The following is a 141,161-nucleotide window of genomic DNA, read 5'->3' as shown; positions in this document are numbered from 1 at the left end:
CTTCTCACTGTTAATTTACTGATGGTTTTCAGGTGTGCCTTGCTCACTACTCAGCCAGCAACGTGAATGTGAGCTGCAATCATCCTGTCATGGAAATGACAGAGATGAAAACAAAACAAGAAAGAAAGTCACTCTAGGTGTAACATTCTGAACATTGGCAGTAAAAAGTGAGTCAGAGAGTCACAGGTCAGTCCTGCATTTACATTCCCCCCTCTCTCTCACACCCACCCACCCATCATTACTTGCCTTTATGCTACGGCATGTCAGGGAACGCGCCCTGGGCTCTCTGAAGCGAAGGCCCCACATCCTCAAGTGATCTGAGCACACCTCTCAGTTGCACTTTGGTTGCATCACACTGGTTTTCTTCTCCCACCTTCTATGGACCTTAGATACAAGTTTACCTTTGTAGAGGGTAACACTACTCGCAGAGCGTCCCAGGTTTTCCTTAGTCCACGTAGGAAATGCTCTGGTCGCAGTTACCAGGCGAGGCGCTGAAACAGCGTTATAAAGCAGAGCCCGAACTTCGCCCTCCAGGCCCACCGGGTCCTTCGGTGCTGTACAGTCTTCCAATGTCGCTCGAGGTGGCGGCATGCTTCCGCTCCATGCAATGGATCGTAGAGACCAAAAGCCTATGCAATAACTGAGAAGGTGCTGGGGGACAAGAGCATATTAAGCAAACAAGGACTCTTTCCTGATTCAGAGACAACGCCGGGTCTCCCTTAGACCTCCTGCAGTTTTTCTCTGATGTTGTAAGAAAGGACGTCCAGAGACTGGATAGTCCATCTTACATGGGGACAATCTGAAAAATGTGTAAGGCATTACATACGAGTCATAGTTGATTCCAAGTTTTGGGTCACTAAGAGATGCACAGATGTTTTCTACAACTTTCTAAGCCTGTACAGAACTTGTTTGAATAGAGGCCCCAGAAAGCCTTTGACTGCTTGGTTTCTCTGAGTGCACTGATTCCCATGCTTCAACCATCTCATCTTCTCGTGTGCTTTTCTATTGCATAACAAATGACTAAATTTCACTTAGAAAAATGAAAAGAAAGACTTTACAACAGCAAGATTTTATTCAAGCTACAAAATGCAGAGATTTTCTTCCTGTTTTTAAAAAAATATGACATATTTGTTTGTTTATTTCTAATGACCACCTCTGGATTAATAATCACAAAACCCCATAGAGACAGAAGTCTCTGAGCAGAGACCTTGAAGAGCTCGCTTTCCAGACCAACAAAAGCTTTGCCAAAAGCAGCTAAAAGCAGCCCGTTCAGAGTCCTGGCCACTTACCAACCCAACAGCATGAGCTGAAAATGCTCCATCCAAGAGAAACTTTTGAGACTTGGTAAGACAGTTGGGTAGACGAACACTCTAAATTAACCTGACTCAAGCTCATTTTGATAGGCAAACCCGGAAGCTTTGCCACGGAGAATTGTTGCAATTCTGTTGAAAAGCAATGTCCCAGAACCAGCAATACTTCTGCAAGATCTGCTGCTTCTGAGAATCCGCTTCTGAGCACCCTGCCTATGGATTCTGCTGGAGTCCTCTTGGGGTGGCAGGGTCAGCGGGGCAGGCCGAAGTGGCTGTAGCGGGGCACCTGGGGGTCTGGCAGGGAACGAAAGGAAAACCCTGCAGGGTTAGACGAACACGTGGATGTTTAAAAATGCCACCATATCTCGACAGGCACCCAAGGGCTGGTGGTGGGGTGCCCAGGAGTACTGGGAAAGAAAGACCCTGTGCAGTGGAAGGAAGCTTGGTTTGCTTCATCTTGGCCCAACCTTAGCTAAAGGCAGGAGTCACACGGATACTCTAGGACACCAAGGGAGGCATGAAGGAAAAGCCTGACCAGTCATTATTCTACCACTAACAAAACTGGAAAGGTGTGACGCTCAGGAAGCCAAGCGCAAACATCTGAAACTTAAAATTTAAAAAAAGACAACGGAAGTCAGCGTCCACGTTCTATAGGCAATAAATAGGAAGTCCACAGAAGTGGACAAGAAAAGCAACTAAACAAATAACAAGCAACAAATCCAGACTAATACATAAGTAATCAGGAAGAGTAACAAACTTTGTGGCCGGAATTTGAAACTAGGATTGCTGGAATGTTTTATCTGAGGTGTTTCATTTTCAACAACAACAACAACAAAAATTTTACAATATGCAACTACAACCCCAAGAAGTGGTAGTGTACTCCTGTAATCTCTGCCCTTGGGAGGCGCAGTCACTGTTGGCTGGGCAACACAGTGAGAGCTGTCTCAAAAAATAGATAGCGTTTAAAAATTACCTGCTAACTTGAAAGGTGACAGCAGCATTATTTAGCTATTCTGCATACTCTGACACTGATTTATTATTTTAGCCACTCACACCATTTTCTGAGAATATTTTATCCACATCTATAACTACTGACATTACCATTTCGCTATTTCACTTTTTATTATTGGCTGTGTTGTACATTAAATCCAGTTTATTTAATGTTACATTGATTATTTGCAGCTTAACTTGCTTTTAGTTTAATGTGTCAGCTCCTATTTATATACAAAACTGGCTAACTTTTGTCTTATCATTTCTTCAGTTAATTTTTGGGAATCGCTTTCATTTCGATTTAAGATTATTTTTCTCCTACATATGTGTCCATTTCCGGAATGTTATTCTTTTTCATCTTTGTCTGGAGTTTACTTTTTTAGAATGGCACTAAGTAAACATTCTGTTTTTGAATAGATAGCCAATTTCATCTGAGCACCATTTCTTAAATAATGCTTTGCTGATTTTTCCAATGTAACTCCTCTTTCACGTAGAGTATACGGAAAGTATCTGTATGAAGAGCTATTAATTTTTCTGTTTATTTCTGCTCCAAGATAGAGTAGGCCTCCGAGTTATTATCAGAACCATTCGCACAGCTGTGAAGCTCAGAAGGACGCCACACCAAGCCGAAATGTGCCAACATGGTAGCCATTATCCTTTGTCCTTTCCTGGTGATGGGTGTAATTATTTGACACATCCACATTCTTTCCCTCCCTTCTTCCCTTCCTTCTTCCCTCCCATACCTTTTACCCTTCCCTCCCCTCCCCTCCCCTCCCCTCCCCTCCCCTCCCCTCCCCTCCCCTCCCCTCCCCTCCCCTCCCCTCCCCTTCCCTTCCCTTCTCTCTTTCTTCTCTCTTTGGTGCTGAGGTGGGACCCAGGGCCTTTCGCATGCTAGATGACCACTCTACTACTTACTGAGCTAGTGAAGTCGTTTGTTTGGGGAAACAGGGTCCCTCTGTAGGGATGGCTGGCTTGGAACTCTATCCAAGTTCCCACACCTGGCACATGGACAATTGTGTATGAAGGTGCTTTGATTGCGGCCACACTGACGTTAAGTTGGACACTCACAGCCAAGGTCCAGAGGACTTTTGTATGTGTTTTTTTTTCTGTGCTTCTGACAACCTCTGGGTTGGTATTCCCTAGTGTGTGTGGAGGTCGGGGTGGGATTTCATCGCATTCCTTGTCCCAGATACAACAGGTAAGGCCTGTCTGAAGCGCTGGCCCTGCAGAAAGCCAGGCCGCGGGCGGGCGCCCTGGAGGGGGAGGTCACTTTCAGGACAAGGAGGCACCTCTGCAAGTTTCTCAAAGGTTTGGGACTGAGCGTGTAACGTTCACAGTGGTTGATGGCGGCTTCTGAAATTGAATGTTTATGGTTTCAGCCAGGCTCACCGAGCTAGACAGCCTAAGCAGCAAAAGTAATCCAAGCTCCCTCCAGCTCTGACCACAGTGCACTCTTGTGTGGGAAGCTGGCATCCTCCCCGCGCTGGGCAGCTGCAGACAAGACAGCCTCTGTCCCGCCGGCCCCGCGGGGCTGGCCACGGGACCCACGCAGACGTGGGCCGTTCAAATAATAACACACGGAACTGAGGGATTTATGTGTTCCATTAATGTTTCATATGCCACATCGATGCTTGTGAGGATATTCATACTGGATGCATAGTTAATTGATATCAACAGCTAACTAATACAAGATTAATATGCTACGCGATTTGGGCTCACATATTTCATAAGGGAAATCTCTTTACGTGGGACCTTTGTACCCTACTTCACATTTCTTTTTTTTTTTTGGCCAGTCCTGGGCCTTGGACTCAGGGCCTGAGCACTGTCCCTGGCTTCTTCCCGCTCAAGGCTAGCACTCTGCCACTTGAGCCACAGCGCCGCTTCTGGCCGTTTTCTGTATATGTGGTGCTGGGGAATCGAACCTAGGGCCTCGTGTATCCGAGGCAGGCACTCTTGCCACTAGGCTATATCCCCAGCCCCACATTTCTTGTTAGTGTAGGTAGCTATTTGTACAACAAGGTTTCGATACAATGTTTCCTTACATGGATGCTGTACTCCAAACCCAACCTTCTATGATTCCTCCCTCCTCATCTGAAACTCTCTCTCTCTCTCTCTCTCTCTCTCTTTCTTATTGGCGCCAGTCCTGAGGCTTCAAGTCAGGTCCTGAGTGCTATCTCTAAGCCTTTTGCTCAAGGCTAGCATTCTACCACTTGAACCACAGCTCCACTTCTGGCTTTTGGGTGGTTAACTGGGGATAAGACTTTCCTTCCCAGGCTGGTGTTGAACCATGATCCACAGATCTCAGTTTTCTGAGTAGTTAGGATTATAGGCATGAGCAACCAATGCCCAGCTCCGTCGTTCATTTTGAAGGACTAGATTCCACATGTGACAGAGAACATCTGGCATTTGTCTTTCGGTATGATTTATTTTATTTACACGATGGCCTCTCCTTCCTTTAATTTTCCAGCAAATGACATGCTCTCATTCTTCATGGTTGATAGTACTGGCTTGTGTGAATATACATAGTGTGTTTTCTTCGTCAGCTGATAGACACCTCCATAGTTTGGCTATTGTGGATAGACCTTTTCTAAACATGGCTGACTTACATTTCTTTGGATATATGCCCAGGAATAGTAGAGCGGGGTCATGTGGTAGTTCTGATTTTAGCGTTTTGCAGAAGCTCCATGTTGATTTCTAGAACTGTCCTCTCGTTTTCGTGTTCCCACTAGCAGTACCTAAGGTGAGCATTTGTTGTTGGTTTTCTTGTGATAGCATTCTGACTGGGGCTGATGTTATGTTGCACATTTTCTTCATAGCTGAGGGTGGTAAACATTTCTCTGTGGGTATGGTAGCCATTCGCACTTCTTTGAAAACCGTCCCATTGGTTTGCCCATTTATTAGTTGAATTCGTTTTTGGAGCTGTTTATACAGATGAGCCAAGAGAATAGAGGAGCACTCCTGGAAAGAGCAAGAAAGCCCCAATTCAGCCAGTCACACGACTTTGCAGAGACAGCGCTTCTTCCATTGTCCATGCAGAGAGGTTGCCAGTCACCAGGAGGTGCCTGCCATTGTCCTGCCTCTCAGCGATCCTCCGCACGCGGCCGGAGAGGGCTGCGTCCCCTTCCCAGGGTAGCTGGGACCAGTCACCACCGAGTGGATGCAGAGCCGGAAGTGTCCGGTCCACGGCAGCGGTGCACGCGAGCCTGTGCTGGCCGTCGCCCACTCCCCAGCCCCGGGGGGCCCCTTTCTCAGGTCGCACATTTGTATGCGTGCCTGCGCCAGCTCCTTTCCCGGGTGTGGCTGTCTTCCACAGAGCAAGGGCTCCACGGATGTTTTTGTTTGGCTTAAATACAGAAATGCTTGCGCGTGGGCTGGGGAGGGCCCCGGCCTGTCTCTGAAGCACCTGCTCCCCGCGGCCACGGGGCGGCGGGGCCTCTCGGCTCCCCCAGCCCTGAGCCGGGCGGGTGTCCCGGGGGGGAGGGGCCACGGCTCAGGTGTGGGGCCAGGCTGTGGTCTGGACGGGGAGGTCACCGGCGCAGCGAGCTCTGCCGCGTGTGGAGGAGGCCTGCAGCCCGCCGAGTCCCGGAGGCCGAGCCGGACCCCTGCTGTCACATCGGCAGCGCCCTCTCCGCGGCCTCCGCCACCCTGAGCGTGTGGCCCTGGCGTAACGACTTCTGCCGGTCCTTTCCGGGAAGGTAGGTGCGCAGCGAGCGGTGATTCTTCTTGAGCGGCGTGTTCGCCTCTTCGCTGGCACAGATTTAGTGATACGAGCGTATGTACGAGATCTTTGCCAGCCTATTTGAAAATACCGTTCATGAAAGCCCTCTTCAACTTCCTAAGTGAGCGTTTATTTATGATTCCCACTACGAGGCAGAGGAGAAACGTGGCACTTGAGCTCCACAGAATCTGGAGCTGCACGAGTTGTGCTAGGAATAAAATGTGCTTCTCCTCGGGACCTGTCCCCGCCACAAGCCAAAGACGCCGGGGCGGTGGCGCCCAGCCGGGCCCCAGCCTTTCCCTACCCTTCAGGCTCTGCGGCCTCTGCCTGTGCCCGCCTGTCAGGACGAAGACATGTTCACCTGCACATCGCTTCACAAGGTACTGACTCTTAAGAGTAGATTTTGCTGCTTCTTCAAAGGGAGGACGAGAGGGGTACGTTTTCTAGCTTGGTCCCCCGGAATAATCAAAGTCCTCGGAAACCAGCACTGTTCCTAAAACATTTCGCTTTTTGTCTCTTCTCCAAGGAGAATTTTATATAAACTCAAACCCTATCTTAAAAATTATCTACAAATAAAGCTGAAGTGGAAAATTGAGTCATTTGGTCTATTATATATTCCAAAACACTTCCAACGGATGGATGCAGGCAGGGCACACTTGTTTGCACAATTATCTCAATTTGTCACGGTCCAGGGGGATTCCCACCTTTCAACCTTCCCTGGCTGGTGGGTGAATGGGCGTCATTCTTTTCCGTAATCGCAGGCTTGTTTCTGCCAGCCAGGACAACCATCATGAAGCAGGCTAAATGGAGCCACTTGTATCCCTCCAGACATGGCCACCTTGTCTCCTCGCTTTATTTTCTGGGCTTCCTGCCTCCCGTCTTGGTCTCAACCCCGTAGCCTTTCTAGTGGGCTCTGCGTGCTGGAGCGCAGGCTACTCCGGAACGTACCACCACAGGTCCCCTGGCAAGTTCTGTGTGCTCTCCCTCCATACCTGCACACCCCGGGCCCACAGGACACCCGTTGCTGGAGACAGCACGACTCAAGCACACTCACAGAGGCATTGGTCAGGAAGTGGGACTTAGAAGGGGAAAGAAAGCCCAACCAATGTGTGTCCCACACCTGACTGAAGATGAAGGAAAAGGACAAGAGCCCAAAATAAATAAGAGAATTAAGTACTCTCTAAAATGCAGCCTGTGTGGAATGCCAGCCGGCCTTGTAGAGATGGCTGTGTCCCCCGGAAGCTGGAACACGGGACCCCTAAGCTCCTGCCCCCTGCCTGGCGGAGCAGGGGCGCTACGTAAGATACACCAGGGCCTCCGGGGGTCCAGCGCACAGCATAAACCTTCTGCTGTTCTGAGCACCCCAACGATGAGCAACTCAGGAGTCAGTCCTGACGAGCCTACCTTTGTGCTAGGAAGGAGGGATGGGCAGCCCTCACGCCATGAGGAAGTCCTCCCAGTGCCTGGCTGCCCAGAAACGGAGACCCTGGTCAGGTGAATGGAGACCCCGGTCAGATGATGGAGTCTGTGGTTGGCACTGCTCAGCCAGGCCCAGCCCTTGGAACTCAGGAGACACCTGACGTGAAGCCAGGGGAATCGCTAATGTCTTACAAAGGATATTCAAACAAAGAAAGCACTGCCTGCCACACAGGTTAAGAAGCCGGCATCTGTCCTCCGCACCTCTGTGCCCCCAACTCTCCGTGTCAGACTCTCCTGAAGCGTGGGCTGTCCTCCGGCGGTGAGCTGACCAGGCCTGCCGCCAGGCCCCGCAGGCCACTGCAGCCATCGGTTCATCCCCCTGGCCGTGAGAAGACCTCCTGTTTCAGCACCGTGTGTGGATAGGATATGCCGGTATGACAAGATGCTAACTAAGCTGGCGATGCCTTGGTTTCCGAGCCCCAATATCTGCCCTCCCCTGCTTGGCACGGGGCACGTGTCCCTGACCCCCGTGGATCTGCCCACCGGGAAAGCTGCGGCCAGCCGCGGTCCCAGGCTAGGAACCAGAGCAGTGGCCCCGGATGCAGCCTGTGCCCTCCCCGAGGGCGAGAGCTACCCCGGAGGCCCGCCAGCTCCGTTGGGGGGAAATGGAAGACAAGTTGCCTTCAACCAGAGGACACAAAGCCTCGTGAACACAAGCTACGCCAGTGGGTTTCTGAGCTCTTGGGGGAGAGGCTCTGTCTGCGGCACCCTCAAACACCAGCACGCCCGAAGGCAGCCATGTCTGTGCCGTGCGCGGGACGCTTTGCCCTGCCAGGGCCTCCGGCCGAGTGTCAAGAAACAAACCTGCTGGCACCTCGCAAAGTCCGTCCTGGCCTCCAGAGTTGGCCGTGGCTTTAACGGTTAGTATATGTTGTTTTAGAAAGCCTTCCAGCCTGTCATTATTTACATACTTAAGACTGTTTGATTCCTAAACCACAGCCCAAATATTTTCTTTTAAAATCTCTGTAAGTATCAAGACATAGTCCACAGAAAGTTCAGTGTGTTCTTCCTGAAAACGGCTGCATTGAAAAATACCTGCCTTGCTTTTCAGAAAGAAAAAAAAAAAAGCACCTAAATCATTTCTTGACGTCCAGCCATAAGAGCGTTCAGATAGAAAACACTTTCTGAAGAAACAGCCCTTGTTAAATTGCTTTAAAAATATGTCGCCTTCACTAGGCACGCAGAAATTGCTCCTGTGGTCGGAGACGTGGGCGCTTCCAAAACCCACGCTGGGGTAAGATGATTAATTATCTCTCCCAGACTCCTCTGGGGCAGGGCGGGTCCGCCAGGTGCCACACAGCCCAGGCCCAGAGACCCCTTCCGAGTTCCCCCTTCCGAGAGGACGGGGAGCACGGGCGGCTGGTGCGGGGCCCGTGGGCGCGGCGGACGGAAGGGACGCCAGCCGGTGCAGCCTCCTCAGAGGCCGACGAGACGCAGGCAGAGCGTGCGGAGGTCTCGCCGCTGGGCGGCAGGCAGGGTCCCCCGCCGGCCCCCCGGCCGGGCCGTCCGCAGCGCCCCGGAGCAGCAGGTGGCTGCCAGCCGGGCGCGGGCGACGCTGTGTTTGGTAACCGTGGCTGGGCCTGGCGGCCTGCTGGTCCACGCAGACTTTGCCTTGGCAGCTGCTGAGCCCGTTACCTAAGCCTCGGTTCAACTTCAGCTTGACCGCTTTTGTGCTCCGCCTGGATGAAACTATCTCTCCGGGTAATTTAAGATCCTGGAGGTGAATGTGCGCTCTTATTTTTCTTGCTCTTTACCACATTCAATTTTCTGGGAAGGGTTCATAAACTAAGACTACCAGCAATACTAACAGAACTTTAATCCTTTAATTTTGCTTTCTGAAATCCTTTCCTTGGCGTTGCCTTGTCTCTGGCCTGCGTAGGTCAGCACTCTGACTCCTGAGGCCTTACCAGGTCAGAAAGGCAGATATTTTTGTAATGATTTCCTGGCCATCTGCTGCCCCCAACTGAAGGACGAGTGGGGTTTTGCTGCTTTGGTTGTTGCTCATTTGCTTGAGACAGGGCCTCACCACCTACACCAAGCGGGTCTCAGAGCTGCACTGCAAGGGTGCAAGGGTCTTTCCCTAGTGTTTTATTTTTATTTTTAAGGAGAAATATAGATGTCCAGAAAAATCCAGAGAGTAAAAGCAAGATCATATTGAATAAAAGAGTCCTAACCGGAGCTGCTTTGGTAGCAAAAGGTTTCCATAACTTGAGCTGTATCATAATTTTACAAAGTTTTTATGATGTGCAAAATTTATATGATAAAAGCCTAGTTATCTAATAAATAATTGAGTGACTATCGCAATAAGTGACACTTGGTTGGGAGAGGCGAGAGGTGCCCCATGGTAGGGAGTTCTGTGTCTCCGCCCATTGTCACCCCGGTGACCGTGGTCTCCACCCCCCCATCTGCTGCCCTGGGGGCAGAGGTCTTGGAATTGCCCCCCTCCCTGCTGAAGCCGAGGGTGTCGGTCCCCTGGGAGTGCTTTCCTACCTCCCTCGGGGGCATCCTCCTCTGGGTCTGCCCCAAGGCTTGGGGTTTCTTATGAAAATACCGTAAGCTCCAGGGCTGAGGTTTTGAGGCAAGCTATGCAGGGCGGCCTATCTAAATAGCACCTGAGAGTGAAAGATCCACTACAGGAGGCGGTCTAGATTCTGTCTGCATGGGCACAGACTCTTCTAAGATTCAAAAGTGTTCCTTAGCCCGAGTTCCGGCGAGTGGAGCAGAGGATGAACAGGTGAGGGGATAGAAGAGTAGGTGGGTGGGTAGATAGGCGGGTGGGTGGGTGGGTGGCAGATCGATAAGTGGACGGAAAGGTGTGCGTGAACAAAGGGATGGGTGCGTGTGGCTAAGTAGATGGGTGGCTAAATGGATGGAAGGGAAGGGAAGTGGGTGGATGGGAGGGCGGGCAGCTGGATGGGGAGGCGGATGGATGGAGAAATGGATGTATGAGGCCTGGGCAGACAGCTCACAGACTTTTAAAATCCTCTGCCCCCGCATCCGTCCACGCATGCCGGACACCAGCATTGCAACAGGAGGTACAATGGAAACAGACGCTAAAGTGAGTAAAAGAAGTACTGTCTGTGTGTATTGAAAAACTGTCATTAAATAGTAACTCTAAGCAGAAGAGAATGGCGTTGTTAGCAGAGGAGGAGTCCTGAAGAGAAGGTCAACTCTACACCAAGCCCTAAAGCCTAACATGTTGCTAGTTCTGTAGTACTGCGGGTCAGGTCATCCCCGAGCACAGCCCTGGGGGCTGGCTACCGGCTACGTGACGCCCGGCAGTCCCGGCACAACCCAGGCTTTTGTGGGGAAGCCAGGCCCCTGATCTTACCTGGAAACCTTTGTGGGGAAAGCTCGGGCTCCGAGCTCATCCACACACTTTTTGAGGATCTAGGTGTCAGCTTCCCATCCCTCAGTCTGCCCCAAGGGCAGATCCCGAGACCATGCTTGGTTCCTTGTGAAGGGCGGGGTGGGAAGTCCTTGAGAGAGCCGGAGAGATCTGTTGGGGCCCCGTTTCCAGTCCTCCCGCGACTCCCCCCCTACTGCGATCGAATCCACGAGATACAAGGCTCTGGTCTGCCCCACACTCAAAGGAAGAGGCGGTTTCGATGGTCAGGAGGACGGCAGGCATAGCCCGGCAGGAACTGGAGCTGCGTGAAAGGCTGCTTGTCACCCCCCACCTCCGCCCATGGAGGGCCCGGGAAGATGGTGACCTGGCTTCTAGAATTCCTAGTGCACGCGGGCCTCTGGCACAGGAGGGTGAGAGGCAGCTGGCAGGGCCATGGAGCAGAGCGGTGCTGGTGGCCCCAGGTGAGGACAGGGACGCGGGGACACCCCCGGAGCGTCCCTCCACAACCCCGCCGTTCCGTGAGTCCTAGACACACCACTCTGTTGCTCTCGGGAACAACATCTGCTGCAAAGCTGCACCTCACAAGGATGCACAAAACACAGTTGGTGTGTATGTAGCACTTCATAAATTCTTTACTAGCTCATAATTGCATTTCTGGAGAATCATTTAAAAGAGCTGTCTTTAGTTGCACAACCCTCAACAGTAGTTCACTCTGTTCAGCTACACTGTGTTTTTCCTTTTGTGCAAGTTCTGTGACATTCAAAAGATGAGTTCGTGCCCCCCTCGTCCCCCTCCTCGCCCCCTCCGCGAAGCCCTGTTCTCCCTTGCCGAGAGCCTGCGCTTTCCCGGGACTGGCCCTGGAGCCCTCTGCTTTCCCCCGGGAGCTACTTGGTCATCTTGGCCCCAGCTTTAAGCACAACTTGCCCATCATAATGGCCTTGGCACCCTCCCCTACCTAACTGCCTAACCTGGTGGGTCAGATCTAACCCAAGATGCGGAGTGGGGCCGGAGGGAAATGGCTCATCCCGGCGGGCGAGGCTACGGGCCAGGTGAACACGCATTGACCGCAGGCCCAGACAGGGCCGAGAGAGGCCCGGAGGCCCAGAGCCAGCCTGCCGGGTGAGGGGGGTGGGGGGCACTGTCTCATCCCGGGCTGGCCCGCGTGCGCCACAGCTTGGCCCGTGGAGGGCTGTGTGTGCTCTTTGTTCTTACCTGGCATAATTATTTCATGTGGGAAAAGCACACGTTCTGCTCACCTCAGCTGAACTTTGCAGCGCCTTTCAAATGGCTGCGTGGGTGAGGCAGCTGGGTAGACGGGAGACGGTGTGGAGGGACCTGACAACGGTCACTCTCACGGCTCGGTCCTGCTGTCGTTACCCAGCTGCCCAGACAGACTGCCAGCCACCAGACTCAGAATTTACAGCCCCCGGCGCACAGTAAGTGCCCAGAGCATTTCCAGACTCCATGTCATAAAAACCAGGGATATTTTTATGTCGCACTATTTGCGATAGCCAAGTTATGGAAACAGCCCAGATGCCCTACAATAGATAAGTAGATCAAAGAGAAGGTGGCACCTCTACACAACAGAATGTTGTTCATCCATCAGAAAGAGCAAGGCTATGTCATTTGCAGGGAAACGGATGGACCTAGAACGAGTCGTGTTAAGTGAGGTAAAACAAGCTCAGACACGTGGAAACGCCATCGGAAGTGCAATTGGACATGATACCTTATGCAGGACTCCATGCACTCACATAAAAACAGTGACTTTTCAAGTACAATATTGTACTTTGTGGATGCAGATTTCTGTGTGGGAACTTGGTGCAGTCTTGCAAGAATGCCCCGCTGTCTCACATGCAGTACAGGGGTCAGGGGTCAAGGCTCTGCTCATGATCACGTCCTAGCCAGCCGGAGCTTGCCCCACAGATGCACAGGAACCATTAGGGAAATCGCCATCAGGAAAATCAAATGCGGGATCCACTTTAGGTCTCCTAACAGTAAACATGTCCCCAGCCTTAGACAAAGCAGACAACGTGGTATGGATTTCACAGTCCTTTGGTTTGGAGGTGGTTATTCTCCTCCTTGGCAAAGGCTGACAGCACTGGAGACAGGAGCATTGCTTCCCTTCACATATCATTCATGTACACAATGAAGAAATGATTGCTGGCTGGACACAGTGCACTGTGTCTGTATTCCAGCCACACTAGAAGCAGAGACCTGGACGACAGTGACTTGAGGCCAGCTGGGCAAAAAACGATCGTGACTGCATCTCAAGAATGATGGGCCTGGTGTCATCTATCATTTCGCCCCATCGGAGGCACGACTAGGGGTCACAGGTTACCTGCTGGGGTGGCAGGCAGGGCGAGGAGCTTCTGTAAGAAGTGTGAGGCCCTGAGTCGAAACTCTAGTAACACACACACACACACACACACACACACACACACACACACACACACACACCAGCCAGGTTCACTGGGGCCCATTTTGTTCAGTAGTATTAGGCATTTCCTCCATACTTTGTGCTAATTAATGTGGAGCTACGTGCAGAAAATGGAAGCTGAGCTTTTCAGACGCCGTTGTGCTGGCTAGTCAGGATGGTTCTATTAGGACTATTCGGCATGTAGGGAATTGACAGTGGTAACAAAATGTCCTGGGTTTTCTTTTCATCTAAGAAACCACATGGTCTTAAGTAGATTCAGTCTGAAAGAATAAAGCATTTATCTCTTAATGCTGGAAATTCATGCGTCCCATTTTATGAAAGGGTGAGAAAATCGTGAGTAAAAAATGTTGTATATTAAAGTTTTGTTTGATCAAGTACTCCTTTGTAGATGGTTTATTCAAACTAAATATTAAGCGGTATTAAATTTTTAAAGCACAAGCACACATAATATCAAAAGTTTTCAGAAACAACATGAACTTGAGAACTGTTTTGATTGGTATTAAGAGGGATAGAATTGTACAAACACACCCAAAAGAAAGCCGTCGGCGCTGAGCCTCACCCACCGCCGGTGCCTGTCCAGCTGCCCGGCCCCCGGCCCCCGTAAGACCTAAGATAAACGCATCCCAAGGCTCACGAGGAGGAGTGGGAAGAGACGGGGCCGCGGCCCAGCCCGGCCTGCCCTGGTGGTTGCGTTTCTGCATTAACTGCACAAAAGCCCAGCTGTGCTTCTGTGCCTTCCTGCAGCGAGACACGGCCCAGTAAGGAATCCCAGGACCCCAGGAGCTCAGCACCACGTCCCAGGCTTGCCCCCCGCCCCCCCCACCCCGCCCCCCAGGAGGAGCCCTGTGGCCGCAGACGGCGCTTTCTCCCCTGCAGCCCTCCGCTGCGAGCAGCATGCAGGAAGTGGTCCCCTGCCCTCCCCACACCCAGAAATGCCCCATGACACACCCCACCCACAGAGTGACATTTCCAAACACGCTCCCCAGATGAGCCACTGACCACGTGTGGGCCGGCTCTGGAGTCTGCAGTGGGCTTCCTGGAAGCGGCTCTGGCTCCAGGCAGCCTTGGCATGGCCGGCGTCTCCTAGCACCGTCCTCTGCGGCCCTCGATGTCTCCAGGAAAGAGAAGGCAGGTTCACGAACCTGCAGCCACCTTCTCCCGCCCACCATCAAAACCTCACCCACTCAGACCCCCAGCCCCAGGCAGGAAATGACAGCAAGTTTTGCTGCTTTGGCTGCTAATTACTTCTCTAAGTGTCCTTTGTGCTGCCATCTTGCGTCTGTGTTTTGACGATCCAAATCCAGACGGAATGACCTAAACCTGAAGGAATGCGACCTCAGCTGACAGATCTGCAGGTGCCGTGGGAGCAAAACCTCCATTCAGCTCCTGAAACCAGACTGAGGTCACCAGAAGGCTTCCAAAAGCCCCACGCGTGCGCTCCCTGGGCCTGCTGCTCAATTTCCATCGTGGCATGCTCCCCACCACACGCCTTTGCGCTTCCCTTGCAAGTGGGTGCGACGTGTCTGTCCCGTCCAACCACAGCAGACAGGCCGGGCACCGCCTTCCCCAGGCTGCTCCCAAGACGAAGGCTGCCCTCCTGCCTCAGGTCAGCCGTCCACAGCCACCCATCCCGCACTCGGAGCCCAGAGCGTCTGGGCCCCTCGCCCTGGCCACCCGCCAGCGGGCAACAGCTCGGTCAGGGGCCCTCTCGCCATCGCCCGGTCTGCCATCCGCGTTGGCAGCAAGGCTCCCATCGGGAAATGGTACCGAGAGGAGCGAGGCGCGGTGCTGTCATCCCAGCCGCGCTGGGAAGAGGACCAGGGTTCACAGGAGGAGGAAGAAAGCAGCTTCACACAGAGCCGTGGAGCAAGGATTCAGGAACTACGATGGGAGACCAAGGCCCTGGCCAGGTCACCCTCTCCAAGTGCGTGTTCAAGACAGGGATAGGGATGCTCAGCCTCTCAGACAGCCCTCTTCGAGTCAAAGAGGAGCCATAGAAATATGGGGTGCACCGCGGGCAGGCAGAAGGCAGACAGGCAGCAGCTTTGCTGGGCCGTTGAGTCTCAAAGGCCAGGGTGAGAGCAGATAGAGGAGGAGCCGGGAGCCCTGCCCGGTAAGAGCCCACACAGCCACCCACGTGGGGAATGGAGCAGGGGGACCCCAGCCATCAGGCTCACACACCATCCTAGTCACCTCCCAGGGGCTGCAAGGGGTGCAGCTGCAGGGCCGCAGAACAGGAGCCGGGGGGAGAGTGCCCGCTGCCAGGACAGCCGGCCCTGCCCATGTACCGCAGGCCAGGCGGGAAGAAGGGGGCAGGGCCGGCCACCAGAGGGGAGCCAGTCGCTGAGTCCAGGGGGAAGGCAGGCACGGAGGGAGCTGCCCGGCTGACTGGCTGGAAGCCACGTGATTGAACTGAACGCGATAGAAGAACGGACGTTCAGGAGATCAGGAAAGTGCTTCCCTGCGCATCTGACCGTGCTGTGAGTAAATGCTGGGTCGGTGCAAGCAGAGACGCCATGTAGACTCGTGTAGAAGCATTGTGGGTGCGCTCACAGAGCGTGTAATGACAGGGGTGTTTATAAAGAAGATTCAGAAAGGCTGTAATTTTTCTACTAATAAAATTTCTGAATAATTAGAATGTACTAAAATATAAAATTCATAATATTTTACCACACAAATATATAATAGTTTATGTAGCTGCTCAGCCCCCATTTTGTTTCCCTTATAAAAAGATACCATACTACTTTGATTAACTTCTGACTTTTTAATCAACAAATACTGGTATTTTAAACATTTTTGTTATTTTTGAGTAGTTGTACAAAGGAGTTTTGGCTCAACAAATCAGTTTATAAGTACGATGCATCTTGATCAATACCACCCTTCCCATCATCCAGTACTGGTATTTCAAAGTTTCCTGATAAATAAAACTCATGGGAAAATAAATCAATTTATATCCACATCAGCAATGCAAAAAACTTACTCAGGTTACCATAAATAGTGGAATGAAGATGGATGATTGGTAGATAAAAGTGCATATATATACATATATGCATGCATACATGTATGTACACATGTGTATGAACATGAATTGCATCACTATTTCACTGAATTGCCTACAGTTTGTCCTAACAGAAACAGGCTTCTCTATGCCTGGTCCCATTCCTTGTTTTGAATTTGCTTAGTCTTCTATTCACAGAGTCATTCTACTTCGTTTAGATTTTGGTCAGTTTTTAGTTTACCTTATAAATGGTTTCAGAAGGTCCTAAACTCAGTTTTAAGCAAGTGGGTATACAATCGTGTAGACACAAAAGATTTGTCTTTGTTTGCACTGAAGTACCTAGACATTGTGTATGAAAGTAAGTTGACTATAGATTCGTTTCTGGTTTCTTGATTCTATCTCATTGATTATTAGTATGTCTGTTGATGCTAATTCCACACTATCTTGATTATCGTAGATTTATATTATATTTTGGAATTGGAAGTGTGAGCAATCCAAGTCATTCCTATTCAATGGTTACTTTGGCCATGCTGAGTCTTATAACTTAATTTAGAATAACTTCTATAAAAATGGCTGGAATTTTGGTAGGTACTGTATTAAATCTGTAGAAAATGTAGAGGGTGTTGTCATGTTCAAAACATCAAGTCTTCCAATTCATGAACATAGACTGACTGGCTTTCTGTTCGGTAAGTCTTATTTCTTTCAGGATACATTTGGATGGCTTCAATGTACAGGTCTTATTTTGCTTTAGTTAAATTTATTCATGTTTGTTATTTATGTTATTCATACTATATCAAGTGTAATCATTTTCTTAATCCATATTCTGTCTTTTAGTTTTGGTATATACCAAGAGAATTGTCTTTGTGTATTTATGTTGTATCCTGTAACTTTAAGTTACTCTAGCTTCAACTGTGTCTGTGCATATTCCTTAGCATTTTATACATACAAGCTCCTGTCATCTGCCAATAGAGATCATTTTTCTTCTTTGGCACTCTCAGTGTATTAATTTTTTCCTGTGTCATTGTCCTGGCTATAATATCCAATACGATGTTGAATAGAGGTGGAAAAATTGAGCATATTTGTCTCCTTCTTGGTCTTATAGGAAAACCATGTAGTCTTTTTCCAGTTAGTATATATGTCATAGGGTTTAGCAAATTTCTTCTAGTTTGTTGAGTATGTTTGTTGCAACAGAGTGTAATGTTTGACAAGCCATTAATAACATTTGTTGAAATATTTATTTTTATTATTTTATTCTACTGTGATATGTTGTGTTATTTTTTCAGCTTTTGAACCAACTTCAAGTTTCTGTGATTAGTCCCACTTGGTCAAGGCAATTAATGTTATCTGTAGAATAATGTATTCCAGAATGATCCAGGTTTATCATCTATGCTTACATTTTCCTATGAAATCTTTGTCTCAATTGGGATAAGGGTAATATGAGCCTTATAGAAAGTATCTCTTCCATCTTTTGGGAGAGTTTATAGAAGACTGGTGTTAATTCTTCTAAAAGATTTGTTAGCTGTCAGTCCTGGGGGGGAGGTTGTGTTTGTAAGACTTTTTGATACAAAAGTAGTTCTTAATTTGTTATGGACATATTTAGACTTTCTGTTTCTACTTGGGTCCATTCTCACTTTCATTGTTCTATTACTGTTGCTTGATTTATGCTTAGTTTGATGTTTTTAGAATCTGTATATTGTTTAACCAAATTTTTCAACAAAAATTTACGTGATTAAGTGAGATTTATTATTTATTTTTGCTAGTGATTATACAAGATAATGAATAATATTTTCATACACATAAAATAAAGTTTGCTTCATAAGATTAAATTGTGTTACAGATTTTGGATCTACTTTTAATTAAATTTATTTCTTGTTTGCATAAATTAATATTCTTCATCAAATTGTGGAGGCTTTCAGCCTTCTCTCTTTAAACACGTTCACTGGTCTTCCCTCTCTCTTTTTCTTTGCCCCACACTATGCATTAGCTGATGTAAGTGATGGAGGCTGGGAGCTCTCCAAGGCTCTAGGTTTTAGTTTCTGCATTTTCTGATTCGCAGGCTGGGTACTCTCATTTAAAATACCTTCCAAGTCACCATTTTTTTTTTCTAATTACTCAAATCTATTGAGTCAATCTAGTGAAGATTTTACCCTTTTTAAACTTCAGAAGGATTACATCACTAGAAAAGTTTCTATTTGATAATCTCCATTTTGTGAGACTTTGTTCTCAAACGTTATTTATGTTTAGATGTGGTTTTCTGTAACCATTTGTGCACACATTAAACAGCTAATTTTAAGAGCAGGTCTTCTAAGTCCCAGGCTTCTCCCAGAGAGGCTTTGTTGCTTGCCTTTACTTCTGAACGGTCATACAGTCTTGGTGTTTCACATGACTCTAAGCTTTTTGCAGGAAGGTCGGTGGTTTAAATAATATAATAACTGACACAGGTGTCAGGCTCTTCCCTCCCCAGGGCTCATGGTCCATGCATATTAGAGCTCTTTCTTCAGAATTTTCCTTTGTGTTCTTTTTGCAACATGCCCTGAAAGCATCTACCTGGTTTATAGTGTGCAGCTACTGATGAAAGACTTTTGTATATGATGAAACTAAGAAACCTCCCAGCACTTGCTGGAACACCAAGCATGTTGGAGCGTGCTTAAGTCTCAACAAGTTAATCTATGACCCTGTGCTAGCCTTCTTAATCATGCAAAACCCTCCTATCCATCATAGGTGAGAGCTTAGTGCCCCTCAGGCCATTCCTGAGTGTGTACAAGGGTAACACCTGGGCCCTGCCTCCGGACTTCCAGAAATCTGTCAGAGCTTCTCTAACTGCGGATCACCTCACCTTCTTTAGCTTTTCCTCTGAAGCTTGTTAGCTGGTGCATTGTCTTCCTCAGCTTTTATCTATTGCCTGAGGCAGGCAGATCATTTAAACACTTGCCTAAGTCCTAAGTATTTGACTAAGTCCTCTGAAAGTGAAGTTCTGGATGAATTCCACATCCAGTCAACGATACCTGCTTCTGCTGCTGGTGAACGTTTGCTTCAGGGTGCCGCTGAGCAGGGAATGGGAAGCCTTGAAGTATCAAAGTGTGCATTCTTACACACACACACACACACTGACTTTCACTGAGTAAAGCTGCCAGAGGTTACCGAAACACTTGGCTTTGTTTTCAGAATCCTGAAAACAGTTGATCCCCACCTGCCTTTCAAAGTTTTGTTGTTTTTCTGTAGAAGTAACTTTTTGAAGTCTCAACTCTCCTTTCTCTGATGTGGACACTAGAATTATTTCTAAAGAGAAGTCTGCTGTTTTCCACCTCCTCATCCCTCTGAAATGTTCCTTGGCTTCTAGGAAGTCTTCCTCTTTTCCTGTGACTGTGAAAAAGTTGTTGATGGTGTGCCTTACTGCAGCTGTCTTTTGTTCGGGGTCATTGCGTTTCCTGGGTCTGGGAGGGGGATAGTTTTCACTGAATCTGGATACTTTTCAGAGAGATCTTCACTTATGTTCACATCACAGATACCTGAGTGATTTTTCTTCTCTTCTCTCATTCTTTCCTTTAACCATTCTCATCATGTCTATGTTAGTAAACTTGGAGTTTTCCTCTGCTCACTCTGTCTTCTGTGATTTCCTATGGGTAGTTTCTGCTTCCAACTCTTTAAATTTGGTGTTTCTATGTCATTTTCTAATCTTCCATACATCTAATCACATGCATTTTACTTAAGGCACTGTATCTGTCAACTCCTAGAGTTTGAATTTTCTCTTTTTTATTCTTCCACATTTCTTATTAAATTTCTAAACATTTAAATTTTGTTACTGTGTTGCAGGGTGGTTTTTTGTTCATTTCACCATTATGGCCTACTATTCTAGACCAGGTTTAATCAATTGATTATGTTATTATTTCTAAGAATGTTGATTGCATGTCAGGTGTATTTTTCCTTACTAAGACTTGCATTACTTTTTAATTCTTATGAATATTGTCAATTTTTGTTCTGTATTTCGGTTAATTTACTTGCAAGCCATTTGCTGCCCTCTGGGCTTACTGTTTGATTCATTGAAACCAGAGCAGTGTTTATTCTAGGAACAATTATTTCCTACCACTGAAGCAAACATTGTCTGGCTGTTTCAAGCAATGACCCATGACTTATGAGTTTTCCAGTGTGGCTGGTGGGACTTCCAGGCATGTGAGAGTAAGGGGCCCCACCCTTGGGGACCACTCCCTACATTTATGCATGCGCACTAGGCAGAATGCCTGCCTGGGGGGCCCTCTGCCGAGTTCCATCCCTCCCAAGAGCAGCCTTTCCTTTCCACTTCCAACCCTTATGAGCTATGTCTTCATGTCACCAAACTGCCACTCTGTTCTGCATCTTGGGGTCTTCTAGTCCCCTACTCCCCCCCCTCCACTCGCCCCCTCCATGCCATGGCTGGAAGTTTTCTCAAGGCAGTGAAGCATCCACAGTCCCCATCGTGTGGGCTTTCAGCCGCTATGAGATTGGTGAAGCACTATGTCACTATTGATTGGGATTCATTTGGTGATTAATGAGTTTGAAGACTTTTTCTGGTGTTTATTTGCATCCTGGGTATCTTTCATTGTGACATGAGCAGAAATCACCAGCCTGGAATCTTCCACACAGCACAGTTCAAGGACAGAACTTGGGGTAAGAGCCTTGGGGGTGCAGGTTGGCTTGAACATTTTCTAGGGTGGGCTCCATATCCTTGTTGGTATGGAAGCTGCTCATGTCCTTATTTTATTGACTTTCACTAAATGTAAACTTCATCTCAGTAAAAATAAAGACAGAAAAATAAGACTAACGGCTAAATGAAAGACCAGAAAATTGAATTTGTATTGAATCAAGGGAACAATGCCTGCAGTGACCCGCTGTGGAAAAATCCCAGGCAGAGAAGCAGACGACCCATTAAAAAGAAGGAAAACATTCAAGATTTGTCAGAACAATTTTGGAAACTTATTTTGTAGGAAAAAATAATTCTTCAGTGATTCATGGTTTCATTTTTAGAAATGAGGACGTTACTGCCCTGCTTCAGCGTCAGAGGAAGGGAGAGCTCCCTGGAGACACAGTGCTCTTTGCACACGGGACCACACAGGAGCAGCCAGGGACTGGCCGGGCTGGGGATGCGTCCATCGGAGGAGCACAGGGCACAGCGGTGGCTGCCGCATGCGCTAGGAGACCAGACACACTTGTCTTGTTTCTCATTCACGACAGACGTGTTCCCGCATTAGACAGCATTTGTTTCCCTGCCCTCAAGTTGCCCCGTGTTTGCTCAGACTCTGCGGGGTCTGGATCCCAACACGGAGCCTTAGCTCTGGAACTGTACTTGCTCACAGCATGAGCCTGCATGGTCCCAGGATGAGTCTGTTCTGCACACTTCCCTTCTAGTGGCAGATTGTCTCAAGTTCCTCCCCGGATTTAGCATGGACTGAATTGATCCTCAGCCTGTGACAGTGACCTTCTCTGTCCCTTCTCCCATTGTTTGTCCTTCTGTTCCTTCTCCTGGTGGCTCTTCTTCCAACCCATGCATTGAATGTCCCAGAAAAGCACCCACACATAGACCAGCATGCTCACACACACACACACACACATACACAGACACAAGCATATATGCACACATACATATAGGGACATACTCACATCAAAATACACATATATAGGCAGGCACAAACATGCAGAACAACATACACACATACAACCACACACATGCATGCAGACATACAAGCATACAAGTGGACACACATATATGCACACATACATACAAACACCCACACATGTACATGCATACATGCACACATACACACAAGCAAATGTAGATGTATGCATACAAGCACACAAGCACACACATACATGCATGCATACAAAGACACACACATACATGCATATGTACAAGCACACAAGAGCACACATACATGCAGGACTAGGCTGCTTGAGGCTGCCTGGCGGGCTTGTTCCCTCAGCTGTTCCCAGAGACACCTCATCCACGGTTGAAAGAAGCAGGAGTGGGATAGAATTCTTCACCTGGGCAGGACTTTCCACACCGGCTGCTGCTTGTCTAGGGCACAGCTAGCACCTGCTATTGCTGGTGAGAATATAGTAACGCGAGTGCTGCATCCCCCAGCATGGGAACATTTACTCCTTCATAGCCACCACCACAAGCATGTTTCTAGGCCAGCACAGGCACTGCTAGTGCTAATGGCAGAGATTTCATGTCTTATTGGCAATTGGAAATTAGTAGAAGCTGTGGTGGCACAGGCTGGAGGAGGGTGGAGGGTGGCCCTGGAAAGACGGTGGACCAGAAGAGACCCACATGAACACAAGTGGCCTGGCTGGCAATTCTCTTGTGAGAACTGAAGTCCAAAAGACCTGAGAAACTAGATCAAGTCATTCAACTACATACTCAACTGCCCTGAGACAAAAGAAAAGGGACATAGAGAAACACGTGGCAATGCTGACACCAGCATTGTGAAAACTGAATATATATAGATTCATGGGTTAGTCTAGTTATGAACATAACTAAACCCATCTCCATTATAATATGCCATTTCCCAAATCACCATCAATTGCTGTAAAATACCAGGCAAGTCATGCTTTGCCGTATATCTTTATAGTATGGTGAGACTTAAGATATTCATTCGCTTTTATAATTTATTTGCTGTCAACAGTCACTATGGGTCTCAGGTGACTTTCAGAATTTAAAATGCATTTGAGAGTAACAAACATGACTAAAATATATGACTAAAATGTTTTTACAGACTTAGAAAAATCCTTAGAATGAGACAAGGATATCTGTTCTCTCTAGTTCGCTTTAATGTAGTATTAGAATTCCTAGCTAGAGCAATAAGACAAGAGACAAACATAAAATGGTTCCAAATAGGGAAAAAAGAAGTAAAACTCTCCCTCTTTGCAGATGATATGCTCCTGTATTTACCCAAATGGCCACAAACCAGCCTGCACTAATGCCACCAGTACAACCGTGTTCACTCCAGCATAATTTACCATAGCTAAAATATGGAATCAACCCAGATGCCCCTTAGTGGATGAATGGATCAAGAAAATGTGGCATATATGCACATTGGAATTCTATGCTTCCACCAGAAAGAATGACATTGGCCCATTTGTAAGGAGATTGGAAGACTTGGAAAAAGATTGTATTAAGCTAAGTAAGCCAGACCCAAAGAAACATAGGCTGCATAGTTTTTCTCATTTGTTGTAACTAGAATAGGTCTATAAATCTACAAGTTAATCCAAGGGATAGTAAAAGACAAAGAATTACACTGGGACATAATTCATTAAACAGCACTCCAAGCATTTGCACATGAGAACAAAAGAGGATATTCTTAGGAGAGGATCAAAATGGCTCAATAGCTATGTGCATATGGCCATATAAAATGATGTTTATCAAAATGAACTACAAGAAATTGAAACAAGAGGTTTTTCAAAAAATTGCACTGTTTGCAGTTATTGCTTCTTTCTTTTTTTATGCTTTGGTTTATTCCCTGTTGCCACTGTTGTTGTTTTTTTTATTTCTCTACCTTTTATCTTGTATATAAATTTATTTGATTTGGGGAAAGAAAGGGGAATCACAGAAATGGTGGGACAAAGGATGAACCAATTCAACAGTGATACTCACTAGACACAATGTTGGGAAAGAACTTTACAAATTGAGGGGGTGAGAGGGGTCAGGGAGAGAGTTAAGTGGGAGAAAATGAGAAAAATAAGAAAATTTCAAAAGAAATGTACTCATTACCTTATTTACATAACTGTAATTCCTCTGTACATCACTATTACAAAAATTTAAATTAAAAAAAGAAAAAATACTATGAATGAAGACTGACTCTTGTTCTTTGATCATTTTATGAGAAATGCTGGTGCTGTATAATTTTACGTGTATCAGTTAGGGGCTGTGGAAAAAAGAGAAAAATAAGTCAAGTAAGCTTTCCTTATTAACCAACTGGCAGAATATTCATGGTTTCCAAAAATCACATAACGGATCCATAAATATTTTCAAAATAGTGTTTTTTCTTGTAGCATGATGCGAAACACAGCAGAGAATGCTGTTCATTCTTTCCATGGTAGAGTAAAACTAAATCACACCCAAACCCAGATTTACCAATAATTCTTCCCCCAAATAAGAAACAGAAAATTTGTAGTTATTCTTAACTCACTTGTAGGGTAGACACTAAATATTTTCTTGGATGTTCTCATTAATAAGAGCTAAAAAGGAAAAGTTTGAAGACACTTGATATTCTCACTTGCCCTGTTGAATAGTTTTATTATGAAACACTTAAGAAGCCAGGCACCAGTGGTTCACACCAGTAATCCCACCTCCTCAGGAGGCTGAGATCTGAGGATTGCAGCTTGAAGCCAGCCCAGGCAGGAAAGTCTGTGAGACTCTTATCTCCACTAAAGCACTCTAAGAAAGCCAACAGCGGAACAGTGGCTCTCTTTTCAATTTATATTTTTCAGATGAGCAATGAGCTATTCTTACTTCTGTAGATGTCAGTGGTGCTTCGCTACAACAGGCTTCATTTCTCTTGGACTTCAGTGTGCTGGAAGTCAAGCCTGTGACTTTGGCAGGGAAGGGACCTGTCCATCTGGAAGAAAGCCAGTGGCTTAACAACAAAAGTTTAACTTGACTCTACTACAATTGGGAAGAAACAAACTCCACTTCACCTACATGTCAACAATGAAAGGCTCTACTCTAAGTCATCTTAAATAGACTGGGAATGTGGCTTAGGGGTAGAGTGCTTGCCTACCATGCATGAAGGCCTGGGTTCAATTCCTCAGTACCACATACACAGAAAAAGCCAGAAGTGACTCAAGAGGTTGAGTGCTAGCCTTGAGCAAAAAGAAGCTAGGGACAGTGGCCAGGCCCTGAGTTCAAGCCCCAGGACTGGGAAAAAAAAATAGACTGAATACCATGTTTGTGCTTTCTGCTTGGATGGTGACTGTTAGGAAGCTGGGAACTAGCATTTCACAGAGATAAAAAGAATGTACACTGCTAAGATGCCTTCAGTAGAAAGTCTGTGATTGAGAGTGAAGTCACGCACTGTGAGATGTGACTGCCCGAGTCACACTAAATAAACATCGCAGAACTGGAAAGCTGGGGGGCCGTATCTAGAGGCCTGAGTCCTCACTGTGACGTTCAGAGAGAAATTATTTCAAGAAATAATGATCAAGTCTTCCCAAATGTGATTCAACACCAAAATAATGACAGCTCCCAAAGTTTATTGACATGAACAAGATCAATGGAAAGAAAACCAGGCCAGACCAACTGCAGCTAAAATGCTAAGAGCTAAACATAAAGAAATAATTGAAAAAAGGTGAGAAAAACGTTTTAACTCAGCCCAAATAAACAATGCTATTCTCATTTTAAAAAACCCAGTTGTTACCATTTATTATGTAGGATACACTTAAATCAACAAAGTGGAGGAAGGAGAATTTCACCTCTGGAAGAGGATATGCAAAACACCAAGAAAAATAAAAATTAGTGGTCACTTATCTAAATATTTGGAACCTCAAGCAAATATTTGAGCTGCCTTGGAGGCAAATGACATGGTTGTGTCTTTCTTAATCCCTCTGGATCATCAGGTGTGGTGGTGACCAGTACAAAAACATGGTCAGGAGCACTGTCTCCTGTGAAACGGTGGCTAAGAAATGGCCCAGAAGTCATGGAGGCTCATTATTTGACAACTGATACTTTTAGTCGCATCCTCATGGTAAACTAAGACAATATTCAGCCAACCTTGTATATTTGTATCAGTCTTAGTTGACCCCTGGACCTGTCCCTGTCCAGTTTTCTAGCATCTTGGCTACAATTTTTTTTTTAAATTTTTGGTGATAGTGTGATAAAATGCCAACCATCTTGGAAGTATGGTCCAGGAATGAGTGAGCTCAGGACAGTGCTCAGAGCATATGATAGACCTGGCTATTTCACAGAGAGAAGCATAGCTACCTCTTGATTGATACCTATAGGTTTTCCTCTCTACACAACGTTGCTGTGTGTATACTCATTTTCATTAGATTCCAGGAACTTTTAAATATCCTCTCCTATTTTTTCTATGTCCTACTGATCATTCAACTATGTGTTGCTTAGTCTCTGGATATTTGAACATTTTCTGTAATATCTATTCCTGTTGAGTTCTAATTTAATTATGATCTAACAAAATTACAGGGAGTTATTTCAATTTTCTTGCGTTTGCCAAGACTTGCTTCATGTTCTACAGTATGGTCTATTTTGGAGAAGATGTATTGGTAGCTATTGGATAAAATACTCTGCTGAAATGGCTATTAAGTTCATTTGGTTGATTCCCTCATTTATTTCTGAGGGTTTTGTTGTTGTTGATTTTGGTATCTTTGAATGACTTCACTGTTGTTAAGCGTGAGGTGTTAAAGGCTTCAATTATTGTGTGGGGGTTCCATCAGTGCTTGGAAACCAGGGGTCTCTAGTAAACCTAGATGTGCCATTATTTGGTGCAGACATGTTGACAACTATATTTGATCATTAAATTCCCTTAATTAAAAAAAAAGGTGGGGAGGGAAGAAGGCAAGAAGGCGACACTGCCGCAGGTAAGCATACCTTGTGTCTGACCACACAGAGATTTAGGGTCATGGGACGCACTTGACCTCAAGAGATCCACACCATCCAAACTCTAAGTAGCTTTTAAAAAAAGGGAGTGAAACCAGGATGTTGGCTCTCTCGACTCCTCTTCAATTCAGTACTAGAATTCCTACTAGAGCAATAAGACAAGATGCAAATATAAAAGGGGATCCAGTTGGGGAAACGTTGGGGCGACGGCTTGGCAGGTCCTGAGAGACCGCCCCTTTCTCCCGCCCTGGGGCTGCGTGGCTGTCAGCCACTCCTACCCCCTTCCGGGTCGGAACCGGAAGAGGCCCAAACCAGCCCCACCTCTCCTCTCGGAGCACATGTCTCAAAATGGCGTCGGGCAGGGGGGGGAGCGGTCCTGTGGGCTGTGATCTCCGCCTCTGGGGGAAGTTCCGTGACATCACCGTGATGGACAGCTCATCAGCCTATCGCTAGTATCCAGTTAGTCCCTCCCCTTCCTGCCGCCATTACTGTCATATAAACCCCTCCCCTGAGTAAAAGGACGGATTTCCCAGAAGTTTTCCCCGAGACAGCCGTGTGTCCTGCCTCCTTATTCTTAGCGAGTCGGGGGGGGGGGGCATCTCGTGGCCACACATGCCAAGGCTTGCACGTAGCCCTCACTCCAGCTTTGCCGTCTGCAGGACGGGCGGCTTACGCTCAAGGGTGAGAGGGGACTACACAGGAGGTAACAAGGCCCAACAGGGAAAGACGAAGTAAAACTCACTCCTTACAGATGACATGATCCTGTATTTAAAGAACACCATAGACTCTACTCCCAAGTTACTTGAGCGGATCCAAAACTTCAGCAAGTAGCAGGATATAAAATTAATTCTCAAAAAATCAATGGCTTTCCTGTATGCCAACAATGCAAACAGTGAGGCTAAAATCAGGGATATAACTCCTTTTGCAATAGCCTCAAAAAAACCAAACTTGGAAATAACCTTAATCAAAGGAGTGGAAGACCTCTATGATGAAAACTTTAAAAACCTGAAAAGGGAAATTAAAGCAGAAGTAAGGAAGTAGAAAAACTTTCCAGGCTCCTGGATTGGGAGGATTAACATTGTGAAAATGGCAATACTGACAAAGGCTATCTACAAATTCAATGCAATACTCATCAATATCACAACATCATTGTTTAATGAAATAGAAGCAATCCAAAAATTTATGTGGAACAATAAAAGACCCTGGATAACAGGAAGAACAATGCTGGAGGAATATCAATACCAGGCTTGAAATTCTATTACACAGCGGTAGTAATAAAAACAGCTTGGTATTGGCACAAGAATAGACCTGAGGACCAATGGAATAGAACTGAAGACCCAGAAATGAACCTGTAGATCTATGTCCACCTAATCTTTGCTATTGGAGCCAAAAACACAGGATGGAAGGAAGACAGCCTCTTCAACAAAGGGTGCTGGCAACATTGGTTAAACACCTGTAAAAAAAAACAACAACAAAAAAACTAAAGCTAGATCTTTATATGTCACCCTGCACCAGAATCAATTCCAAATGGATCAAGGACCTCAAGGTAAAAGCAGATACCCTGAAAACATTGCAGGAAGGAATAAGAGAAACACTTAGGCTCCTTGGCACAGGACGAAACTTTCTTAATAAGGGCCCAGAGATGCCACAAATCAAAGAAAGGTTGGACAAACGGGACTGTATCAAACTGCAGAGCTTCTGCACGGCAAAGGACATGGCTTGCAAGATAAATAGAAAGCCCACAGATTGGGAGATCTTTACCGGCCATCCAACAGACAAGGACCTCATATCTAAAATAGATGCAGAACTCAAAAAATTAAGTTTTTCCAGAACAAATCATCAAAGAAACAACTTCCCCATTAATAAGTGGGCTAAAGACTTAAAGAAAGTCTTCTCTGAAGAGGAAATGAGAATGGTCAAGAGAAACATGAAGAAGTGCTCAACATCCCTGGCCATAAAAGAAATGCAAATCAAAACAACATTGAGATTCTACCTCACCCCAGTAACAATGGCCATTATCAAGAAAACTTATAATAACAGATGCTGGTGGGGATGTGGCCAAAAGGGAACCCTACTACACTGTTGATGGGAGTGTCAACTTGCTCCCCTATGACCCAACAACCCCACTTCCAGGCATTTACCCAAAGGATCAAACAAGGCCATACTAAATCTACCAGCACAACCATGTTCATTGCAGCATTATTTACCATAGATAAAATATGGAACCACCCCAAATGCCCCTCAGTAGATGAGTGGATCAAGAAATGGTGGTATATATACACAATGAATTCTATGCTTCTATCAGAAAGAATGATAATTGCTCCATTTGTAAGAAAGTGGAAAGACTTAGGAAAAAAGCATACTAAGTGAAGTGACCCAAAGAAACATAGACTCTATGGTTTCCCTCACTGGTAATAATTAGTATATGTCTAGGATAGTCCTAGCAGAGGATCACAATAGCTCAGTAGCTGTGTACATATGAACACATAAGACGATGCTAAGTGAAATGAACTCCAAGTTATGGAAATGTCATTTTTAATGTACTATGTGAAATTATTTCTTTTTCTTCTGTTTGTCTTCCATGTGGTTTAGCCCCTGTTGTCACTGTATTTGATTCTGGTATCCTGGGTATTTTATATATGTTTGTCTGAATTAGGGAAGGGAAGGGGAACATTAAAATGTTGAGACAAAGAGTAAAAGGCAATGCAACAGACAATATGTTGTAAACTAACTGTACACCTGGGGGGCAAGTTGGGGAAGCGGGTAGGTGGGAGGAAAACGAGAGAAGGGGTAACAAGTTGGACAAGCAATGTACTCACTACCTAACATACATAACTGTATCCCCTTTGTACATCACCTTGACCATAAAAAAATTTTAAACCCTTAATTAATGTGAAGTACAATTCTTTTCCTCTTGAATTTCAGTTTGAAGTCTGTTTATTTAAAAACGTTGTGTTTTAGGGCTGGGGATATAGCCTAGTGGCAAGAGTGCCTGCCTCGGATACACGAGGCCCTAGGTTCGATTCCCCAGCACCACATATACAGAAAATGGCCAGAAGCGGCGCTGTGGCTCAAGTGGCAGAGTGCTAGCCTTGAGCGGGAAGAAGCCAGGGACAGTGCTCAGGCCCTGAGTCCGAGGCCCAGGACTGGCCAAAAAAAAACAAAAAACAAAACAAAACAAGACACGTGTTTTCTAGTATAAGGATCCAGTATAAGATCCTGCTTGCGTAGAAGAATTTTGTTCTGCCCTTTCACCTTAAGGCTGCATTTGTATTTGTCCATGAGAGGTACTTCTTTTGTAGGCAAAAAGTGATTGGGCCAGGTGCCAGTGGCTCATACCTATAATCCCAGCTACTCAGGAGGCTGAGATCTGAGGATGGTGGTTCAAAGCCAGCCCACATAGGAGAGCCCACAAGACTCTTATCTCCAATGAACTACTCAAGAAAGCCAGAAGTGGTGGTGCTGTTGCTCAAGCTGTAGAGCACTTGCCTTTGGCCAACAAAGCTCCGGGGCAGCATCCAGGCCCAGAGTTCATGCCCCAGGACCAGCCCAAAAAAGGAAAAGATTGGATCTCGCTTTTTGATCTAAATTATCCTCTAACTCTTTTGATTTGGAAAGCTGAGACAATTAAAATCCAGTGATAATATTGAAAGTTTGTGAGTTTTCTTTTCACGTGGTTGTCGGGCGAAGCATGCTAATTTCCCCGATAAGCCGACTCACCACAGACTGCCCTGAGCAACGAGCACTCTGTTGCGCTGCAGGAGAGCTCTTGCCCCCCTTTGCAGGCTGGATACATTTGGAGGAGGCTGGCATCCCAGCTTCCACATCCCGTCTTCTACCCTGGTGGCTGTGGAGGGAGGGAGCTGGAGGGGGCAGAGGACAGGAGGCCCTTCTCCTGGGCCCTGGGTGTGGCAGGGGTGCCCCCCAGGCCTGAGCGCCCGCGAGGCCGCGCTGAAGGGCCTTCCTCCCGAGCACCCCGGCTGGCCACGGGCAGAGCGGGTTGGCTGGAGCTCCTCGCTTCTCGGAGGCCACCACGAGGAGGCCCCACAAGAGGCCTGCAACTTCCACATGCCAAGAGTGGCTGACGTGGTCTGCGGGCCCCGCCCCGGTGGTGGGGGAGGAGGCCCGGCGTGGCCTACGCGCCGGGGCGTCTGCTCCCCACTCCTGTCAGGCGTTGGCTCAGGACGGGCGTGTTGTTGGGTGGTCTCTAACTTCGCTGATGCTCTGTTTTAGAACTTTCCCAAACAGCTGTATGAAGTCCTCCTTCATGCTGACCCACCCCAGTCCAGAGATTCCTTCGTCCTACTCTGTGGAATTCCTTTCCAGATCCGACGCTGACACTGAGGTCACTGCAGTGAGCTGGCGCCCGCAAGCACCGGAAGGTGGTTCAGTTCCAGTCACGTGACCGTGTGTGTGTGTGCGTGCGTGTGTGTGTGTGTGTTTGTGCGCGCGCGCGCGAGCCGACCCCTCCCCTTCCCTGCCTCCTCAGCACATCTTTCCAGTAATTTCCTGCTTCATCACAACCACTCAAGTGGAGGTCGTGCATTCATCAGGGACAGAATCGAGTGATGAGTTCACTTCTGCACCTTTTCAGGCAGAGATTTCCCAACCATCGGGTACCTAAATGTCCCAGCACTTAGCTGAAAGGTGTGTCACTGAGGCTGCCCAGCCTTTCTGCCTGCAGAGCTGGAGACATGTCCCTAATGCCCCACGGGGGCCCAGGCGCCCACCCAGGGGCTGCATCGGAGCAGGTGGTCCTCCAGACACAGCCCCACAGTGCCTACCGGGTGCTGGGCCAGGGAGGGCCAGGAGGAAGCGCGGTGCTGGCTGGCCCCCCGCCACGCCCGCTGCCCGAGCCCCTGCGGACACCAGTGTCCCCTCCAGCTTGCTGCTGCTCAGCTGGCTCTCGGGAAGTCCTCCCCTCCCCTCCAGGGAGGTGTGTCCGGGTGCCTGTGCCCACCTGGCACAGGGCCGGAATCAGAGCCGGGGCACCCTCTGCCCTTGGGTCCCGAATCAGAGCCGGGGCACCCTCTGCCCTTGGGTCCCGAACAGTTGTTCTCTTCTCTTGGTATAACTTATCAATTCTGAGATGATCTCTCCTAGGAGAACTTAGTCTTCTCCTCCTCCCGGGCCCTCACTTCTCTTTGACCTTTCAAGCTGACGCAGTTGGCTGGACTGGGACTGAGGAGTCACCAGCCATCAGTGAGAAGAGCGACCAGGGCCTCCTTCCGCCGTTTAACAAACTTGAATGACAGTATTTGATGCATTTCATTTTAAATGGAGGAGAGCAATGTGGCCACCCCATGCAGCTTGGGCCCGTTCCAGCACTTTCCATGGCTAAAGGCCCCCAGCCCCCAGGCCGCGGCCCACACCTCAGCCCAGGTCTCCAGGTGCACGAATCGAGTGCTTTCGGTCTCCAAGTCCCAATCACGGCCAGCCTGTGCTGGCCTAAGCAAGAACGGGAACATTAAAGGCGGGGAGAGCAGAGCCCTGCCCGCAGCCAATCTGTTTGCTTTTTCCACTCAAATCATCTTGGGCTGTGAGAAAGGGCAATTATGCGGGCCAGCAGGGAACGGGCCCTTTCCAACTGCTCCCATGGTTCACTGCTCCCTCGGTCCTCACCCAGGAACCCAGATGAGAGGGGAGGGACGCACAGGAGCCGCTACAATCCCGGTGGTCTGAGCCCGGCCCGTGGCCCCCGTGCCGGGAGGCTGCACATGTGGCGGGCCTGGATGGACGCTCTGGCGTCACTGCAGTGTGGGCTGGCTTGGAGAAACATGGTCCCCGCAGGTCCCTGGAACCTGACAGCGGGCACGCAGGCGCCGCTGACGGCTCTAGGCTGCATCAGCTGGGCCGGGGCCAGAGCAGAGCAACGGCTCCTCTCGGGAGTCTGCGTTTGTACCCCAGGGCTGATGCCGCTCAGCCCCGGCCAGGCCCCTCCCATCCACGGGACATGGCTGGGTTACAGCTCCCTGTCCTTGCACGCCAAGCCACCTGAAGCGCCCCGTGTGGGGAATCCCCTCTGCCCAGCTCAGGGCCCCCGCACGCCTCCCTGAGCTCAGTTCATGCTGTATAAGGGTAGGTCAAGGGGCCACACATACAAGGTGCCAAGGCAGGGCGTGGGTGGGTGGCCCGAGACGTTGGAAACAGCCCATACACCCCACGGGGCACGCCAAGGGGCTGCCAGAGCCCGCGGTGGGCGGGGCCCTCCATCGCCCCTGCCTGCAGCCGTCCAGGGGAGGTCAGGATGAGCAGGCCCACAGAGGGCAGCGTGAGGGGCGGCGGGCCCGCGAAGGAGGGCAGGGGCAGCCTCGGTGAGCCCAGCAATGAAGCTCTCCCCCGGGGCTCTTGGGCCTCCCTGTGAATTCAGCAGAGCCAACACCAGCTGTTGAAAGTGGAGAGAGAACTTCCTACAAGGAGGAGGTGCTTGGTTCTGTCATGCACGCACCATGTGCAGCTTTCATTGTTAAAGTGAGCTTAAAGAAGGCAAGCTGCACCTGCTGCGGGGTTCTCAGCCGGGGTGACGGGGGGGGGGGACACAGAGCTCAGGACCCCCCAACCCCCCCCTTCAGAACCCCGAGAAAGCACATCTTCCAGTGCCCTTGGCCTGTGGACACTGGTCAGAGTCACCATCCCGAGATTCAGGCTTGCTTCTCAAGGCTTATTTCTCTTTCAAACATTAAAACTATTAGAAAGACCGTAATTGCTGGATTTAAAGTCTCATCCAGACAAGTTTGCTAAACGTTCAACCAACCTTTTCCAGCCCTGCCCAGCCATTTAGCTTTCAAGTGAATTTGGTGCCTCTGGAGAGACACGGATTTTTCCTAGACAAGGTTTTATGGTTTCATTTTGTAACATTTAACTACATGCTTGATGAAGAAACCACAAAACCTCACGAACCCATATGCAATAATGTCAGATGAAATCGCTGATTTTGCTCTGGGCTTCAGTATTGCCATCTGACTTCAGTGAAATCCATACAAATTAACGCAGAAGCAGCCCTGGGGAGGAGGAGGCCGCGCTCAGGGTGGTCCCAGAGACCCTCCGTGGACAGCGCGGCGCGGGGGTGGCCACGCCAGGGTAGCCTGTCCACAGGATTTGAGACTACAGAAAATGTATGGTTTGGTGAATTTTCCAAGAAATATGAAAACCTCTTAAACCAAGGCCTCCTCTTAGAGGCCTGCTCCACCTGGTGCCCTGAGGCCGAGGACCTAAGCAACCCAGAGCAAGAGGGGCGGAAGACCACAAGCCCCCGATACAGCCTGCCAGACACCAGGCAGCCACTTTCCCCCGTGGAGTGAGCTCATTAAAGACCGCTCCTGATCAGAGCTCAGTCGTCCTATCCGTGAGGACGTGGACGTCAGGCAGAATCAACACAGTCAGCGCAGGTGGGCACTCTGTGTCTCCTGTGACACACACGGAAACAGTGGCGATGGAACAGCACTGACTGAACAGCCATCTGCCTGAGGTTTGAGGTGTGACCGACACGGATATTACACATGGACACACGCATATCCACACGTCACGGGCATGCGTGCATACAGGAGATAGACGTGAGTACCGATCTATCATCTATGCAGGTGCACACGTGGTCACATGCATTAACAGAGCTGGCAGGTCTGCACGCGGCAGGGTGTGCTAACCAGGGAAGAGCTGGTGCTGGAACTCCCATCTCAAGATGCTTAGAGGCAGAAGGTCTTCTGCCCAGGTTCTCGGTCCCGTATCCTCAAGTCCTTTCCTTGCTTGGTCGAGGCCCACTACACTGTGGCGTCGCCATCCCTCAGTATTGACTAATTTAATTACTCGCCCAGAAAACACCTTCAAATTGACATTACATCTATGGCTGCTCACTGGGACACTGGGACTGAGACCCAGCTCAGAACTAACCATCACTCCCAGTTCTAAACGCATCACGCATTAAACACCATCTCGGTGTGAGCCCAGAAGGACATGGGGTGAGTGACACCTGAGCTGTCACCAACCACACCAGTGTTTCTCTAACTCAGGTGACAAGCTTCAGACCTTGACTTCCAGTCCATGAAAGTGAAAATGTGTGGACAGAGCACTGGGTTCAGTGGTGAGGACTCAGGACTGGGACAGGGCCAGGACACCGCACAGTGAGGACTCAGGACCCAGATGACCTACGACAGAATACGACAAGGATTCAGGACCCAGACGTGGCCAGGACACGGCACAGGGAAGACTCAGGAACAATGCATGGCCCATGGCACTGGAAAGGTGCAGTCTTGTGGAGGCCAGGGCCCAGAGGGCTCATTTCTGGGTACTTGGCACGGGTGGCCCTTGCGGACTTGGGATGCTGTCTCTTGGAGGCAGCCACCGGCTTTAGAAGTTGTCACAGTGGTTGCAGCCACACCCCTGTCCCCCTTCCCAGCCAGTGTCATGGAACATGCATCTGTGAGAGTCAGCCCTGCTCAGACTCCAGCCTTCTGACATAGCTTGGTCCTAGATTCCAGCCTTCCGCACACAGCTCAGGCCGTGGGCCCCGGCCTTCTGCACACAGCTTGGCCCTGCTCAGACTGTAGCCTTCTGTACACAATTCAGGCCCTGACCTCACAGGAAACCACAGGAAGGCTCTTTTGGCTGGACCAGCTTGCTAGTGGCCTCCTGGAGGTCAGGGTGCTGTCTTTGGCTGGATGGGGTACCCCACCCCTCTGGAGAGGTTCTAGAAGGGACATCATGGCAGCCTCAATGCCCGATTCTGTCTCCAGGAAACCGCAGGGGTCCTGAGATCAGCACAGCAAAGCTGATGCGGGAGGAGTGGCCACTTTCCAGGCCTGACACAACTCCCTCTCCATCGCCTGCGCCTCCCAAGCCAGCCCCAGATGCCAGGGTGCAGAGCTGGGCTCGGAGGACAAGGCCCTTTCAGCCCTTTCAGCAGCTCCAGGGACATCGAACCCTAGGAGCAATGCTGCCAAGTTTCTCTCCGGATGAGCGGGAATCTTGGGAAAAGGAAGTCACTATCGCTCAGCTGTAGCCCTTTGCAAAGCTTCCCTCCCCGCCTCCCCCTGCTCTCAGGACTTGGGCTGGAATCACAGAGCCTCATCCGCCAGGCTCCTGGCGCTGCTTTAGACATGAGCGCCTCATGCTAACACCCCGTGCTTGGGGCTGTGGTGGCGGCTGAGCTCATCTGAGCAGTGACACACCGTCCTCCTGGGATCATCCAAGAGTGACACAGCCGGTCCTCATAAAGCAGGAGCCTCGCCCAGATTCCTCAGGTCTTTCCCTTTCTGGCTGGGGACTGCAGAGGTTAAGAGCATCGAGTGCTGCCCAGAATTTATGGCTGGGGTGAGGCCTGGGGAGGATTAGAATAAACCTTTATAAATGCTAGCTATTCGATCCAACTAGCAATAAAGTATGTGATTTCATGAAGGCAAAATGCACTCACTGTTTGGAGAAACCCTCTCGCAGGCCTCAAGTGTGAGCTGGGTCGCTGTTTCCCCTCTTCCAGGAATGCTGATTTCTCGTTGGAGATTCGGCTGCATCTCCGAGGTCCGGTGTCAAGGCGGCCTGGGCTTCCATGCTGGGTCTGATACCCTGGGTATCAGAGGTAGTGGTTAGTCTTCGTGGCCAGGCTTGGGGGGTCTCTCTGCAGCACGGGGGGCGGGCACTTCTCGTGGTCCTCAGGCCCCAGACCCTGAGCCTTGGGGCTCACAGAATGGGTGCTTGCTCCAGGCCGCCCTGTGTGCAGGCTGTCCGGACAGCGTCCCCATGCCGAGGGCGGAGAGGGAGAAGAGGCAGACATCTCCCAGTCCTCAGCCCTGTGCAGGGGGCAGATCTGCGCCCGCAGGGGGCCACGGGAAGGGACGAGCTCTGGCCCCGTGGCCGTGGGCATCCCGCCCTCTGCCCTCTGCTATTTGCCAGCCACCAGCTCCCTGTGGCCCCTCTGATTCCTGGGCGTCAGCAGGCAGCCCGGCCAGACTCCCCGGTGCTGCAGTCCTCGCTGCCTGCTCCTCCACCCACCTCATTTTCTACTGCTGCATTTCCCGCCTCGAGCTCCACGTGCTTCAGGTCTTAATGCCGGGCCTCCGGCCCCGCGGTCTCTGGGTAGCAGTTTCACCTGGGCTCAGGGGTCGGGGTGCAGGGCCAGCCCCAGCCTCCAGGCTCACTGAAACACACCTGTGCTTCCGCAGGGTTCCAGCGGGGAGGAGGGCAGAGCCGCGGGGCCGCCAAGAACCAGGAGCAAACGGACTCCTTTCTTCATTTGGGCTGAAGACGTTTCACTGCAGAAGGGACAGACGGGAGAAAGGGGGGTCTCTCCCCACACAGGCCCCTTAGGGTGATCGCTCACTATCTCTGCTCCCGTCTCTAACTCTGATCACCCCAGGGAGGTCCAAGCAGAGGGCGGCTTTGCCGAGAGCCGGCAGCACTTCCCAGTCCCGAGGGCGGAGAGAGGGGAGGGAGGAAGAGGGAGAAGGGCTTCGGGATCTACACAACATCACAGGGCCTGTCTGCCCCCAGCCCTCCTGCCCACCCGCCCCGTGTCCTGTAGCACACGGGGAAGGGCGCAGTGAGGACGAGGATGCGTTCAGGGTGCGGTGACATGCCCCAGGCCACTCCGTGGCCACTGTAGACCCAGGGCGAGGGCCAGCTGCTGAGCTTTATCTTCTCACCAAACCGTACTGTGAAGTCTTGAAACAGCCAGCTTTCTACCCCCCCGCCTCTCCCCTCCTTCCTCCCCTCCCTCCTCCTCTCTGAGCTCCTTTCCTCACCCAAGGCTACCTGTGAGAAGGAATTCTGTGACTTAACCCTCAGCTATTTGCAGGAAATGACATTTCCAACCTTGTGAGCTCAGCGTTGCAGTCCATGCAGAGTGTGCAGCAAACATTTTTCCAAACGTAAGCTCCTGACTTTGGAGAAACATTTAAAGTTCAAAAACCATGGGACATAAGAGAACCATTACAAAGCTACATTTAGATAAGTTTCAGTAAGAGTAAAGGAATTGGAAACATATGAATTGTAATTTCCTTTGAACCCACTTGAAGTTAAAGATTAAGGAGCAGAGAGAGATTGCCCCACTAAATGTGTTCAAGGGCTTACTAAATCCAAAATATTTAAAACATAATGAAGACATTTAGGGAGAACATAGTTGCAACATTCAGTCAGCCCCTTTCAGGCCACGCAAATCCAGCAGGGTTCAGTGAGTTCTTAAAGGTCCCCACGGCTCAGTGCTCTTACCTCAGGCCAGAATGAATCATGGCGGTGGACAGACACGCAGACAGATGCCCGGGTGACCAGCCCACCGACGCACGGACACTTCCTGAGGTTCTCAGAGCTAAAGAGTGGGATCGTGTGGCAGGCCCGGTAGATAAATAAACGTGGCTGAGATCTAGTAGCTATTTACCGGGCACTTTTTCTCTCAGCCAAGGGCATTTCCTTTTTTTTTCTCTCTCTCTCTTAATGGATGGTAGCTTCCTAGAACATAGTGGCATGGATTCCAGAGTTTTCCCCCTACAAATTTCCAGAGATAGGCTGCTAGAAGTCCACTCCCTGACGAGTTGAGCCAGGCTGCTCCGGCGTGGGCACAGAGTCCGGCCGCCTGGCCCCTGGTGGCGAGAGGGAGCCAGGAAGCAGCTTCTGCCTGCGTGGTGGTCAGTTGGTGACAGTGGGGCTGAGTCCCTCACGCAGGATGGGGTCGGCTTGTGCAGCAACCCTTCTCCCGCTCCCTCTTCCCCCATTTCTCCCACTCTTCCTTCCAGAAGTCCGGTGTGCTCTTGCAGTTGGAAAGTCGGCTTGTGGCACGCTTTAAATGGATGGAGAGGCACCGATGGGATAGTGTTAACTTAATGCTCTTGGCGACTGTCATAAAGGTTTGTCATCGCACCAAATGCACAGACTCTCCGAAGAGGCATAATAGCTCTACAGTCTTCCTTCTGGGGATTCCTCTGGACTGTGCCCAAGCGGCTGCTCTGGGCTTGGGGTCCCCTAAGAGCACACCTGCCAGGGTGACAAGGGCCATCTCAATGGCCCCATTGTGCCAGGTGGGGGCTTGGCAGGTGCGAGCCCTGAGCAGGGCTCTCGCTGGGCCCCAATGGGCCCACAAACCAGCAGCTTCCAGATAGAGTTTCACGGAGGCCAGGTGTGCCTGGAATGTTCCCCGCCTGCCCTGTGCCGAGGCCCTGCCGCCCCTCCTCCTCAGAGGGAGCCCGGGAACGGAAAGGGAGGAAGAAGGAGGGATGAAAAGACCCACCAATAACGGTGGTATGGGGGTGGAATGCAAAGGAAGTTTCATGAGAGAGATAATCAGGCATTGTAGAGCCCCCACTCACTAATATAAACCTCAATAAATTTGTCTTTTAGAAAATTCTTTCTTACTTACAAAATGCTATCGTTTTATGGGCTCGTATACAGCCATTTTAAAGAGTGGGTTCCATCTCTGTGTTTCCTCTCGTGCGACGTTTACCTCCATGCCGGTGAGGAAGTGGCGGGTGGAGGAGGTCGTGGAGCCCCTTCCTGAGGGAGTCTCATCGGTCTGGCGTTTCCGCAGAGACAAAGGATGTGTGCTGTGCATCCCGCGAGCTCTGGGCTCGGCCGGCCACGGGTCAGCGGGGCGAGCTCAGGGTCCTTTCCGGTCTGTGTGAGGAGGTTCCGGAAGAGGCTGTCACGGACCCCGAAGAAGAGCTGGATAGGGCGTTTGGTGAAATTAGAAGGTGGGGAGAACAAGTGAGCAAGCGGCACCTCAGCCACAACTGCAAGACCAAGACCCCCACCGTTGGAACTGTTGGCCAGTGGCAGCCATTCTGGGCCCTTCCGCACAAACACGTGGCTTCTTCCTTCGAGTGAGACGGCATGGGTACTACACCGAGTCCTGTTTTTCTCCACCCCCGCCCCCCCTTCAACAAGCCTCTGTGGGGATGGGAACACGGTGAGTCTTGACTGTGGGCAGTGTGTTGTGACCCACCACAGAGCCCCATGCACCCCGGAAAAGGCCAAGTGTGTTTGCTGCCAATGGGCCGCTTCCTGCCAGCTTCGTGCGAGTCCTGGCTGTCCGGTGGCTCCCAGCTCCCATCCCAGGTCACCAGCAAGGGCTCCTTCCTCCGGGGAAGCCCAGGGAGCACAGTGGGCATCCTCCCGCGGGTCTACAACCGGGTCAGACGTTGCAGGGGCCGCCGCGTGCCTGCCTAACAGGGAGCACCACGGCTCGTCCCGACCCGGGCTCTGGGCTGTGGGGACTTCCTCTGGGCTCTCTGTTCTGAGGCTGCTTGATTTGCCCGTGCCGGTCGCCCTGGAGGGCTGCCATCGGTCTTCGTCGTGGGAGGAGCCCCAAGCTCGATCCCTTCGGGGTTCACGTAGGGGATTCCTGCAGGGTTTCATTGCCTATGCAATTTTGTTCCCAATTTAATTCTTGGTGATTCCACTTCCTTCCGAATACATGTTCTTTTTAGGTGACACGATTCTCCAGCTTGCTCGCTGGGAGGAATAGCATTCTCTCGTGCAGGAGTCTGAAGCTGTTCTTAATCAGGAGGATGCTTAAGAGATAAGTGCGAGCGAGGTGACTGGAGAGCAGAGAGGGATTAACTGGGGGACACAACTTACAATTAGAGGATGAAAGATTTTATGAGTTTGTGTTTAATGTCACTGTCTACGTGAAATCCGAGATCCATCGTTTTCTTTATGATTTTGGGAAAGTTGTTTAGTTGAGTGAAGCCAAGGGTCTCATGATAAACATGGGGATTATGATAACGCCATAATCGTAGCATTACTAATAGGGGTGAGAGAGAGAAGACCCACAGATCTTCCCGGGTCGTTTCCCAGTCACGCAGCCCATCTTTCCCCCGTCCTGCGGCGGGCCTTGTCGGCTCTGAGTTGGGTTTGTGGTGCTGGCTGTCCAGTCTCCTCTCCTCCCTCGCCACCCCCCCCCCTCGCCCTTGGGGCTCCCGAGGACATGGCCTCTCCCCTCCGGTCACCCAGGAACCTGCAGAGCAGTGTCCATGCTGGTTTGCGGGGTTGCGCGCAGAGGGCTGCGCCATGAAGGAGGGTCTTCGTCCTTAGGGAGACCACGCCCTGGCCGCAGGGAAACCGAGGCAGGCCTCTTTGCAGCCTAGGGGGAGTGGGACAGTCTGAGGGGTTCTGTCACACCCTCGAGACAGCCATGCCCCAGAGAGGACGCTGTTTCGTGCCTATTTGTGGCATGCGGTATTTGCAAAGAGCCATTTCAGGAAAGGCAAAGGGAGGCGGGGCCCACCGGGGGTCGGCTCTCTCCAGTCCCAGGCGGGGCCCACCCACTGAGGGTCGGCTCTCTCGAGTCCCAGGCGGGGCCCACCGGGGGTCGGCTCACCCCAGGAGTCCCAGCCTTGTGCTCTTCACCGTGACGGCTCCGTCTGGACGCAGGCGCGGCCGGTGCGCACGCGGCACAGCTGCGGCGTGGTGCCTCCAGGGCCCGTGGCCCGAGGCCCGTCAGACCTCCCCGGCAGAGCCACCCCAGGCATCTCCGCCAGATCCAAGGGCCTCCCGGGGGGACCCCGGTGGATGTCCAGCTGGCCCTGTGGAGCAGGAATGAGTGAGGGGTGAGGGAATGAGCGGATGCCTCCCTCTGCTGTGTCCTGGCCCCCCGAGCTCCAGGCCGCGGCCTCCCCGTGCTGCCCTGAGCTGCCCAGCGCGGCCGCGAGGAGAGCAGGGGGTCGTCTCAGCCTCTCCAAGCCGGAAGCCCGTGTGGGGCGAGAGCGGCCGGACGCCCCTGCCGCCCCAGCCCCCGGGACGCCCCTGCCGCCCCTGCCGCCCCTGCCGCCCCAGCCCCCGGCAGCGCGGCGAGGCCCCGGGCCTTCGGGGAGCGGTGCGGGGCGCCCCGGCGGGGCTGGCAGCCGACCACGCTCCTTGTCACGCCGACTTTTTAAAAAACTTTATAGCACTTATTTTTATCATACAAAACGAGGAAAGAAAATTCCATGTATTCTCAGTTTTATTAAACAGGAACTATAACCCTACCCTCCAAGGAGGTAAAAATAAATAATTCATTAAAAATGTGACTGGAAAAAGTTGCCACATCCTAATATTTCATCGGTGCGTAGTTGAGTCCAAGGTTTTCTTAAGATGAAGGCGGGGTGGGGAGGGAACGGGGGGCCCCCGGGGGGGGCGTGGGACGCACCTTGGAGCCCCAGAAGGGCCTCACGGGTCAGACGGTGGACTCCAGGCCCTGCTCTTCTGGGCTGGGACCCTGGGCGGGGAGAAGGGGGCACAGGGCTGGGGGGGGGGGGGCTGTGACGTCAGCGGACCCCGCAGCCTGGCGTCTGGGTGTCTCCTGCCGCCCGTGCCTCTCCAATGGAGACGCCCGCCCCGCAGGCGGCATCTTGGCACCCCCCACGGCCCGGCGTGACGCGGGTCCTCTTTGCAGACGGGGCGGCGTGGCGTGGCTAGGCACACACCAGCACCCACGCGGTGGTGGTAGCTCCACCGTCAGTCCGTGGCCTCGTGGCGCACACGGGGAAGGGATGTGTTCGCGTCTGGTGAGTGTGCCCACTGCAGGGGGCAGAGGAGGCCCTCACCCACCGGCGTGTGCAGGCGAGCACCACGGACCACCGGGCCACTCCTCCCCGGAAGCTGGAGTCGAGAAGGGAGGAGGCTCTGCGGGAGTCCATCCGGCATTTCCTGCTAGAACCTGAAATCCACCAGCAGGGCGGGGCAGGGTCTGGGCGGGGTGAGGGCTTGAAGTCAGGGTCCCCCAGGCTCAACCTTGACACTCTCCTGAGTCGCCGGACAAAGAACTTCGTTTCTCTCCTCAGTTTTCTAGTTCCTAGCCAAGATGTGGGGCCGTGTATCTGAACAGGTAGGACGTTTCCAGAACACCACCGGTGCCGAACGCCCACTGGGTCCCGCCCTGCGGGAACGGCCCTCTGCAGCGAGGTGCCCAGCTCACCGCCGCTGGCGCTGTGCCCTGAGTCCACGCCGCGGCGTCCACGTCGAAATGGTTTGAAGCACAGGTGCGTACAAGGCAGACGCACTCTGCCACACGCGTGAAGGGGTGTGACTCGGAGGTCAGCCCCCGTGTGGCACAGATGCCAGCCCAGCCCGTCACCACCTCCCCCTCCTCCCCGACCTCAGTGCCAGGTTGGGGCCTGGGAGGCCGCGGTCCTCTCCGACCTCAGTGCCAGGTTGGGGCCTGGGAGGCCGCGGTCCTCTCCGACCTCAGTGCGAGGTTGGGGCCTGGGAGGCCACGGTCGTGTCCGGGCCTTTCATAGGACGCTGTGGACTCCAGCAGACCTCAGCAGCACACACATCCGCATGTATGTGATAATTCAAGCCGCACGCTCCGTATTTTACATGTAGGATCGATGCTGACGGAAGGGAAAATTCCATTTCAAGCAGCCACAGCTGCTCGTGAACGGTCGTCCAAGCGTGTGCATTTCACAGAATTCCAGGGTGATACAAGGTGGAACTCGTTGTCCTTTCGCCGTTTCTGCTGTGGTCCTGCAGGGCTTGCGGCATTTGATACCGGGTCGGTGCGACCGGAGCCCCGTGCCTTGCTCCTGGTCTCCACGGATGGTTTCTGGGACAGCGCTTATTGGACGTGAGAACCCGGTTACGCCTCCATCTCCGGGGGCGGGGGCGGAAGATCCACCCAGAGAGGACGCAGCACGGTCTTTCTCACTCAAGGAACGCCCGGGGCCCTCTGCCCCTCGCCTGCTGGTCCGGCGGGAGGGGGCGGTGAGGGCTGCCCTCCCGGCCCGGCCTGGCTGCGAGGGGTCCTCACCTCGGGAGTCCTGGGACCTGACGCCAGGGGACCCCGGCGCCCTTCGCGCTTTGCTGGGGCTCTGAGGACAGGCCGGGATCGATGGGCCGAGAGACCTGACAGGGGAGCCGGGAACCGTGGCGATGGTGAGCTTGGGGTGCCGCCGAAGACCGGGGCGGCCTCTCGGGGCCCGTCCGCCCCGCCCAGCGCCGCCTCCAGGAAAGCCTTCCGCCCAGCCTCAGCTCCCGGGAAGGGATTCGTGCAGACCCTTCATGTCAGGCAACACGTAGGATGCTTTCCCCTTTCTAGTGACTGGGAACCAAAACCTCGTGGCACTCTTTCTCTTACACACACACACACACGCGCGCACACACACACCTAGTTTAAAACGAGCACCTTGCTACCCTCTTCCTGGTGTGGTATTAACTAACTGAATCACTAAGGCTGACTTACCTCACAGTCAGCCAAGTCCTCAAAGAATCCATGGTTGAAGGAAATGAAGCAAAGCATCACGGGATCATGTTCTTTTAGAGCCTTCGTACATGCGACTCGAGAGGGGAGTCCACCTCTGTTGTGGCTCCGAGTCCTCAGGGGCAGGTCTGCTGCAGGTCTGGGCGTTGACGGTGGTCCCCCTCTTCCTCTCTCTCAAAGGTCCCCCCCCCGCCCCGGTGCGCCCCGCCCTAGCAGAACGCCCGGGGAGGCTAACGCAGGGTCCCGAGTGCCCGGCAGGGTGGAGGAGCCACGGAGGTGCTCAGGCAAACAGCCAGTTGGGCACACAACCCATTCCGTACTGCGTCCCTGCCTTGTTGCTCACCCCCAATTCCCGCGTGCCCGCCTGGTGCCGTAGCACCGTCCCCCACGTCCATTCAGACAGCGGCTTCTGGCTGCACCGACTGGCTGGGGACACCCAAAGCTCCATTACGGCTCCAGCCCACGTGAGTTAATGGGGTGCACACGGGCTGCACCAAGAATGGTCTTTCGTGGCAGCGGGGTGCCAGGCAACGGGGGGCCCCTTTACCTCAGCCCGTTCCAAGCGGGGTATCAGGGGTGACGGATCCGCTTGACAACATCTCTTCTCCACAACGGGCTCGGTCAGCGCGGCGGCTGCCTGAAGCCGTGGCCGAGCTGCAGCCTCTGAAGGCCAGCGGCCCACGGGGAGGCCGCCCTCGTCAACGCCTGTGGGCTACCGTGGGCCAGAACCAGCCGGGCAGACGCCCAGCTCCCCCACCACTCAAGAAACAACGCAAAACCAAACAGCCAAGCCCCGGCCCCGCGCCGTCTAAAAGCACATTCGCATTTGATATTTCATTTTACTTGTAGAAATACGTTTCTTTCATTGTAACAAAACAACTTATTAAGTTAGAAGACCATTTCCTTACACGGAAAAATAAATGGTTGGGTATATTTTAAGTGAGAACACTTAGCTCTATTATACGATTTATAGAATCACGAATGCGTAAATTTGAACTGAAGCCGCCAGAGCCTTCCCCGTCTCACAATTTTAAGATTTTTTAGGAGCAACAGGAAGTTCCCTGCCCTGCTAGCTGGTGACAGCATGGCGGAAAGGGCAGGCAAGTCCGGCTGGGTGGCAGGAACTCCGTGCTCCCAACAAGGAAACAATCCATTTCAACGTTACCTTGAGGAAACCAAATGTGTGACTGTGAGATGTTGGAGAATGACCGCGAGGATTCGTAGACCTTTCTGTCCCATGACACGTGGGAGCCAGACGAAGCCCCACTGTGGGGACGCAGGGCGGAAGGCACCCGAGGGCTCCCGAGGGGGGCCGGAGCTGGGCGTGCCTAGGAGGGAGATAAATCACTGCTGCACGGTCTGCGGGGCGTGCCACCCACCATGAGGGCGGGCAGAGGCCACCACCGCTGCAGGACGGATCCTCCCCTCGGCGACACCGAGGGCCGCCATCTTGTCCTGTGCATCCCCATCCTCATCTCAACTGATGACCAAATCACCACTTTCACCACCATCATCACCACCATTCTCATACCCCTCACCCTCTGTCACCACCACCACCACAATCACCACCGTTACCATACCCCTCACCCTCTGTCACCACCACCACCACCACCATTATCATACCCTCACCCTGTCACCACCACCACCACCACCACCACCGTTACCATACCCCTCACCCTCTGTCACCACAATCACCACCACAATCACCACCACCACCATTACCATACCCCTCACCCTCTGTCACCACAATCACCACCACAATCACCACCACCACCATTACCATACCCCTCACCCTCTGTCACCACCACCACCACCACCATTCTCATACCCCTCACCCTCTGTCACCACCACCACCACCACCATTCTCATACCCCTCACCCTCTGTCAACACAATCACCACCACAGTCACCATGATAACCACCACCACCACCACCGTTACCATACCCCTTACCCTCTGTCACTACAATCACCACCACAATCACCACCACCACCATTACCATACCCCTCACCCTCTGTCACCACAATCACCACCACAATCACCACCACCGTTACCATACCCCTCACCCTCTGTCACCACTACCACCACCGTTGCCACTCTGGCCTCCCTTGTCCCCTTGCCATTGTCGTCATTGTCATCACTGCCATCGCCATTACCACTCTGGTCATCACCGTCTTCCTCACCATCTTTGTCATCATCACCACCACAGTCCCTGGGCTCCCCTTTGTATACAGTTCACTGTCTTTGGGGGTAGCTTGGTCACGTGTACGATTGGGCCCTCTACTCAGCAGTCTGTGACGTGAGCCACTTCTGCACATCAATTCCAAATCTTCTAACACCTGCGCCTTGAAAGTGTGGCTGACTCGGTTTGTGAGTGGCCCGTAGGCACCCCAACGCCGCCACGTCGATTCTTGACACGGATACAGGAGGATGTTTTCCGACCCGGGAAGGAGGGTGGTGGCGTTCTGGGGAGGGGAGGGGAGGGGAGGGGAACCATCCCTGAAGCAACCTCCTGGGTGCTGCCCAAGGCGCTCGGACTTGCGGTTAGATGTTCAGTCTTTGTGTTCTGCAGTAAGAAGGGCGCATGCTCACGGCCTCCCGAGCCGGCCTCCTGCTCCCTGCCTCCTCCGGGCTCCGCGGTCTCTGGACTCTGCCCACCCCTCCCTGCCTGAGAACCTGGTCGGGGCACGTTTGCCCTCCCAGCTCCCGAAGGACGTTTTCACTGCAGTCACGGGGCTGGGACTGAGTGTTACAGGACACCACTGTCTTGGGTTTGAGAGGGGGCTGCGGGTGGGGGGGGTGGGGGGGTGTGGACTGACCAGGAGGGCGTGGAGAATCCTGGAGGAAGCCTGGATGCCTGAGCACTGAGGAAGGCGTCTCCGAGCCCCCGTGAGAAGCTGAGCAAGAACCGGGGGCTGGGCCGCAGAGGCTGGGGGGGTTGGGGATCTCCGTCAGCCCTGCGGTTCCGGGAGAGCTGGCTGCCAGGATCAGGTCCAGTCCCCACGAGGAGCCTCTGCCCCTGAGCACTGCCCCGCGCTGTGGTGACCGCACCTCTCCCGCCCACTGCGCCAGCAGCCTGGCCCCACGGAGGAGGCGCGCCCGTGCCGGCGGCGGGCGGGCGGGGTCTGAAGGGACACCGCCCGCCAGGCAGACCCCCTCCCAGCTCCCTTCTTTACCCCTCCGCCAGTAAGCACTCGAACGTAAGCAGTCATGGCTGGGCGCAGGGGGCTCACACCTGAAACCCTAGCTACTGGGGGACGGCGGGGGAGGCTGTGATCAGAGGAGCAAGATTCACAGCCCGCCTGGGTGGGGAAGTCCAGGGGACTGTCGCCATCAACCAGCACAAAGCCGGAAGTGGAGGTGTGGCTCAAGTGGTAGAGCGCCAGCCTTGAGCAAAAGACCTCAAGCACAGCGCCAGGACCCGAGTTCATGAGCTAACACACGCACACGCATGCACACGCGCATGCATGCACACACACATGCATGCACACACACGCATGCACACGAGCATGCATGCACACGCACGCACGCACACACGCACATGCACACGCACATGCACACGCACATGCACGCACGCACACGCACACGCATGTACACACACACATTTAGAAGAGTCTGGAAAGAAAGGACTAAATACAGTTTTGATAGCATATTTTAATCTAAGAAAATGATTAAAATTTGAAGTTCAAAAATATAAAAGATTATCCAAAACCTTTAGGATCATAAGTGTGACCTACACAATGCTGACATGTTTCGTAACCTTTGCATAGGTTAGATAAGCAAAAGGCCCGTGCGCTGCCCACACAACCACAGGCGCCCCCTTTCGCAGCCGCGGCGGGAGACCGCAGGCCGCGGTGGGTTTCGCACCCGGAGTCTGCACCGAGAGCTTCCCAGCGCCGCCCGGGCGCCCGCCCGCTCCCCCCACGGTCCCCGGGGCCAGCAGGCCAGGGCCGCCCGGGCTTAGGTCTGGAGGCAGCTGGGGCCGCACAGCAGGGTGGACCGGCCGCCCGTGGCCCGGGCTCCCCTCACGAGCACGCCGGTAAGTCTCCTCTCCCCCGAGGCATGAGCAAAGAAGGACGCCACCGTCGCGGGCGTGGGCGTGGGCCTCTCCACGGAGCCCGCTGGGCCTTCAGCCGGAGACTGTCTGTGAGCGGGGCGGGGCGGGGCGGGGCGGGGCGGCCTTCCCTGCGGTGGACGGCCCCGGCGGGGGCTGCGGGAGGGTGGGCGGCCACGGAGAGGGTGGGCCGCGCTGGGGGGCTGGGCCTGGGCCGCACTCTGAAGCGGGGACCCCGTGGAGGAGCTCGCGATGGCAGGCGTTCTAGCACGTGATCTGCGGCGTGGGCGAGAATGCTGACGAGCCAGCCACCCGAGACCCCAGGACGGGCCGCCCAGGGCCCGGCGTCCACACGCCTGGGGCACCCGCCTCCCGCGTGCGCCCCCAGGGCGGGCGGGGGGCCGGGCCGCAGGGAAGGCGGGACAGCCCGAGGGCCGGCGGCCGCCTCCGCCCCCCTCCCTGCGCGCGGGCACCGGAGCCGGCACGCACCCCGGGCCCATCTGCCCCGTCCGCAGCCGGCGTGGAGACCGGACCCGGGGAGCGTAGGCGACGGTGGTGCCGAAGCCGGCCTTCCGCGTTCACAGATTCAGACAGTCCGCGTCAGTATCTCCTTTCTACAGGGTGAATTTACATGGAAAGTACAAAGTGCAAATACTATATGTTTTGGTTCTTTAGTTGCGCGTTGGTGAGGGAGTCCCGCGTGTCTAGAAACTGCCATGGCTACGCAAGCGTTCACCCTTGCTTCCTTGGCTGGAAAAAAAAGAGACATCGTATGAAGAAGGCCGCACCCTCCACCTACCTGCAAAGACCAGGCCAGCCCTGCGCCCCTGCCCCAGGGACCCCCGCCCGAGGCCTCGGGCCCGGGCACCCCTTCCGGAACTCCCCTGCCCACGGCCTGTGCACCCCTGCACAAGGCCCCCTGCCCCAGGCCCCCCTGCCCAAGGCCCCCTTGCCCCAGGCCCCCCTGCCCCAGGCCCACCTGCCCGAGGCCCCCCTGCCCCAGGCCCCCTGCTCCAGGCCCCTTGCCCCAGGCCCCCTGCCCCAGGCCCCCCTGCCCCAGGCCCCCCTGCCTCAGGCCCCCCTGCTCCAGGCCCCTTGCCCCAGGCCCCCCTGCCCCAGGCCCCCCTGCCCCAGGCCCCCCTGCCTCAGGCCCCCCTGCTCCAGGCCCCTTGCCCCAGGCCCCCTGCCCCAGGCCCCCTGCCCCAGGCCCCCCTGCCCCAGGCCCCTGGTGCCCGCCACAGCCCTCGCACACATAGCTGGAGGCAGTCTACACACTCAGGAGCCACGGAAAACACTGTGGAAAGCAGGCAAGCTGCGTTTCGCTGGGAAGGACTCGAGTGAGGCTGTGTTGGGGTTTAGGGCTGAGTGGAGCACATATGTGCCAGTAATTGCCGTCCTCTGATGAGGCAGCCCTGAGGACTTCTCTGGAGCATGGCTGGGTAATTGCTTTCAGATCAGCCCTATTTTCAAGTATAAGTGATTTGTGGTGGGATTTGAAAAGCTAAAACCATAAATATGTGCTAAACAAAGGAAAATGGATCACACATCTCTGCTAACGAAACAGTTTTAAATTACAAGCAAGGTGTGTGCTGGAGGTCCCCACTTAAAGCCCACAGCCCATAACGAGGCTTGCCCTGGGGTGCAGCCCGACATCAAACAGGTGCAGGAAGGGTAAACAGGGCAGAGGCTCACGGGGCCCCAGGCTGCAGGCCCTCGCCTGGCCCCTGTGCTTTCTCTGGGAAAAGGCAGCGGTGTGGGTTCAGGAAAGCACAGACAGGCTCTCACGCACACCGGGAACCCCAGAGCACACGATCTGAGCTGCTATCGCCTTAAGACCTAGGAAACCAAGGACAAAAGCCCAGCACTCATTTCCCCCAAAAGACAACGCTCAGAAGTGCTCTTTAAGACACGGAGGCGATGGACACGTCAGGCCGTTATGAGAATGAGGGCAAATCTTTAAGCTAAAGGTTTTAAAGATCCCCTTCGTGCTCCCGGCATGCTGCGGGCCGCCCCCCCCCTACCCCCCCAGGGCCGGGCCCACACCCCCAGAGCACCTGCCTTCTGTTGCCTACCGGGAAAGGGCCAAGGCTTGTAAAGGGCAGACACTCACCTGTCTATTAGAAGTGCTGTCCGCATTCGCTCTGGGGGCTGGCGGGAGGGAAAAAGGGATGAGAAATTAAAATACTCTTCACTTAATGAAAGGCTCGACATAACTTCAGAAAGGCACTAGCTGATCAGGTTTACACGAAGGTGATAGATAGTTACAGACGATCTAAGTTAGCTACGAGCACAAATTAGGAGCAGTGGGTTCTAAGCCCCCATCAACGTTCTCTGGCAATACAAATGTTCTAGCCCATTTTTTTTTTCTTAAATTAATTCTATTTATTTATTTACTTTCTGGGACTTGAATTCAATCCAGGCCTGGCTACTGTCCCTCAGAGTTTTTGCTCAGGGTTAGTGCTCTACCACTCGAGCCATAGGCCCTACCTCTGTTTTGTTGTTGTTGTTGTTGTTTGTTTGTTAATAGTTAATTGGAAATAGAGAGTCTCAAGACTTTCCTGCTCAGGCTGGTTTCAAACCATGATCCTCAGATCTCACTTCCTGAGTAGCTAGGATTACCGGCATGAGCCACCGGCGTCTGGCTTCTTCAGTTTATTTTTGAAATATCTTTAAGCAGTCGTGCGAAGGGGCTTCACTCCAGCACATCAATTCATGGTCACTGGCTTCGTCGTCTGAATCGCATCTTCCGCTGTGCTCCCTTGTCTGCTGTTGGAAGAAGGTGCGGCCATTCCTCAAAGCCTGGGGGGAATTCTGCCCACTCACCATGAAGAACTTCCTTCTAGAACTGTCCTGCACCTTCTCCAAGGAGAGTGGATTCTGTGGTGGTAGTTTGAGTCACGCACCGGCACACAGTTCTTGAAATCTTTCAGGTTTATATTAAATCATGAAACACTAACTTTTAGCACAAAATGTTGCTTCCCCAAAGCCTGAAGGAGAACAGGAGCTGGCCGTGTGTTATCCATTCTGTGGTTTCCACCCCAGCACATTGCGACCTCCAGGGGTCACCACCGATGGGGACGGCCCTAATCAGCCCTGGTCCCCCTGCCGCTGATGGCTATCTACTTAATACAAACACATGGGGTAGAGATAGCCTCTTGTCCACCTCCATGCCGAGAACATGCCAGCGACTGGGGATCTACGAACGCTGTCCCACCTCCTCCAAACCCACAGGGCTATGTGGCAAGGGCAGCTTTTGTCACTTGGCAGTTAATGCCAGTCTCTTAAAACGGGGCCACAAATTAAAGGTATAGAGAAAAAAAATTAATATTCTTAAGCACAAGAAAAACAACTCGCTATATGTGTTTGAGATTCAGTAGGGGAAAAGTGACATGAAAATGTGTGAAGGGCTGGCAAAAGTGACCAACTAATTAGTGGCAGTGGAACAGAAAGTAAATTATTAAAACAAATGTGCAGTGATGCAGCGTGGCTAGAAATATACGTTTCAGGGTGACAGGAAGGGAGGGGGACAGGGCAGATTTCGCAGCCTCCGCTGTGTGCTTCGGGAGGGGCTGGGTAGGTACCGCATCGCCATGGAGAGATGTTATTACTGCCAGGCGCCCAGAACACAAACCCGGCTAGGGGCAATTGGCCTGCGAGATTGCAGCTAGCACGACAATTTGGTTGAAGAGATAATTTGGTCAGAAATCAGTATTTTCGAGGTTCAATTCTGAGTAATTGCCGAGGTTCCTCGCAATGGGTTATTTTGGGTAATTATGAAGTCATGCAATCTTTCCTGAACCTTTATTCCCCTGCCCAAAGTCCTTATAAACTCATGCTTTCTTGTCTTTATAATTTCTCAATTGCTTTCAGATAATAATCTATTTTTTATATTTTATGAGAGTGATAATTTAGATTGAGCTTTCCAACATGTCTCAATTGCAACAGTTTGAAGATAAAATCTTTTGTAATTGCTCAAAATTGGTGTGACTAATTTGGAAGGTATCTATATTATGATTGCATTCCATATAGGGAAAGCTGTCTGTATATACAGACATATGCAGAAAAATACATTTTGAAACAGAGAATGAAGGTACTTGCTCTGTCCTTACTCATTTCCCATCTTTGTCAAACTAGAAATGTACCAGGAAACAAAAATCTAGTAACGTTCTGGATTCTGGGAGTGTGCAAGCTAATTCATGCATGAGGGAGCCAGGTTTTCTGACTTTCCAGGCTTTCAAACCATATGGGGTAGGAAAAAATAAATCTTAATAAAACGGAGGGGGAAATGTGGGGGAAAAACAATCAAAACCTTTATGGAAAATGAAAAGGTTATGCGATCGACTAAATGAGACCAACTCCCCATGTATGCAGATCCCCGACGCTCATTTTTGAGCAAGTTTCTTAGGCTTCTGAAGTGTATGTCATGCTGGGTGGGGAGAGAGGGATCTGTGGCTGGGGACGTCCGGCGAGACCAGGGGCTTCAGGTGCATCCATTTGTCTGAAGGACCACAGACAAGAACTCCGAGTCCTCCAACACGGAAGCATTCCCACGCAGGAGAGGTAGGGAGCCATTCCCGGTCCAGTCCTGCTCCACCTCCCAGTGGCTTCCGGTCCCGAGTGTCCGCTGTCCTGTGGGTGGCCGAGGGGGTGTCTGGTCCCGAGTGTCTGCTGTCCTGTGGGTGGCCGGGGGTTTCCAGTCCCCAGTGTCCGCTGTCCTGTGGGTGGCAGAGGGGTTCCGGTCCCCAGTGTCCGCTGTCCTGTGGGTGGCCGGGGGGTTCCGGTCCCGAGTGTCCACTGTCCTGTGGGTGGCCGGGGGGTTTCCGGTCCCGAGTGTCCACTGTCCTGTGGGTGGCCGGGGGTTTCCGGTCCCCAGTGTCCGCTGTCCTGTGGGTGGCCGGGGGATTCCGGTCCCCAGTGTCCGCTGTCCTGTGGGTGGCCGAGGGGGCTTCCGGTCCCGAGTGTCCGCTGTCCTGTGGGTGGCCGGGGGGTTTCCGGTCCTCGTGTGAGCACAGCATCTCCGTGGGGCCTGTGGCGTGGCTGTGATTTTCCTGTGGCCTGGCCCTGTGGGATGAGGGGTCACAGCCGGCCCGGGGCCCCCCGGGGGGGTGAGCAGCTTGCCAGTGTGGGGGGTCCCACGTCCCCACGAGCACCTGTGATGAGGCTCTCGTTACGCGGTGTGCCCGGAGTGTCTCTATGCGGCCAGGACGTGCGACCGGTCTTGGAAAGGTGCCGCCACCACGTTCGGCACACGCTGCCCACCGCCGTGGCTCCCGCCGACCTCGGGGCACCGCCGAGGCCCCCACGTCATCCTGACGGACCCACTCCGCGGCCAGTGCTCTCGAGCGCAGCGGCTCCGGCTCCCGCCTCCGATCAGCTGCTGGGCGGCGAACCGCCCCGCGTCCGCTCAGCCTCCCAGGGCAGAGCAGGCGGGCACGTGCGCCGGAGGCTGTCCGCACACTGCCCTCCTTCCGCCAAGGCCACCCTGGCCCCGTGGCTTGCTGTCCTCCGCGCAGCCTGGGGTGAAGCCGCGCAGAGACTCTCCCTCTGGCCCTGCGTCTGCGCCTGCGCCCAGGCTGCTGTCCCTGAGGAGGTGGCCTGGCTCTGGGGGCTCTCGAGGTGCCCGCGAGGATGGGCAGCGGGGGGCCGGTCCTGCTGTGGTGGTGCTCAGCCTTCCCCTCCCTGTTGGGCCTGGGCCTCCACGCTAGAGGGCTTCCAGGGCCCCACCAGCGCTTGCACCCTCGTCTGGACACTGCACACAGCACCATTCTCTGTCCCACACTTGACGGCTGCCGTGCAGAAGGGGGGCATGCGCATGTGTGCGTTACTTCAGATGCACTTGGGGTCACGGAGGCTCAGCAGAGCCACGCTGGATGTGAGGATCCAGCCTGTGCTGTCAGCTCCTTCGGGGAGGAGACGGGGAGCGGCAGGCTACAGGCTGGCGGGAGAAAAAGGTTTCCAAGACCCAATCTCAGCCTACAGCTGGGTGCTGCGGCGCTGGTCTATCATTTTGGTTATGGCAGGAGGCGTAAGGAGGAGAAGCATGGTCAAGACAGGCCAGGCAAAAAGCCAGAGCCCCTCTCAAAAACTGGAGCAGCCTAAGAGCAGCGCTCAGCGGTGCCCTCGCGACCCACGAACCTGGGGACAAGGTCAGGAGATGGCAGAAAGGTCCTGCGATAACATAGCATGGCTTACTTTCCCTGCACGGTGATGGTTCAGACATAGCAACCTGTCAAAGCCAGCCAGGCAGACACGAGCCCCCTCTGGAAGCCACGCGGACACGAGCCCCCTCGGGAAGCCAGCCACGCAGACACGAGCCCCCTCGGGAAGCCACGCAGACGCGAGCCCCCTCGGGAAGCCATGCAGACACGAGCCCCCTCTGGAAGCCACGCAGACACGAGCCCCCTCGGGAAGCCACGCATGCAGACACGAGCCCCCTCGGGAAGCCACGCATGCAGACACGAGCCCCCTCGGGAAGCCACGCATGCAGACACGAGCCCCCTCTGGAAGCCACGCAGACACGGGCCCCCTCGGGAAGCCACGCAGACACGAGCCCCCTCTGGAAGCCACGCAGACACGAGCCCCCTCTGGAAGCCACGCAGACACGAGCCCCCTCGGGAAGCCGCGCAGACACGGGCCCCCTCTGGAAGCCAGCCACGCAGACACGAGCCCCCTCGGGAAGCCACGCATGCAGACACGAGCCCCCTCGGGAAGCCACGCAGACACGGGCCCCCTCGGGAAGCCACGCAGACACGAGTCTGACAGGTGGAGAGTGAAGGAGGGAGGAAAGGCTCTTACTGTGGCGCTTCTTGGTGTCTGCTTTACCTTCCTCCTTGGAGGCCCCGAGGCAGCCCATGAGCTCGTGCACGGAGATGGACTTGTCATTATTCACATCACAATACTCAACAAACTTCTTCACACACTTCTTGGGCTTGGATTTTTTCCGAAGGAATCTCTTGAAAGGCTTGATTTCTTTCTTCCCGATGTCCCCGCTGGAGTTTTTATCCAGTAGTTTGAAGTACCAGTGTACTACTCGCTCTTCCAGGGTGTGGCTGGGGTCTGGTTCCGAGAGCCTGGAAGGAACACAACCGGGTCGGGACCAGAGGCCTCGCCTCCCGCGGCCCTGCCCGCCCCGCCCGCCCGGCCCTCTGTGGCTGCGGTAGATCCGCTTTCCCGTCTCACTGGGGACGAGCAGCTGAGCGAGAGCACTGCGCGTGTGTTTGGAAGGGTGAGGGTCACCGGGGAGATGGACACAGCAGCTGGGCCCTAGGCCGTAAGGACCAAAGTCCTTTACCCTGCCTGCACTCCACCTAGCCAGCGGGAGCTCCGCCCGGCAGCCGCGACGGACGCGCGGAGCGTCGACACGGCAACACCCCCATGGCTTTCGGGCGGGAACTGTGTCCCCAGGAACATGGACTGAAGTCCTCAGGCCATCGCACAACCAAGAGCTTAGGGACGCGAGGGGAGGAAGTCAGTGTTTGAGTGAAACGCTATTGACATCTGCACACAAAACCTCTCCTGAGTGCACAGCTAAAGGACGGGGTGCTTTACAGTAATCATCCCTGGGGAGTCACTGATGGCTGAGGTGACACTGCCATTTCCCCCAGGGAGCCCCCTCCCCCTGGAATCCCCCAGGGAGGCCCCTCCCCCTGGAATCCCCCAGGGAGCCCCCTCCCCCTGGGATCCCCCAGGGAGCCCCCTCCCCTCTGGAATCCCTCAGGGAGCCCCCTCCCCCAGAGTCCCCAGGGAGCCCCCTCCCCCTGGGATCCCCCACGGAGCCCCCTCCCCTCTGGAATCCCTCAGGGAGCCCCCTCCCCCAGAGTCCCCAGGGAGCCCCCTCCCCCTGGAATCCCACAGGGAGCCCCTCCCACAGAGTCCCCAGGGAGCCCCCTCCCCCTGGAATCCCACAGGGAGCCCCTCCCACAGAGTCCCCAGGGAGCCCCCTCCCCCTGGAATCCCACAGGGAGCTCCTCCCCCAGAGTCCCCAGGGAGCCCCCTCCCCCTGGAATCCCACAGGGAGCCCTCTCTCCCTGGAATCCCCCAGGGAGCCCCCTCCCCCTGGAATCCCTCAGGGAGCCCCCTCCCCCTGGAATCCCCCAGGGAGCCCTCTCCCCCCTGGAATCCCCCAGGGAGCCCCCTCCCCCTGGAATCCCCCAGAGAGCCCCCTCCCCCTGGAATCCCTCAGGGAGCCCCCTCCCCCCAGAGTCCCCAGGGAGCCCCCTCCCCCAGAGTCTCCAGGGAGCCCCCTCCCCCTGGAATACCCCAGGGAGTCCCCTCCCCCTGGAATCCCTCAGGGAGCCCCCTCCCCCTCCCGGTGTCCCCAGGGAGGCTCCTCCCCCTCCCGGTGTCCCCAGGGAGGCCCCTCCCCCTCCCGGTGACCCCAGGGAGGCCCCTCCCCCTCCCGGTGACCCCAGGGAGGCCCCTCCCCCTCCCGGTGTCCCCAGGGAGGCCCCTCCCCCTCCCGGTGTCCCCAGGGAGGCCCCTCCCCCTCCCGGTGTCCCCAGGGAGGCCCCTCCCCCTCCCGGTGTCCCCAGGGAGCCCCGTCCCCTGGCTGAGCTGGAGGCAGAGGACAGTGAGTACCCCTTGGGTGACAAACCCACACAGAACCTGGGCTGCCTTCCCTGCACTCAGGAAAGCAACCCTCACACTGAGAGCAGCATCGCTGTTCCGCATGCCGCCGATTCCCGTGCCAGAGGACAGGCGCGACGGCGGGTCTCCGTACTTGGGAGCCTCCCGAGGACCGCGGCCTGAGCGCTCTTGTTCCAGGCTCCGACCCGGGGCCCGGCCGGCCGGCTCCCTGCGCGGCACGGCACGGCAGACCCCACTGGGCGGCGCGCGGCCTCCTGGTGTGAGGCCCGCACCTTCCCCGCAGGCCCCACGGCCCTGGGCGCGGCCCGCGGCCAGCCTGACCTCACGCTGCACGCTGCACGCCTCCTGCCCGCGCCCGCTGGGCCGCGCTCGCCCGCACCTTCCCCGCAGCCCCCGCGGCCAGCCTGACCTCACGCTGCACGCTGCACGCCTCCTGCCCGCCCCCGCCGGCGTACCTGGCGGACGAGGACGGGTCGGAGACGGCGTGGACCATGTCTGTGGACAGCGCGTCCAGGACGCTCGTCAGAAACTCGTGCTTTTTGGCACCAGGACATCCTGAAAAAAAAAAACGTGCATGTTTTCCCGTTATCCACAGATCTCACAGCGCGTCGGGGAAGGCGAAGTACAGGCTTCTCTCTAGAATGCAAAGAAAGGCGCTAACGTTCGGACACTGGCACGGTGGGGTAGCTTCCTATGAACGAAGTCATCTGCATGCTTGTGGGCTTATTTCAACGTATGAGTGTCCAGGGAACACACGGGGAACGGTTTGGAATCACCGTGATTATTCATTGCAGGTCTAGAACGCCTGGATTCTTATTTGGTGACAGAAAGCTCCACAGTGCTGGAGCCTGGCCGGAGGCGGCGGAACCCAGAGGCTGCTCGGCACCCCCGACCCCTGCACAGGCAGCAGGAGCCGACCCCGGGGTCTCAGGAACCTCCGCCGCCGCCGCACATCGCCTCCTCGCAGGGCGAGCGGGTGCTCGCGACCCCTGGGCTTGACGGAGGGCAGACTCCAGGGCCCGGGCGCGACCCCCCAGCTCCTTATCGAAACTTCAACGTGCAAAGTGCCGCAGGATTTCCAGACCCCGTCCCTCTCCCTCTCCCTCTGCCCGGGGACGTCTGTGTCCGCAGACGCCTCTGCCCCCCACGGCTGCCCTGTGGCTGGCTCAGCGCCAGCGTGTGTACGGGGCGGAAGACACCCCGCTCTCGTAACTTTCCTCTTGACTCGTGAGGGGTTGCTGCTGTTATAATGATTAATGACTCAAGCATACATTAGCTGGTCGTGGCAGGAATCCATCCAGGCCCGTCTCCACCTTCTCAAACACACGTGTGAGGAAGCACACGTGAGGCCCACGGAGGCGAGACCCGGGAGCGGGGCGAGGCGGGGAGGGGCGGGGGTGAATCCAGCCGGCAGAGCCGGGGTAGGCGAGGAAGCAGCCTGCCTGGCCAGATGCCCTTCAGATGACCTTCACGCAGGAGAACACATGCCTCCAAACATAGAGGGGGGTTTTAAAACATAAAACGGTGATTACAGGCTGCGAAGACCGTGCCTGCCAGCAGGGAGGGTGGTTTGTCGCGGGGAGGGGCGCAGAATACCGGGAGCGCGGGACACGGGACAGACGACGCAGCCCCCTTTGCACCCCAACTCTGCCCCTGGACCTCCGGTGGCACTTCACACCGACACCGCGCTGAGCTCATCCCGAGTGAGTCGCCACAGCTGGATGACAAGCACCTCGTGTCAGGGACACCCCCTTGGTGACCGTGAGGGAGGGGTGAGGTTGTCGGTTAGAGGAACGTGCCCTCCCGTGTCAGGGACACCCTCTTGGTGACCGTGAGGGAGGGGTGAGTTTGTCGGTTAGAGGAACGTGCCCTCCCGTGTCAGGGACACCCCCTTGGTGACCGTGAGGGAGGGGTGAGGTTGTCGGTTAGAGGAACGTGCCCTCCCGTGTCAGGGACACCCCCTTGGTGACCGTGAGGGAGGGGTGAGGTTGTCGGTTAGAGGAATGTGCCCTCCCGTGTCAGGGACACCCCCTTGGTGACCGTGAGGGAGGGGTGAGGTTGTCGGTTAGAGGAACGTGCCCTCCCGTGTCAGGGACACCCCCTTGGTGACCGTGAGGGAGGGGTGAGGTTGTCGGTTAGAGGAATGTGCCCTCCCGTGTCAGGGACACCCCCTTGGTGACCGTGAGGGAGGGGTGAGGTTGTCGGTTAGAGGAACGTGCCCTCCCGTGTCAGGGACACCCCCTTGGTGACCGTGAGGGAGGGGTGAGGTTGTCGGTTAGAGGAACGTGCCCTCCCGTGTCAGGGACACCCCCTTGGTGACCGTGAGGGAGGGGTGAGGTTGTCGGTTAGAGGAACATGCCCGTGACCTGACTTACGTAGCTGCAGCCCCTCTGTGTATTAGCTTTGTAATAACAATTAAAAACACCCACAAAGGAAGCAATCAGAGGGAGCCGGCTGTCCTTTCCGGGGACGCGCTTATTTACCGTCTCAGCCACGTATCGGGGGATCGTGGAGGGGCCCCAGGAAGAGGCTGGCTGCACAGAAGTGGCGTTTGAAGGAACGCATCCCCTGAGACCCGCGTGGCGTCCTCTGCTCCCCACGCCACAGCGCGTGCCGAGAGGGTGCTGAGGAGCCACGCCGCTTTGCCACGGAGGCTCGGGGGCGTGGGCCGGAGGGGCAGCGGCTGCTCTCACGGGCAGGGCAGGGCAGGGCCGGGGCGGCCCGAGGGGCCTCTGCCCGCCGGGCGGCCGGGCCCGTCCCGGGACGGTCGGACACCTGCGCTCTGCAGGAGCTGCGGCACCACCTGCCCTCTCCCCGCCTGCAAGCGCCTCCAGAGCCAGAGGCGACAGGAGCCTGGCTCTGAGGACACCCCTGCGCCTCGGCCGCCCTCGCTCCTCACGCTCTCTGTGCCTCCTGGGTAGGGCTCGCCGTCCTGCCGACGCGGCTCGCCGCCCCGCCCCGCGGTCTGGAAGCAGCTGCCGGCTACGCCGGGCGTCCTCGTCTCCCTCGCCCTGGGTGCGTGGACACTGCGCGTGCAGGCGGGCCCGGGCGCGGCCTCCCGGTGAGCCGCCTGGCTGGCCGCCCTCCACCGCGCCCAGGCCCGCGGCCCGGGGTCCCCCGGCTGGCCTGCCTGCACTCGTACAGGCCCCCTCGGATCCTGGCAAGCCTTCCTCAGGTCTAAGCCGCTGCCGTCGTGCTCAGGGTCAGAGGCTCAACGGACAGAGCGCATCTCCTCGTGGGCATTGTGTTCTAGGGCATCGTCCCCCACCAGGCCTGTGGCAGAAGCCTCTCAGTGCGTGGAGACCTCGGCATCCTGACTGCCTACCTCAGTGTCCAGAGAAACAAAGCCCCACCGGGAGCTCTTGGAGGAGGAAGAGCCACAGCAAGGACTGGAGGAACACAGATCGCTGCACGCGTGCTGAGAATCCAAGACTCCTTCAGATGAGACACAGGTGGGGTGTGTGTGTGTGTGTGTGTGTGTGCGCACCTGCATGCGTGTGCAGTGCATCTCTGTGTATGTAAGTGTGTGTGCTGCATCCGGCTGTGTGTGTGTGAATATGTGTTCTTGCATACATAGGGGTTACATCTCTGTGTGTGAGTATGGATGTGTATGTCTGGGCTGTCCCCCTTAGAGGGATGGACTCACCTTCCTGAGCCTCATCCCATCACTAAGGTGCAGGACAAATAGTGCCGGCTGTTGCAGTAACACATCTGCACATCTCCCGGGTCCAAGGAGGCTCCCGGGAGCATTAGGAGGAGCAACACTGCAGAGGGAGCGGGCTGTGAACTGACGGTGTAAGACAGGGCCACAGCCCGGAGCCCTGCTACCCCTCCTGACGTAGGACAGTCTCTCCTGACGTAGGACAGCCTCTCCTGACATAGAACAGTCTCTTCTGACATAGGACAGCCTCTCTGGACAAAGGACAGCTTCTCCTAATGGAGGACAGCCTCTTCTGACAGAGAACAGTCTCTCTGGACATAGGACAGCTTTTCTGGACATAGGACAGTCTCTCTGGATATAGGACAGCCTCTCCTGACGTAGGACAGCCTCTCCTAGAAGTGGCCACCCAGAAGCCATGAAGTGGATGATAGGATTGGAGCATTCTGGGGAAAATGTGCACAAGACTTGGTACTCTAAACAATCAAGAGCAAAGTCAACAAATGACGTTAAGGCGGCGCAGGCGTCTGAGTTCTTTGGTGCCCACTTTGGTCCTCTCTGCTTCAGGAAGATTTCTCCATTATAGAAACTGCAAAGGTAAGGTTCTTATCGTGGCATTGGAATAAACCAGCTTATCCTGGCAAAAAAGGATTAGTGGTTACTGTCTAACAACACGAATGCCCGAGGAAGTGGATTCACGATACCATGCAGAGATAGTGAAGGGTTCCCCAAAGGTGTTACTTTCCAGCCACGCGGGAGGGTTCCCGGGAGGTCTGAGTCATTCCTTCCCGAGGGGCCTGGCCATGTCCCCCTCTACGGCCAAGACAGCTGAGCAGGAGGCTGCTGCTGCTCCAGAAATACGCTCACCAAACAGGAGAGAGCATGGACAGAATGGATAAATGGGACAAGACCTTAACAGCCTGAGCCAACCTGCAGGCCATCGTCCTCCGACAAGGTATCTCAGGAACTCTCGGACAATTATCTCAGGAAGTTAATTAGCAGCCAGGGGGCAGGTGGTTGAACCTTCTCTGAGAGGGGACTGGTGATTTTCCTGAAAGACTGCCCTTAATTTGACAAGTCAGAAGAGAGCCAGGAAAAAATGTAAATCGCGCCGGCCGCGAAGCGTTCTCGCGGCTTTGCAGAGCTCGCTGTCGTCACAGGCAGGGCTTAAGTGTTTCCTTGCTCTCACGGCCGCCGGAGCCGCCTCCGTGTGGACGCCGTGGCCTTGGTCTGACTAATTAAATCCCTTCAGCATTAAGCTACCAGGGAGAAAATGACTCCCCTGGATCGTCGGCCGTGCCGTCGTCCCTCCTCCTGTCCCCACGCCCCCCCCCCCAGGCCACAGTTCACTCTGCCCAGCCCTGCCCGGTGTCCTGCCGCACACCGCCCGGGGGGCCCGGGTCCCTCGTGGACGGGAGGAAAATCCACGTGGAAAAATCTGGAAAAGCGTTAAGAAGAACGGCGCCGAGGCAATTTCGGAAGTCCAGGGGAACCTTCAGCGTACACCCCTGTCCTCAGTTCTTCCAGGTGCTTCTCGGGCTGGCTTCTCGCCCGGTCCTCAGCCACCTGCACGGTGGGGTCCCGGTGGGGTCCCGGCGTGCCCACACCACCCGCGGGGCCGGCCAGGCGCACCGGCTGCCACGGAGAAGGCTTGGGGCGGTGCGTGCCGACGTGGGCGCGGGGGTAGATCCCCGGAGAACCCGAGGATGAGCGCTCGCGGTGAGCAAACACGGCTCCGGCGCGGTGGAAGGGGAGACGGTGGACGCGGGCTGCAGGCGTCCGCACGAGGGAAGAGACCAGCAGCCGGGATGGGCGCGAGGAGGAAAGAGAGCGCCGGCGGGAACGAGGCCCGTCCTCACCGCCACGCCGGCTCCGTGCACGGGGCGGCCTGGCTCTCCCCACCCAGGTCCCGGGCCACAGGAGTTGGGGTGACATGACTGGGGCGCACTGCGATCCTTAACCAGCGATTCAAACAAATAAATGCTCCACTTGCTACGTGGGAAGGGGGCCGGCGAGACCGAAAGACAGGCGCTGGGTCACGTACAATCGCACCTGAGAATAAGGACAAGTCAAACCGCTCCCCTCCCTGCTCAGTGCGGGCCGCGACGCGTCGCAGGAACAGCTTTCCCTGGAGTTTCTTGACGTGGGGTTTGGCCAACCAGCGACCCCGCTCAGCGCCGGCCCCGGCGCGCACCGGGAGGCGCCGCTGGCGGCTGGCGGGCCTCGCGGGGCCGGGCCTTCAGCAAAGGCACAGAGTCGCCAGAGAAGGTGGCGAGCACCTGGGCTCTGCTGTTCCCAGGGACGGAGGAGTCGGCCCAGCTCAGAAGTGCGAGGCCGGCCCAGGTGACACAGCCAGGCCCCATCTCCATAACAGGACGCCGCTGACTCTCCCCCCCCCTCACTGGGCAGGAAGACCCCGAGGCTTAACAGCGAGCCCAGCTCCTCTCTGCACGGCTGAGCACCCGGGGTCCTCCCCACTCTAGACGCCCTTGCATTTCTGAATAGACAGATGCCGCGGGGCTCAGTAGGAGGAAACGTACGTGGGGAGGAAGTGAACCCACGGCGCTCCGTGCAGAGCGGGCAGAAGGCGCGATGAAGAAACGAGACAGGGTCACTCAGGCAGCACCTCACAGGGCATCTGTGCCGGGCGCCCGGGTGCCCTCTCACCTCTGAGGGGCCCCGGGGCACCCTGGGAGAGCCACCTGGGGGCGGGTCCTGATGGCAGGGACGGGGACTGGGGTCCTGAGGGGGCAGATCCTCAGGACAGCACGAGAGCCCCAGGGTCGGGGAGGAGGAGGGGACCCTGCTCCAGACGGATCACGGTGCCGCAACAGAGGCTGCGGACAGAAAAGGACACGGGCCGGGGGTGCTGAAGAGAGCAGAGCCGAAGAACTCTTTACAGTGCCAACCAGAAAGCAGCCAGGAGGGGCCAGACCACGGCGACACAAGGCAGGCTTCCAGCGGAACGGCAGCCGCATGTCTTCTGTGGGGGCTTCTGCCTGCGAGTTTTCTACATCTCGCGAGGCAACATCACAGCCCTACATGGGGATCGAGGGCCAGGGAAGAGCCCTCAAGAGCCAACGTCCAATGTGGAACCTATTAGGCGGAGCCTTCGTTTCTGTGCCATATGTTCAATTGTTGGCTGACAAAGATGGAGCTATCGCCTACTGTCAACTGGCCTGCGCTAGAAAACCTGCTGCCTACCCAGCGTGAGACGAGAATGAACACTCGTCCCTGCAACACTTTGAAAAGAAGACAACACTGACCACGATTATGCCACGGAATCAGCTCAGCTGTCCCTGGACGGGAAGGGCCCGCGGCGCCAGGGTGTGCGGCAAACGTGGCGGAAAGCCTCGGGGCTAGACGTGGCCGAGGTAGACGCCGGCCCCGTACTGTGCCTTTATGGGAATAAATTTCTCTTCACCAGGAGCAGCCCGTGTCCCGGAGCTCACAACCTCCTTGGGCTTCTCTTTCCTAATAAGGCAAATCATCTCCAAATAATGCAAATGATGAGTGGCCAGGAACGGCACTCTCCCAAGATGTCTGGGGGTGCGGGGTGACCTTCCGCCGCTCTGTGCTGGCTCCAGGGCCCGCAGCCTGGCCCTCGCGTGGGGGGCGGTGCAGAGGCCCACTCTGCGGTGACCCCACGGAGCCCCAGACACCCACCCACCGGTCCTCCCTCCTCCCTCCCGGGGAGATCAGAACTGTGTGGGCAAACAGGGAGAGGAGGCCCGGGCGGCGGTGGCCCCCTCCCCCTCCCCCGCCTCCCCGTGCCTAGAGATCCTGGGGAATGCGGAGCTGCCAGGAGCCTGCAGCCCCTCCACAGCCAGAGGCCTTGGGAAAGCAGAGACCCCCGGCAGGGCCCGTGACCTCCCTCTCTGGAGGAGAAAGTTGAGATAACAGGTCTGAGAACGCAGCCCGGAGGACGGGGGAGACCTGGGAGGGGGCAGGCGCCCCGGGCGCCCCTTAGGGCCAGGGGTGACCTAACCAGACAGCTGCTGGCGTGACGAAAGGACGAGGAAAGGGGGAACCTGCCAGCCCGCAGGGGCCTCGGTGTGCCGGCCCCTTGCCGGTTCTCTCACACCACCACGTCCGCGCGCTGGTCGCGCTGGTCCTCGCCGGGGGAAGCGGGTGGACCGGGCCCCGCATGGCGGCCTGCCCCGGGCGAGAGGCGGCCCCCACGTCCCGGCCATCTCTAACCGTCAGCTACACGCTGCCTCCGCTCCCACTTCTCCTGACTCAAAAGCCTCCACCCGGTGGACCTCGCCCTCCGAGGTCCTCGTAATAAAGCGCTCGCCTTCTCCTGTCTTCCTCCCACTGTTGGGACAAGACCATAAACCTGCAGATGCCTTAGACAGTCGGGGTGCTCAAGGGAGCAGGGGCCGGGCCGCAGGGGCCGCAGGGGCGGCAGGGCCACAGGGGCAGCAGGGGCGGCAGGGCAGCAGGGGCGGCAGGGGCGGCAGGGGCGGCAGGGGCGGCAGGGGCGGCAGGAGCAGCAGGGGCAGCAGGGGCGGCAGGGGCAGCAGGAGCAGCAGGGGCAGCAGGGCCGCAGGGCCGCAGGGGCAGCAGGGGCGGCAGGGCCGCAGGGGCGGCAGGGGCGGCAGGGGCCGCAGGGCCGCAGGGGCGGCAGGGCAGCAGGGGCGGCAGGGGCCGCAGCATTTCCCCCGTGCTGGGCACCATCTCCCTGCGAGGCCTGCCTGACATTCAGACAAGTCAACGATGCCGTCACTTCACGTGTGTCCACAGTGGTGACCGGGGTTCCCACCAGACCGGGGGCTGGGCGGTGGGTGAACGAAGAGAGGAAGGGGGGGAGCGCGGTGATGAAATTCAGTACGTATCCTACACGATTTAGGAAGCTGAGAGAAGGGCGGAGGCCGGGAGGGACGAGGAGCATGGCCAGAGAGCGACGCTGATCAAGGTGCACCGCACTCAAACTGCTCTGCTGAATGGCAGCTTTTTTGCACAACTACTTAATGATTAAAACAAACAAACACACCCCACGCCAGTCTTCCCATCAGGAGCTCTGGGCCCATGGTGTGAAGATGCTCGTGCACGCAGAATGGGAGGAGACGGGCGTGTCACCTCACCCACACGGGGGAAGGACGGGGAGACACAGGCCAGTGCCCGCACCACGGCGCAGAGCAGCGTGGAGGCCGTGGGGGGGCGCTGTCCTTCCAGCCCAGCTCAGGGCAGACAGGGGTGACGCTGGGGTGACAAGATCAAGACCCGCGGAAGAGCGTCTGCCGAGGGCGTCCGGGGAACTCGCCCCTGCTGGCCTCAAGGCTCCTTTTGGGGAACCCATCCCCCACTCGTGTTAAAGCCTGGCTTCAGAGGCGAGATGGCACCAGGCAGCGGAGGAAAGGACTCTTTGGGGTTGGGGGGGGGGGGGGCAGGGGCTCAGCGCCTCGCCCGGGCTCCGGCCGGGCCGGCGTGGGGACGGAGCCACCCCGCCCCGGCTGCCCCGGTACTCACCCTGCAGCTGCCGGCCCTTGTGCGTGTCCCTGGCCTTGGCCGGGTGTGCCCGGGCTGTGCTGTCACACTTGGGCTGCTCGTACCTGGGAGAGGGGCGGGGGAGGGGAAGGAAGAGGAGACGGGTTGTCGAGAGCCGGCGATCGCGAGATCGCCCTGCGCGTCCTCCCAGCGCGTCCTCCCAGGCCTCCTCTAGAAATTAGTTTAAGCAGACCCTGTTCAGCGTCGTGATGGTGCGCTGACGGGGTACTTTTATTTTTCGGTAGTTCAACCTGGTCTTAGAGCCGTGACCCTCCTCTCTCTGCCTTCTGGGTACCGGGGTCACAGGTCTGTGCCACCACACCCAGCCCAAGGCCGAGGGTCTCAACCCCGCATCCCGAAGCTCTGACTTGGAGGAAGGCAGTGTACCATCTGAGCGGGGGGTTCTGTTCCAATAGGGGCCTGATCTAGCTCAAGAACTCCGGCACGGGTTCTGAAAAGCTAAACCACAGGGGTCTGGGAGAGAGGTGAGGCGTGAGGAGCGCTGCGCAGCGGGTCTGCCGCAGCCCCCGCCGTGAGCGAGGGGACGCCGGCCGGGGTGGGGGCCCCCACACCCCCCCCCGGAGGACGTCAGGCGGGGTGGGAGACGGTGTCCCGGAGCGCGTGGCCACGCCGAAGGGCGGTGACCGTGGAGGGCCCGCGCCTCACGGCGCACAGCCGTCGTCCTTGCTCGTCCACTCATCACGCTCCTGCTCTCCCACCTGGAGCCCGAGCCCCGGGCAGCGCTACGGGGCCGCGCGGGGCTCTCCACCCCCGCTCCTGGGCATCCCCGGGTCTGGCCCCCGCCGCTCCTGAAGCTGCCCCCGACGCGGGCCTTCCCCACCATCCACGCCTTCGCTGGCGCGTGCTGTAAGCCGGGGGAGGTTGGAAAAGCCCCGGGCCGGAGCCTGGGGCGCCGGGGGCCACAGATGCTTCCGGAATGGCTTCCGGAACCACGGGGATGCAGAAGCCACCTGCGACGAGGGTTGCCGTGGCGGGACGTGCCTTCCCAGCCCCCCGGCCGAGGCCTCCCCTCTGCCCTCCCCTCTGCCCTCCCCTCTGCCCTCGCCCGGTCCCAGCCTGCTCGCTCCTCTCCCGGGACCGCGCCCTTCCTGCCGCTCTACCCCAGTCCTCTCTCCCTGCCCCGTCCTGGGACAAACCCCAGCTCTGCGGGGTCTGCAGGCGCCGCACGCCCCCCCCCCCCCCCAGGATGCTTGGGGCAGCCTCCCTCCTCCGTCCCCACAGCAGCCCCGCCACCGCGCTGGGTCCGATGGAACGGCTTTCCTCCGGACGCGTCGGGCCTGCCCTCAGCCCCGGGCACCGCCCCGGAGCCTCCCCGGCCTCCCTCCAGCCACGCCCGCCGGCCGCTGTGTGGCGCGGTGGGGAGAAGATACCACGCTGGAAGGCGGGGCGTCCGGGGAGCCCTCCCCAATCCATTCCACGCGACGCGCATTCCCAAACCGCGGGGGGGGGGCAGCTCCTCCCTCCCGGGATGGGGAGCCGGGTGACCGCGGTCCTGACACCCTCCTTTCTAACCCGAGCAAATCCCGTGCAGGAGGAGGAGGAGACCAGCCTTGGGAGAGGACGGGAGGGCTCCTTTGCTTTCTGCTGGGTTGTAATCTGCACCTGCTCTCAGAGTCCTCCGGGATGAGATTCTAAGGGCCCGTCTCCGGTTTCGTAGCCAGTTGGGCAGTTCTGGCCCGGGCAGCGTAAGGATTTGTGCTGGCCGGGGCGGAGGAAGCTGCACCTCCACCCCTAGCGCCGCGGGACCGGCACGGGGAGCAGCCAGGCACGAACACGCGAGCAGAGGCGGGGCATCGGGGAAGGCTGGGGCCAAGAAAGGCTCCCTGGAAAGTGGGGTTCCCTCTGTACCCATGCACAGGGACAAAAGGGTGTCCCTGCCCAGCCCTCGGGGAGTCAGGCTTCTCTGCAAGCAGTGCAGAGTGCAGTTAGCTCCCGAGCCCCTCTTCAGGCGGCGCGGAGCCGGCCTGCGGATTCGGACGAGGCCGAGCGCGCCCCGGTGAGGGGGGCCGACACGCGGCCCAGCTCTAGGTCGGGTGTGATGGCTTCTAAAGCCTGACCCCCACCCTAGCGAGGGCGCTGGCTTCACTGACGGCAGGGAGGGCGCCGGGCTGGACCCGACCCTGACCCAGCGGTGTCTGCTGTTTCCGAAGCACAAACAAATAACGTGGGATACCTTCCCTCTAGCGCATCCTCTCTCTCTAAAAAGATAATGTCAGACTGCAAGCATGTATCGTCAACACAAAGCTACTTTGGGCGGCCATTCGTGGACAAAGCCAGCCGCCAAAGAAGGGCTGGGCTTGACTTCCGGCGGGGTCTGCGTGGCCCCCCCGCGGCGGGGTTTGGGGGCTCCCCTGCCCGTGTCCGGTCGCTGGTGGCTGTCAGAACTGGCAGGCAGCCCGGGCACCCGTGAGGAGGGAGGAGGGGGGCACCGGGCGCGGGTGCCCCAGCCTGGCAGCGTCCGTGCCGGGGTGGGACCGTGCAGGGCGGGGGGCCGTGCTCCCAGTCCCCCCCCCAAGCCCCCCCCCCGGGGGCCCTGGGCACGCCTACCTGGTGGAGGTGCCGGGAATGGGCCGGCCCGTGTCCACCAGCACACACCAGCAGTAGCCGGTGGACGGGTGGCACTGCACCGGCTTGTACAGACCGCCGTGGGCGCACTCCGGGATCACCACGTTGTCGTTCTTGGGGTGCTTGGCCTCTTCCAGGGCCGACTGCTGCTCCTGGTCACAGGAGGAAGCTGGGAGGAGAGGAGGAGAGGGGTTCAGCGGGGGCCCGCGGGGGGTCGGCAGGAGGCGGTCAGCGGACGCAGGGAGCGGACTCCAGCTCACGGCCGGGTCAGGAGGTGGTGCTGGTCCCTGCAGGTCAGGAGGCCCCGCCGAGGCACAGGGGACGCAGGCGGCACCCCAGTCACTCATCTGCCTGCGTCTGGGTCTGCCGACCCCCTGCTGACCTTCAGGGCAGAGCCCGCTCGCTCCCGCCACCCGTGGGAAGCTCCCCGAGGCCCGGACGCCGAGCCCCGGCCCACGGGGGGCCCAGCGGGAGGGCAGAGGCCGCCCGTCCACCCCTCAGGCGCGGGCCCTGAGACGTGGGAAGCAACTGGCCTCATCTGCACGCTCAGCACGCGCTCATGTCCTGCACGCGCACACGCACGCGCACACACGCACATGCACACACGCCACGCAAAGAGCTCTGTCAACACAAAGGGGGGGTGCACCTCCATGGAGCAGGTTCTACGTGCCCCCACGGCAGGGGTGGACCTCTCCCAGGAGCGGGTTCTCAGTGTGCACGGGGCGGGGGCAGACCTCGGTGGCGCGGGTTCTCAGTGTGCACAGGGCGGGGGCAGACCTCGGTGGCGCGGGTTCTCAGTGTGCACAGGGTGGGGGCAGACCTCGGTGGCGCGGGTTCTCAGTGTGCACAGGGCGGGGGCGGGGGGCAGACCTCGGTGGCGCGGGTTCTCAGTGTGCACAGGGCGGGGGCAGACCTCGGTGGCGCGGGTTCTAGGCACCTGCACCGCGGGCGCGCAACACAATGCAATCTCCTCTGCAGTCACCCTAAATCCACGGTGTCACTGGAAGTCAGGAAACGCTGCACGTGCTCTGAAACTGACTCCCGTGAAATAAAAACGGGGTCCGCAGAGGCCCCGGGGCCCGCGCCCCAGGGCCCGGCTGGCCGTTGTCCTGAGCGATGGGGCTCTGGGCCTCTCCTCTCCCCACTCCCCACCCCTCTAGCCTGTAAGCGGCGTGACGCTTCCCTGGACACTTGGCTTTCCCCAATACACTTTGAATACTTTCTTCTCATATTTATCTCTTTATTTCTCTACTGAGTATGAAAGGGAAACTACTACCATTACTGGGGAAATGGAAAGGAAACCTCAGTAAATGGAGGAGTATACCATATCGACAGATAAGAAATGCCAGGGATGTCACAAGGTTAACTCTCAATTAATTGGATACAACAGTATTTCTATCAAAATCCCAGGAAGGTTTTTGAGGAAACTGACATTTTGATTCCAAAATGTATAAGGACATGTAAGACACCTTTAGAAGAGGAGGGTCAAAGCACTCTTCATAAAGAACAAAACTAGAGAAAGAACATAGGTTACCAGGATTGGAAGCCACTATAAAGCCAGTCACTGGACAGAATTTTAGTGAAATGAAAATAGCTAAATATATGAATAGAAGGAGTCTGTAAATGGACTCAAAACAGTGTCTAGCCAGGTACCAGTGGCTGACGCCTATAATCATAGATACTCAGCATGCTGAGATCCAGAGGATTAATGTTCAAAGCCAAATTGAGCAAAAAAGTCTGAGAAAGTCTGCAAAATTACTAGCAAAACTCCAGGCTCAAGCCATGGCTCAAGTGGTAGAACCCAGGCACGCAAGCAAGCCAAGCAAGCTCGAAGCCCTTAGGTTCAAACCGTGTGTGTGTGCGTGTGTGTGTGCGTGTGCGTGTGTGTGTACGTGTACAAGCACGCATGAGCACAAGTGCACTGTCTGACAAGGGGTCAACGTAATTCAGAGGGGAAGCAGAATACAGAAGCATTGGTGAGGCTCAACAAATGGTTATGGAATCATCAGATACTTACATGCCAGTTAAAAGAAGGCTTACCGCGCCACACGAAACATTATTAGAGGTGAGGTAAAGATTCAAGCATCAGAGCTGGAACTGCAAAGACCCCGAGAGGAGACGAGGATTCACGGTGGTGCTGGGTTAGACAAAGGACTTTGAGGCAGACTAGCCATGAAATAAAAATGTGGTAAACTGGGTTGTATCAAGACAGAACAAATACCAGAGGAGATGGTTAAGAAGTAAAAAGGCAGACTCAGAGAGTGCTCCTGATGCACATATCTGACAAAGATGTGAGGCTCCCGCAAATCAATAAAAACACAAACAAGCCAGGCTGGGCTTGGCGGCAGTTACTCCAGAGCAAGCTGTGTGATGGAATCAAGAGCGCTTGGAAAACCCTGCGCCAGCCCCGTAGGTCATCGTGAAGTGCAAACGAGGACCACGAGGGGAACTCAGCGCACACCTGCCGGAGAGGCCCCGCTCGGAAATCCCCGCCCCATGCCTACTCTGCCACTGCGCACTCCTTCCTGACAGTTCCCCAGCTAACTGCGGCACACACTCACAAATGACCAGTGCAAGTGTGCGTGGGAGTGCCACACCCACCCAACCCGAGTGCAGAAAGTACCCATAAACCGGAAGTGGCGCCAGGCGCCAGCTAGCGGCCAGCCTAGCCACTCATGAGGCGGAGGGTGGAAGTTTGAAGCTCAGCCAGGAATGTTTGTAAGACTCTGATTCCCAATTAATTACCAAAAAGCTGGAAGTAGAGCTGTAGTCCAAGTGGAAGAGCATCCGCCTGAGTGAAAAAGCTAAGGCCCAGCATCCAGGCCCTGAGTTCAGGCCAAGGACCAGCACGCGCGTGTGTGCGCACACACATACACACACATATGTATATACACATGCACACACACAGTGGAAATGCACAAATAAATTGTGATGTACATACGCTATAATAAACAACTGCGCAGATGAATTACAGAGGAAGAAGAATGGAAAATATGTATATGTAACCAAGAGTGAATCTCAAAGACATGACACGGTTTTTACAGAAGCAGAACAGTGCATTACTGCACTCGCGCGAGACTCGGAGCAGGTGGACCCCCCTGGGAGGCGGCGTCGGAGGAGCGCGTTCCTGGGAAATGGGCACTCCCGCCTTGGGTGGGCGCGTGTGTTTATTCGCCCAGCTGTCTTGTGCTGTTACTACCTGTGGGTCCCAATCTATAAATACTTACATACTTTTCAACTAAGCAAAATCGCCCTCTAAAGAACCTCCAACACACATTCCCTTAGTACAAAGCAGTGGCCCTAAGAGGTGAGGACTACTGTTCGCAACTGAGCCGACAATCCAGGCTCCCCTTCTCACATTTTCTACCGTGGAGAACATCTTAAACTCAAGGAGACACAAAGGCACCGGAGGTTCCACTTCTCTTGCTTTTCCCCAAGAGGCCTTGCTGTCCGTCACTCTACCTGCCTTGCTCTCTGATGGACAGAGAACTCTGATCACGAACTGGGGACAAGGACAAGGACAGGCTCACCAGCTAGTGCCAAGCGACTAAAGCATGCCAGCACCTCTTGTTTCTGATAAGGCTCTGGGCACCGAGGGCTTTCTTGATGGAGGAGCTCCTCTCTCTTGGGAAACGGCTTTCTTGGAAGGGAAAGACGCAGAGCTGTCCCCTCCCTCTCTCTGGTCACCAGGTCAGCTCTGTGGTGACCCATGGCTGGGTGCTCGGCCCTACCTGTGACTCCAGGCTCAAGCCCATCTCGGCCCAGGCCTGTTGGCAGTGTCAGGTGAGCTGGGCCTTAGCCTGGCCTTTGGGCACACCTGCTCTCTGGGGCCACCTCAGAGGGTCCCTAGCACAAAGCTGAGGGCGCTGAGCTCCCAAGCACCTCCTCCGGAGGAGGCCTGGGATCCACTCACCATCTCTGTGACCCCCGCACCGCCTGGGCAGGAGCCAGTGCGGAGACTTCCTGAAGCCCGTGTTCTACGGAAGAACAAACGAACCCATGAAGTCGTCTCGGGAGACTCCGGAAGAAGGAGGGATGCCGGTCCCACGGGGGCAGGGGAGAGGGGATGGAAAGGCTTCCAGCTAGAGGGGGCTGCGGGGCTGGGGATCAGAGACAACCACCAGCGGAACCTGCCGGGCAAGGGGGGCTCTGTGCTTGAGGGAGGCGGCGGGGGGGGGCTTGGCGTGGCAAGGGCCACGGTGTGGCGGTGCCCACAGCCCAGGCTGGGCCTTCGGGCAGACTTTTCCCACCAGCTGCATCTGCACGCACACCGACGCCAGCCCCTGCGCCCGCACGTGTACCCACGCAAGCCCCGTACCCGAGCACGCCCCAGTGCCAGCCCCTGACGCTTCTCCCCTCCGGGTCCCCAGATGACACCTCTGACGATCAAGTACAGCTGTGACAACTGCAGGGCGAGCAACGAGCGAACTGCCAAAGCCCCGTGGCAGCGAAGATGCCAGCAGGGACGGACTCGGGCTCGGACCTGCCCGGGCTGTGGTCTTCGTGCCGGGGCCTCTGGTCGGCAGGTCCGGATGAGGCCCGGTCACTCGCGTTTCTCACAAGTTCCCAGATAACGCTGAAGACAGGCGCACGTTCCCATCTGCCCCGGATTTCTCCGACTGGGTTTACAATTTTTCATACGATTGATTACAGTACTTAATTTTTATCCATGTTGTCTTCATCAGTCATGGACTCTCTTGTGGTTCTCTTTTCAATTATACACACTTCCATGAGATGATCAAAGAAAGCAAGCGGGATTAAAAAGAAGAGCCTTTTCAGAATGTGACTTGCTAGAAGCGGCAGATGGGGAGGGGAGAGGGTCCTTGCGTCAAACAGATTCGATGCAATAAAGCTATCCACGTGCCCAACTCCCAACAGCAGGCCGCAGAAGGGCTTGTGCTGCCAGGACTTTGTCTACACGCATCCTCTATTTATGATGAGCTGTGAAGAGAGTTCAGGAGAGATTGCAAATTACCTCTTCAGCCCAATGTGACCCATGCCAGGATGTCCAGCCGCCCGGCAGGACCTGGCGGACGGTTCCCCGGCTCAGATGGCCGTGTGTGAAGGGGTCTCTCTCCCTGAGACCCTCCCGAAGAGCAGGGCCTGGAGACAGGGGCGCTCGATGCGTCTGATGACCCCGCGCCCGGAGCCAGACGGCTCATCCCCTCGAGGGGTGACAGCAAGCCACCTTCTCCCGGCCCCCGGCCCCGAGGCAGCGACCCACCGGGCCGCACCGTCAGCAGGGCGATTCCACTACGCACACGGCGGGCCTGGCCCTAGAACCGAAGGTGACCAAAATAAAACGTCTCCTATCTAAACCTAATGCGTGCGTCTGGAGCACGGAGATGGCGGGAGCAGGTCTGAGGTGCCCCCCTCTCCTGGTGTTACGGCAGGTTACAAGCGCCTTTCTCTGCCCCATGTCTCCTCGTCTGGCCTGACCCAAGGACTGAGGCCGACGAGCTGTTGCTCTGCCCGTGCCCACTCCTCCCAGCCTCCAGGCCTCGCCTTTCTTTCGGAGGCAGCCCTTCCCGGGGCAGGAGCCAGGGCTGAGCGGTGACGGGGAAGACCCGTGACCTGGCCTGGTCATTCTTCTTAGGCTGCCTGCTCTTCCTTCCCTCCAGTATCTTTCTGAACAACCCTTGACCTCCCATTTCCTTGAAGATCTCATCCTGGCCACCCCAGATTCTATGCCCGTTGAGCTCTTACGCCTGGACAAGCTCTGGATCTTTTGGGTCTCAAGGTATAGGGCTGCACAAATCCAGCCGGCTGGTCCCCTGCGAGAAACGCGGGCAGCCACGGGAGGGGTCTCCACGGCCGTGGTGACCCCCGGGCTCCCGCCAGGGAAAAGGAGCTAGACAGCAAGTTCACAGTGTTAGAAAACTCAACACGGTGAAAGACCTAAACGTAGGACATAAAGCTACCACATCCCTAGAAGGTACCATTCCGGAGCACCGAGAGAGAGAGCCCCTGAGAGAGAGAGTGGAGAACGGGCATTGTGTTCAAGCACGTGAGCCCCCGCCCTCCGATGGTGGTGAGACTCCTAAGCCATCCCTGATGACAGCGTGGGCCGATCTGGAAGGACGCGTGGGCGGGGTCGCCCGAGGAGACACACAGTCTAGAAGTTTCTCCCGAGGCTAAGCAGAGCTTGGCCATGTGACCCGGGAGCCTGCGCCTAAGAACTTAGCCACAGGCGCGAAACCTGAATTGACCATAAACTTGTTTGTGAATCTTTATAGCAGCGTTAGTGGTAATGGCTCCAGACTTCCAAGCACAGAACAGCGGGGCCCTATCCATCCAGACGACGGACGGTTAGTCAGCCCTGCGCAGACGGACTTCTCAAGCCACGAAAAGCATTGCTAAGTGAAGAAGCGCACGCGGCATAACCCTAACTACTTAAGTGCTGGAAAAGGTAAAAGCAGTACTGTGAATGAAGGGGTGCGGTGGGGGGGGGTGAGTAGGAAGAGCACAGGGGAGGGATGAATAGGAGGAGCACTGGGAGGGGTGAGCGTGCAGAGAAACTGCTCTATACCATGACCGCACCTGCATGGGAGATGGAGGTGTCCTGGGGGGGGGGGGCGGGGCGATGGAGACTGTCGTGGGCGGTGGGAGGTGGGCAGGGGACAGAGCATCTGCCAGCCAGCCCAGCAGTGAACTGGCTCTGCTGGAGCTGGGGGAGGGGTGTGGGGAGGAGCTCCTCTTCCTCCTCCCCCGCCTCCTTCTCCCCCCCTCCTCCTCCCCCTCTTTCTCCTCGCTCCACCTCCCCTCCCCCCTCCTCCACCCCCTCCTCCTCCTTCTCTCCTCCTCCTCCTCCCCCTCCTCCTCCCCTCCTCCTCCTCCCCCTCCTTCTCCTCCTCCCCCTCCTCCTTCTCCTCCTCTTCCTCCTCCCCTTCCTCCTTCTCCTGCTCTTCTTCCTTCCCCTCCTTGCCCTCCTCCTCCCCCTCCTCCTTCTCTTCCTCCTCCTTCTCCTCCTCCCTCTCCTCCTCCTATTCCCCCTCCCCCTCCTCCTCCCCATCCTCCTCCCCATCCTCCTCCCCCCTCCTCCTCCCCCTCCTCCTCCCCCTCCTCCTCCTCCTCCTTCCTCCTCCTTCTCTTCCTCCTCCCCTCTTCATTCCCCCCTCCTACCCCTCCCCCTCCTCCTCCCCCTCCTCCTCCTCCCCTCCTTCCCCTCCTCTTCCTCCTCCTCTTCCTCCTCCTCCTCTTCCTCCTCCCCTTCCTCCTTCTCCTGCTCTTCTTCCTTCCCCTCCTTCCCCTCCTCCCTCCTCCCCCTCCTCCTTCTCCTCCTCCTCCTTCTCCTCTCCCTCTCCTACTCCTATTCCCCCTCCCCCTCCTCCTCCCCATCCTCCTCCCCCTCCTCCTCCCCCTCCTCCTCCTCCTTCTTCCTCCTTCTCTTCCTCCTCCCCCTCTTCATTCCCCCCTCCTACCCCTCCCCCTCCTCCTCCCCCTCCTCCTCCTCCCCCTCCTTCTCCTCCTCCTCCTCTCCTCCTCCTCCTCTTCTTTCTCCTCCCCCTCCTCCTCTTCCTCCTCCCTCTCCTCCTCCTATTCCCCCTCCCCCTCCTCCTCCCCCTCCTCCCCCTCCTCCTCCTCCTCCCAGTCTTCACTCCGCCACATCTACGAGTGGCCAAGTACATGACAACAAGCTGGAGGACACGCACCAGTGTTTACGCGATGGAAAAACACACACAAGAAAGGAAAGGCACCAACTTACAGACAGTGGGGAACAAATGGTGCTTCTTAAGTAATGCCTTAACTTCTGATTCAACCTCAGACTTCTTATAGCCTTTGGTGGTACTGTGTTGGCATTTCAAAATTAAAGAAATAAATTTACATAAAATACCTCAGTACCTATGGGAAAAAAATAATAGATGATTGCTTACACTGTGGAAAGTTCTTGAGTGAATAAAATGCTATCTTCCCAGTGAGACATTTTGAAGGAATTGTTTTCGCTTCTAGTTTTAAAATTTGAGTTCTAAAATTATGTATCATTTTTGTCTTGAAGAGTCACATCAAAACAGGAAAACAAAATTATTTCCAAGTTTCCAAACAAAAGAGCAAAATGCCTTTCCGTTGGAAAATGTTATTTCTCAAGCTAAACTGCAGAAGTTCTGAGCAGCGAGAGTCCGGGGTGGCTAAGGATTCCATGTAAACCACTGGGGCAGGAAGGCCCCCACCCCTTGCCAGACCCCGGACTTGCTTGGGTGGGGTCCAGACCGGTCCCCAGGAGCTCCCCTTGTGCAACTCAGCCAGACACACACACACACCCCTATTGCAGAGACACGCTCTGTAGTAGAGGCGACAGCATGCTCGTAATAAAGGCTGAAAGCGGCTTTGACGCTTGCCCACTTGGTTCGGCATGTGATGTATGTATGCTAAAGGCCCGAGCATAGGAATGAAAGGCCCAGCGTCCAGCAGAAGGACTTAGTGCTGCATTTCACAGGCCCTGGGCGTGGCCAGAGGCCGTTTTGGAATCTGAGCCTCTCCACGGTGGTGGGCTGTGTGGAACCCCTCAAGGGCGTGACTGGGGCACAGGCCACCCTGGAAAGGAGCAGCTCTCCGGGCACCGGTGACAGACCATCACTGCAGTTTCACAAAAGACATGAACTTCTCTACTGGTCAACTCGAACTGTACTAGGCTGTTTTTGATTTTAAAAATAGTAGAAGAAAAACACTGATGAAAATACCACATTACATAATATACCTGTGGTCACGAAAACAATGCTTACATTTGGGAGAAATGTCTACTTTCAGCCAACATCTGATAAGGGGAAATAAAGCAATTTTGTTCTCGCTCAGAATGGATTTGTATCCAGGACTGAGAGTTCACCACGTGACCGTGGCTGGCGTGCATACTTCTTGTTATCTACCGGCCTGGTTCCCATGCACAGGGGCTTGTCAGGCTTGAAACCCAGGTCCAGGGCTGCAGAAAGAAGCCTGGGAGGCTGGCTGCGGCCTGAACGAGCAAGCAGGTGAACAAGACAGAGAGCGAGAGCGGATGAGAGACACAGAGAGACGCCGGGGGAGACAGAGACAGAGACACACAGAGAGCGCATGCAACAGTGGCCACAGGAAGAAGTCCGTCCTGCTTGCTGTGAACGGAATGTGATGTTTGGGGCCTTTTAAGAAATCACCATTAGGCCAGGTCAAAATCAAGGTGGAGTTCTGATGAGACAGAAGAGGACAAGACAGGGAGGCGGGGCAGGGGTGAGCCCACTGGAGGACACCGGGTCGGGATTCCTCCACCGCCGGGCGCCCCAAGGGGAGGCAGCCCCCCGGCCGCAGGGCCGAGTCAATGAACCCACCGCGCAGGTGCCACGTCCACTACGGTAGCCAAGGCGGGCGGATACCTTAGGTTACGATTTGCTTCATGAAGAAAACCCAAGACTTTTCTTTCCCCCTAACTGAAGATGAAGTAAACAAAGGTTATGGACAGTGAATTGTATTTCTTTACACAAGCAGGATTAGCAGATAAATATCAGATGCCAGGTTGAATCTGAATTTCAGATAAACAAGAAATAGTTTTGAGGTCTGGGGATATGGCCTAGTGGCAAGAGCGCTTGCCTTGTATACTTGAAGCCCTGGGTTCGATTCCCCAGCACCGCATATACAGAAAATGGCCAGAAGTGACGCTGCGGCTCAAGTGGCAGAGTGCTAGCCTTGAGCAAAAGGAAGCTACTGACGGCGCTCAGGCCCTGAGTCCAAGGCCCAGGACTGGCAAAAAAAAAAAAAAAAAATAGTTTTGAGTACAAACACACCCCATGCAGATATATATATATATATATATATATATATATATATATATATATATATATATTTATACAAAAGCCAGTTTTCTAGTGTGCACGTCTCCACAGCAGATCACTGACTGCTGCTCTCTGCCCCGCAGCCCAGGTGGCCTTTCCCAGGCTGGGTGAGGATAGGGGCTTCAGGGTGCAGACGGAAGCTGCTCCTCTCCCGGTTCTCCCTCCGATAGAAGCCTGCTCCTGTGCGAGGAGGGCCCAGGGGCGAGGGCCAGGGCGAGGGCCAGGGCGAGGGCCAGGGCGAGGGCCAGGGCGAGGGCCGGGGCGAGGGCCGGGGCGAGGGCCGGGGCGAGGGCCGGGGCGAGGGCCGGGGCGAGGGCCGGGGCGAGGGCCGGGGCGAGGGCCGGGGCGAGGGCCAGGGCGAGGGCCAGGGCCGGGCAGTCAGGTGGGAGGGAGCCGTGCCCGTCACCTGGGACTCTGCGCTCCGTCCTCATCTCCGTGCTCGCCCGGCTATTAAGAATCGCGCTAGGGACGCCCAGCCCTTCGCTGCGGAGTGAGAGGCATCTGGACGCGCACGCCCGACCTCACTGACTCGGCGGGCCACAAATCTCGTCTCTAGTCAGAGATCAGGTCCCCGCGATTCTTCACACGGTCGCACGCTCGTGGGTGATTCCAGACCGTGAAGCTCTCATTTGCGGTGCTTGTCCCTCATTGCTCCCATTTCTGTATTTGAAATGCTTCATCCTGATTGTTTAACCACAGTTTGATCAAATGTTGATCTGAAATTAAATATGATTGAAATTAAAGCTGCCTTCTGCAACCAGAAAAGTTAGATAAACTTGGTCATGCATATTTTCGAGGAGGATAATTAAATGCTTTAAAATAATATATTTTTACAGTCCGCACTTAGAAGGGATTATTAATTTATGGGGCTGTTAATCTCTTCAAATGATCAAAACTTTATAACTTAGGAGTCTGGTATTTTTCTGTTTTGGTAATATGAGATAAACAGAATGAAAAGGAAAATGTTAGAAACAGAAAAGAAAATACAGTTTATTTTATTTCCCCCTGGGGAATGCAATTTAGCCTGATTTAAAGCAGAATTGAAAGATAATTATCTTTTGGCACTAATTTTAATACGTGCAATAAAACAAAAGTGATCAACCCTGTGTAAGGCAGAGAACTTTCCACAGCGGGGCTTCGTGAGCTCGGACGTCCCACACACGCCCAGGACATCTTCCCAGACGTAAAACAGACCCGCGTTTAGCGGCTGAGGGAGGGAGGGAGGCAGACTCCTCTCCCAGGAGGACGATTTGCGCCGTTGACACAACTGGAACCTCGATGCGCTCCCTGGCTCTCGCGCGGTCTGCAGCGACGATGAGCCCAAGGCTGGCCCCGGCAGGACGGGGGACAGGAGCAAGGCCCGCCCGGGCTCTGCAGCCGACGGGGCTCGGCCAGGGGCCTCTCCCGGAGGTCTGCGGAGGCCCAGCCCGGGCCCAGGCCTGGGTCGGCAGGAAGAGAGAAAACAGACCCTCCAGACCCCCCGCCCCGGCCAGCACTGCACTCTAAACAAACAGCACAGTGAGACGCCAGCCTCCTCTGCCCCAGCCTGTCCCTCACGCCTCCCCTCCCCCCTCACCGCGCTCCCCGCCAGGCCGCCCTTCCTTGTGAGCTGGGAGGAGGGAGAGCCCGGGCTAGCCACCGCGCGTGCCCATGGCTACGGCGTGGGGCGAACGCGGGCGGGAGAGGGTCAGCCCCCGGCCGGTGCCGGGACAGGGCCTTTGGCAGCTGGGTTGGCATGGCTGTACCCCGGCCTAGAAGAGCCACGCCTGAAGAGCGGAGTCGGAAGTCCCACGGGGGGCCTGCTGCTTGGGGAGGTGCTGACTGCCAGGGCCCTGCGTCCCAGTGGCTCAGGGCGCAGGGCAGCCAGGGCCCGGGGCGCTGGGCATGCATCTCCTGCTGGGGGTGGGGGCCGGGGCCGGACACAGCCAGGCACCCTCCTGCTCCTCCTGCAACGTGACATCACCAGACTCCCCGTTAACAGAGCAGTCCCTGGCTTAATTCCAGGATTAGGCCTGAAGAAAATCAGGCAGAGGTCTGGAAAGCAGGTCCTACGCCCCAGTAAACAGGTATCCGAGTAACTCTGCATGGTGAAAAGACTCTTACAGCCTTCCCATCTGATAGAACTTTGTAACGAATTCATGTACCTTCCAGGAATCGAATAAAACTAAAAATACTGTCTTACCAAAGACAATTCGAGATGTTCAAGATGGCAGAGAAATAAATGCTCAACTTTATATCAATAGGAAGAACGGGTAATGTATTCTTTTTTTTTTTTGGCCAGTCCTAGGCCGTGAACTCAGGGCCTGAGCACTGTCCCTGGCTTCCTTTTGCTCAAGGCTAGCACTCTGCCACTTGAGCCACAGCGCCACTTCTGGCCATTTTCTATATATGTGGTGCTGGGGAACCGAACCCGGGGCCTCATGTATACGAGGCAAACACTCTTGCCACTAGGCCATATTCCCAGCCCGGGTAATGTATTCTTAATAAAAAGCCACTTCAGGTTTTGCTCATCTATTTAGTGTGCATTTACTGACACAATGCAAGTGCTGCTTTTCTTTCTAGTTGTGCCAAGAGGAGACATTTCCGTCACCTTAGGTCCGGCAATCAGAATGTAGCAGTACTTAGCTGGTCTCACCTTTCCAGTCGCACAGCCATTTGCTTATTGCGTTTTGCTTTGTTGCATCATTTGTTTTAGAAAAGAGAAAGTAGGCGTTCCAGCAGAGGGGCCGCAGGGAATTCCGTGAGGAAACGGCACCGGTTCAGTAAACAAATACCGACGGAGCAGGTGCTGTGCACAAGGGCGCATGGGCTAGCAGGACGCACTCTCCTGTGCAAGAGCGATCCTTGACCCTCTGAGCCTGGCATGGGGGACCCCCCTCCCGCATCCCCCCCCACATGGACGGCCCCCTCCCCCAGCATGTATGACCACCTCTCACCCTCCCCCCTGCATGTGGCCCCCTCCCCCCTCTCTCCTTCATGTGATCACCACCCCCACACGGGACCACCACCCCCTCCCCCGGCATGTAACTACCTCCACCGTGCTTGTGACCACCTCCCCAGAGGCACTACACACACACACACACACACACACACACACACACTTATTATGACACGTGCCTATGTATTCTTTGGATTTCAGCAAGCCATATCAAATTATGCTAATGCAAATGAAAAAACAAATGCAACCCAACTGATGCTTGAAATGTCAAGGAGAGCAGTGTCCAGTATGCCAATCCTGAGGAGGCTCACCATCTCCTTGTTAAAAGTGAACAAATGAAATATTGTCTTTAAGGTCCTAACACGCAGCTGCATCTGAGTGCTTTCAGACCTCAGCAAGAGCAGGCACCTGGCGGCGGGAACCAACACACACACACGACCAAGTCATTCCACGCAAACCCGAGGTCATCTCTGGGCGCTCCACCCTCACGTGCAGATTCAAATCGAATTACCCTGTGGGGTAGCTCAGGTAAACTGGAATTTCCTGAGCCTTTCCTCTCAGGCCCCTCCGCACTCGGCGAGGCTGCTCGGCTGTTAGGTGGATTATAACTGGCAGCTCACGGCTCGGCTTGGAATCTGGCACGAGCAAGTGAAAGGCGAGCTACAAAGATGCACTTGTTCTCCCAGCTTCTGGGGCTGCGCCAGCCAACGCCGAGACGCTTTCGTCCCAGCCATTAAAGGCGCTCTAAACACGTGCGTTTCCAGGGGTGGAATTCACAGGCTGACTTCCTTCTCACACGGAGTTCAGGCGGTGCCTTGTTGCTGCTCCCACGAAAAGCGCTGGAGAGCCACCAGCAAGTCTGAAACACAAGGCCCCACTGTTTGCCTATCCACGAGCGATTCATTCCACACAGAAGCACACCAGAGCACACGGACACACGTGAACGCGGATGCTAGGTTCATGGAGAAGCACACAGGATGGCATTTTTATAAGGTAGGGGAAATGTACCTGGGGTCACCTTTTCTGAGAGCACGTTAAAATCGTCCCGGACCCATCATCGCCTTGCAGTGGCATCAGCAAGTGTCCCTGCCTCTGGGGTCTCGGGGCCTTGGGGGGAGGCAGTGCCGCTCAGGTCTCCGGCAGCACCCCAGCCCCCCCTTTATGGCATGCACGTGGGTGACGCGACCATCCTGGGCTGTGACAAGCCTTTGACCCTCTCCTAAGAGGGCGTGCAAAGCACTTTGAAGAAAACACAGAGACTGGAGGACAGCCATGCTCGCTGTGGGGTTCCAACAGAAGAAATCCGCTCCCTGAAAACACCAACTCACCAGCCAGACTCAAAGCAACAGCACTGCCCAAGGAATGCGAAGGGTCCAGTCCGCAAGTGTGCGGCCCTGACAAAGAAACACTGCTCTGCAGCCAACAGGACACACTCAGCGGGGAGGACTGAAAACTAGGCACAAGTACCGATACATCCGACATTAGGGTGAAGGCAAATTCTTACTAACAAAACATAGCAAACCTTCGCACTTCATCTGTAAGAACTGTAACTTACAGCATTGACGGAGACTATTCCGAAGAATGTAGACAATTCCAATAAAAATACCAAGTTGTGAGTCTATTCTGGTGACCGAGATGACAATCGTATCCGGGGGGGGGGGGGGGGGGGGGCCTGGGCTCAGGCCCTGTGCACAGGGCTTCTAGGATTCAGGTGTTCCTCAGGTGTAAGTCCTGAGCCAAGTCCCTGCTTAGAGCAACATAGGACCTCTTTTACCTGAATTTTTATTCGTCTTGTTCTGCCGACTTTTCACCTGCTCCGTCCAAAGTGTTGGGTACCGAGAAGCAATATCTGTGAACCGAGATAAAAGGTGATTATGCTACATCACCAAAGACCAAAGCGCCTGCCTCAACTCGATTTCAGCAGGTGACCTAAAAGCCAATAAATTAACACGGGAAAGAAATGTATACCTCACTTTCTAAAGGAAATGAGACGAAAGGAAACAATAATTCACGACTTAAATTTTAGTTAAAAGCTGTTTGAACGCAGACAGGTTCCGTGTTAAAGCAACTTGGTATTACAGAACAACCTGGTGCACAGATAAACCCTGCAAAGTAAAAAGTTACTTCTTTTTTCCCAATGAATATTTGTTGCTTTCTTTCCTTTTATTATTATCTTTTAGTAGTTGTACAAGGGAGTTGACATTTAACAAAGCAGTTTAGGAATACGATGTATCTTGATCACTGTTGCCTTTTCATTATTCCCGCCCACCCTCCCCTCCCAGCCCCTTCCCTCACTTGTTTCCATTGTATTCCTGGCCATTCCCCTCTTCTCCTCTTCATTCATCTACCCCGTTCCCCTGGACCCCACCCTACCTCTTTTGAGCCCCTGATTCCTGGTGTTTTACTTTGCGGAACTTGGACTGTCTAAGGTAAGCCACGTTTTAGTGATACTTTTTGTCCAACGCAGCATCCCATGTAGGGTACCTGAGAATAGTCTCTGCAGACTGCCACGCTGGCGTCATCACCAGTGCCCCAGGGACCGGGCGCATCCCGTCTGTGGAACGGGTTTGGGGGGTGGGGCTGGAGGAGAGCGCACGCGGCTCTATCACCGTAGCCCACCCCCTGCGTATTTTCTCCAAACCATGACTCCACTTGGTCTGAGCAGGGAACCAAGGCCCAGGACGACAACGAATGCAAAATGTAGGAAGTCTGAGTTCAGCATGAGGGCTGGCAAAGAACATGAGTGGAAAGACGGCCCGTGGCTCTGCACCCTTCTGTAATGCACATTTGTATTATTCAAGTTGGACGTTCTCAACCCCTGCATTTTTTCCATGGAAATGAACAGGCAGTGTTGTGTCACCTGAAAACACCACAGCAGCAAACGCGGGTGCCATGAAGTGGGGGACAAACAGCTCCCACCGGGCTGGTGGCGTTCTGCCTTCTTAATTAGACAAAGGAGACTGTGAGAAGGCCCCCACCGTCCAGCAAGTTAACACCGGCATGGACACAGCCCAGGTAGGTTTGTGCATACTTGTGGGTAAAGAACCTGAGATCTCGCTGAGTACTGGTGGCTCAAGAGGCTGAGATCTGAGGATGGAGGTTTGAAGCCAGCTCTAGAAAAGTCCATGAGACTCCATCTCCAATTAACCAGCAAACCGAGCTGGAAAGAAGCCAAGTGCCAGTGGCTGACACCTGCAATCCTAGCTGCTCAGGAGCCTGAGATCTGAGGGCTGTGGTTAAAAGCCAGACCTGGGAAGGAAAGCTCATGCAACTCTCCGCTCCAAAAACGCCCCATGGGGCGTGCAGCTCAAGTGGTAGTGCTAGCCATGAGCATAACAGCGCAGGGATGGCGCCCAGGCCCCGAGTTCGAGCCCCGGGACTGACCAGATCCCTCCTCTACTTGGCGGGCCTCGCGTGGTCCTCCATCACTATGCTTCTTGATCTGACATATGTGCAATTTGGCGTCTTGTGACCTCATGTCTTTTTCCTCTCCCTTACTTCTGCTGACCACTTTCCAGTTTCTTTTGTGTGAGGTTAGGTTAGGAGTTTTTCTTTCTGTGTTTTGCCTACGCGTGAGACCACACTGGCTCTTCCTTTGTGTGTCTTGAGCGGGGAGTGACGTCTTTGCTAGGACGGCCTGGTTCCACTCCCAGCTCCACGACCTCCCCCTCCCCCCCTCGAGGCCCTGCCCCCGGGCTCACCTTCTTCATCTCCTTGAGGCTGAGTCTCCAATGCTGGGGCTGCGGCATCATCTGAATTCAGAACGGAAAAGATTTGCAAGGAGACTACAATTATGAGAGTAAGCTACGTAAGTGTGCATACAGGTGTTGCAAACAGCCCCACAGGTAACCCAACAACCACCCAGTACCCAAGGCTGGGGCTGAACCACCACCCAGTCCTATGCCAAGGCTGGGGCTGAAGGGGCTGGGCTGAAACGCGGAACCCGAGCCTGCCGGTCCGCTACGCGAAGACGCTGCTTCCGGCCCAATGCCCCAGCCCGGGAGGGCGGGTGTAGTCCTGGGCCACTGGGCTGGCGCTTGGCTCTAGGATGGGGTGTTGGGGAGCCCGGCTCTGGGAAGGGAAGCCCACGAGGACTCAGGGCTTTGAGGGGGGGGGGGGTGGGGCAGCCAAAGCTGGTCCCTCACGCGTTCCCCTGTGTTCCTACACGGGGGTGGGGAGCCGGGGCCTGTGTGGGCCACCCTGCCCCCACCCCTGCACACCTCCAAGTCCCGGGTAGCCCAGGGGGAGCGGGCATGGGGTGCTATAAACGTACCGGGAGCTGAGGGGGGAGGGGGGCGGGGGGCTAAATGAAGTAAGATGGGAGGGGGGACGATTGGGAGGAAGCTATCAAGTGAATAATTTGTTGTTTAATGTGCTGTGGGGCAGGCCTGGGCTCTCTGATGCAGCTTGAGAACTGGGGTCCCCCGGCCTGGGGAGCCCACAGGGGGCCGGGCAGGTGGGAGGCTGGGCGCGGGGCGGGGTGCAGGAGCTGCCAGATGACCTGCTTTCACCCCACGGACAGCCGGGCCCGGGCGGCGGGCAGAGAGCAGGAGCCCCCGCGGAGCACCCCACTCCAGCTCATCGAGACGTCAGAATCAGAACCCAGGACCCGGGCCCCGCCCGGTCCCCGTCCCTGCCCCATCCAGCCCCCCAACAGGCTTCACGGGGAAGCCACAGGGAATAAAAAGCCTTCCGCACAATAATCTCCTGAAAGGAGCGTGCTGCCCAAATAGCGGCAAGGGGCCCATCGCCCCACGCCACTGCGCAGCTGACGCGGACGCAGCCCCACGCCACTGCGCAGCTGACGCGGACGCAGCCCCACGCCACTGCGCAGCTGACGCGGACGCAGCGCGGTCTGAGGACACCGCACGGAAAGCGCGCGCCGCGCACCGCGTCTTGGAACACCGTCAGAAGGGACGGGTGGCGTCTTTCTCTCCGTGTGTCTGGCCTTGGGGTGTTCTGCTAGCCTAAGCCTGGCTCAGGCCCTCCACCCCCCTAAAATCACGGGTCTCCGCAGGCGGGCCAGGGGCCCCACGCTCAGCGCGGGCGGGCGGGGCGGGCCGATGCGGCGGGGAGCCGTGCCCAAGCCCGCTGTGGCCGGCTCCACGCCCCTGCACGCCTGCGGGTCCACCCTCCGCCGGGGAGGGGCGCACCAGCCCCCTGCAGAGCGCCCCCCTCAGTCCCGCGAGGACCCCTCTTACTCCGCTGTTTTCAACCCGCTAGCCCAGGCTGTCGCTTCATTTCGGGCACTCATTCCTTCCGTCAGATGCGAGTCTACACGTCGGGGCCTGCGGTCTACACGTCGGGGCCTGCGGGTCTACACGTCGGGGCCTGCGGTCTACACACCGGGGCCTGCGGTCTACACGCCGGGGCCTGCGGTCCGAAGCCCCTGCACTGTCCTGACGTTCGCTTTGTGGCCCCGCCACTCCCACCCCCCCCGCCCCCCAGGCCTTGCCCCAGCGGGCCCCACGCACGCTGTTCCTTAAGAGTCCTGTTCAACCCTTCTGCCCCAACTCCTTCTGAGCATTTGACTCCTTCTCTAGCCGCGAACACGGTCGCCTCCTTCCCCCACCCAAAGTACCAAGTGTTTCTACCCGTGATCTTCAAGTCCAAGGAGCTTGTTCTAGAATATTCACTGCGTCCTTCTCAAGGGGACTCGGTGCTCTCTGCAACCCACCCCCCGCGATTGTGCTGCCTCGGCCCCCCGCTACCTGGGGGGACCCGCTGAGCACCGAGATCCACCCCAACTACGCCCTCTTCCAGAAACTGCCCAGCAACCTGAAGTCCTTGTGCGTGCTCCCCAGGGGGGCCACGCCGCCTGCCCAGCGCTGCCCCTTCCCACCCCACGGCAGCACCAAGCACACACAGGCCCCTGCTGGAAGGAGCAGGGGTCCTCCTGCAGAAGCTCGAGTATGCTTCCGGAATGGAGCCGGACAAAACGTAGGTCAATTTAAATCTGCATGACTTCTCTATGGCACTGGTGCATGGTGTCATGAAAGAAAAATGTCTAAGATTTTGGCACGAAAGCCTACTTTGTTTCAGCATGACAGTACTTTAAAGGCCAACAGCAACAAAAGCAGTCTGCTCCGGGGGCGAGGGGGGCAAGGGGAGAAAGGGTGGAGAGCACCCCTTTCAGGATGAGCAGGGGCTCATCTCCCTGGAGAGGACTGACGGTCCCCTCCCCGTGCCAGGGCCACCGCGGGTGGAAATCGTCTCCCCCATGTGCAGGCACACCTCCAGCCTACAGTCCCGTGTGGAGCGAGGCGATGGACGGCCCCCTCCCCCGCCGAGTGCCCTCCAGCACTCCAGCTATGACCTCCAGTACCACCAGGAGCAGCAGTGTCACCGAACTCGCCTCCGTCTCTGCCTGACACACCCACCGTCGCCCCCTATAAGACCCCCCGGTGAGCCTCGCCTTCTCCAGCTGAGCTGGGCCCACACCACCGGGGCCAGCAGGGGGGCTGGACACGAGTGTGTCAGATGGACAAAGAGTTCTCCACCTGTTCGAGCTTTCATGGTCATGACCAGGACATGCTCAAATTTTAACTCAAGAAGTGATTTCGTGACAGAAATTGCATTAGCTACTATATAGCAATTGTGCAAATTCATTTTGAGATAGTTACCTGTTTTTCCTGTGCCTTCCCGTTGGGGTAACTTTTCATTTACAGAACCTGAAAGAGGAAAATAAGAAATAAAATGATTTTTTGTTCATCAAATAGTTTCGAACAATTAAGATATATAACTGCCAGACACTGGTGGGTCAAGCCGATAATCCTAGCTACTCAGGCTCAGATCTGAGGATCACCGTTCAAAGCCAGTCTTGGCAGGAAAGTCCTTGAGACTCTCATCATCAATCAATTACTCAGATAAAGCTGGAAGTGGCTTAAGTGATGGAGCGCTGGCATTGAGCAAAAGAAGTTCAAGGATGGTGCCCAGGACAGACTGGTACATGCGCGTACGCACACGCGCGCACACACGTGCACACACACACACAATTTAACTATTTTCATTCCACGTTGGTGAGCCCACAGCACTTTGGCGCTTTCTAATCCAATTGTGCAAGCCTGCTAGTACTGAAGGGCACTGCCACCCCACGGGGAGGCCCCGAGCTGGGCCGCAAGGGAGCCTCACTCCCTGCGCTGAGACCCACCGTGGACCTCAGGGGGACATACGGCCGTGTTTTTCACCCAAAAATGTCAGGTGCACAACAAATGGAAGCAAAGGGAAACGACTCTTAAAGTAACAAAAACGTGGGCAACTAAAGGGAATTAAAGGCCACGATTTGGGCTGTGGCCACTGATAAAGCGGCAGAGCAGATGCCTGATGGAGGTACGGCCCTGGGCTCAACCCCAGCAGGCTGGAGAAAACAGTTCTAACTGACTTTCGGAAGAGAAAATTGCAGCGCTAACACTGGAGGGGGCGGCAGGTCCACCGTGTGGCCATGTGACTTTGGGATAAAGTTCTAGCATTATATGAGAGGGCAGATTCACGTCGGAGCACGGGGCAGCACACCGAGAGCTCATCGTTTGATAGGAAAAGCCCTGCGCGGATCTAACCACGGCGGGCTGGCATCTTCAGCAAGCCCTTCTTCCAACTTGATGCCTATTCCTTGTGCTTTTCCATTCTGCCTGGGGTACTGCAAGGTGGACCGACGCTCCTATTAAAAGCACAGCTATACCATAGCAAATACTACTTTTTAATCTTAATATTTTTTAAATGCAAGAGCAACTTCCAAATGGGAGGGGGTGTGGGGGTCCGCCGGAGCCCTGCCCGTGCCCTACCGGGGGCGTCCCCTGCGCCTTGGGACACGGCACCGAGGCTAGGGGGTGACCCTGCCAGGCCAGAGAGCCTTGTAGCGGGCAGCAGACAGGCCACAGACCGGTCACCTGCACCACAGGTGTGCCCCATGGGAACCCATCTGTGCATGCACAGGGGTCGCAGAACCTTCCAGATCATTCGCTTGCCCCCTTTTAGCTGCCTCCTAAAGCATGCCATGTTTCTTGTCCCCGCTGGGTGAGCTGACACACGGACTCCAGGCTCAGATACAGAGCTTTACTGGTGGTGAACCTGCAAGGACCCGGCAATAAAGCTCCCCGAACCCCACTGTTCTCCTTCCTCTGTGCAAACCCCCCCCCCACCCCGCATTGCTGATTCACATGCATCTTGTTTTGCTACAATGACTCAAAGCAGTTTTCCTCTTTTGACTGGAAACGGCAGTGTTATGGTAACATTTCTGAACCCAAGTATGTGGGGCTTGATTTGTAAGTGAAATAGAAATATGCTAAGTCGTAATTAGACTGCCCCACGGGAGACTTTATGACTGGATTAAGATACTATTTTGTAATCTGAGGACACAGAAGTACAAACTGTCAACGGGAATTTGATTAGAGCGGACGGATAGGAGAACAGCACCGTTTCCCCCCCTCTCCCCGGGGGTGACCCTTCTCTCTGTGAGCCACCCAACATGGTGGCTGCTCATCAGGCCCCTTAAATTCAATCTCCATCTACTCAAATAAACCCACACCAAAAATAACCGCAGCTTGCCCTTCTTCGTGTGGAAGAGGCAGCTCCACAACGGAGCCGGAGTCCCTCAATCAAGGCCCGTGGCAAGCGCTGCAACCACGGGGCTGGGGTGGCGGGCGGTGCGTTTCTCTGTCTCCTGCCCCAGTCAGCCTCCCGGTACCAGAACCTTCTCTGCCACCAGGCACAGCCCCGCAGACCCACGGACTCCAGAACCCCAAACAGCGCTTTGCTCTCCATCCTTTTGCACACACGGTGGGGGGAGGGGGGGGAGGGGTCACATGGCACAAGTCATGAGCTGTGGGACACCCCAGCTATGCATGGTCCTCAGACCAGCACCCCAAAGGGCACTGCCAAGGGTCTTACCACTGTGAGTTCTTGCCTCGCTATAGCATCAAGAAAAGGGGGGCTTTCTCAGCAATTAGAGTGTGCCCTTTGGGTGAGAAAAGCACAGAAGCCGACACGAAGCACACCCATTCATGCCTCCAGAAGGAGTGGCAAGCTCTTAGGCCCGGCCGCTCCAAGCATTTGGTTCAAATCCAAGCACACTCCGTGGAAACAAGGCTCTGCTGACAGCCAGCTCCACAGAGGGAGCGGCGTTCTGCTGACAGAGCTAGGGGCCAAGACCAGCGCCCTCCACAAGTAATCACAACTTTAAACCGAAACCAAAGCGTGAGATCTGCGTGGCAGATGCCCGGGGGGCGGGCGGGTGGGTGGGTGGGACGCAGGACCCACAGACGGAGCCTGGTGGATGGGCGCGCGAGGGGCAGGACGGGGGGACTCTGCGCTTCCGGCCTGGCTGTGTCCCTGGGGTCTTCACGGAGCACTGGGGGGCCTCCGCCCTCCCAGTCTCTAACAGGGTGAGAGGATGGAGAGAAAGCTCTCCAGCCCTGGGAGACACAGGACCGGGGGGGAAGACAGGTGGCTCCCGGTGAACCTCCCTTTCTTCCACTCCCAAACCCAGGCAGCTTCCTCATCTAGGAGCGGGCAGCCTGGGGAACTCTGCTCCTCACCATGAAGGGAGCCCCCAAAACCGCCGGCACACAAAGCCAAACGTTCACTTGAAATACGTCCTGCTCCGGGAGACGCTGTCTGGCACCAAGAGCAAGCAGCTGGAAGAGGGCAGCCTGGGCAGGGCACCTGGGCACCACAGCCCTGGCCAACGCCTCCCCCGTTCGTCCATTTGTCCACTCACCCGTCCACTGGACACTCCCTCCTGAGCCACGGGAAGGAGGGAAGCAGAGAAGGGAGAGGGGAAGATAGAGGGAGGGAGGAAAGGGGGAAGAGAGGGAGAGAAGGAAGGGAGGAAAAGATAGAGGGAAGAAAGGCGCGAGGGAAGGAGAGAGAAAGGGAGACAAACCCAGAATTGGCAGAGGAGCCCCACGCATGTGCGGCAGTGTAGGGGAGCCCCGCGGAGCCCCTCTCCGCACTCCTGCTCTCCAGCATGAAGGGCACATGGGAAACATGAAGGAGGTCGACTCTGAAGTCCACCCAACCTCAGCAAATCTGTTGTAAACCACTCCTGCGGCTTTCCGAGGACCCACGCGCACCTCCGCTGCCGTGTCTTCTGGTGGCTGGGTGATGTGAGAGGAAGCACCCAGGGCCAGAGGTTGTTTGCAGAAGGAAAGTGGGTACTTAGCGGCCAGAGCATCTGGGGTTTCCCGGCGTGAACCACCGTGCCCAGCTAACATCAGACTTTGCAGCAAACAAACGGAATGCTCTTTTCCCTAATCCATGCCTTGGCCCTAGAAAATCAACACGAACGATGAAAATGGAGTGTTGACGTACATTTCCGGGGCAAGAAAAAGCAATGTGAGCCAAAAGGCCAGTGATTTGGTTCCAGAAACAAGGCAGGATCTGGACAGTGTGCAAAATCCAACTGATTCTGCACAGTCTTCTTAGAAAGCTTTTTGTATAGTACATACGTTCCCTAACCGTGTCCTTCAGATGTGGGAAGCTGTTCTCGCCACGCTTCTTTCCTAAGACCAGGCCCGGCACATAGTGCCGCTCCGGGGGTGAAATGGAGTCGTATCTGGAAGTATCCCCACAGAGGCAGCGCAACGCCGCTCACCTTCCTCTCTTTCCTTCACAAGTTCACAAAACAACTATCAGGTGTAAATGTTAGTTTACTTAAAAGAATAACATTTTAGGACTTGAATTACACAGTAATTTTGAAAAGCAATAAGCACATTTCAATTCCACATAACACACGCCACATGGCTTGTGATTGATGGCCAGTCATGGAAGTGCTGGTTTATGTCATCCTGCTGACAAAGCCCTCCGCAGCGCCGAGCTCTGTGCGTCGGCCCGAGGCTGCCGCGCCAGGCAGAACTTGTGGCCAGGAGAAGCCTGCCCCACGAGCACAATGCACCTTCTAAACGCAGACGCTTCCGTACTTCCAAGGGAAGTTCAGGAAAATGCTTTGCTCTTTCTTTTTACCACACGGTCATGTGCTTTCCTAGCTGTGTGTTATACTGTAGGGCTTGTGCTGGCCAGGGTCACTGTGTCTTCCTAGCGGGGCTGAGAGGCTGCCCCAGTGAGGCCATCAACCCTGGGCCGTGGGCCATCTGCAGGGTGGGACTAGAGCTCAGTGTGGTGAGAAAGGGGGGAGGGAGGGAGGGGGGAGGGGGAGGGGAGGGGAGAGGGGGAGGGGAGGGGAGGAGAGGAGGAGGAGAGAGGGGAAAAGGGAGGGGAGGAGAGGAGGAGAGAGGAGAGGGAGAGGAGGGAGGGAGGAGGGAAGGGGAGGAGGGAGGGAAGGGAGGGGAGAGGGGAGGGGGAGGGGAAGATGGGGGAGGGGGAGGGGAGGAGGGGGGGGAGAGGGAGGGGAGGAGAGGAGGAGGAGAGAGGAGGAGGGAGGGGAGGGGGAGGGAAGGAGAGGAGAAAGGAGAGGAGGGAGGGGAGGAGGGGAGGGAAGAGGGGAGGGAGGGGAGCAGGGAGGGGAGGAGGAAGGAGGGAGGCCAAGCTCCTAAAGCCAAGCATCAAACCCGCTCAGTACATGTGTGAATTCAGATCTAAGAGAAAGAGAAGGAGGAGGAGGAAGATGACAGAGACCAAGAATTAGATTTGACATGAATGTACAGAATTGGGGATTCGCAGGAGGGGAAGATGAAAAGGACACTAATGGTGAAGAGGATCAAATCATGACCACATACAAACACACACACACATATGTATATATGCACAGATGTATGTCCCTCTCTCTCTATAAATATATATGTGAAATTGGCATAATAAAACCCACCATTGTTCGCAAAAGGGGATATAATGAAGGAGGTGAACTTGTTTAAAATATATTGTATATATACATGGAATGATCACTATGAAATCCCATTAATATGTGAGCAATTACCATATTAATGTATGATTTAAAAGTTTAGCACTAGCAGAATCATATGTAGCCATATGATTCTGGAGACATACCATTGTATAGATTATTATCCTGCCTTCCACAGTTCGGAGGCAGTGTCTTCCTCTTGTGAGTCTAAATCTGTGTTTTCTCCCTTAAGGTCAACGTCAAATAGGACCCATGGTGCTTTGTCCCGTGGCCCAGTCCCTCCCGTGCTGTCCACTGTTCCGCTGGGACTGAGTGGCCAGGAGGGAGACCATCCCTGGGAGAAGAGGAAGTGAATCTGCACGGGAGCGGAGTCAGAGGAGACCTACCCGGGCATCTGGGCGTCTTGTGGGCCACCGCAGAGCCGCTGATGGGCCTTCCATTGGGCGTGACGCACCAGCAGTACCCTGTGTAGCTATGGCACTGCACCTGTGGAGGAAGAACAGGGCGTGAGCCGGCATGGCCACGTGCAAGGCAACCAGAGGCCTGCAGACCCCTGGAGTGGCCACGCTGCCACGTGCAAGGCCACGAGAGGCCTGCAGACCCCTGGAGTGGCCACGCTGCCACGTGCAAGGCCACGAGAGGCCTGCAGACACCTGGTGACTCTCCGAAAGCCACATCTTGACATGCCGTGAAAAACCATGTCCACCACTTGCTCCTGAAGCGGGGGAGGGATGGGGCCAGCGTGTGTCCCCTGGCCCTGGCCCCTCCCCACGGGGGCTCAGCCTCCACCCCACAGGCCAGGAGTTTGAGGACCAAAGAACAGGAGGCCCCAGGCTCTCCATCAGCCTGTGACAGACCCGGGGACGGGGTGGGTGTCCAGCAGCCCCGGGAGCCCTGCCTCCACACAGGCCCTCAAGGGCTACAGCGAGGGGCAGCCCCTCATCGTCCAATCCACACGGCTCCCAGGTTGAAGGCAGGGGCTCACTGGCACTGCCCCAGGAGGTAAAGGTGGGACCGTGGTGCTGGTCTTCACATCGACTCTGGTGCTATACCACCGGGCTCCCCCCTTAACAAGGAATCGCAATGCCAACTCTCACGGGACAGAGCCTGAGTCACTTTCCACATGGCCTGTGGCTAATGGGATCCGACCAATGACAGCCTGCGGGGTCACCATCCAGCCAGCTGTGGCTCCAGCCTTGGGCTGAGTCACCAAGCTCGCCCCTGGCCCCGACACCACGCTCTCAGTGCACGCTGCATAACGCCATGGCACTGGGCTTAAACCCTCAGCTCTCAGGCCAGCAAACCCAAACCTGCAGAGAGGAAACTGCTCTGAGCCTTATCAACCAGTGCTGGAGACACAGCCTCCCCAGGACCTCAGTCCACGTGTCACCAGCCGTGGGTGACACACAGAGACACGGGAGCCTCAGTCCACGTGTCACCAGCCGTGGGTGACACACAGGGACACGGGAGCCTCAGTCCACGTGTCACCAGCTGTGTGTGACACAGGGACACGGGAGCCTCTGTCCACATGTCACCAGCTGTGGATGACACAGGGACACGGGAGCCTCAGTCCACGTGTCACCAGCCGTGGGTGACACACAGGGACACGGGAGCCTCAGTCCACGTGTCACCAGCCGTGGGTGACACACAGAGACACAGGAGCCTCAGTCCACGTGTCACCAGCCGTGGATGACACAGGGACACGGGAGCCTCAGTCCACGTGTCACCAGCCGTGGGTGACACCAGCCGTGGGTGACACAGGGACACGGGAGCCTCAGTCCACGTGTCACCAGCCGTGGGTGACACACAGGGACACGGGAGCCTCAGTCCACGTGTCACCAGCCGTGGGTGACACACAGGGACACGGGAGCCTCAGTCCACGTGTCACCAGCCGTGGGTGACACACAGGGACACGGGAGCCTCAGTCCACGTGTCACCAGCTGTGTGTGACACAGGGACACGGGAGCCTCTGTCCACATGTCACCAGCTGTGGATGACACAGGGACACGGGAGCCTCAGTCCACGTGTCACCAGCCGTGGGTGACACACAGGGACACGGGAGCCTCAGTCCACGTGTCACCAGCCGTGGGTGACACACAGAGACACAGGAGCCTCAGTCCACGTGTCACCAGCCGTGGATGACACAGGGACACGGGAGCCTCAGTCCACGTGTCACCAGCCGTGGGTGACACCAGCCGTGGGTGACACAGGGACACGGGAGCCTCAGTCCACGTGTCACCAGCCGTGGGTGACACACAGGGACACGGGAGCCTCAGTCCACGTGTCACCAGCCGTGGGTGACACACAGGGACACGGGAGCCTCAGTCCACGTGTCACCAGCCGTGGGTGACACACAGGGACACGGGAGCCTCAGTCCACGTGTCACCAGCCGTGGGTGACACCAGCCGTGGGTGACACAGGGACACGGGAGCCTCAGTCCACGTGTCACCAGCCGTGGGTGACACACAGGGACACGGGAGCCTCAGTCCACGTGTCACCAGCTGTGGGTGACACACAGAGACACGGGAGCCTCAGTCCACGTGTCACCAGCCGTGGGTGACACAGGGACACGGGAGCCTCAGTCCACGTGTCACCAGCCGTGGATGACACAGGGACACGGGAGCCTCAGTCCACGTGTCACCAGCTGTGGATGACACAGGGACACGGGAGCCTCAGTCCACGTGTCACCAGCCGTGGGTGACACACAGAGACACGGGAGCCTCAGTCCACGTGTCACCAGCCGTGGGTGACACACAGGGACACGGGAGCCTCCGTCCACGTGTCACCAGCCGTGGGTGACACACAGGGATGCGGGAGCCTCCGTCCACGTGTCACCAGCCGTGGGTGACACACAGGGACACGGGAGCCTCCGTCCACGTGTCACCAGCCGTGGATGACACAGGGACACGGGAGCCTCAGTCCACGTGTCACCAGCCGTGGGTGACACACAGAGACACGGGAGCCTCAGTCCACGTGTCACCAGCTGTGGATGACACAGGGACACGGGAGCCTCAGTCCACGTGTCACCAGCTGTGGATGACACAGGGACACGGGAGCCTCAGTCCACGTGTCACCAGCCATGTGTGACACCAGCTGTGGGTGACACACAGAGACACGGGAGCCTCCGTCCACGTGTGACTCCTGGAGAATCCTGGGACTTCTCACAGCCTAGGGATGCTTCCAGCAGCAGGGCTCGACCTTCCTCCGCCCCGCCCCTGCCCCGCCCCCCCCCCCCCCCCCCCCCGTGAAGGAGCCAGGGGGGCGAGTCACCTGACTGTAGGTGCCGTCATCGTTGCACTCAGGAATGAACACCTGCTGGAACTCCTTCCGGGCTTGCTCCTGGGTGTACTTCCTCTCTGCCACACACCGGGACACATCTGTGGGACCGAACAGGGGTGTGAATCACACAAGAGGGGGCTGTGAGCCTGGAGGGGGACTGGGAGGCTGGGGGAGGGGACTGGGAGGATGAAGGGGGACCTGGGAGGATAGAGGGGGAACTGGGAGGATGGAGGGGGACTGGGAGGCTGGGGGAGGGGACTGGGAGGCTGGGGGAGGGGACTGGGAGGATGGAGGGGGAACTGGGAGGATGGAGGGGGAACTGGGAGGATGGAGGGGGACTGGGAGGCTGGGGGAGGGGACTGGGAGGCTGGGGGAGGGGACTGGGAGGCTGGGGGAGGGGACTGGGAGGATGGAGGGGGACTGGGAGGATGGAGGGGGACTGGGAGGATGGAGGGGGAACTGGGAGGTTGGGGGAGGGGACTGGGAGGTTGGGGGAGGGGACTGGGAGGCTGGGGGAGGGGACTGGGAGGATGGAGGGGGACCTGGGAGGTTGGGGGAAGAGGCTGGGGGTGGGGACGGGGAGGATGGAGGGGGGGCCGGGTGGGGGGGGCAGAAGGGGCTTCTCAGCAGCGAGTGCCTCCGGGGACACAGCCCGGCTTTGTCCTGACAGAGACTGGAGCCCGGCCTCCCTCCCAGCAACGTGAAGGCTCTCACCGATGGCCTCCGCAGTGGGATCGGCTCCCAGCTCTGCCGGGACCACGGAGGCCTGGGAAAGATTCCTGAGCGGGGCTGTGGGAACGGGCTCCGAGGAGGCCCCGCGGACGCCCACCTGGGTCTGTGTCGCTACAGAGGCCAGTGAACGCACACGGAGGACAGTCACACCCCGCCCAGGTCACTGGCCAGAGGGGGGGCACAGACCGCCTGGTGGTGTGCCACACACACACGCACGCACGCACGCACGCACGCACGCACACGCAGCCTCTGACCGGCCAGGGCCCACGCGGGCTGAGCTCCCTTGGGAAGGAAACCCCTGCTAGTGTCCCCCGCAGCAGCCGTCCCCAGGGCCCCGGCTCATGCTGAGCTCTGCCTCTTCCGACTCCGCGTGGAAGCTGACAGCCAAGCAGATCGTCGCGCGCCTCTGCCCTAGCGCCCGCCGTCTCGTGTGAAAGCCTCTGAGTCGCAGTGCCGCGTGGGGCATGGCCGGCTCTCGGGGAGCTCTGTGCCGGCAACGTGGGAGAGCCCCACACGTGCACGGGAGCTTCACCTCCCTCCGGAACCGAGCGAGCAGAACGCAGGAGGACGGCAGAGCCAGTGCGCCGGTCCCCAGCGCCCCGAGCGAAGCTCACTGCTCTCACTCGCAGGCCGGGACCGGGCAGGACGCTCCATGAGGACCAGCGGTGCGCGGCTTGCCGTCAGCTCCGACGCCGGCAAAGGGCCTCAGCCCGGGCCTGCGCGGGGGCACGCCACGTGGGCGCCACGGGCCTGAGCATCTGAGACGGCCCTCTGCCCGGGCTCGGTGCCTCTTGTCCGTTCCGCACTCTGGCTTTGTCAGCGAGGGGAACTACTGCGTGGCTAGACCAATCCTTGTTTCTTCAGGACAATCTGTGGCTTGATTCTCTGAAAGGAAACGTGGCGTGAGCACCTGCTTGAAGGTCTCCACCGGGGAATGGATGGAGCAACTCCTACTGCGGAACACGCTAGAAAAGCATCCCTAACCACTTACGGCCTTCATTTTTGGGCTGAGATGCTCTCAAAGACTTCACATGTGCCAGTCATTAGTTTGTCCTCAAACCTGCAGCTCTCTGTGCTGAACAGAATATTGAGTTCCAAGTCATGACTCAGCACATCGCAGCAGTCAGTCATGGGAGACATGAGGAGGGAACTTCTATGGGTCTTCCTACTACACACATCTCATACGAGGCGAATCTCCCAATCTGTAGCCTTGGGGTTGGCTTCCTTCCTCTTAGCAGCCTAGATGAAAGTCATATGGCACCAGTGTGTGCCAGAGCTTGATAGCTCCATCCATCCATCCATCCATCCATGCATTTGTCCATCAACTCAGCCATCATCTGTCCATCCAGCTATACATCTGTCTGTGCACCTGCCCATCCACCCATCCATCATTTGTCCATCTGGCCATGCATCTGTCTGTCTGTCCATCCATCCATGGATGGACGTGGGCTTTTCTATTTTCCATGCTGGCGCACTGTGTGGCAGAACCTTCCTACCTTCCTGTCAGCAGAGAATAAGAAGGCCACCTTTCTGTAGCCTTTCTTCTTGTTGTCACATTGTCACAGCTAGCCTAGTGAGTTCAGAGATGACTTTAACACTTTGGCTCACAGTGTTTTCTGCCACACAGGAAATCCATCTTACCTGGAAATCACATTAATATTCTAATCAAACAAAAGTATTAACTTGACCTCTTCCAGTCAGAGAATTTAATTACTGTTTACTAGATCAAAGAAAAACTCTTTGATACAGTTTGGTCAGACATTTTTTGAATGAGCCAGGACTTTATATGTAAAGAACCCACTATAATGCATGTAAACACATTACTAATAAGATTTCAACCAAAAATTTCCTGGAATTATTGGCTGATTCTCCTGCATGTGGGAAACAATTGGTTCCCCCTTCTGATGGTGGCGTATCCCCTAAGTTGCAAAGTAAAACAGATTCCAATGAAATCACAAATTTGCTTATGGATCAGTACGTAGTCATCACGGGAAAGAAATGTGGGATGGCCGCTTGAATGAGCAGGCTGGCATTTCTGCTGACGGCTTTCGCCATTCCGTCCTTTGCTCAGCCACTTCCCCCGGGGACAGGCAAGGACCGGGAGGGACGGCGGGGGAGGGGAAGGCTGCAGGAAGGGCTGCTCCAGCCCAGCCCAGAACCCGCATCTTCACGGTTCCCCGCCCTCATCCAGCGGTCTCCAGGCCAGCCCCTCCTCCCTCAGCCCCCCTCCCCATGCACAGCAGAGCAGGGGGTCCCGGGGACACGCCAGGAAGGAGCCGGGTGCCCGAGGCTCAGGCCTGTCCCTGACACACCAGGGTCTCCACATTCAGCACCTCCGGCGGCGTCCTGCTGCAAGAGCCCGCGGCCCTGGGGGGTCCGCAGCCCTCAGCATTCAGCCCGGGGCAGAGAGCACGGGCTGCGCCACGCGTTCCCGGAGGACGCTCCGAGCTCAGCGCCGCCACGGCGGGCCTGTGACCTCGGGGTCAGGGCCGGTTCCGCCGTCATCTTCTGCGGCCATGCCGGAGCCTGGCCTGGAGCCGCCCTCCAGTCCCAGCCCTGGAAAACCAGGGCAGGCAGGGCAAGTCCCGGGCAGAGGAGGGTCAGGCAGAGACACACGTGCACTCCCTGCACGCGGGGGCACACACACACGCTCTCGGGGCACACGCGTGCTCCCTCGCGTGCAGGTGGCGGGCGCTGGCGAGGCCGGTGCTGCCGCAGCCCCCGGCCCAGGGCGCCCCTGCGGATCCCCGGAGGAAGCTACAGGGCTGGAGTCCGCCGTGGTGTTCCCCTTCCTAATCACCAAGGGCTGCAGAAAGCGCCAGGTGTCGGAACATCTGACCTGTTTCCAAATTCTCCGATCTTAGAGAAGGGCTTCTTGGACACACGTGTGTGTGTGTGTGTGTGTGTGTGTGTGTTGTTGTTGTTGTTGTTGAGAAAATCTTAGGGAGTTCGCATGCCCTGGGTCCCGCCTCTAGGTGGGGAGCCAGGTGCAGAACTGCACCCCGCCCCGCTCAGAGGGCCCCGCACTGGTCGGTGTGTCCCGGGCCCCAGGCAGAGGGCACCGATGAAGACCCCAGAGCCTCCCCGCCGAGCCCGGATGGAGGCCTGGGAGTCGGCACGTTCTCCAGAGACAGAATGGCTCCAGTGTGGACTCTGCTGTGCTGCTCTGGGGTCCACACAGAGGCCGAGGCCCCAACCCTTCGGCAGTGACCATCCATCCACTTTCTCCTGCCGCGGGGCTGGGGCTGGCTGACCACCTCTAGACGCACGAGGGTGCTTCCCGCCGAGTCTCTGGGCCCCAGTGCTCGGCTCCGTCCGGCCTCCATCCAGGCGCTGGCGTGGATGCCGGCCGCGCAGGACGGGACGACCGTGGACCTCTGCATTCCTGCCCCTTCGGTACTGACGCAGGATGGGACGACCGTGGACCTCTGCATTCCTGCCCCTTCGGTACGGACACCGGACGGGACGAGGACAGCGCACCGGGGGACTTCCGCGTCCGCGCTCTGCCACCCACAGCTTCTGACCTCTGGAGCCTCCGGGTCGCTGCCCTTGCCAGCTGCCTGGATGATTTAGCTTCAGAATAGTTTCAAGGTCCTCTGGCATGTGACCTTTTAAGTTTTTTTTTAAATTATTTTTTTCTTTTTTTTATCCAATGCCAGACCCACTGGTCTCAGATCAAAAGAAAAAGTATTAATGCATTTGTTGAGTTCTGAAAACACAAAGTCCACAAATGTCTATGAAATATGGGAAGAATCCGCCAGCATAAACCATGGTGGCTCCAGCCAGTGAACGCGTACGCCGTAGCACGAATGCACAGAACGTCTCATATTTTGTCCATTTTAATTAAATGCTTTAAACGTAGACAGTTTAATTGTCGTGTCCCATAAAATCTGAAAGAGATAGCCACACGCAGATCCGTCACCCACCACGTATGTGAAAATGTTCTCTGAGGAGCCGACAGCTGCTGCACGCGACGCTGGCCAAGGTCAACAGCAGACAGCACTTCGGGGGGCTGGGCGGAGAGGCCCATCACCCCAGGGCGCCAAGTCCAGTCCAATCTCCTAGCCTCGCTCGGCTCCCGGGAGCAAGTCCCAATCCAGGTCGCTCCATGGCTGCCAAGCCCCAGCCTGGGCCTCAGGCACCAGCCCGGTCCCCCGAGCCGGCTCTGCCTGCCTGGGCGAGCCAGGAGGGGTGAACCCCGAGGACCCGTGGAAAGTGCTGGGTAATATACGGCAGCCTGGGGAAGGAACTCAGCCCCTATCTCAACATCCTGAGCCAGAACTCAGGCGGAGAAAATCTAGCGGGAAACCGGGTAGATCAGGGCGACCCCAGCCTAGGCCGCCGGCGGCACCGGACACCTGGCTCTGGTCCTTCCGCCGAGCTCAACCTCGCTGCCCTTCAGAGCCGCAGCACGAAGCGCAGCGTGGGAGCCGGCGGGCGGCCTGTGCGGTGGGTTCTCTCGCGCGTTCTCTGTCGTTTGGACTTTCCGGCGGTATCAGCCTGTATCCTCCGGGCCTTGCGTGCGAGCCCCCCGTGCAGCACTATTGTGCTTTCTTGAGCGTTTGCTGACCGTGTGTTGTGAGGCCTGGGGTGCTACCACACCCAGCTCGATCCCTGAGATGAGTCTTGCTGTTTGCCACCTGTGGCTGTTTCTCCTGTAATCCTCCTGGCTCAAGTTAAACTCACGTTGGTGACGCGAATCTCACGTGTGCCTACTTCTTCCCTATCATGCTTCGGAGAATCAAAACTTTATGGCAAAAAAAAAAATCTCCGCTGAAGGAGTAAGAAGTGCACAGCAGGGCTATCCAGCAACGCGGGCCGGGCGGGCACACAGGGCGTGAGGAGGGCTCGAGGGCGGGGGGCGTCCGTGCCCAGCCCTCCCTCCCACCCGAGAACGGGGCTCCCCACCGCACAGCACAGGGGGCCCCCGCCTCCCCGGCCCGGGCTTGGGGAGGACGCCCCCTGCCTTCCCAAGGGGAACACGGCGGGCACAAGACGCCTCGGGGAGCGGGGCCACGTGACCTGCTCCTCCGCTTCCAGACTTGCTAGCCGGTGGCCTCCAGAAGCTTCTCCCCAGAGTACATTCTGATACGATTACGTATTCTTAACGCTTCCTTTCCCTAAACACCAATAGCGAAGCTAAAACAGGCAGGGCACAGTCGAGTCTCATGGGCCCCCCTTCGCCCCACCTGCCTCCAGGGGTCCCCCTTCACCCCGCCTGCCTCCAGGGGTCCCCCCCTTCACCCCACCTGCCTCCAGGGGTCCCCCCTTCACCTTCACCCTGCCTCCAGGGGTCCCCCTTCACCCCGCCTGCCTCCAGGGGTCCCCCCTTCACCTTCACCCTGCCTCCAGGGTCCCCCTTCACCCTGCCTGCCTCCAGGGCCCCCCCTTCACCCCGCCTGCCTCCAGGGGTCCCCCTTCACCCCGCCTGCCTCCAGGGCCCCCCTTTCACCCTGCCTGCCTCCAGGGCCCCCCCTTCACCCCGCCTGCCTCCAGGGCCCCCCCTTCACCCCGCCTGCCTCCAGGGGTCCCCCTTCACCCCGCCTGCCTCCAGGGCCCCCCCTTCACCCCGCCTGCCTCCAGGGCCCCCCCTTCACCCCGCCTGCCTCCAGGGGTCCCCCTTCACCCCGCCTGCCTCCAGGGGTCCCCCTTCACCCTGCCTGCCTCCAGGGGTCCCCCCTTCACCCTGCCTGCCTCCAGGCCCCCCCTCCACCCTGCCTGCCTCCAGGGGTCCTCCTTCACCCCGCTGCCTCCAGGCCCCCCCTCCACCCCGCCTGCCTCCAGGGGTCCCCCCCTTCTCCGCAGCGGTGGGCAGCCTCACTCACCCCTGGCCGCGTCCTGCAGCTCAGCCCCTCTTCTCACGGGAGCGGGTGGGTGTGAAGGACAGGTCCTGGGAGAGCTGACCTTTCCACCCAGGTCACAGGGACTCTGAGTGGACAGCAGCTGGCAGCTGGACCTGCCCATTTCCAGTGCCACCCAATGACTACCCCACTCTGAGATAGAGCAGAGCCACCCTTGGCGTCTCTGCAGGGGACGTAGGCAACATCTGGGTTGGGGTGTCGTGGAGGGGCGGCCGGCGGCTGGGTGCTGTGTTCATGGTCTCTGGGACCCAGGCGCCGTGGTGTGGGGTAAGCAGGCACCCTTCCCCCCCCCCCACCCCCCTCCAGGCTCGCCGGGCATCTGGGGCCGTTTCCCACGAGGCAAGGGCAGACCCCAGGACCCGGTGCTCCAGCCCTGGTCTCCATGCACCTGCGACTCCACCGGGGACCCTCAAAGTGCGCTCCAGCGGGGGCCGTGGGGCCGGGTCCCGAGAGGAGGCCACGCCAGCACACCCCCAAGCAGCCTCTAACTCTGCATCCCGCTCCCCCCATCCACGGAGGCAAAACGACCCCCCCCCCGCCCCGTGTCTTCCTTCCCCGCCCAGGACTCAGGCCAAGCCTTTAACTGCCACACCTCCCCCACGACGCCGACGTGGACAGCGATGGAGGAAGAAGTCCTGACACCCTGTGGCCGGCGATCGCGGGCAAAGCCTGTGGACCCGTCACTGGAGTCGTAGCCTGAGGTTCACACTGTGTTCACGTGTGCGGCCGTGACCGGGGGGTAGGGCCCGGGGCTGTGTTCACGTGTGCGGCCGTGACCGACGGGTAGGGCTTGGCACGGCAAAGCCAAGGCTCCCGAGGGCTCGATGCCTTCTCTGTCCGCACAGGCCCCATCTGAGGAAGCACACGTTTCTTTTGCTTTGGTTCGGACTTCAGCTCTTTTGGGTTCTATTATTTGGCCCAGAATGACCTAGAACTCACAATCCTCCTGCTCAGCTTCCCTAGTGCTGGGATTACAGGGGTGAGCCGCCCCCTAGGCCGGCCATAGACACTTCCCGGTCACATCAGAGTGTGAGGCTGCAGGGCAGAGCGAAAGCCTGTCTCCATGTGACGAAGCAACCCGGCTGTGTGCTTAGAAGGCGGAATTGTGGAAAGAACAACTATATCCAGGACCTGCCTAATTACAGGGCTGAGGAGTTTTGCCCTACTGGTGGTTGGTACAACCATTGTTTTGTTTATTTATAATAACTAATCAGCGCCGAAAATCCTCTCAAAGGCGGTTTTATTCTGTGGTCTTGTTTCGGAGAGAAGAAGAGAAAGTATGTCTCCTGGTGAAACTCCTGTTTGTGTGTGAAGCACCCAGTGTCTGTGGAGAGTTGAGCCGTTCACAAACCACAGGGAGCGTGGCAAGGTGTTCCTCTAAGCATGAGTGGTAACTTGAATTTGATTCCTAACCTGGAGACGTTTGCAAGGGTAAAGCCAGCCCTCAACACCTTGTGCACCATGAACGCACACAATTGTATAATCTCCATTTGCTAAAACGTGGGATGAGAAAGAGAGGAAGAAAACCAAGAATAAATCCTAGCTACTGTGTAGGTAGAAATCAGGAAGATCAGGGTTTGAGACCAGCCTGGGTAAACCGTTCATAAAACCCCGTTCTCAAGAGGAAAGGCTGGGCGTGGTGGCGCGTGCCCGCCCTCTCAGCCATGGGAGGACCCGTGTGTAAGTGGGTGGCTCAGAGCTCAGGCCAGCGAAGGCACCAACCGAGCTACAGCCACGGAGGCTGGGGTGCGCGGCTCAGTGATAGAGCACCCGCCCCGCAAACAAGAACCAGCCACCGAAGCTGGGGTGCGCGGCTCAGGGATAGAGCACCCGCCCCGCAAACAAGAACCAGCCACCGAAGCTGGGGTGCGCGGCTCAGGGATAGAGCACCCGCCCCGCAAACAAGAACCAGCCACCGAAGCTGGGGTGCGCGGCTCAGGGATAGAGCACCCGCCCCGCAAACAAGAACCAGCCACCGAAGCTGGGGTGCGCGGCTCAGGGATAGAGCACCCGCCCCGCAAACGTGAAGAGCTGCGTTCAAACCCCAGCCACCGAAGCCGGGGTGCAGCTCAGTGATAGAGCACCCGCCCCGCAAACAAGAACCAGCCACCGAAACTGGGGTGCGCGGCTCAGGGATAGAGCACCCGCCCCGCAAACAAGAACCAGCCACCGAAGCTGGGGTGCGCGGCTCAGGGATAGAGCACCCGCCATGCCAACAAGAACCAGCCACCGAAGCTGGGGTGCGCGGCTCAGGGATAGAGCACCCGCCCCGCAAACGTGAAGAACTGCGTTCAAACCCCAGTACGGTTATTTGTTTTATAAAGCAGAGAAAGGACCAGCAATAAAAATTTTTGAGGACAATAATTCAGTCTCTGAAGATAAAGCTGTGAAAAACATGAACACATTTGTTTTAGGACAGCATAAAACACGTCCAGAAAAAGACACAGGAAACCACCGTGAACCATCGCTCTGCTTTGGGATTCATAGGAATTACTCCTGAGCCTGCAGACTCCAGGAGAAAGCTGACAAGGACAACACTTGTGTTCGAGGAGCTGGCCCGCACACGCAGCACGCAGAAACACACACACACCGCACATGGGTGTACCAGAGACGCGTACACTTACACGCACACACACTGCACGCGTCCACGCACAGTTACGTAACGCACGCGCGCGCACACGCGCACGCCCGTCCCCGTCCTCGGGCCCCGACGCCGGGCGGGCCGCGGCTCACCTTTGCAGGTTCCTCGGTAGGCGATGTCCAGCTGGGGGTCCTTGCACTTGGCGCGCTGGAACTCGCAGCGGGACAGGAAGGTCCTCCCGTCGGACGCGCACAGTGGCCTCTGCTGCGACCCCGAGCACTCCAGCCTGCAGTCTCTGTCCTTGTCTTGGTCCACTCTCAGAAACTTGGAGACAAAAAGAAGAAGCCAGACTAACGGAAGGGCCTGTCCCGCCCAGCGGCAGGGAGACAGAGATTCCCCGGGGACGGTCCCACGCCCCGCCGCACCAAGCCGTGGGGTGACATCCTCCCCACTCAGGAGCCCGGAGGCGCGGGTTCTCTGAGCCACAGACCCTCGGGGGGTGTTCAAGAGAAGCACGAGGGAGACAAGTCACCTCTCAGGTGAACATGGCCCTGACACCCCCCCCCCCAACACACACACAGTGCATCTGTGTCCCGTGAACGGGCTCCACTCCTCCCTCCCCGAGCTCAGAGAACCGCCTCAGCGGGGCCTCCCTCAGGCCAGGGTGGGAGATTGGAGGCCCCAGGGTGGGGGTGACAGGGGCCTGGGGGGGGTGATGGAGTCCCCAGGGCGGGGGTGACAGGGGCCTGGGGGGGTGTGATGGAGTCCCCAGGGCGGGGGTGACAGGGGCCTGGGGGGGGTGATGGAGTCCCCAGGGCGGGGGTGACAGGAGTCATTTCGGGGATCACACCAGACGAAGATGGTTCTTTATCAAGTTGTTCAATTCCGAGCCGTCCTGGGAAGTTGGTTCCCCTGCCACAATGACCCCCAGAGACCTCAGCCGTGAGCCACGGGAACACCCTGCCTCCCCGTGAACGGGCCCACGCCTCGCTTCCACCCTGGGAGGTCAGAGCCAGCCCGGACGCCCTCCGCTGCCCCTGCCACGCGCGGGGCTGCCACGCACGGTTGCACCAGGCCCCGGCGTGTTCGGATTCTCTAGCAGGGAAGGCACCAGGGGAGGGCGGCGGCAGGGGGGAGGGGAGGGGGTGGCGGGCACGGCGGACCTGCCGAGGACCCTCCGGGGAGCTGCACGGGGGGGGGGGGGGGGACGCCCCACTGCACCGCGCTTGTAGCACCAGAGGATTTCCATGCAGCCGCCCCGGCCCGCCTCGGTAGGGAGCCGGCTCCGTCCTAGGTAAGACGCCCAGCACCCGAGTTCCACTCCTCGTGACGGGCGTGGAGAGCCGGCGGCCCACGCACGCCCCGAAACCCCGGCCGGGACGCGCTGAGGACTTACACACACAAAAAACACATCGCAACTACCATTCTACTTTTTCACCTGGAAAAAAAGTGATCTAGCTTTCAGGCTAGACTTGGAGTCGGACCATCAAGCTCGATCCTTTAATGGCGCAAACTCACGATGGAAGCCCTCTCCTAGAAATGAGAAAGCATGCCCTCGATGCGCACGTTTCCTCCCTCCCTGTTTAACACCCATGCACTTCCCAGGGGGACGGGGCAGGGACAAACGTATGCTTTGGCACTCTGTTGCATTTCTCCGCAAACAGAACTAATGAGGAACATAGCCTTGTCCTGCCCTTCTTTATTAAAAGAATTTCATTTAAAGTCTCCAAACTGAGTCACAGTGGGAAGCCTCGGCGCGGTCATAGCCTGTTCCTGCTCTCTCATTTCCACAGGTGGCTCTGTTGGCACAGGTGTGAGCGGAGCAGGTGTAAGGAAGGCAGACACACGTGCGTGCAGCCGAGCACCCTACGCCCCAGGAGACCGTAAGCCAAGCACAATGGGTCAAAGACACAGTGTACACGTTTCCCCAGGAAGCACCTATACGTGAGCCAAAAGAAAAATGCTTACGCGAAGTCCAGCCCGTTAAGAAACCGTGAAAGCGCTCTCCAGATCTTAGGTTGTCAGACGTTCTCGAGCCACGCTGGCCCAGGACTGTGCCAACCCAGGCTCGAGAGCAGACCCGCGCGTCGGGAAAACTGCTCAAGGAGGAGAGCCGCAGCCTACCAGCCCGGGGCTGCTGCGGGCCTGCGGTGACCCCGACCCCGACCCCCGACGGGGAGCGGGGAGGGGGCGTGGTGACGCGTGGGTGGCCGGCGGGGGGACCCAGGCCAGCTCTGCTTGGGTCCTGTCTCCAACTTCAAAGGCCGCACCTCCCCTGCCTGCGGGGAAAACGTCAGCCACCTAGGAAGCGTGGCGAAAACTCCCGGAGCCCGGGACACCGCCACGGGCTTCACCGCAGAGAGGAAGCCGCATCTCCTCTCCCCGGTCCCTTTGCTCCTTCCCTGACGGAAGGACCCGCGAGCTCCCGCGGGAGGGGAGAGGGGAAGGTGCAGAAACTCACCCCCGCCTCCCGCACAGGTCGGGGGGAAGGCCCGGTCCAGGGGCACTGGTGAGCAGCCCCCAGACCCCGGGCCAGATCCCACGGCGGCGGGGGAAACTGAGGCAGCAGCAAGGGCACTGTGTGTGCCTGCAGCCTCTCCAGGTCAGGAGCTGAGTCAGGTCGGGAGGAGCAAGCGTGCCCCCCACCCCGGGACACCCGGAAAGACGTAGAGGATTCGGGGAAGGAATCAGGCGGCTCAGCTCCGCCGGGGGCAGCCAGGAGGGGCGGCTCCGCGGGGGGACCGGGACACCCCAGAGATGGCCAGGCAGGGGCAGACGGCGGCGCTGACAAGGGCGTGCGTCCACACGCAGGGGCACCGCTGGGACCTACGCGCGCACGCACGCACGCACACACTCAGGGTCCACCCGCCCCGCGGACGAGGTCAGGGACGGATCCTGGGCAGGATGGGAGGCAGAGCGACAGCTTCCCTCCCTCTCCTCCCCCTCCACCCCCCCCCACCACCACCCTCCCACCGCCTGTCGCTGTGGGTCCTCATCTGTGTGTGTTCCTTGCTCCCTCCGCACTCTCTGCCTTTATTGTGTACTCAAGCGGACATAAAACCTTTTATGCGTGTTTTCATAGACACATACCAGCCCCGCCGCCCTGAGCCGCCCCGGCCGTCCTGCCCGGCTGCTCGGCTCTCCGGGCCTCCGTCGTGAGGGACGGGACCGGCCCTGCCGCGGGGCCCGGCAGCCTCCGGCTCCGCCATGCTCTTCTTCTTTCCCAAAGCATCGCTTTCGAGAACTGACTGTCCTTTCCTGTCGCCACTTCAGTATTAATTTCTACGACGAAAACGGCCGTCTTTGCTTCTCGTTAGTACTTCTCGGAGCAAAGTCGAGGACGCTCTTGGATTACTGATTGTTCCCGACGCGTGTTTATTGGAGTTTCGGTGGGAAGTCTGTTATTCTGAATTCTCCCTGCTCAGCGACCACGTGGACGCCGTGACTTTACTAGAAGAATGACCTCTGACGAGAAGTGGCGACCTCGCTCAGCGCAGGCTCGTCGCTGGGGGCAGAGGTGCGGGGTGTGTCTCGTGGGTCAGACGAGCTCTCCAGGCGGGCTGGATCGGCACGGTGGGGCAGCACGGGGGTCGTGCGAGGGCGGGGGGGGGGCGCAGGGCGGTGCCGGGGCCACGGGCCGCTCGGCCTCCAGCCTGCGATGGCAGCGGTGGGGACAGTGCGTTCCCCGCTGGGGACCCGGTGGCCTAGAGGGCTCTGTGGGCGCAGGCGTGAGGAGCGGCGGGGGCCGGGAGCGCGTCCAGAGCGGCAAAGGGGGGGGGGCGCTGCCCACGTGGGCGGGGAGGGGCGGGGAGCCCAGAGTGGCAAAGGGGGGGGGCAGTGCCCACGTGGGCGGGGAGGGGCGGGGAGGCAGCGGCAGCGTCCGGTCACCGACACCACCAGCCAGCAAGCCGGCATGCGGAATGGCACAGGGAAAGCAGCGTCGCCGGGAGGGGGGGGCAGCGAGTGGGGGGGGGGGGGCACCGTGCTTCTAACTTCCCCGCCATGCCTTCGGGGCTGAGGAGCGCAGGACTGGCGGGTGTTCTGACTCGGGCCGGCCCGCCGCACAGGCGGAGTGACCACGGGAAGAGGGCCGGAGAGCAGCGCAGACAGCAAGGCCGCGCATCAGACCGGAGCGACCGCTCTCCTCGCCACCCGACTGGCAGGGCTGAGGGGCGGCGGGCGACCGCCAGCCTGGCTCGCGCCCGGGTGACACGCTAGGTGTCCCCAGAGACTCCGGCCAGCGGGGTGGGTCCGAGCCGGCCCCGGAGAGCGTCGGGAGCGAGCGTCCCGTAAGTGTGGGGACTCGGGGCCACCCACGGCTCACCGGTGTTACCCCAAGTCCCGACCAGCTACCGGCGAGGACCGGCAGGCGGACCCCCCGTCATCCCACCCGGAGTCTCAACGACCCAGGCCCGTCAGTCTGAGAAATGGCTCTACCTAGTGCAATCTGTAACGGATGCAGGGCCTCGAAGGCCACGGAACATTCCGGGGCAGCTCGAGCAGCTGGCGGACAGCCGCCCCGTCCCACGCGGCCCTCCCTTTCCCGGAACTTCACACGCGTTCCCGGTGAGATGGCGTTCCCAGGGCACGAGGCCACACGGCTTTCCGAAGGCTCATTTCAAAGCACTTAGAGCAAATTGCAGTAAAATACACGTTAGAAAATATTAGACGAGCCGGGAAAGCCAGGGCATCGAGCTCAAAGCTGACGCACGGCGCTCGGGGCCAAACCTCAGCGGAGACTGCGCGACCCACTGAGGTCACCCCGGCGGGGCCGAGGGGACGGGCTGAGCGGGAACACCGACAGCCCGGGAAGAGCCCGGCCGGGGGACCCGGGCCTGGGGCCTGAGCCCAGGAGACGGAGGCGTGGCGATGGCCGAGGCCCTCTTGTCCACGCTCGCGTCACGTTTTCACGTCTCAGAGCAGGAGAAGCCTGCCAGGGGCGGGGCTCCCATCTCTGACAGAGGCCTGGCAGCGCACAGACCCACACCCTCCCCTCTAGATTCAGCAGGCCCTCCCCCCCCACACCTGCCCACCCCCCCCCCATACCTGCCCGCCCCCCATACCTGTCCCCCCCGCCTCCCGCACCTGCACTGTTTCTGGGAGTCGAGGTGATCTATGAAAGCGCTGCTTCCGGAACACAAGGCCCGCCAGGCCTGCACATCCGCTGAAATCGTATCAGTAACGGGAACATCCCTGACTGGGAGTCCTCACACTGAAAACACGGCAGCATGGAGGGATTACAATGCTTTTCTTATTTTCTACTTCTTTCCCACTGGCTAGAATCAAAGCATGGTTGTTTTTCCCCCCTTTGGTAAAAGAACATAAGATAAATACCTCAACTGTAAACTGGTGTTTAGCAAATAATGATAAATTGGAAATACTAGAATATGTTTGAAACCTCTTCCTGGGTGGTTTTATATATATAAAAAAAAAAGGTATCATGGAAAAGCTAAATTAAAACAGTCAAATTTTCCAGAAGACATTTTTTGCTGTACAAAAGAATAAAAAATAAAAAAAAAAAAACAGAAACAACTTTTCCTAGGCTGACTCGACTCTCTACTGCTGCTTAATATATCGAATAGAAAAGGTTCCCCATCAAGTGTGCCAGTGAAGATTAAAGACAGGCTGGGCGCCCTGGGCTTAACCAAGGCCCCCGCTGACATAGCTACAGGCCAAACCTCTTGATAAAACAAATAAACGTAAACCACAACACCACGGTTATCTAAAGCCAGTGTCTTTTCTACACCTGTATGCAACAGGATCAGAAATCCCCACAGCCTACAGGCATGCGGACAGGTTCACGGGAAGATCGAGTTCATGTGCTGGTTTGAATTCCCGCCGGTGTCTTACTGCCGTTGATGACAAGGGTGCTGCTCTTTGGTAGACCGGTGGTGCTCTGAGTGAGAGGCCTCGGGCTAGACCCCAGCCACTTACAAGCCGCCAGGCCACGGGACAAGCCCGTACCCCACCCTGGAGGCACACTTCCCTAGCCCCCCGCCCCCCCGCCCCACAACGCCAGTGTCGTGTGAGGAGACCTCTCAGCGCCTTCGCCTCTCCGTTTTACAGGCAAACACTGGCCTATGATTCTGATAAAAGCAAAGCTCATGTCTACTCAGCCCCGTCTGCCTCCTGCCTCTTGGGCTTTCTATTCCAGCTGGATGAATATAAATAAAAAATGACAAATTCCTCAGGAACGTGACAGAGAGGGCCTGATAGGAGGAATGTTTTTACGAATTGCAAATGTTAGCTAGCACGATCCAGAACTCCCTCCCACGGTGCGGCTGGGCTGCCCGGAGCTGCACAGGCCGTGGCCAGGGGCTCTTCTGCTCACGTGGACCGGGACCCCGGATCTCGTGTGCCCCGAGGCCCCACCGCCGCGTCTCACGTGGCCCGGGGCCCCGCCTCGGCTCTCCCCGGTGCCACCCACGGTGAGGGAGGGCTGAAGTCTGCAAAGCGACCTCCGCCAACACCTGCTCGTCGGGCTGCCGAGTCTGGGGTCACGCACAGGCGGCGAGGGGGACGGCCCAGGAGACGGGGCTCCCGCGCCGGGCCACAGCGCCGGTGCCCGCGGGCCTGCAGGGCAGTGTCCTCCGTGGCGGCCGGCCCTTCCCCACGTGAGGCAGGCGTGTCCCCTCCAGAGCTGGGCTGGCCGGGATACGCGCCTCCAGTCTCAAGCGTTCAGGCCCCGGGAGGACGGCCGGCTCTCCGTGGGGCGCGGCACGCAGCGGCACCGGCGTGGGCCCCACGGAGGGCGGTCCTCTCCCCGCTCCGCTTCTTCCGGTCGAACACCGACGGCACGGCGACCGAGGGATCCCGGTTCTCTCCCGACTCGGTCCTCTGCACCAGCTAGGCCGGCGGGTCCGCGTGGCCCTGCGCGCTGCCTCCTGGGAGAACGTTCAGGGCCATACGATCGGCGGCGCCCACTGCAGACACCACAGGCCTCCTGCAGAGCTGCGGGCCGGAGCTCGGCCCGCCCCCATCCCAACTTCCTGCCCCGTCCGGCCCTGCCCGCGACCGTCCCGGCAAGGGCAGGACGGGAGCAGGCCTGTCTCGGGCCACCTCCTCACGTGGACCCAGACGGGAAGGCCGACTTGGCAGAGTGCTAGCTCTGGAAGGTTCTCTATCCCATGACCTTCCCTTCCCGAAGCCAGGGCTGGCCACCAGCACTTCCAAACCCACCGTGAGTCACCAGAGGCACCCAGGCGAGGGGGAGCTGGAGAAAGTGTGCAAACCCAGGGGGCAAGGCGGGGCACACCAAGGGCAAAGTCCTCTGTCCAGGGTTGGGGTGCCTCGAGGCTCCTGCAGCATCCGGTCCAGACCCCTGGGAGCCCCGGGGAGGGGGGGGGTTCAGAAGTGTCCAGGGAGGCCTGGAGGCCTGGGAGCCCCGGGGAGGGGGGGGGTCAGGAATGTCCAGGGAGGCCTGGGAGCCCCGGGGGGGGGGGGGGTCAGGAGTGTCCAGGGAGGCCTGGAGGCCTGGGAGCCCCGGGGAGGGGGGGGTCAGGAGTGTCCAGGGAGGCCTGGGAGCCCCGGGGGGGGGGGGTTCAGGAGTGTCCAGGGAGGCCTGGAGGCCTGGGGAGGGGGGTTCAGAAGTGTCCAGGGAGGCCTGGAGGCCTAGGAGCCCCGGGGGGGGGGGGTCAGGCGTGCCCCGGGAAGCCGGGAGGCCTGGGAGGAGCACGCCCCTCAGCCTGTGTCCAAGCCCATCTGTGGGGGATATGTAAGAGACGGGTTCAGCAGGCCCCCACCTCCCACAACATTGGCAGCTCCCTGGCTGAGCCCCATGGCCCCCCAAGTTCTCCACGGGCCTGCTAATGAGGGCCCCAGGATGGAGTGTCCCAGGGCAGGGCGATTGCCGCCTGGTTCGCGGCTGTTTGCCAAGAGAGGGCAGGTCTGGGGGCCGAGGTGGGACCCAGCTCTCGCTCTCATGAGAAGCTGTGAGGCCGGGCGCGGGCGTCTCGGGTTGGAAAGGGCAGAGTTTCCTTTGTACAATGCGTGGAACCACGATGGACAGAATGTGAACTGCTACACGCAGCCCGGCGGTTTGCACACATCACCGTCAGCCTCCAGAAGGCCATTGCTGCTACCCCAGTGACTCACGGTGGTTTTGGAAGCGCTCACAGCCCTGGCCTTGAGAAGGGAGGCCACGGGCCCGGCTTTGAAGCTCGCGGCCCGGGAACGGCTCTTCCGGAGCTGAGGCGCTGCCAAGCCAGGCTTTCTACCCCAGCTGCACAGGGCCGGCTCATTTCCATGATGGGGCGGGGAAGGAGAGACGCCACACAGTTCCTCCTTGATGTTTCCTCCTCATGCTCCACCGCACGAGGAAACGGGTCCCTCTTCTTCCAAAGCGACTGCAGAGTTCCCGTGCGGCAATGCAGAGCGGAACCGCAGGACAGTGCCGAGTCTTCAGTCGGCTGTGCTGCTTGGTAGGCACTGGGCGGCTGAGCATGGAGAGGGCTAGCATTTTCTTTCCCAGTTCTGGGAACTAGTGGGGTTTTCTTCCATGGCTTTGGGAAGAATAAAGGAGTTCTAGAACTCTCTCTCTCTCTCGTTCCTGTGTTCTCTTCCGCTCAGGCACTGCTAGGGCAATAGGACTAAAAGCCCCTGCAGTAAGAAATCAAGGGGACCAGTCGCCTGCAATACCCCCAGTGTGTACAGACAGGCATCAGTGACAAGAAAAGAGGAGCCACTGTCCCCCCCCAATGTTGCTCTACTGTTGGTTGCTATTACATAAGCTGTTGGCATTAAAAAGAAACAAACAGGGGCTGGGGATATAGCCTAGTGGCAAGAGTGCCTGCCTCGGATACACGAGGCCCTAGGTTCGATTCCCCAGCACCACATATACAGAAAACGGCCAGAAGCGGCGCTGTGGCTCAAGTGGCGGAGTGCTAGCCTTGAGCGGGAAGAAGCCAGGGACAGTGCTCAGGCCCTGAGTCCAAGGCCCAGGACTGGCCAAAAAAAAAGAAACAAACAGCTTTGTTGATATACAATCCATCCGCCATTCACCTGCCCATCTAACATGAATGGTTCGATGACCTGCTTCTTCACAGGTGCCACATACAACACTGTCACTAGTCGAGGTGGAACATTTTCATCATCTTGGCCACAAAGATGACTGATCTGACTTCAGCCCCTCCAGGTTTGCTCACTGTGCATGTCATACAGAGATAGGCAGAGACCAGCGTGGTGGCGTGACCCGGTTCGGGGCCCGTCTGCGTGGTGGCGTGACCCGGTTCGGGGGCCGTCTGCGTGGTGGCGTGACCTGGTTCGGGGGCCCGTCTGCGTGGTGGCGTGACCTGGTTCGGGGGCCCGTCTGCGTGGTGGCGTGACCTGGTTCGGGGGCCCGTCTGCGTGGTGGCGTGACCTGGTTCGGGGGCCCGTCTGCGTGGTGGCGTGACCTGGTTCGGGGGCCGTCTGCGTGGTGGCGTGACCCGGTTCGGGGGCCCCGTCTGCGTGGTGGCGTGACCCGGTTCTGGGGCCCGTCTGCGTGGTGGCGTGACCTGGTTCGGGGGCCGTCTGCGTGGTGGCGTGACCCGGTTCGGGGGCCCGTCTGCGTGGTGGCATGACCTGGTTCGGGGGGCCCGTCTGCGTGGTGGCGTGACCTGGTTCGGGGGCCGTCTGCGTGGTGGCGTGACCTGGTTCGGGGGCCCCGTCTGCGTGGTGGCGTGACCCGGTTCTGGGGCCCGTCTGCGTGGTGGCGTGACCTGGTTCGGGGGCCGTCTGCGTGGTGGCGTGACCCGGTTCGGGGGCCCGTCTGCGTGGTGGCGTGACCTGGTTCGGGGGCCCGTCTGCCAATGCTGTCTATGGCCAAATAGTGCAGGGCTGCCGGCCACGCTTCATTTATTTGTCCATTTGTCAGTTGATGCACATTTATGCCAGTCCCAGTTTTGTCTGCTTTTTATCAATAACTATCACCACGAATACAAGTACACGTGCTTTGGGTGTGGACTTTTGCTTCCTATTCTCTTAGGCATTTGCCTAGGAATGGATCGTGAGATAATACCTGTTCGACCCATTTTCTAGAACAGGTCCATAGTGCCTCACTTCTCCCTGCAAAGTGGGGGGTCAATATTGGTTACGGCCCTGGTTCCAGTGGGCCTGACTGGAGTCCAGCTTCTCCCCGTCGACAGCCAAGTGCCACGACTGCCAGGCTCAAGTGTGTCTCTGCACCCTCGTGACCACGTCCAGCGATGGACGCCCGGAGGGACCTCTTTGTACTCCACAGTGAAGACCTGAGATCAGATCCCAGAGGCCCCGGGCAGCAGACACGGGGAGAAGCCGTGCTGGGTGGTCAGAACCGGGTAGCTGGCCACGTGCTGGAGTTAGGGCAGCGCTTCGCCCGGAGCTTGGGCGGTGGCAGGCTTGGCAAGGCTGCTCCTCCCACACGCACAGCCATCTGGTCCTCGTTGACACCAAGCACTGAAAAACACAGGCCCACGGGAAAGCGACACCACGCACGCCGCAGCTTTAAAAGCTAACCAACCTTCACTGGGAGGCAAAAGCGTTCTCATTTAGCTCAGCTTTGGTCGAAGGCCTGGAGTCCTTGGCTTATTGCAATACGGTCTGTAATGAACCCAGACTCTTAGATTGAAAACCAAAAGAAATAAACTTGCTGATTCTGAACTTTAAGTGGTGACTTACTCTGACCAGTTCCAAATGGCCCACAACTACGGCAGAAGTCCTGATGATTTATATGCATCAGAGGCCGCAAAATACTGAAATTTGGGGCCCAACAGTCCCATATCCAAACAGATCTGAAGTTAAAACCAGCAATGGACTTGAATACTCAGGCACAATGTTCCCCTGTGAAACAGCATTTGAAGAGCCAACTATATATGAAATGAGCTAAATCTCCAGCAACAAAAAAAGATTGACTTAAGTTACTATAATTCCATACATTACAAATTGTGTAAAACTGAAGGAAGTATTTGTCTTATGTTTTCAATGCAAATGTAGAATACACGATGCTATTTCCTATACACGGTACCTGGATGCACACAGTACATAGAGCACAGATAAAGTGTGCAAAGTTCCCAGGATTGAATCATAAAATGTCATTGGTGGTGGGATCCAAGACGGGGGCTCCCGCAATGCCACGTTTTCGTTCCTGTCTCCTTGCCTGAAAGCCATTCGTTTCTCTATCTCTTTTTATAAAATCATGAGATACTTCAATGGAAGTGTGTGCGGTACGGTCACTCCACGGGACGCGTGTCCGTAGCTGAGGAGGAAAAGCGAGTCCTCTGTTAGGAGAGCCGCCCAGCCCCCACAGAGCTGTCTGCGGCCCTGGGTCGGGTGTCCTCGCCCATCTGAGCCTGGCGACCGCTCTCCTGTGCAGAGGGAGGGTCACAGCCGTTCCCAGGTCCTGTCGCCACCACATCAGCGGTCCCTCCCAGCAGCTCTGGGGGTGGAGCCAGCAGAGGAGGGGCCTGCACGCAGTGCGCACCGAGCCCCTCCACTCCTGCCTGCACGCAGTGTGCACTGAGCCCCATCCCGCTCCTACACACATACAGGTGCTGAAGGACAACTCACCCCCCCCCCCCCGATGGCCTCTGTCCTGGTGTGGGCACGAGAGCCTCATCCCTGTGCCGCGACTGTGTTCAGCATAGGGAAAGGATACCCGGGGGCCTGACATCAAACACCATGCCGCGAGCCCTGGTGGTTCAGACTCCAGATCCCTCAGACTCACCTGCCCCACCTCTCCCCCCCTCCCGTTCTGCCTGCCCGCCCTAATCCAGGCCTCGGCCGCCTGCTGGGCCCGGCCATCCTTCCTAAGTCCTGCGACTTCCCCGCTCCCGGCCGATCCGATCCCAGTGACTTGGGATAAGACAGCAAGACAGCTGTGCCTCACGGCCAGCTCCGGCAAGTAGCTGGAGGGAACGGGTCTCAACAACAATTACCTGGGTTAGCCCGGCCACGCAGGGGGTACAGGTGGGAGAACTGCGGTCCCAGCAAAAAGAGCCGGGGGCGTGGCTCGAGTTATAGGGTCCTTCTCTACCGAGCACAGGAGCCCACGTTCAAATCTTCATATGGGCCAGAATGAAAAGACAACCAAGGCAAACGGCAGAAAAGAACCCGCCGTGAGCAGACCCCAGGGGGGCCTGGGGATTCGTGAGGCTCTGTGGACAATAAGACGGCAGCCCTGCGTGATTCCACGACCCGCCCTCCGAGAATATATCCGAAAGAACGGAAGTCGGGGTTTCGAGGAGGTCTGCTGGTCCACGCCGCACGGCGGGATGGATAACCGTCGTTAAACGCTGGCAGGAAACCTGGTGCCTGGCCCCGAGGGACTGGGTAGGGTCTGGCCGCTGAACACTGGATTTTCAAGGAGAAACGTCTGGCACGCACTACAGAACGGAGGAGCGGGGAGGCAATGATGCTGCACGAAATAAGCCAGGGGTAGAGACAGCACCGCCGGGCCCTCCTTCCGGGGGCCGGGAGGGAGCGGGCGGCCCGGGGCCAGGACGGAGGCGAGGGCTGGCTGGAGGCCGCGGGCGGGAGCCGCGCCCGTGAGGTCGGTGTCGGGGTGCAGTGTCGGGGTCACGAGCCGGAGAGGCTCGGCGTATCCGTGCTTCGCAGCCCGGGGTGTTTGCCGGTACTGAACTGTTGACCACAAAATGATGAAGCTCTGAACATGTTTCAGGATAGTAAATTCTTGGCATGTTTTGCTGCCATTTGGGGCATTTTTGATAAATAGTTTGTGTGTGTGCAGAAATCATGCTATGCTTTTAAAACTTAGAAGGTATTCGACGTGTAGGTAGCAAGCTCTCCCCCTCTCCCCCGCCGTATTTCCCTTCTTTGTTTTATGCTTTTGCGCCAAAGTGACACCGACTGCCTAAAACAGCAAAGGCAAGAATGCAGGGCCGGGATCTGCAGCTCTTGGGCGTTTGTGGCTTTAGACGTGTCTAGCACAGCCTCGTTACGAAATCAAATGTCAGGGGAAAGATCCCTCATGGGTGCCGGAATAGAAATCCTTTTAAAAGTTTGTTTGTCCTTGTTTAAACATAGCACAGTATAATGTCAAAGGAGATGGAGTCTCAAATACCATGTTTATTGCAAAATAGCTTAAAGGACTGGCTTTTGGTGGAAAAGCCCAGACCTTGCGGAGGACGCCGGGGTCCCGGGGTCGGGGGCGGCAGGTCGACCTGCCGCGTCCGCCTGTGCACAGAGCGGCTCGGAACCGACGTACTTCCAGCTGCGTGGGTCGTTTCTACGAGCAGAGCACCTGGGCAGGAAGTCATGGCGTCCGGTCGGTCCTCCTGTCCGGAGCGGGGGGCGGGGGGGGGGCTCTGCTGGGCGGGGGAGGAGGTGGGACCGCGGTGCTCGCCATGCCCGTGAGGCCGGCCCGGGCCGGGCGGGGTGCTTTGTCTCCGCTGGAGCCCCGCAGGGAGCCCCGAGGCCCTGTGCTCTGGCTCCCCAGGCCTGACGCTGCGGGAGATGTGAATCGCAAACGCGGGTCGGTGCCGGGACCCCTGAGAGATTTTGACAACCGGCTCTGCCTTCAACCCCTGGCCCTCGATCCCCACGGATCCTCCCCGGCCAGCCAGACACAGCTCTCATTTACATAAACGAGAAACACAACTGTTTACCAAACACACCAAGTCACCCCTAGCTAAAGCCGGCCCCGCTTTTCAGGGCTGTAGACTCTGCCAAGCGTGCTCCTCTTCCCAAGAGGAGAAAACTGCTGCCACTGCTCGAGTCACCAGGGAGCCGCGGCTTGTCTAAGGGAGGCCGCGCAAGGCGGGCAAGCCAATGCCGGAGGCCCGCGCCAGGCAGCATCAGCGAGGACACCCATACTCCCGCGGGGGGGGCGGGGGGGGTCAGGGACCGCAGGGGGAGCAAAACCCCATGGAGAGAGAGGAGCCCAGAGGGAGGGGCTGCTCCAACCAGCAGTGTTACAAGCCAGTGGCGGAGCCCGGGACCACCACAGATTCCTTCGCAGACCGAGGGAAAAGGCCGTCCGTACAGCCACACAAGGCCTAGCATCTCCCTCAGACACAGGGCAGCAGCACAGAGACGCCGGGTGAACGCCACCCCCAAGGCCCACACAGACGAGTGGAGGGCGCTCCCGACGGGGCGGGGAGACGGGGTGCCGTTGAAAACCACGGAGCAACGGTCTGGGAACACTCTGCACTGCGGGTGCTGAGCACCACTGAAGCCAGGCTGGGCTCCGGAGGCCGGCCCTCCCCGGGCCCCAGCTCCTCCCCCGCGGCCCCAGCCCCTCCCCTGCGGCCCCCAGCCCCTCCCCCACAGCCCCCAGCCCCTCCCCCGCGGCCCTAGCCCCTACCCCGCGGCCCCCAGCTCCTCCCCTGCAACCCCCAGCCCCTCCCCCCGCGGCCCCCAGCCCCTCCCCTGCGGCCCCCAGCTCCTCTCCTGCGGCCCCCAGCCCCTCCCCTGCGGCCCCCAGCCCCTCCCCTCAGCCCTCAGCCCCTCCCCTGCGGCCCCCAGCTCCTCCCCTGTGGCCCCCAGCCCCTCCCCTCAGCCTTCAGCCCCTCCCCTCAGCCTTCAGCCCCTCCCCTGCGGCCCCCAGCCCCTCCCCTCAGCCCCCAGCCCCTCCCCTGCGGCCCCCAGCTCCTCCCCTGCGGCCCCCAGCTCCTCCCCTGCAACCCCAGCCCCTCCCCTGCGGCCCCAGCCCCTCCCCTGTGGCCCCAGCTCCTCCCCTGCGGCCCCAGCCCCTCCCCTCAGCCCTCAGCTCCTCCCCTCAGCCCTCAGCTCCTCCCCTGCGGCCCCTAGATCCTCCCCTCAGCCCTCAGCCCCTCCCCTGTGGCCCCCAGCTCCTCCCCTGCGGCCCCCAGCTCCTCCCCTCAGCCCCCAGCTCCTCCTCTCGGGCCCCCAGCTCCTCCCCTGTGGCCCCCAGCTCCTCCCCTCAGCCCTCAGCTCCTCCTCTTGGGCTCCCGTGGAAGATGGCTGTGGTCCTGGCGCCAGCATCTCCTCCATGGCGTGTTCCCCTGCTCTTGGCACTAGCTCACTGCTGTGTCCTGGTGGAGCCAGGAAGGCAGGCGGCAGGCGGCGTTTACTCAGCGCTACTAGGAGGGGCCGCGTTCGCCCCGAGGGAGGGAGGACCCCCACAATCGCCACCCGCTGCCTCCTGAGGACGGAGGTTGATTTGCAAGTGTTTGACTAGTTTCATGACGCGCACAGCAGGTCTTTTAGCACAGAAATGTTGCTTTGCACGTGAGAAAATCCAAGCAAGAATCATTCATATTAGCAATTCCAAACTTCTTGGGCCCACAGGGCGCAGAGCTGCGCCGCTCAGCCCTCTGACACGAGAAGAGGATTTGGTTTGAATCCACTGCCGCCTGCTTCACAGGGGAGAAAATGCCATTTTTGCCCGCATCGGTGCTGCTCTGGCTCTTGGTCTCCTTCCTAACTATCGCAGCCCCTCCACCCCGTAGCCAGGTGGGCCGTGAAAGCCCGAGCCCGCTGGCACGCCCCGGAACGCCCCGGAACGCCCCGGAACGCCAGCGGTCCCCAGAGCCGCACCCCACCCACCCACCCACCCCATGGCGCCGTGAACACGCCGCTCAGGGCAGACGAGGCTCCCGAGCCGCAGCTGGCTTCGGCAGGAAGGAACGCGGGGCCGGGGCCGGATTTACAGTCCCGCTGCACCAGGCACTGGTCCTCGGCCAGTGGACATGTCCGGGGAAGGACGACGCCGGTTCTTGGCCTCTCCCTCCCTGCTTCCTTCCCACACAGGCTGACATGGACGTAAACACACTGCAGGTGCGCCCTCGATGGGGGAAGAACTCGTCCTCTGGGATAAACGCAGAACGCCAACACCACGCGTATGCACAAATACTATGACAAATATGCTTTGTTCTCGAGGCTTCTGGTAAGAAATGACCACTGGGCAGCCCAGCGCGGTGGAGGGGGGTGGAGGTCTCACATACCGGTCCAGCAGACAGTGGCCTAACCATTAATCACCCCCTCGCCGACTCCTCCCAGAACAACGTTTAACCCTTCTTCTTCAGCGACCAGTGACAGGAACGGCCTCGCGGAGAACGGCAGGAGGCAGGCTCTGGGGCTCTCCAGCCTTCGGAGGCCTCCATTCCAGCTGCACCCGCATTCCACAAAGCGAGTCACACCATCAGAGAATTCCCTGACAGAGCAACGACAGCCCTTTTAAAAATCACAGGGCAACACAGCCATGTGTCCGTGTCCCCTGCCTGGTGCTCACTCGGGGTGACCTCCAAGACCTCGCGGTGCGAGTTGGTCCACCAGGAAGGAACGCTGTGTCCCTACAGAAACGCTGCTCACGTGAGATGGGAAGTTTGGGTGGAAGGACAGACGCCACCCTCAGTTTGCTCTCCTTGTTGAGAACTTGAGAGAAAAGCCAGCCTGAGAGTATTTTAGGGGAGAAAACCAAAAGATTACGGAAAGAGCAATGCCTGCTTTTTATTGAATGGTTACCATAAAAACCAAGAAGGGGATAAAAGGATGAACGCGAGATGAAAAGCAGAGGTACGAAGCAGAAACCAGCAGGCCCCATTCTGTGGTGGAAAGGGAAAGGCCTGGTAGGTTCACACTGTGGTTCTCTGACATGAGCTGTTTATTCCTGAGAGTGTCCGTCCCGAGGTCTAGACAGCCTGCAGGCTGCCCCAGACGCGGCCACCCAGGCTGGCGGGACCTAAGTCCAGGGCCCTGCAGCCCTTCGGTTCAGGGGATGGTGGGTCTTGGGATTGTCCGGAGAATACTTCGGACATGGCATTTGGTTTGGAATTTCCACTGGGTCACTCAAGGCTTTCGCTTTTCTTCCTCAATCTTCAAAATGGGATTGCTCCTGAAGTAAGTTCTCCTATGGCCATTAAAGCTAACGGGCACAATCTGAGCAGAGTCTGCAAACCACCCCACTATGACTACTGATGCTTTCAATCATACTTGTTTAGACCTTTGCCACCTGATACTGTCAGGTCTGTTTGGCTGTAACTTTCTAGAAATGTAACGATGTTTGTTCCTCCTGCTTGGGTCTCTGACTCTTAGATGGATGGGACATCGAGGAAAAACCTAACTGAAAACCCGCAGAGCTGATTCCGCCCGAGGAAATCGCTTGTTCACTGGAGTTCATCAAATGGGACTCTCGCTTCCTGGAAAATGCGTCCGCCCTCCACGGGGGGGTAAGACACCTAGACCCGCTCCGGGAAAGGCTCCACCGGGCTGGGAGAGCCAACAGCACTGTGAGTTCGATCCCAGAGCAGAACCCCAAAGCCCTCCCGCAGCGGAAGGAGAGCAAACGCGCTCGGTCCAGCCGGTGCCAGCCGGCATCTCTACCCAGGGATCGCGTCCTCGGCTGGGGCATGGCGACACCCTGTCCTCACCGCGCCGGCCTGGCGTGATGATGTCATAACGCAGCGACCCCGTGGCTCGGTGGGGTCGCGGGGCCGCGAGGTGGCTCGGACGTCTACCACAGCAGGACGCCAGCCTCCCGGAACCTTCCGGAAGTGAGTCCTCCGCGCTCCCCTCCGGGTCCCCGGAGCCTCCCTTCCAGATGTTGCCGGTGCAGCCTGCCCAGGCTGTCCGGGGACACGTGCTTCCTGCTGGTGACCCAGATTCCTCCACGGGGTCCAGGGGAGACCGGGACCCCGGGGGGATGTCAGGGAGGCACTGGACGATCACTGTAAACGGGGCCCCGATGGACACAACCCGTCCGTCCTTCCCCGCGGGCCCATCCCCCCCATGGCCTCTCCTGGGAACAGTGCGCCCTCCGCGGGCATGGTGGGCGGGACGCCTGAATACAGGCCGGGAAATGGCTTAGTTTGCGTTTTGCCAGTTCTGGGGCTGGAACTCAGGGCCTAGCTTCCATGACTGCGCTGCGCTGCGCTTCCTGTGCGTGGAGGGCTGACCTTCCGCTGCGGGCCGTGGCTCCCTCAGAAGCGATTCTGAAGGGGAAGGGGCAGAGGATGCACACGCGGCAGAGCCTCCCTGTGGTTGCTGAAGGCAGCAGAGGGACTGGGTGCCAGACACGCGCGTGTGCCAGGAGCCATGGAGACAGGACATCGAGAAGAGCTGGCGGGGATGTCTACGGGAAGAGACTTTCTTCCTGCTGGCAGCAGAGGGCAGGACCCCGCAGAGCACGCCGCAGAACCCTGTCATCCGCTGTCACCGTCACCTTCCCGGAAGCATCCAACCGCCCTTGCTGCGCTTTCATGCCATAGTAGAGCACACGGAGCCAAGAGGGTCCCCCTCCTGGAAAGAAGGCTGCAAGAATGAAGACACTGGACGGGCATGTCTTCATTAGGCAGTTAGAAAGAGAAGGAAAGGAACCAAAGCTTTTGGGGAAGCACTCCAGCCCTGCCTACATCAGGCCTGCCTGTCTGTCTGCCTTCCTGTCTGCCTGTCTGTCTGCCTACCTACCTACCTACCTGCCTGTCTGCCTGTTGGTCTCTCTGCCTGTCTGCCTGTCTTCCTGCTTGCTTGCTTGTCTGTCTTGTCTGCCAGCCTGCCTGTCTTTTAGCCTGTCTCTCTGCTTGTCTGCCTATCTGTCTGCCTACCTGTCTGTCTGTCTGCCTGCCTGTCTGCCTGTCTTCTGGCCTGCCTGTCCATCTGTCTGCCAGCCTGCCTGTCTGCCTGTCTGTTGGCCAGTCTGCCTGTCTGCCTGTATATCTGCCTGTGTGCCTGCCTGCCTGCTTGCCTGTCTGCCTGTCTTCCAGCCTGCCTGTCTGTCTGACAACCTGCTTGTCTTCCAGCCTGTCTCTCTGCTTGTCTGTCTGTCTGCCTGCCTGTCTATCTGCCTGCCTGTCTGCCTGTCTTCTGGCCTGCCTGTCCGTCTGTCTGCCAGCCTGCCTGTCTGCCTGTCTTCCAGCCTGTCTGTCTGTCTGCCTGCCAGCCTGCCTGTCTGCCTGTCTGTTGGCCAGTCTGCCTGCCTGCCTGTCTGTCTGTGTGCCTGCCTGTCTGTCTGTGTGCCTGCCTGTCTTCCAGCCTGCCTGCCTGTCTGTCTGTCTGTGTGCCTGCCTGCCTGCCTGTCTGTCTGTGTGCCTGCCTGTCTGAGATCCCTCAGTCATGACAATCACCCACAACACACAGTGGGTCTCACTTAGGTTCCTGCACTGCTTTGTGTAGCTATCAGAGAGAAAGAAAGCACTCTGCTTCTCTGGGATGACTGTAAAGTCACTGGACACCTGAGAGGTAAGCCTCGCATGTTAAAAGAAACAGAGGGGGCTGCAGTAGAAAGAAAAGAAGGAACTCTGAGTGGGACGCCCCAATTTTCTTAAACTCCCTCAGATCTTCAGATACAGGAACTACATATGGTTTCTGAGCCATCCGCCAGTAGAATCAATATGAATGAATGTGTCTAAGAGGAGCATCTTGGGTAAAGCACATCCAGATGTTAGGAAGCTGTCTGACAGCATCGTGACTGATCCAGACGCCTGACACCTGTGTCCAGTAACTGCATCCAGTCACGATGCACTGGTCTGACCAGCAAGGGGAACTGGAAACCTATCTTCTCAAGGTGCTTATTTCCCTCAAGCCACTGAAAGGCAAAGGCGGGGCTGGACAGACCGGCAGGAAGGCGGGGCCCAGCCCTGGGGCAGGATGCTGGTTCACTACAGTTACTGTTAGCCAGGGTCAAAGTCCATCATAAAAAAACGGCATGTCTGAGAACTTCTATACTGAAGAACCTGGAATTTATTATTGATTTAGGAAATGAGATCATTTCACACATCGCTCCAACAATTCACTAAATGGACTGACTTTGTAGCAGAAGGAAAACAGCCTCGTAGTTAGCAAGCCCACGGTCCCAGTGGACAGCCCCGCCTCCCTCCCTCCCTGACTTTATTTTAAAACCAGAATTCTACTTCAGTGACATAACACTCTTATCTGATAGTAGGGGAGCAATACTGAATTTAACATGCGTATCCCAGACAGTGCCCTTTCTTCTTTTAAGTTCTCCAGTTTAGAACGTTGCATCCCGTGTCCCATCTCCACGCTGGCACGGTGAGCCCACGCGAGCGGCAGGGCCTTGGGCTAATGCACCGCGGAGGAGGGGGGACCTGACCAGGACAGGAGCCCTGAATCCACCTCCGGCCCCTTCCCTGCAGAGAAAGGCCCTGTGCTTGGGTTCCCTCTGAGGGAAGAGGAGGGGGATCCACGGGCAAGGCCGAGGGGTCCCACCTGCTTCAAACAGGGGGGAAAAGGTAGGAGGGGTGGCAGGAGCACAGAAAAAGAACGGATGACTCCACCCAGATTATCTCTGAGTGAAAAGGAAGATCTGCTCTTGGCAGCGCCTTCAGAGAGACCAATCTTTTAAGAAGGAAGACCGATGAGCACAGTAGCTCCCCACATCTGCCGTAGAAGGAGCCGGACAGCCAGGCTCGGGTCTGAGCACGCTCCCTTTCCCCGCCCTCAGGCCCTCCCGGGACGTGAGCACCCAGGGCGAGGGTTGACGGCCGCCTGGCGGGGAGGTTGGGAGGCTGGGGAGATGGTGTCGGTGGCTGGCACGGGCGCGGCCCTGCCGCACTTGGGAGAGTTCTAGGAGACGTGTTATCCGTCTGGGGAGCGGTGGTGTTCCACCGGGCACCTCGGCTCCAGGCACAGCCGCAGTCACCCGTCGATCAGAAGACAGGGTTCGCAGTAACGCTCCCACTCGGCATTTTACCTACCCCGGTGCCAACGTGCGCAGAAAGGCGGGAGCTGCGGCCCGGGGCTCCAAGGGCGAGGACGTGCGTGCGTGCGGCACATGGGATTCCTCCCAGCTCTCAGCTGCTGGGAGGAAGGAAGCCCTGGGCCAGCTGGCCCAGCGTGGGGGGAGGGGAGCAGGGGGGAGGGGCAGGACGGACCCCCGGGACAGGAGGAGACGGGACACCGCACACACCGGAATCAAGGCGTGATGATGAGGTCGAAGGGCAGACCTAGCTGAAAGTGAAGAAAGTACTTCCTACACCATCAAAAGTTTAAAAAGAGCTGAGCACCAGTGGCTCACGCTTGTAATCCCGGCTACCCCAGAGGCTGAGATTTGAAGATCTCAGTTCCAAGCCAGCGGAGGCAGAAAAACCTTTAATTCCAATTAACCAGCAAAAAGCGGAGCTGGAAGTGTGAGCCAAGTGATAAAGAGTCCCAGGCGTGATTGAATTCAACCCTCAGTGCTAGCGTGCATGCACGCACGTGCGCACACATACACACACACACAGTTAAGGAAGAGCCACTAGCGCTAGCCCTATAATTAACTGACAGAATTTCCAAATTAGAAAGTGATCTAGGAGTGTGTGCCACGCGTGAGCACTGTCTCTCCGGGCAGTGGGGCTTCTGATGACAACCTCTTTTAAAAGACCCTATCTGGCACCAAAGGCTGCCCGGTCAAAGGGCAGGATCCAAGCCCTGGCGGGACCGCAAAGGAAGCCAGACTGAGAACCGGGCCCCCAGAGCCCGTGAGGGCTCCTCCCTCGAGGATGGGGGATCCGGACAGGCACAACTTCCATCTGTGCACGGCCCTCCCCCCAGAGCAGGCTCCGAGAGAAGGAGTCCTGCGAGCTCCTTGCACACTCGACCGCAAAGCAGGGGATGCCCACGTGTGCTGCCTGACTAGTAAGCCGAGCTCCGACTAGGATGCGGTTCCCAGCCTGTACCCGATGGCAGGGGCAGGCTCATGAATGAAGTGTGTCAGAGACCAGCCCAGCCCGGGGGGGGGGGGGGGGCAGACACGGTGAGAAGCCACAGCCCAACACCAGGGATGGAAGGAGTGGACGGCTCGCAGAGAAACCTGCGGGGACAGAGCCCGGCACCCAGGACTATACAAATGTGACTAGACACCAAGGAGCTCATGCTGGCATGTCGGGTAGCGCTAATGAAGTAATAAAGTCCATATACTGGTGAGTGGAAACAGCAAATGGGTCCAATCGTGGAAGTACAAAAGAGAAAAAAGGCAAGCAGGCAAAGACGCGAGCGAAGGGAGGAAGAGGGGAGTGGGCACTGTCCTGACATCGCTTCTCTTAAATGCCAGTTTCCTTACGAATAAACCACCGTGTCATGTGCAATAAGAATCTGCATATCATTATGCTTTATCAAAGGGAAATTGTCCTGACACCGCCTGTGTGCTGAAAATCTGTCTAAACTTTCCCTGTGCCGCGGGGTCAGGAGAGCTGGGGCAGCTGCATTCACGGGGCAGCATTGACCAGGCTGCAGGATGTACATTCATCAACCGCTGTGTTGGATTGAACTCCTTTAGGCAACTACTTCAAGAATTCTTTTTTAAATTTAATAACTGAAAAAAAAGATTCCCATTTATAATTATGAATCCTAAAACATGAATGCGAGTTAACAGATTACGTGGTGCTGTTTATCCGTTTTTGTTACAATCTTTGTATTTTCAACCTTCGGGCTAGCACTGTAAAACCACCTGAGGATGTCTTGATGTCCATTTTTGCAGTTATTTGCCGTTAGCCTACATGACACTAAGGTTCAACAATTGGTTCCAAATCGCTGAATGTTTCCTCCTGTGGGGGGGGGGGGGGAGCCGGACGCGGCTATCCGTGAGGTGAGGCAACCTTGAAAGCCGTGCGAAGGGTAGCGGTGGAGCCTCGCCCACCCCCGGGCGGTGCTGACCCCATCCCCGGGGCTCTAGCCCACTGCTGACGGACTCAAGCATGGAAGACATTTCTTTCTTAAATCCTACCCAACTGCAGCGTCCTCGTGGAAGTTCATCATGGCAAATTCACGTCCTGCGTGGAGCCGTGAGCCCTTCCACCCAAGGCGTCCAGGGGCTGCCCTCGACCTCCAGCTCAGCACACCCCGCCCAGGGCCACGGTCTGGGCTGGCTGTCACCAGGCTTGGGCCCGAAACCGCTGAGACAGCCACTCTCTTCTCAGCCACCGGGACCACCTACGCCCGGGCTCACGCTCTGGACAATCTTGGGAGGCTTGAAGCTTAGAGTCTATTCATGACCCGAATTCCAAATCGAAGTCAAAATCCAAGTGATATTTTCCCGAATGTTCTTGGTTTCTCAGACGTCAGATAAATGGGCTTCTGACTTGGAAGCTTTTCATCTTGTGTAGGTGCCTAGGCCACCTGCCTACGCTGACTTCTAGAGGTGCATGAACTAGTCTTCCCAGAGCACCGAATGCATTCAGACTTGTGCAGTGGAAGGAGTGGATGCACTCCCGTGAATCTCCGACAGGAGGCAGAGCAGCACCTGAAGGGAGGCGGCACGCGGGCCCTAGGCACGGCGCTCAGACCCGGGGAGGGGACCTTGCTTCGTCATAGGTGAGGGTGGCCGGAGGCAGGGCCCGACAGACGGGCTCGTCATCCAAGTCTCCTGAGCTTGGATGTGGAAAAATAGTGTGACCCATCATTTTCTCCCTCTTACAAAGCAAATAAATACAGGCAGGGATGGAAATAACCACTTCAGCTTTGCTCATCCACATTCCCCGCAGACCAGTGACCGTCATCTCCTGCAGACAAGACCGGCCTTCCGTGGGAATGGGTGGCTCTGAATGGAAGGCCGGGGGTTGGAGGTGTGGCTCAGGTGGCAGGGCACCATCCTATGAGCAAAAGCAAGTGTCAGATACCGAGTTCAGGTCTAAAGGGGAGGGGAGAGGAGGGAAGGGGAAGGGGAAGGGGAAGGAAAAGATAGGAAAGAAATAACCCAGAATGGAAGTCCTCTTTGGTGTGTGATCAGAAAAGATGGTGGGGGGTCCTAATTAATGTGTCTGAGTGTGACAAACCAAAATCGACCCAGGCAACAAATCCCCTGTGAAGGAAGAGAAACACGCGCAGTTTGGTGTTGAAGCGTGGAGAGCAGGTTAGCGTCCAGGCCTGGGCCAGCACGGCCCCTCGTCTGTGGATAGGAGGCACTGGCCGGTCTGCCTCCTGAGAGTATGGACTGGGAGAGGATGGGCGGGGGGGGGGGGAGGTATGGGGGGGAGGGAGGGATGCACTGACCTCAGCTTTCTGGGTATGGATACAACTCCACTTAGTGAAATCTGAAGTGAGTGAGTGAGCTTACAACCCCCAGGAAAAGGGTAAAGGGCCACATTGTTTCCAAGGACACATACACCCCTGGATCCTACAGTTGGCCTGTCAAAATTCATATTTGGTTCTCTGTCTGTGGGAAAGTTGAAGAACTGTAATCACTCTGCTAACCAAATGTCTGTTTACTCTTTGAACGGCATAATTATGTATAAGCAAAACAAATTACAGTAGGAAGTATCCCCTAGTCTCAATCATCTGCAAAGAGAAAAGACATCCTCTACCATGGTCTGGCCTTGGGATATGTGAAATTCTTCGAGGGACCATAAGCCTGGATCCCCATTAGGGAAGACCAGGCGCCCTGAAGAACACCCTCTAATGACCGGAAACCGCACGAAGAGCCGAGGACAACCCAGGAGGTTACACGAGGCCAAAGGCAGACACAAAAGCCTTACCATGCCATTTCTGAAGAAAGGCTTTGGTGGGAAGGAGGTAATTACCAGCCAAGGCCCAGCCAAGGCCCGCTCTCAGTGCTGGACATGACATCACGGGGAGTGGACCAGCCGTGCGCAGCTGCTGTGTTGTGTCCACAAAGCACCCTCTCACAAAGGAGGGACAGGCACAGTGCTTCACCCCAGGTGTGGAAAATTAAACTCCAAGGAGGAGGAGGAGTGCCCCTGTTTGTTTGGGCTGGGTTCTTCTTTGTTTGTTTGTTTGAGAGGTCGAATTAGAAGTCTCCATTGGATGGCCGGTGATTGCAGGCGGGACTCCTGTCTGAGACCTGCAGCCCAGAACGCTGCTTGCACAAAGCTTTGGAAGACAAAATCTACACGTGTCGGGTGGAGACCCACGCCCAACAGCCGCACGGGGGAATGGAGTGCCCCGACCTGAAGATGAGAATAACGGAGTAAACGGGAGGCAGACTCGCGCGTCTCACTTGCCGCACGCCCCCATTTATCTCAGCTCCCCGGGGTCACAGGCACACCTCGGGGTGGGTCTGCTCCAAGACAGCCATGACCCAAACGTTCCTCGACGGCACCACACAATAGGAGTGGCAGCTCCAATGTCTGCCACGCTCTTCTACGGGCCACCGGCACCAAAAACATCACGGACTGGAAATCGGTGTGGACCACATGCTTCCAACAGCCGACTTTAATCCTCGGGACCTACTGAATGCATACGGGTCTTCACCGCCACGACTCGGGTAAGAAAACTCACATCCAGAGCAGCCACGTAACTGGCCCGCAGTCACGCCCAGCAAGACGTGCGCTCCCCTCCCGCGCCCAGCCCATGGGACAACCTCGCAGACAGGAGCTCAGGTTTTGCGTGAGGACTCAGAAAACCAAGGAGTTGTCCGAAAAGCAAAAGGTGATCTGAAAAGAGATTAGCACCAGAGAAAAATCCAGGACCTCTCACACTGACCAGCGGCCAGCCACGCACCTTTCCATCTCACCTCCAGTTCTTTCTGCCCTTACTCCATTCTTGATTTTCTGGACTGGAGGTGGGGCTGAGAAAGAGCATGCCACATGTTTGGTAGCCTTAAACAGCCCCCCACGCAAAAGCGGGCAGCAAGTGTTACATGCAAATGGGATTTTACAGCAGTGTTTTTTGGAATGCCACAAGGGAGACCCTGCCTGCTGGTGGAAGATAACTCCACAGACACCACATGAAGCTGGCGGGTACCACTGCAAGCCAGGAAATCCTGGGGCAGAGTGGAGAGAGACAAGGGCTTGAACCCAGACCGTTCCAGAAGATGATGGGAGAAAGGACAACACTTACTGAATTTTAAACTGTTCTGATTACTGAATGGCCCCTGTGCGTGCGTGCGTGCGTGTGTGCGTGTGCGCACACACACGTAGAAGGGAAAGACACCCAACTTGGCTCTTTTAGGAAAGCGATGGCAACTTCAAGCAGCAGCTGCTAAGAGCAGGAGCCGTTCTAAGAGCTCCCCCCTGGCTCCCAATCAGCCTGAATGTGCTTGTAGTGTGGGTGGGACCCAGGTTCCCAGATCCGCGCTTCTGAGGGCGCACCCCCCCCCCACCGCACTCTTCCAGGACCCCTCGGGGAGGTAGAGGCTGTGAAGACGCCCCCCCTCTCCAGCTTCAGTTCTAATCCCGAGGCACAGACCCCCGCAGCCCCAGAAGAATTTTAGGTATGAGCCATGAGCTCCCCCACCCCTCCGCGTCCGCAGCACCAGAGGCCTGGCGGTCTGCTTCCCTTCTGCCGGGCGCGGGCGAGGGCCAGCCCCAGTCGTTATTTCTCGTAGGATAAACACCCCCTGACAGGGCCGGGGACTCGCAGCGCCCCGGCCCGGGGCTTTCCCTCGCGACCTTCGTGGTTTCCCAAACACTTGTTCAAAAGCCCATCTGAGTGGAATGTTTTCTTTTCTGCAGATTGCATCCATTACGGGTTCTCGGGAGCGGCGGGCGCGCGCGGTTTGCCGGCCCGGTGCTGCGGGCAGACGCCCAGCCTGGGCCGAGCGGGGCTGTGGTCGGCTCGGCCCGGGGGCGGGGGGGGGGGGGGGGGCGGGGGGGGGGGGAGACTCGCTCAGCCTCAGCCCCCATCCCAGGCTCAGGGCCCCTGGAGGGCAACACGGCAGCTCGGAGAGACCGATGGGGGACCTCCGCGGTGGCCCGCGCCCGCGCCCCAGGGCCGGAGGGGTGGACGGGAGGGACGCGCTCGGCAGGCTCCGCCCTCACCACCTGGACAGTCCATCTCCCCCCCCCCCCCGGCTCTCTCTCCAGGACCTCCGAGAGGCGTCGCCCAGGGTGGGCTCCGTGCATCGAGCCCCTCCCTCGCGCAGCGAGGGGCCCCCCAGGGGCTTCCAGGCCGAGCCCGCGAGGGTGCGGGACCGCAGGACGCGGGACGGCAGGACGCGGGACCGGCGGGCTTCTGCGCGGCCCAGCGCCTCGCTTGGGAGCCGGGGCCGCGCGCGCCCCGCGCACCCGGGGAGCCGGGGTCCCAGGGCCGGGGTCCCAGGGCCGGGGTCCCAGGGCCGGGGTCCCAGGGCGGGCGCCGCCGGGCAGCCCCGGGTCCCGGTCCAGCCGGGAGAGCTGGGGCGGGCCACCTGTTCCCGGTGCCTCGGTGGTGCCCGGGCGCGGCGGGCGCGGAGCCCCGCGCGGGACTTACCGTGAGCGCCGAGAACTTCTGCGCGGACGCCGGGGGCAGCAGCCCCGCGAGCAGCGGCAGCCAGCAGAGCTGGGGCGGCAGCATGGTGGGCCCCGGCCGCGCGCGCGCCCCGTCCCTCGGTCCGCCGCACCTGCGCGCCCTGCGCCCCGCGCCCCGCGCCCGGACCCGGCGGCGCGGCGGAGCCCGAGCCCGCGGGGACGGCCGCTCCTCCCCAGTCCGCTCCCGGGGCTCCAGGCACCCAGCTCCGCTCCCTCGCGAGCTGCTTCCCTCGCTCCTGTCAAATACTCTCTGAGCTCCCCGGATCCTCCTCCGGCCCGCCCTCCGCCCTCCCACCTCCCGCCCCTCCCGGCTCGGCCCCTCCTCCCGTGAGCAGCTCCAGCGGCGGCGGCGGGGGCCCGGCGCTCCTCCGAGGTGCCCAGCCTGCCCCGGCGGGAGGGGAGCTGGCTGGTGAGGGCGGGCGCGCGGCTCCTCCCCACACAGCACGCTCCTCGCGTGCAAATGGACAGACACTCTGACGGGCTCTCCCAAGTGGGCCCGCGGCCCGCAGGGGAGAGCCCCTGGGCACACCCACGGCCCGGACCAACGCCCAGGGGGCCTTGTTCCTTGGGCACCAGGCTTCAGGAGTCCTTGGCCGGCCCGCGCTCTGTGGCTCCGCTTGCTCCTGATTACAGGCCAGGTCGCGGCCCTTAGAAGTGCCGGCTGGCTGCTGGCTCCTCAGCCGGGCGGTTGAGCGCAACCACACGATCTGGGCATGGGACCGGAGGCCGTGCCTTTGCACGGGTCATCCCACAGGAGGGAGGACCCCAGACTCGGACCACAGCCTTCGTCCTGAGCAAAGGTGGAGTCCTCCGGCGGCCTCGCGGTGCCTGGGCAAAGCTTGCCAGGTGTCCGTGTGGGCGGCTTGCTCGCAGGTGGAGAGGGGATGGCGAGCGAGGCAGTGCTCCCCCCCCAGGCTCTGGAGAGACACCCTCCCCTGCAGACAGCCCTGCTGACCTAGCTTAGCCTGGGCTGCTGGCTCCACAGGAAAAGGCCCACATTCTGCCTCATGCAGAAAGCCAGCGGAGTGAAGACTTTCAAGGACAATGGGTCGATGGAATTGTCAGGGACGAGGAGAGGACACAACAGAAAACCGTGCCTGGTTTCCTCCTCCAGGCTCAGGTCTGCAGCCCTGCTGTTAAAGGCAGGTGGACTGCGCTTGCGAGGCCTGAGGCCTGCAGCGCCCGTGGGGAAAGCCCTGGAGCCGGGAGGAGCCGCGGAGGGGAGGGGGCGGTCAGGGTGGGGCGGTCACGGTGCAGCGCCCGTGGGGAAAGCCCTGGAGCCGGGAGGAGCGGCGGAGGGGAGGTGGCGGTCAGGGGGCCCGTGGGGAAAGCCCTGGAGCCGGAGGAGCGGCGGAGGGGAGGGGGCGGTCAGGGTGGGGCGGGTCACGGTGCAGCGCCCGTGGGGAAAGCCCTGGAGCCGGAGGAGCCGCGGAGGGGAGGGGGCGGTCAGGGTGGGGCGGGTCACGGTGCAGCGCCCGTGGGGAAAGCCCTGGAGCGGGAGGAGCCGCGGAGGGGAAGGGGCGGTCAGGGTGCAGCTCCGGCCCGTGGGGAAAGCCCTGGAGCCGGGAGGAGCCGCGGAGGGGAGGGGGCGGTCAGGGGCGGTCAGGGTGCAGCTCCGGCCCGTGGGGAAAGCCCTGGAGCCGGGAGGAGCCGCGGAGGGGAGGGGGCGGTCAGGGGCAGTCAGGGTGCAGCTCCGGCCCGTGGGGAAAGCCCTGGAGCGGGAGGAGCCGCGGAGGGGAGGGGGCGGTCAGGGTGGGGGCGGTCACGGTGCAGCGCCCGTGGGGAAAGCCCTGGAGCGGGAGGAGCCGCGGAGGGGAGGGGGCAGTCAGGGGCGGTCAGGGTGGGGCGGTCACGGTGCAGCGCCCGTGGGGAAAGCCCTGGAGCCGGGAGGAGCCGCGGAGGGGAGGGGGCGGTCAGGGGCAGTCAGGGTGCAGCTCCGGCCCGTGGGGAAAGCCCTGGAGCGGGAGGAGCCGCGGAGGGGAAGGGGCGGTCAGGGGCGGTCAGGGGCGGTCAGGGTGGGGCGGTCACGGTGCAGCGCCCGCCACGAGTGCGGGGAAGCAGGTGGGCACACAGCTGCAAACGATTAACTCAATCAGGACCGCCGTTAAGAGACTTACGTCAACAATTAAAAATAAAACAAATGCCGCACGGCGCTACTCCTGGGATTATCCACACCTGAGAAGGGTCACCCCCCCCAAAGGTGACATACATTTGCTAATCAATTTTCTTTGCTCTATCTCTTTTGAGAAGTGCTAACCATTGCTGACCTGTTTAAAAGGAGACGCTTTTCTCTAGGAACTTGGCCGTCTGGATGCCCCTACCCACCTGGGCGTCGCACAGGAGAGGCCTCATTGTTCAGACAGGACCGAAGGCAAGAGGTCAAACGTCACCTCAGCCACAGACTCGGGGACAAAATCCAGATGGCAGAACCTACAAGCGGCAAATCGGCTTCCCTCCTTCCAGAGGCGCGGACGGCAGAAACAAGCCCCTCAGCGCTCTGAGTCCAGGAATCTCACCCCATTTTTCATGTGTCAAGCCCAGAATCCTCAGGGATTCCAGAAAGCTCAGTGTTACATATTTGCCCGAGACACTGACAGATGAGGCAGCGTTGGAGCCTTCAAAGATCCTGCAAAACTCCAGAGGTGCTCGCGTGGACGGAAGGCCGAGTCCCATTTCCTTAAAGATCTCAGAAATGGAGTTTAGTGAGATAACCAGCTTCCATTTCCAAATATTTAAAGTGTTAATTCAATATCGTATGCAACACTGAGAAATGGCTGTGCTATCTGTCTGCCACGGGTAGATCTCCAAGGGTGTTACCCCCCCCTCAGAAAGCCAGAGAAAGGACCCTCAGGAAAGACGCTAAGTAAGTTCGCTGTTCAAAGCTGTGACAGGACGCAGCCAGCCCAGGCTTTCCACGTGCAGAGAGGAGTGTTCCTGGGCAGAAGGAAGCTTCTTCCCTTGGAAATGTGTTTCCATGCTAAGTTATGAGCGACACGGGCCCATCTTCAGATGTGGCTGAAGGATCCAGAATTCAAACGTCTGACATGGATGAAAGTGACCTCACAGGAACCTAAGAGAAACTTCACCATCCCCACGCCAAGAGAAATCCCCCCTCACGGCCCTGACTGCTCTCAGCCTTTCTCAGCCAAGGCTCCCTCTCTCCCCGTTGGTACTGAGGGTCCTCGTATGTGCAACGCCAACCCCGCACCGTGACTTCTACTCCAGTCCCAGACATGCGACAGCTCAACTCTGACCGCCGGCTTCTTTGTCACTAGCTAGAACGCGTCCTGCTCACCGCTTTCCCACAGTGGAAAGCCGAGTTTAACCGGACGTGACCGTGCTGTGCGGTGACTGTTCGTGTTCGCCTCAGCTGTCATTCTGTCAGGTGAGACAGGGCTGGCACGAGCACCCTGGACCGGCATGCCACCCCGCACTGCGTCGGCACCTGCCAGACTCCCAGCTCTTTCCCGTTTCCTCCAGGTTGCCGTTTTACCCTGAGAGGTTTACCCAGGTTCGCTGGGTAAGTTTCGTGTTCCCGTCCCTGGGCAGGAGAGTTGTGAGGCTCAGGGTCTCTGTCCCCTTCGAATGGCCCAGTCTTCCTTTAATTCGTTCCTCTCAGGTAACTCAGACACTTGCGGCATCACCGCCAGGGCCTGATGGAGTCTGGAGGAGAGCAGACTTCTGCTGGCCCTCGCCGGGCTGTGGGGTGCGGGGGCATAAGGGGACCCTGTATGGGAGGCTGGAGGCTGCCCCCCTACTTGGCTGTATTTAAGGAGCATTGAATTTGTCCTTGTGCTGACATCAACCGTGTAAACAGGTTTCTGCTACTTTCTCCAGCTCCCTCTGACACGTTCCCTGACCACACTGTCTGGCACCTCGTGGGGAATTTTAATAAACAGTTGGTATTGGTAGGAGCTTTATGAACATCATCCAGTTCACCCGCACGGGGCCTCACTGTACACAAGCTGCTCACAGGATCTTCCCAGTCCCTCACGGCCGGCCAGGAAAGGCAGGAACGGATCCCGGCGCGGCCGCCGCCTCTGGGCCTGTGTCTCCACGGAGCTGGGTGTCACGGACCCTGGGGAAGAGCCCGGGGAATGGGGAGGAAAGACTCCAGGCCCCCAGTTCGGTCTGGTCCTGAGATACTAGATTCTCAAACTTCTGGGGATCATACGCTCCTCGAGTGCACTGCAAAGCACATGTGCGTGCAGCACACAAAACTTCTGTGCTCCACGGGCAAAACCCCGAATGCTGGGAAGACACGGAGCCTTCAGGTGACACGGGGCCTTCCTTCAGATGACACGGCCCTGGGGCGGCTGCTCGGCCTAATGGCAGAGCTGACCGAGTCACCCACCACACACAGCGCTGGTTGGCTGCAAGCCACTTATCCCCCTGTCCGGTCCACGGCGGAACAACCTACACAAATGGACGGGATCACAGGCCAGCCTGCCCACGGGTGGAGGGAAGCCCAGGCCCAGCTCCGCTGCGAACGCGCACGGCAGGAAGGCCAGGCGAACTTCATGAAGACAGCCTCCGCTCACGTGACCTAAACTGCTTTGGGGCTTTTCTCCTTGTGAGCCCGATCAAGGAGCCCCTTCTTCCCTTCTTCATAGGAGACTGAACCTGGGGGGCAAAGGGGCTGTTTTGAAAATGACAAGAGAAAGAGAGCATGCCAGGAACGCTCCGGGGAAGTAAGGACCACACAGAAACGATTTATACCGACAGAAAGCGGTGTAAGAAGATATCCAATAAAGAAAGCTTTCAATTACCTTCAGCTATTCCCCCTCCTCCTCCCATCGCTTCCTGGTCCCTGAGCAGGAAGGGCGGGATTCCGTTCGCCCTCCGGGCCTCCCCTCTCCCCCCAGCTCCAGGCTGAGTCCTAAGGGGCACCGTACTTAAAGAGAAGGCTTTAGGTGTTTCAGATAAACAGCCTCCTTCCCGGGGCAGGTGGCAATGGAAATCCCTGCCACCACTGGGACCCGGCGACCCCAGGCGACATGTCCCCCACCCCTGGGACACTGGCAGCCTCTCCTGGAGGTGCTTCCTCCTCAGCAAGGGCCCCTGGCTGTCTTCAGTCCTGAAGCCATGACTCTTGCCTTGGCTAGTTTTACTTCCGTCCTGGGAAAATGCCTTGACCCCTTTGGTCTTAAAGAAGAAGAGATTCAGATATGTGACTTTGGGACTATTTGCTTCCTAGTTCTCCGTGCTCAAAGCAAACCCGATTTATTGCTTAATTCCTGTGTAATTAATTTAGCCATGAGAGCCAGCAGACTCGTGGGTTTGCAGGTGGAAATCCCACGAAGGTCGGGCGGGCGCACACATCTAACTTCCGTACCTTCCACACCTTCCACACGCCCCGTGTGTTCCGTGCGTTCTACCGGGCCGGTGCCTGCTGTGCCTTCTAAAGCTTCTAGAGCCCCTGTGCCTCCCACAGCTTGCAAAAGGCATCTCCCTGTGCGCGCCCGCAGTGCTCACTCGTGCCCCAGGCTCACTCGGGTACGTGGAGGAGAGCGGTGCACAACTAAGAATAGCCGACACATTTGTGAGGTGCCAAGGCCCTGGGGCATGCAGACACCCGGCCTGGCGCCGCGGACGGAGCCGGCAGGAGGCGGGCGGAACGTTCCACAGCACCCGTCTGCGGCGTCCCGGCCCCGCGCGCCTCGGTGAGCCCCTCGGGCCCCGGAGCCTCTCCCGCGGCATCCTGCGCGTGACTCCTGGGGGTCAGCGCTGCCGGCGGAGCCGCGCTGGGTCCCGGGACCACGGACGCCCGCGTGGTGAGCTGTGCAGCCCGGTCACCGTGGTCATCGTGGGTCATCGGGGGCCAGAGCTCCAGGTGCTCTTCCGAGTACCATAGGGCGCCATGCTTGAAGCTGATGGAATTTTATGGACAGCAATCCGCCTTCGGGCTCCCTGGCCGGAGAGGCGCTGAGTCCTCCAATCTTCTCCGGGAAAACCAACCCGTGGGCCAGGGGCCCCGAGGCCACTGTAGGACCCCCCAGAGGTGGACCAGCCTCCTGCGCGGGGGGACCCTGCACAGAGCCTCCCCCGCCAGGCCTCGGGCGCGCCGGGGTCAGGGTCAGCGCCCGTGGAGCACCCCCAAGACGGCACACGGCTGAGCCGGGACACGCAGGACGGGGGAGCAGGCCAGCGGCACCCAGGCGGAGGGTCCGGAGGGAGGACGGGCACCCCCAGAGGGCCGCCCCCGCTCGGCCCAGCCGCTCTCCTGCGCCTCTGGAAGGCCCGGCCCGGAGCAGGGCTCCGCTCTGAGGGAACTGGAGCTTCCTCGGCACAGTTCCCGTCCCCACACGGGCAGCCTGCTGCTGTCTGCTCTCTGACGCGGCGTGTTTGGAGAGGGCGGCGGCCCCTGTCCTCCAGGGTGGAGCACCTTCCAGCGGGACGAACGGTGGGAGCACAGACCGGTCTGCAGGACCAGACGGCCGCACCCTCCCGAGGCAGCGGAGGCCGGGCTGGGCACCGGGTGGAGAGGAGTCCGCGGGCCTGGGTCTCTGTGTCCTTCGGAACTCCCAGCACCCCGCCTGCTACCCTGCGAGCTCCAGCTCAGCACCCGGATGCACAACCAGCATCTGTGTTTGCAGAGGAACGCTGAGGGCTCAGGGGATCTGCAGCTGAGGAAAACCACAAGCAAACCGTCCTTGACGCACTTGGGCACGTGCCTAGCGCTTAAGTCTCCCTCCAGGATTTAAGTTCTGGCCCTCCGTTGCAGGGCTGTGCCTGAGTTCCAAGGGACCCCTCGCGTGCTGGCCCCTGTTGCTCCAGTGCTCCTGGACGCCATTCTTTCAGCCACCTTGGAGCCTTGAAGGCCATGGCTTGAAGGCCGTTTGTTTTCAGCTTGCCAACCGTGAGGCCTGGCTGGATCTGCCCCGAATCCAACTTTCTGAACATCTGTGACGAACGTCTCTGCTGTCCCGGTTCCTTCTACAGAGAGGCGCGGACGGGACGCCGGGCTGCTCGGCTCCATGTCCCACCCAGACCGGGACCCTCTCAGCACTGGGCCACAGTCGGCGACACACCGTGGGACCTGGCAGGCCTGGAAAGCGTAGGGGGAATCGGGAACCCGGGGCTCACACCTATAGCGCTAGCTACTCCGGAGGTTGCGGTCGGGGGAATCGCAGTTCAAAGCCAGCCGGGCTGGCTCAGGAAAGGGGGTCGGGTGAACATGTCCAACAGCATTGCAAACGGCCAGCATTAAACCGGCACCGTTCAGACCCACGGCAGACCCCCGCTGCAAAGGAGTCTTCAAAGCGCAGACCCAGCAAATAAAATGCAGCCACTGCACGTCAGCGCGGGCAGCTCAACCCACAAATCATCTGCATCTCCTGCTCTTTCTTCCTTCCGATATTTCCTGCTCCTTAATGGCTTCAAAACAGGGAGGGCAGAGAAATGAAAATGATTTTTATCAGGGGAGCACCGCTGTGGATGCCCTGGGCACATCCGGTTTCGCGGAAGAACGGCCGGGATGAGGGGGTGTGACTTAAGCTCCAATTAGCTTATAATTAATGACAGCACCTGCATTCAGTTATTCCTGTCCTGGTTTACGACTCCTAGATAAGTGTGGCTGTAATATAGCAAAAGACCCGTAAACGTGGGCCCGGGTGTATCCCATGCATGAACACGAAGGACACAGTTCACGGACAGGAAGACGGGGGCCCCTGGCCGGGCGCGTGCGGAGCCCGAAGGTGACCTGTCTGGACCTCAGCTCTGCAGTTTATTGTACCTTCCACTGGAAGTGCCTGATTAAAATCCAGGGCTCATTTACCACTTGCGTTTCCCTCTAGGATCTGAACGGTGCGTTTCACTCTCCCGCCTCCGTCTTAACTCAAGGGGGGCGTTTCAGGCCGTTCCATGCCCGCCTCGATTCTATCCCCGGGCAGGGGGGCGCGGGCCGCGGGGTGGGGAGGCAGAGGACGTGGGAGCCCCCTTCGCTCCCGCGCCCTGGGGTTCCGGTGACCGGACGTGGGGGTGCAGGCTGGAAATGGCGGGGAGGCTCCGGGTGGGACCCCGCACGGCGTGCACGGTCTCGGGCTCCGGAGCCGCCGAGGCGTGATGGGGTGCGGCGGAGCCGCGGTGCGCGGACAGGGAACGGAGCTGCGCGTGCAGGGGGTGCAGGGGGGTGGACACCCAGGGCCTCCCTCCCTCGATGACCCGGTGCACTTGCTCTCCTCCTGCCCTCCCCCCCACCTCCCCCGCCCTCCCTAAGGCCCCAGTGCATTTTTGGCTTTGAATAACAAAAGAGCCCCAAGATGTTTACGCTCCCCCCCCCCCCCCGCAAAATCTCAGCAGTGCTCTCTCTCGTTGGCATTAGACGCGGGCTCTCGGGGGGCTGCATCCCCTTCAGCCCGGCCCGGAGCCGCCCAGGGGACGGGGAAGCAAGGCCCGCCCCCAGATGTGAATAGAAGTCCTGTTTCAGCCCAGCATAGCAAATGCATTCAGAAAGGGGCCAGAAAAAAAAAGCAAGCAAGTGCCGCCGGGCGTCATTTCACCTTCCAGCACCACAGGAGCAGTCCTGGCTGCTTCCACAGCCGGCCGGCCTCTTCCCGGGCCACCTGGGGCACGCACGGCTTCGGCATGCCTGGGGGAGAGCTTGCCTCGCAAGACGGACGGTCGTTTGGGTGGGAGGGAAGGGTTCAGGAAGTCGGGGTGCACGCGGGCTCTGTAGCTCCGCGCGGATGGACGCACCGTGGAGGGGGGCCACGGAGCCTCGTCCTCAGC

The 141,161-nt window shown here is 57.3% G+C and overlaps 1 protein-coding gene across 4 annotated transcripts; it reads right to left on the bottom strand.

Moving 5' to 3' along the window:
* Window positions 1–48,288: 48,288 nt before the first annotated feature.
* Smoc2 (SPARC related modular calcium binding 2) lies at window positions 48,289–132,523 on the bottom strand. Of its 4 annotated transcripts, none has more exons than XM_048354454.1 (13): window positions 132,394–132,523; window positions 105,528–105,699; window positions 96,193–96,299; window positions 93,309–93,408; window positions 87,752–87,799; window positions 84,830–84,913; window positions 82,903–82,977; window positions 68,376–68,562; window positions 65,790–65,872; window positions 57,126–57,214; window positions 54,896–55,148; window positions 50,184–50,221; window positions 48,289–48,823 (listed from the first exon to the last, which is right to left on the bottom strand). In XM_048354454.1, the coding sequence occupies exons 1-13, from the start codon at window positions 132,475–132,477 to the stop codon at window positions 48,806–48,808; spliced, it is 1,338 nt and encodes a 445-aa protein (XP_048210411.1). In that variant the 5' UTR covers window positions 132,478–132,523; the 3' UTR covers window positions 48,289–48,805. The 4 variants fall into 4 exon arrangements, with proteins under 4 accessions (XP_048210411.1, XP_048210410.1, XP_048210413.1 ...); XM_048354453.1 differs by having other exon boundaries at window positions 48,291–48,823; window positions 54,869–55,148; XM_048354456.1 differs by having other exon boundaries at window positions 48,291–48,823; window positions 84,830–84,880.
* Between the last annotated feature and the right edge of the window lie 8,638 nt (window positions 132,524–141,161).

Source organism: Perognathus longimembris, chromosome 9 (genome assembly GCF_023159225.1).
Source record: "Perognathus longimembris pacificus isolate PPM17 chromosome 9, ASM2315922v1, whole genome shotgun sequence".
NCBI lineage: Eukaryota > Metazoa > Chordata > Mammalia > Rodentia > Heteromyidae > Perognathus > Perognathus longimembris.
This window is presented reverse-complemented; position numbering and strand designations above follow the sequence as displayed.

Bases quoted from the DNA above. Each gene is read 5' to 3' on its own strand.
- Smoc2 (XM_048354453.1), bottom strand. From the start codon at position 132,477: ATGCTGCCGCCCCAGCTCTGCTGGCTGCCGCTGCTCGCGGGGCTGCTG. The intron at 68,563-82,902 runs GTAAAAGAGGTC...CTCTCCTCCCAG, and splicing joins CAAGACGAATAAAAATTCAG to CTTCCTCCTGTGACCAGGAG. The intron at 57,215-65,789 runs GTGAGTACCGGG...TTTTTTTTTCAG, and splicing joins CAAGGGCCGGCAGCTGCAGG to GATGTCCTGGTGCCAAAAAG.